The following is a 132,162-nucleotide window of genomic DNA, read 5'->3' on the forward strand; positions in this document are numbered from 1 at the left end:
GCTGAGACCTTCCAGAACCTTCCAGTACTTAAAGAGCCCTTTAAGATTCTTACAGTTAATTAGATCAGGGTTTGACCTAAGTGTGAGAGAAAATAGGGTGGTGGGGGGAGAGGCACAAATAGTTCAAGAAATGATATGGCTTGGGATGATACTTTGGGCCATGAGGAAGACTTTGTATCCTTGGAGGGCACAGGGTAAGGTAAAAAAAAATGATAACTATATTTGGATGTAATTTGAGACAATGCTGCTTATCAAGCAATCAAGCAAGCAATCTGTGACAATACTTTATAACAATATGAGCTTATCAAACATTCTAATAATGAAATTGTGATTGATAATAATCAAATTGTGATTGGTGATTCCTCATTAATAGTACTAGAGTGATAAATAACACCAAGTGAAGAGGCATAAAAATTTATTATTTTAGAGGGAGAAGAAGGGAGAGTATGAACTCTGAATAAATTCTATTCAATAGATCTGATCCAGAGAGGGAATAAAATATATTCCCCCTTGGATTTAAAATTTTATCTTGATCTACAGGGAAGGGGGGATGGGAAAGGGAAAGATAAAGGAAGAAGAGATTGATAAAAGAGAAAGAGAAGGTAAAAGTGAAAATAAACTGAAATTTAGATTTTAAAAGAAAAGTCAAAAGGGAAAGGGAGTAAAATTTTGGTGAGGAGTAAGTGGAAAGGAAAGAGAAAAATGTAAATGGAGAAAGATAGCATGGAGGGAAATACAGAATTAGTAATCTTAACTGTAAATGTGAATGGGATATGGAAAGCATCCTACATTATGCTGTTTACAAGAAACACATCTGAAGCATAGAGATACACATAGGGTAGAGGTAAAAAGTTGGAGCAAAATATATTATGCCTCAACTGAAGTAAAAAAATCAGGGATAGTGATCCTAATCTCAGATAATGTAAAAGCAAAAATCAATCATTAAAAGGGATAAGGAAGAAAACTACATATTCTTAAAATGTACCATTTTAATGGAGCTATGTCATTACTAAACATGTATGTACCTAGTGGTATAGCATCCAAATTCCTAGAGGAAAAGATGAGTGAATTACAAGGAGACATAGATAACAAAATTTTAATAATGGGACACTTCAATCTCTCTTTCTCAGAACTAGATAAATCTAACAAGAAGTAAGTTAGAACTGTGAACGAAATCTTGGAAAATTTAGATATGATAGACCTTGGGAGAAAACTTAATGGGGATAGAAAAGAATATACTTTTTTCTTGGCAGTGCATGGTACCTCTGCCAAAATTGATCATGTACTAGGGCACAAAAACTCTGTATTCAAATGCAAAAAAGATGGAAATAATAAATACACATTTCTCAGACCATGATGCAATAAAAATTACATGAAATAAAAGGTCATGGAAAGATAAACCAAAAACTAATTGGAAATTAAATAACTTCATCTTAAACAATGAGTAGATCAAACAGCAAATAATATAAATAATCAATAATTATATCCAAGAAAATGATACTAATAAGACATTCTAAAATTTATGGGATGCAACCAAGGCAGTTTTGAGGGGAAACTTCATATCTCTAAATACCTATATGAATAAAATAGAGAAAGAGAAGGTCAATGAATTATGTATGCAATTAAAAAAGCTAGAAAAAGAACAAATTAAAGATCCCCAAATCAGAAATTCTGAAAATCAATTCTGAAAATTGAAAGCAAGAAAACCATTGATCTCATAAATAAAACTAAGACTTGGTTTTCTGAAAAAGGCGATAAAATAGACAAACCTTTGGTTAATCTGATTTAAAAAAAGGAAGATGATAACCAAATCACCAGTATCAAAAATGAAAAGGATGAACTAACCACCAATGGAAAGAAAATTAACGAGATAATTTGGAGCTACTTTGCCTAAATGTATGCCAATAAATTGTATAACTTGAGTGAAATGGATGAATATTTACAAAACTACAAACTGCCCAGGTTAACAGAAGAGGAAATAAATTAAAAAATCCCATTTCAGAAAAAGAAATTGAAGAAACCATCAATAAACTCCCTAAGAAAAAGTCTCCAAGTCCAAATGGATTTATAAGTAAATTCCACCAAAATTTAAGAAACAATTAACTCTATTCTACATAAACTATTTTAAAAAAATAGGAGAGGAAGTAGTTCTGCCAAACTCCTTTTATGACACCAACATAATGCTGATAGCTAAACCAGGAAGAACCGAAACAGACAAAGAAAATTATAGACATCTCCCTAATGAATATTGATGCAAAAATTTTCAAAATTTTAGCAATGAGACTACAGCATTGGGGCAGCTAGGTGGTGCAGTGGATAGAGCACCGGCCCTGGAGTCAGGAGTATCTGAGTTCAAATCCAGCCTCAGACACTTAATAATTACCTAGCTGTGTGGCCTTGGGTAAGCCACTTAACCCCATTGCCTTGCAAAAAAAAATGAGACTACAGCAAGTTATTACCAGGATAAAAAAACCAGGTAGGTTTTCGATATTGGGAAAACACTCAATATAAATGAACATATCAATAGCAAAATGAACAGAAATCATGAGATTATCTCAATAAATGCTGAAAATACTTTTGATAAAACACAACAGCCATTTCTATTAAAAATACTAGAAAAAAATATGAGAAAGTTTAGGAATAAATGGAGTTTTCCTTAAAAATAATGAATAGTATCTATCTAAAAATCACAAATATTTTCCAATAAAATCAAGGGTGAAACAAGGATGCCCATTATCACCATTACTATTCAACATAGTATTAGGAATGCTAGCTATAGTTATAAGAGAAGAAAAAGAAATCGAAAGATTCAGAATTGGCAATGAGGAAGCAAAGTAGATAATATGATGGTATACTTAGAGAACCCAAGAAAATCATCTAAAAAACTCCTTGAAATAATTAACAAATTCAGAAAAGTAGCAGGATATAAAACAAACCCACATAAATCATCTGCATTTCTATATGTGAACAACAAAGCCCAAGAGCAAGAGATAAAAATGAGAAATGCCACTTAAAATAACTATAGACAACATTACATACTTGAGAATCTACCTCCTAAGACAAACTCAGAAACTGTATGAACACAATTATAAAGCACTTCTTACCCAAATAAAGTCAGATCTAAATAATTGGAAAAATGTCAATTGTTCCTGGTTTAGGTCGAGCTAATATAATGAAAATGACAATTCTATCCAAATTAAATTACTTATTCAATGCCATACCAAGCAAACTACCATACAGCTACCTTAGCAAGCTAGAAAAAAAATAGTAACAAAATTCATCTGGAGTAACAAAAGGGCAAGAATAGCAAGAGAACTGATGGAAAAAAAATATAAAGGAAGGTAGCTTAGCTCTACCAGATTTAAAACTATACTATAAACAGCAGTTATCAAAACTGCCTAGTACTGGTTTAAGAAATAAAGTAATGGATCAGGGGATCAAAATAAGTTCAAAGGAAACTGCAGTAAATGACTACAGCAATCTATTATTTGACAAACCCAAAGACATCAGCTTCTGGGATAAGAACACACTGACAAAAATTGTTGGGAAAATTGGAAACTAGTATGGCAAAAACTTGGCATAGACCCACATCTCACAGCCTATATCAAAACAGACAATAGGCAACACCGTAGACAAATTAATAGACCAAGAAATACTCTATCATATCTATAGAAAGGGGTTAAATTTATGATCAACAAGAAAAAGAGTACATTATAAAATACAAATGAATGATTTTGACTATTAAATTAAAAAGGTTTTGAACTAATAAAATCAATGCTGCCAAAATAAGAAAGAAAGCAGAAAGTTGGGAAACAATCTTCACAACTAGGAGCTCTGATAAAGGTCTCATTTCCAAAATATATAGAGAATTGCATCAAATTTATAAGGTTACACATGATTCCCCAATTGATAAATGGTCAAAGGATATGAACAGTTTTCGAATGAAGAAATTAAAGATATATATATATATATATATATATATATAAAATCATATGAAAAATGCTCCAAATCATTATTAGAGAAATGTAAATTAAAACAACAAAGAGGTATCAGTTTACACCTATCAGATTGGCCAAGATGAGAAAAAGGAAAATGATCAAAGTTGGAGAGGTTGTGGTAGTATTGGGACATTGATACATTGATGCATTGCTGGTAGAGTTGTGAACAGATCCAACTGTTCTGGAGAACAATATGCAACTATGCCCAAAGAGTAATAAAACTGTTCATACCCTTTGACCCAGCAATTCCAACTCTAAGTCATTAGAAGAAATTATAAAAAATGGTAAAAGTCCCATGTGTTCCAAAATATTCATTTAAGTTCTTTTTGTAGTGGCAAAGAATTGGAAATTGAGGGGATATCCATCAATTGGGGAATGGCTAAATAAGTTATGGTACATGAATACTATTGAATATTGTTATTTTTTAAGAAATCAAAAATGGTTGGACTCTAGAGAAGCATGGAATGACTTACAGGAGCTGATGCTGAGGGAAGGGAACAGAGCCATGAGAACAATGTACACATTAACAACTTTGTGAGATGATCAACCTTAATGGCAGCTCCTCTCCTCTCAGCAGTTCAAAGAGCTAGGACAACTGTATTAGACTGGCTAGAGACTATATTATCCCCATCCAGAGCAAGAAAAACAAAACAAAGCAAAAAAAGAAAAACCAACCCTTCAGAATCTGATGAAAACTTTATAAAAATGATCTCTTATGTATCTCTTTCCCTTAATCCTAACACCTCATGCTGAAAATGATTGATCTGTTTATCATGCTTATCAAAAATATATATATACAATATTAACCTGACTGTTCGCCACTGAGGGGAGGGGAGTGGGAAGGGAGGGTGGAAGGAAATTTTATAACTTAAAAATATACATGTGCATTTGGAAGAAAATAAGTAAATAAAAAAGAAATATGTTAAACACAAATGCACATGTACAACTTTTGATGGATTGTTCATCAGGGGGCTGGGGGGATGGGAGGGTGATAGAAAGATGTGGAACTTGTGAATTTGCAAATGGATGTTGAAAGCTATCTTTGCCTGTAAATCGAATAATAAAATTTAATCATTTTTTTCTTCAGTTTTCCCAAGAGGGTTCAGAATGGAGAACTTTTCAGATATTTGTTTGAAAGAGTTGGGGTGGAACAGAACTTGTACTTCTTCCAGATATACCACATCTTAATTCTGCCTCTCACAACTCTCTTCTAGGTCTTGAGTCAGGATGGCCAAATTCAGGATTTGAACACAAATGGGCTGAAGACTGAAGCTTGAGGGAAAAGATCTAAGCCACAGGGGATATGGTAGCCAATGACCGCCCCCCCCACCTTGACCCACTATAATCTAATACCTGTGAATAAATAACTTCAGTCTATTTTAAACTGGAATAATCACTAAAATGATAATCAAGTCACAAAACTTTTTCTAGACCCACAAGAACTACTGTATTTCTTAGCAGACAAACCCTCTTAAACTTAAAAGATTTTTAGAGTCCTATATTCAGGCTCTTCTCTTGGTGTGCAGCCTAGGAAGAGAGGCAGCTAATGTTCCTGTACTTAGTTCCCCATCCTAACAAGACTCAATAAAAATACTAAAACAGAAGTCAAACAATGAACTTTAATTAAGACATATTACAGAGGGATGTAATAATATCTTTAAAGTACAAAAACAGTGAAAAGATTTCTTTTTAATTTGAGTATGCTATATCTATACACTGATATGCAATGTTCTGAGATACACTATAAATATTGTATTCCTGAGCCTGGGAAATTATACTTTCCTCTTTCCCTCATATGATCCCAGACAGGAACAATAGTTGCCTAATTTGCCAATAGTCCTTTTCCTAGAATTTCTCAAACCATTTCACAAGTAACATTTTTAAGTTTGAAAGTTTTTTTGGCATGTGTCCCTAAAAAAAAAAAGTCAAAAAAGGACAGTCCGAACTAATCCCTTAGATTTAATCAGATATAGGTTTGTCATCAACAGGCAAGCCATTCTAGCAAAAACTATACCTGGGAAACTAAGGAATCGGCTATTGACTGGAAGACAATGCTCATTTCTAGCAGCTATCAAAAAGAATTCCACTTTGATCTCTTACAAATTTTAGTGTTTTCTAACATTCAAGTAAGGTAAGGATTAGAAAAGTAATGAAGATTACATTCAAGTTCTGTCCAGATAAGTTGTGGATAGTGCCTTGAATGGTGAGAACCAGTTTTCAAAAACTACAAAATGGTGGGAAAAGTGCTTCAATATATGACATATGTGGTTTAATTATTTAAAATTAAATTGAATTACAAGAAACCATTTACTTTCATGGGTAGTCACAATTGACTCAATCTAGTAAAAAGCCTTAATGATACTGAAAGGAAGCTGAATGCAATCTCCATAGAGGACTTTACCTCCAGAAAAGTAGAAGCCTGAAGTGAGTGTTGTTATTCCCCCAGCAGCCAGGTCTCTCCGCTAGCATGTTCCTGTCCCCATAGGAGCCAGGTAGGAAGATGGGGATTCTTTGTTAGGGAGTTGGGAATAGTGTGTCTTTCCTTTCTGCTCCCCCACTGATGATCCCTACTGGAGTCAGGGTGGGAAGTTGGGAATAGAGTGGATCTTTCTTTCCTATTCCCCAACTTGATAGAAGGGGCTTGATAGATAGCTAGAATAGAGGCTATCACAAAGCGCTAATTAAGAAGAGCTCCTTTCAAATTTTGCCTTCTTAGCTTCATCCTACTCATTTACTTTGGGTTTTGGCTCTGAAGTACAAGACTAGGAATTGTCTTATCTTGTTTAAGCTCTTCTTTTGGCTTAGGAATATGAGATGTGAGAAATCCTAAAACACCGACCACATCCCTAGAATTCATCCATTAGGGAATCCTCACTGGAGAGAGATCTATACAATCAGTAATCCATGGCTCATATCAAACTGCTACAATAATAAGACTATTATATATACAAACATCTTTGAAACACTACTAATATGATGTGATATTGGTTCAGTAGGATGCCTATGAACACTTGAAATGAAGGCATCTTTGTTGTTTAATCTACATAGGGGTAGTAAAGAAATGTGTAAATTTTGTTTCCTGAATATATTTAGAGGTGTTCCACTAAGAATTTCCTAGAATGCATACTATTTAAAAAATTATTGATCTTTTCTCTTCTGTTACACTTAGTCACTAGAAATTCAATCTTTTGTTTGTTTGTTTGTTTGTTTTTTTTGCAAGGCAAATGGGGTTAAGTGGCTTGCCCAAGGCCACACAGCTAGGTAATTATTAAGCATCTGAGACCGGATTTGAACCCAGGTACTCTGACTCCAGGGCTGGTGCTTTATCCACTGCGCCACCTAGCCACCCTGAAATTCAATCTTTTAGAATAGTGATCTGTACATAACTAAGTTTTCTATCATGTTTGGGCTCAATGACCATGGTCATTCAAAATTTAGTGCACTTACTTATAGGCACTGTTCTTCCAGATGCTAGGGATGTTTTATTTATAAAGCTTTCTATGTGAAATCAAGAAGACAATAAAAATATGAGTAGCTGAAGATAGAAGATCAAGTGATGGTCACCCTTGATCATCAATGACCTAGAAGCCAAAAGTTATTGCAGTAAGGAGACAGTACCATGGAACTCTTCTATGGTAGAGACAGAAAGTAGCCCATACTTTCTCTTAAAAATAAGTTTATGTTATACAGAGTGATTTGAGTTCTTTGAAAGGCACTAATAAAGTCTAAGGTGTTATTGCTGTCAGAAAGCTCAGTCTCTGTGGTTCATTGATCTTCAGCACAGATGCACAGGAAGAAAATATCCACAAAGGTAGTATCCATCCTGCTTTCTACATCAAAACTAAACTTTTTTTTCCCCAAGGATATATCCGGTTCCTTTGAACTTGACCATGATGACCATGATGGTGCCATCTCAGACAGGAACTCTGTTTTCTTTGGCCCACTTCTTCATGATTCGAATTATGTACTCTACTTGGGTATTACCAGTGCTTCTCAGTAGATGCAAAACTTCTCGAAGGGTCTCTCTGAGGAAATGATATGAAAGGAAAAAAAATTTCAATTTCCACATCCTGATCCCATATGTACCACCTTTTCCTCTAGATCCACAGGTTCTTTTTTCACTCTTTCCCTGGTTTGGAGAGATAAGGCAGCAGGTATCAGGCCTACCCCTTTTAGGGTAGTCATAGTTCAGAAAGCAAGAAGCAATCTTAACCAAGGCCTCCCAACCTCTTTTACATTGCAAATAATAAGATCTCTAATACCTAGTTATGTAAAATTTATGCAAATGTTGAAGCCAATTCTACATACCTGAGGCTATTTAATTGGTCTTGTTAATATAATGGATGCAATTCTATTTCTTTCTAAATTCTAAACATAACTATAAAAACAATATGCCTATTTGGTGGTTTAGCCCATTTTTTCATATGATGACTAATGACTTTATAAGCTTAAAGTGAACAGATCACTTACTTGGGTTCTCTGCCAGCTAATATCATTTGGAAAATGCCCACACAGGCACCCCGCTTGCCTTCCCAATATTCAGGGTTGGGATCCAGTCTTTCCAGGACATCAAAGGCTTTGGCTGAATAGTAAAACTGCCCCATCTGAATAAAACACAAATAAAAAAGTATTAAAAGCCTATAGGCAATGATTTTTTTTGAAAAGGAGGAATTTTATGAATTAGGTAAACAGGTAATGACATTTATATGTATTAGTCTTCCCAGTTGGAGGCAGAATTGCTTCAATTTTATAAACATTTTGTTGAAAGAACAAAAAAATCAGAATTTTGGTCACTAAGCACTAGCTTTCCAAGAAAAAATTTTATTTTCTAATTTGCATGAATGAATTTACACTTTTAAAACTACAAATTTCCAATACAGTCTGTTACAAGTCTCTTGTTTTCATAAATGGTTCATAAATTATTTTTTGTTCACTCAAGAGTTTCAGAGAATAGAATTAATATCAATATACACACAAAATGATGGCCATCAAGCCTGTATACTACTTGAACAGTTATCACCATGCTGTGGGAACCTTAGGAACACTGTACACAAATCTACTATTAGGAGTTAATTACACTTCTTATTAATTTTTCTTTTTTACCAGGACTTAACTCTAATTTCACTTAAGTTCACTTCCAGCAGATGGCCTTGACTCTGGCTTTATGAGAATATTAATTGAACTTTCTTATCTTCCCACTTCTGTAGCTCAAAGTCTTTTATATTTTTAATCATCCTTTCCTTTATTCTTACTGCTTCTGAGGAAAGGATGTTCTCTTACCTGGCAAGGCTGACCATTATTCCTACCTCTCTGATGCCTTCTGCAATCAAGCTCCATAAATCATTCCCACTTTCTCTTAAATTTGTACTTTTATTATTTCTATTGACTTTTCTCCCTGTGCCTATACAACTCCCTCATGTTCCCCAAACCTTCTCTTTACCCTGTTAACTTGATGATTTAATAACACATACTCATTAATAAGCATGCAAGGCACTGTGACTGATACTGGAGATATGAGAATAAAAACAAAGTACTGCCTGCCTTCAGAAAGCTTCCATTTTCCTGAGGAACGAAACATGTACATGAAACATGTAATGGAGAAGCAAATACAAGGGAAGTGAGGAGGAAAATAAAACATTAACAACTAGGGGATTTTGGGAAAGTTTTATGCAGAAGGTAGCACCTGAGCCAAACCTTGAAGGAAAAAGAATATTTGGGGAGGTGAGATTAAGGAAGCAATGTATTCCCATCATGGGGCACACAATTGTGCCAACACATGAGAGCAGAGATACAATGCTAAGGGTGAGGAACAGTTTGCAGACCAGCCTAGCTGGAATAAGGGGTGTATGATAGAGAAGAATGTAAAATAAAGTCAGATTGTGGAAGCTTTAAATGCCAGGCTAAGGAGTCTATTTCATCCTAAAGTTCCGTAATGTTTCTAAGCAGCAGAGTTACAAGGTCATACTTGTGTCTTCGGAAGATTATTTTTGTCAACTCTTTGGAGGTTGAACAGGAGAGGAGAGGAGAGGAGAGGAGAGGAGAGGAGAGAGAGAGAAAAAGAGAGAGAGAGCAGGGAGCTTAATTAGGAGCCTATTAAAACAGTTTAGACAGGGGACAAGTGCCTAAACCAGGATGGTAACAGAGTAAAAAAAAAATAGAGTTGGCAAAACCTGGCAACTGACTAAACATGGGTTGTAAGGGAGAAGGAAGAGATGACTCCAAAGTTCCAAACCATGCTGACTGGTAAGCTGGGATTCTCACCAAAAACTCCATTAATTTTGGTGCAGTAGGGGTGGCTAGGTGGCGCAGTGGATAGAGCACTGGCCTTGGAGTCAGGAGTACCTGAGTTCAAATCCGGCCTCAGACACTTAAAAATTACCTAGCCGTGTGGCCTTGGGCAAGCCACTTAACCCCATTGCCTTGCAAAAAAAAAAAAAACAAAAACAAAACAACTAAAAAAATTTTTTTTGGTGCAGTAGATAAAGGGGGAGAAAAGAATTCTATTTTTGTATATATATTGAGAATTTAAGATGCCAACAAAGCATCCTAGAATTCAGAAGAAATATTAGACCTGGATATGTAGATTTTGGAATCATCAATGCAGAGTTGATAATTGAATTTATGATAGCTGATGAGGGATAGAAAGAGAACAGAGAAGTCTTGGGGGAAACCCATACTTAACAGACTGGAGATGGAGTATGATGCAGCAAAGTAGACTTGAAAGGAGCAATCAATCATACAGGTTGAAGGAGAAAACCATGTTATGAAGTCAAAAGGAAAAAGGAAACCCAGAAAGACAGAGTGGTCAACATTATCAAAAGCTGCAGAAAAGGCAAAGAAAATGAGAATTGATTTAAAAAAATCACCAAGTACTTAATTGAGTAGTTAAAAGATTGTTGATAACTTTAAGGGTTAGTTTCAGTATAGGAGCAGGATCAGAAGCCAGAATATGAGCAGTTTAGAAGTGAATGATCTTTTGAGGAGGCTGAAGCCAGGGTGTCACATGTTGTCATCTGAAGAAAATATTGCCTTATACAGAACAATGCAGTTAATACTTATCCCCAATTTTCCCTTCAACTCAGCCTGGAAATAGAAATTCACCTTATAGCAGTCATTAGCAATGAGTTGTAAAAGACTAAAGGACTCCCCTGATGTTTCCATCTTCAGATAGAGTTCCCAGGCTAGCCTTGGTTTCTTATTCATAATGTCTGCAAAAATAAGCACAACTTATGTTTTGAAAAGTACATAGATTCATTTATGAAGCAATTTTTCCATACCATAGACTTCATCATTATCTCACATAAGAATACACAAAATTTCTGAAAAGTTTTAGTGTATTTTGAAGCCTTTAAAGTTAAATATAGATTTTAAGTAGTTAAGTCTTAAAATTATATTAAGACTTTTGGGACCATGGGACGACAAGTGTGTGTGTGTGTGTGTGTGTGTGTGTGTGTGTGTGTGTGTATTTATACATACATATATATATATGTAGAGAGAGAGAGGAAGTAACATTTATACATGACACTACTATTGATAAGTGTTCTACTCTACTTAAAATGTACTTAAAAGTCAGTCTTGAACATAAATCATTTTTCTTTATATACTATTCTCCTCTGGAAGTCAGAAATCCATTTCAGTTAAGATCTTAAATGATCTCCTTTAACTCCACAAATGGCTTGCCACTTAACTATCTTATCATGCAATACACCTCTGTGCACATACACACACACACACACACACACACACACACACACACACACACACACTCTCACAATCACACTCACACTCTCTCTCTTTCTCTCACGTTTATAATTTCTTATAGGCTGTGATCCTCTTTTTTTTGTGCTTGATTACCACTGGTACCAAGCAAACTTGAACACTTCCTCAGTTCAGCATCCATTTTCTGTAAGAAGTTATTTCTGCATAGGTAGGAGATATTAATCAAACCAAACTTTAACAAAAATTTAGACAAGATTTCTCTAAATGTATAGATCATATTCAGAACATATTTACAAAAATTAAAAGAAAAAAATCTAAAGCACTATATTTGACTTACTGAAACAAACATCAATGAATCTTTCTGACATAACTTATTCAGGATGGCCTAAAGAGAAGATATGGTACACTATAGACCACAAGATTTATTTTCTAGGACTAGCTCTGCAATTTATTATATGGGCCTGGGATCTTGGACTTTTGTATTTCCTCATGTATGAAATGAGATATTTATACTAGATGCAGGGGTCTTTAACCCAGACTTTATTGGTAAATGTTTAAGTTCTTAGGAGTATAATCAGCTCTTAATTATATTCAGTTTATCTGAAATGTAGATTATGCCATGACCAGAACCATTTAGTTATGTTTCTTCCCTCCTCTATGTAATATTAGGGAATATCATTTTTCTTAAATTTCCTTCTCAAGATATTATTTTCTAAAATGTTCACAAGGCCCTGTTGGTCTGTCCTTTTTCTTCTTCTTCTTCTGTCTCAGTGTTATTTGGCTAGCTCTAAGAACTCTGAACTAAAGAGGGATGAGAAAAGCAATGGTTTTTAAAAGGGATGATTACATGGGACAGCTAGGTGGTTCAAAAGATAGGGCACTAGCCCTGGAGTCAGAAGGACCCGAGTGCAAATCCAACTCAGGCCCTTGACACTTACTAGCTGTGTGACCTTGGGCAAATCACTTAACACCACTGCCTTGAGGAAAAAAAAAAACAATTATGGTACTATTAAAAAAATTGGGATAATCCTTTGATAAAAGGTAATGCCCACTATTTATAAGTCCCAAATTTCACCAATTTCCTTTTCAGATGGTTCAAAGAATCTTTTTTTCCCCTTTACTATAATAATCTGCTTATTTTTCAGTTTCTACTGATGAATGGTCAGTGAGCAGGTTAATGTTATTCTTAGTAAATTTTTTTTTCATTTCAGCAATGCAGGATCACCACCTTATGGCAAAGTTAGGAAACTGCAGGCTAAATAGCTATTTTTGAAAAAAATTTTCCACCCTTTCCAATGGAATTTTCAGGAATCCATTCAATTAAGGTAAAAATGAGCAATTAACTGCTAAGACTATCAGTCTCATAAGTGCTGAAATGGTGAGGGATATTATAAATTGAGACTTCTAGACCCTTTGGCAGCACAGAAGAATTCAATGGCCAATTCTGAAATCTAAAACATTATAAAGCTTTGTTCTATGCAACATTTATTAAGACTGACTATTAGAGGGGCAGCTAGGTGGCACAATGGATAGAGCATCAGCCTTGGAGTCAGGAGGACCTGAGTTCAAATGTGACCTCAGACACTTAATACTTACTTAGCTGAGTGACCCTGGGCAAGTCACTTAACCTCATTTCTTTAAAAAAAAAAAAAAGACTGACTATAAGGGGCTGCAAAAACAAAAAAGAAACAATTCCTTTCCTTAAGGAGTTTATATTCTATTGGGGGGGGTTATAAATTTTAGGCCTAGAAAGATCATCCTGGCCCCCAACTTCATATTAAACTATTCTCAATGAGCTGCCCAGGATCACAAAGGAATTAGCACACATCTTGACTCTCAAGCTCTTGTTCTCACTACCTCAAGTTATAAGATTAGTCTGTGCTTTTGATGAGAGGGCTGGATTACATGTCCACCTGTTCAAATCAGCTCAAAACTCTAAGTATCACTTGTCAATTGTTTGTTTGAAGGAGTTCGAACTATACAAGCAAAAGAAACACAACTAGAGGATGGCCAGAGAGTTTGCCACCTGAAAGGTTACATAATAGGAGCAAACTGAGGAAGAGGGCGCCCATTTTCCATTTAAAAGAGGAAATAACTCACAGCATCGTGCTAACCAACTGAGGTATATGTAGTCATTTTTCATCTTCTCACTCTGGATCAAAAGGAACACCTAAGGGGAAATAGACAGGATGAAAACTAGAATGCATTTTCAATAACAACAGCTATGCCCTAACCATCCTTCTTTGGTTTGAGATACTATACTATTTTCTATTATCATAATTACCACAAGGGAAAGTGATGAAGGCGAGGTGACAAGAGTAGGGATTAGATTTAGAGCAGGGATTCCTAACTTTCCTGGACCTGCTGACTTTCAAGAAACTTTCCTACATCCTACATCCATTATTCAAAAGAAAAAAAATTAGATTCTAGAGTTTACCAACGATAGAAATAAAGAGGACAGTACAGTTTTTTTCCCCAACAAATATTTCCCATGTCCCCCATGACAAGTTTTACGTGATCCCTGGGGGAAAACATTCCTTATAACCCTGGTGATCCCTGGTTTATAATGTATAACTGAATTGACCAGAAATATTCTAAATCTGCCTGGGAAGAACAAAATCAAGAGGACTAAAAGTAACACATAACAATCATGTCTATGATATAATTAAGAAATGTTCCATATAAATAACTTTTCCCAGATAATTGAGGTTTAACACTTGAAATTACCAAATTTTAGCTTGACCCTTTTTATAGCAATCTCTCTCAAATGCATTCTACATTCTTTAGCTTCTTAGAGGAAATTAAAAAATAATTCTCTGCTTAATGACTAAGATTATTATTATGAATCTTTGTTATAAAATATATATCATAGTTGTGCTATTTTATTCTTTTGTTTTTCTCTGTTTCTTCCTGAGCTGACAGGCCATTGGTCACACTTTTCATAGCTATGGTCTTGTCTCTGATTTAAGCATTTTCCTTCCTCCATATATACTGAGGGCTGGAAACAAATTAATAAAGCTTATTAAGAACTGTATTATAGACATAATTAAATAAGTCCAGGAGAGACTATAGGTATCTCCTATATACCTAGTTGTGACAGCAATTTTCATTTTCTTCTGGAGGAGGGGAGTAACTTTTCAGTATAACAGGGTTAAATTAATATTTGTCAACCCCCCCCCCAAACTCTGAGAATATAGTGGACTTTAAACTGCTACTGCTACTGAGTTGATTGAATGTATTTTGCAAAATGTTCCAAAATTCTCCAAAAATAGGTCTTGAGTTCTATTTTCAGAGAAAAATGGTTTGCTTACCAGCTTCAAAGAACACAACAGGGCCATTCCTACTATAACTGCTACCTCATTTTATACAACATCTTTCTCCCAGCAACTACTTGAAAATAGCCACATTTTAAAAGTTATGAAATGATAACAACTCTTATATGACTACTGACAAGAAAAATTGCTTGACACAAAAAAAGATAAAACTGCTCTTGTAATATGTCTATGACTCTTTAGAGGTAATTGGGTTGCTTTATTCAGAATTTAGTTTAATTCAACATTTTTCATCTACCCTCTGAAGGCTTTGTAATCTACCATGGTCAATATCACATGTACTCAAATATGTTTCCTAGTCAGACTGTAACAAGACTAAGGAAAGGTCCAGACAACTGGAGGAAAATGTGAGGGAAGGATAACTTTTGGCTGAGGAATTAATAAAAGCTTCACCTTTATTTAGATGACACCTGTACTTTGAAGGAAGAAAAGATTTCAACAAGTAGAGACAAGAAATGGAAGTTTTAAGTATTGGAAAATGCCTCAGTAAATGAACGAGTGGGGTTAGAAGGAAGAACAAGGTAGGGGAACTGAACTAATCGAACTGAAAAGCAGGATTATATAGGTATTCAGAACAATGTTTTTTTTAATTCAATTTTACTTTATCTTCATCTTCAAATTTTCTTCCTATTCCCTTCACCTCATTGAGAAAGCAGGAAAAACAAAACCTTTTACAAATGTGTATAGTCAAGCAAAACAAATTAATTCATCAGTCCTGTCCAAAACAAAATATGTCTCAATCTAAACTAAGTCCAACACCTCCTTATCTGGTAATAGGTGGCATGATTCCTCATGGGTTCTCTGGAATTGTTGGTCATTAAAGCAATGCTTCTGAAAAAGTAAATGCCTACCTCCTCACCCTCACTGGTGTTTCCTGTAGCAGCTTTGGCTTGTGCATAATTAAAGTTAAAGGTATCATCATTGTAGAAATAACTCTGAAAAACAGCCCAAACGCAAATAATTCAGAACATTAATATACTAAATAAAGTTTTCAAATAAGTTATAAAAAATAACAGCAAAAACATATTTATGATTTTATGAAGCATTCTGTTTTACTTTATTTTGTTTATCCAAGCTTCCTAATTGGACTGAAAACTCCTTGAGGACAGTGAATCGTTAGACCTTGGTTCATAGCTCCAAAACAGCTAGTAGATATTCATAAATGTTGCTGAGCTTGAGGACAAGGATAAAATAACTAGGTTATGTATGTTCTATTGGTCTACTATTAATTATCTGTGTGAGTGAAAACTTGAAGCTCTGGAGAGATACATTGATACTCTGAGGTAAAAAGATGGGAAATAAAAGCAGAGTTTTGTAAACAGGTTGCAATGTCTCTGAAGTTTCAGATAACTCAGGGAGCTGGGAAGAAGACAGAAAGGAGAGAATGAAGGGATGTGGGCACAAAATGCCATGTGTTAGTCTGTGAAAAAAGGGTCAGACATAAAGTCCAGTTTTATCACTATTGCCATTTATTGATTTTAAGATTAAGAAAATTTGGTGGGTTTCCACAGTGTATACTAAATATGCTAGAACATATTTAATGACATAATAGCAAAAGAACTGAGTCTGGAGTCAGAAGACCTGGGGTTCACATCCAAGGCCAGACAACTATGTGACCACTAAGACTGAAAATTGACTTCATATGTGAAGTATTTTTAAATTACAGTAGCTCAGATTTGTTCCATAGAGAACTACCTGTCCATATTCTTTGGAGAATGGCTGTCAATTCTCACATATTTTAGTCAGTTCTAAAGTTTATCTTAGATATCAGACCCTTATTAAAGAAATGTGCTTCTCACTGCAAAGATTCCTTCCCATTTGTTTCCAATCATTTTTTTTTTAGGTTTTTGCAAGGCATTGGGGTTAAGTAACCTGCCCAAGGTCACACAGCTAGGTAATTATTAAGTATCTGAGACCAAATTTGAACTCAGATACTCCTGACTCCAGGGCCAATGCTCTATTCACTGCTGCCCCCAGGTCCAATGGGGAGGCTAGGTGGCGCAGTGGATGGCGCAGTGGATAGAGCACTGGCCTTGGAGTCAGGAGTACCTGGGTTCAAATCTGACCTCAGACACTTAATAATTACCTAGCCATGTGGCCTTGGGCAAGCCACTTAACCTCATTGCCTTGAAAAATCTAAAAAAAACCCCCAAAACTTCTGAATTTTATGTAATCAAATTTGTCCATTTGATCTTCTTTGATCTGTTTTATACCTTATCTGGTTATGTACCCCACCCCACATCCATAGTTACTAAAGGTATTTCCTTCCTTACTCCTCTAATTTGTTTGATTTACTTTTTTTATATTTAGTTCACATACCCAATTGAAACTTTTTACACCATATAGTGTGAAATTTTTTGTCTAAATCTAAATCCTGCCATTCTGATCATGATTCAACTAATAAGAGATGATTTATGGTTCAACAAAAACTCCTGGAAAAATTTTTTAGAAGTTTTTGTTCAATCACAAAGTTTTCCCCCAATAATTGAGATCTTTGACTTTGTTGAACACTGCTACTCTATGCTACTTTTTTCTAGGTTATTCTATTGACTACCTTGCTATTTTTTTCCATTTATTTATTTATTCTTATTTTGTACAGATAAATATAGACCCACATGTGTGATAGAGAAGAAAAAATTATAATAATAATAATAATAATGATAATAATAGTAGGTATGGCCATGTGGCACAGTGGATGGAGCACCGGCCCTGGAGCCAGGAGCATCCGAGGCCAAATCCAGCCCCAGACACCCAACAATCACCCAGCTGTGTGACCCCATAAAGCCACCCCAACCCCACCGCTCTGCAACCCCCCCAAAAAGTACCCAAAATAAAATAAAATAGAAATAATAATAATAGTAGGGGTGGGCCAGGTGGCAGACAGAGCACTGGCCCTTGAGCCAGGAGCACCCGGGTCCAAATCCGGCTTCAGACACCCAAGAATCACCGAACTGTGCAGCCCCAGGCAGGCCACCCAGCTCCATTTGCCCTGCAAACCCCGCCCCCCCAAATAGTAATAATAAAAAATATGCTTCAGTCTGTATTCCAACACCACCAGCTCTGTCGTGAGTGGATCACATTCTTTATAAGTCCATCACAAAAGTTACTTACATATTTTTCCACCATTTCCATTGCTGATCACAACTCCCTCCTTTCATATTTCTCCACCACCATGTACTATATTTTCTCTCTCCTTTCATTAACTCTGCTGTAGGGTAGCTGAGTGGTGCAGCAGACAGATCCCTGGCCCTGGGGTCAAGAGGCCCCAAGCCCCCATACCACCCCTTAGGCCCAGCATCCACCCGGCCCTATGGTCCCAGACAGGCCATCCAATCCCAGCCCCTTACAAGTAAAAAAGAAAATGTGTTATATCTGACCACTCTCCCACCATGGTCCATCCTCTCCTCCATCACTCACATCCCCCCTTCCCCCTGTCCCCCTTTCTCTCCTTCTTACTCCATATATCTATACCCCATTGAGTATATATATATATATATATATATATATATATAATGTGTATATATATATACACACATATATATACATATATATATATATATATATATATATACATATATATATATATACTGTTTCCTCCCCTAGCCACCTCTAATGAGAGCGAAGATTCCCTCATTCCCCTTTGCCCCCCCCCTTCCATATCATTGCAATAGCTCAGTGTAATAAAGAAAAATCTTATTATATGAAATATCTTAGCCTATTCCTCCTCTCCTTTTTTTCTCTCCCATTACATTGCCCTTTTATCTATTGGCTCCATTTTTAGACCACAATATATTTTCAAATTCAGCATTCTCCTTTGCTTCATCTATAAAAGCTCCTTCTACCTGTTCTATTAAATGAGGTTCCTATGAGTATTATCAGTATCATTTTTCTATACAGGAATACATGCAGTTCATCATCATTAAGTCCCTCATATTTTCCCCTTCTCCTCCAATCTCTATCCTTCACCTGAGTCCTGTATTTGAAGATCAAACATTCTGTTCAGCTCTGGCCATTCCAACAGGAACATCTGAAATACTTCTTGTTCATTGAAAGTCCATCTTTTTTGCTGGAAGAGGACATTCAGTATTGCTGGGTAGTTGATTCTTGGTTGCATTCTAAGCTCTTTTGCCTTCCAGAATATTATATTCCAAGCCCAATGAGCTTTTAATGTAGTTGCTGCCAAGTCCTGTGTGATCTTGACTGCAGTTCCATGATATTTGAATTGTGTCCTTCGGGCTGCTTGTAATATTTTCTCTTTGTCTTGGGAGTTCTGGAACTTGGCTATAATATTCCTGGGTTTTGTTTTTTTTTTTGGATCTCTTTCTCGGGGAGATTGGTGGATTCTCTCCATTTCTATTTTTGCCTTCTGCTTCTAGGATATCAGGGCAATTTTCCTGTAGTAATTCTTCGAAAAAGATGTCAAGTCTCTTTTCCTGGTCATGACTTTCAGGTATTCTAATAATTTTTAAATTATCTTTCCTGAATCTGTTTTTCCAGATCAGTTTATTTTTCACTTTTTCTTCTAATTTTTCATTATTTTGGTTTTGAAGTATTAGGTCCTGATTTCTCATAAAATCAGCAACCTCCCTCAGTTCCATTCTACCTCTGAAGGATTTGTTTTCCTCAGAGAGCTTTCTTATCTCTTTTTACATCTGGCCAATTCTGCTTTTTAAAGCATTCTTCTCCTCAATAACTTTTTGAACTGTTTTATCCATTTGACCTATGCTGGTTTTTAACATGTTATTTTCTTCAGCATTTTTTTTTTGGATCTCCTTGACTAAGCTGCTGACTTCTTTTTCATGTTTTTCCTGCATCTCTCTCATTTCTTTCCCCAATTTTTTCTATCTCCCTCACTTGATTTTCAAAGTCTTTTTTGAGCTCTTTCATAGCCTGAGCCCAATTTGTTTTTCTTGGAGTTTTTAGATGCAGGAACTTATACTTCCTCATCTTCAAACTGAGTGTTTTGATCCTTCTTGGGATCACAGGCAAAGTATTTCTCAATAGTGTTCCTCCTTTTTCTCTGCTTACTCATTTCTCCAGCCTGTGCCTGGGTTTGGGGTGCTTCCTGAGCTTCTGAGTATTATTGGGACACCCTCCACAAGGATCTCAGCATGTGAGGCTGTCTTCCCTCCTAGTCTGTGAATGACCAGAAGTGTACCCCTCTGCCACAGGGCTGAGGTGGGGGGGGGCTGCTGTTCTATTGGGGGGGGCCTAGACTGTGATAAGGATCTGAATGTGGTCAGAACCCCAGAGTCCTGTTCCACTCATGCCCTGGGGGCTCTTGCTTACCAGCTCTGCCTGCTTCCGGTTCCTGTATCTGGGCTGCTGTGGCCTGTTTGCTGAGTGCTCTGAGGGCTGGGCTTCACGTGCTCACTCTGGCAGAGGTACCCCCATGATCCCCCAAGTTGTGTCTGGTGCTCCCTGGGGTGTAGATCAGGAAACTGCCCTGGCTGCTGAGAGCCGTGGCTCCCAGCACCCTGGGGCTGCCTCTGGGAGGCTGAAGTTCCTTCACTCTGGCAGGCCGCCCCACTAACCCTGTGGAGCAGAGCCTTTCTGCTTTTTTCCAGGTTACCTTGGGTTGGAGAACTGCCTCACTGCATCCCTCTGTGGATTCTGTCTCTTGAAAATTTAGTTAGAGTCCTTAGTTTATAAGTTTTGAGCAAGAGCGCCTAAGAGATGATCCTCTCCTGTTGCCATCTTGGCTCTGCCCCCCTTTCTTTTTTTAAACCAGTACCAAATAGTTTTGAAGATTTCTGCTTTAATTGTTGTTGTTTGTCCTTTGTTTGTGAAGCTGACCAATGATATCAAGATGTTGGGGTAAAATAATGGATATAATGGGTGACAACTTGAGCATGAACTGAATTTAAGGGTAACCAAAAGAGGAGTTCTTAAGTTGTTCTACACATTGGCATAATTGCTAGAATAAGTTTACAGGCTTCCAAAGTGATTAGGTTGAAGGTTAATATACATATGCAGGTACAAATTTTGGCTTACTAAAATGTCATTTCTTGTGTGTATATATTTGCAGATACATAAGCACTGAAATATTTGTATATATATGTATAAAAATACATATATGTTTATACACATACAGGTAAACTAAATTTCACTTCCTGAGTGAACCTATGAGCAAGATGGTGTCCTGAACAATTCAGTTCTATTTTGCAGTCCAATGTAAGTTAATATGTTTGTGTTCTGAAATGCTGATAATTTTGTGCAATCTCTCAAATGTAATCTAACCCTTACCATTTTTCTTTATTAGTTCTAGGCCCAATTTATTGTCCATTTGGAGGGCTCCTTGGGTTGTAATTATGCAGAACTAATGAAAAGACATGGATATAAATCACACAGGACAAAAAAAAGTTGTAGACAGGATTAGATTTGCAGCAGTGAAATACAAAGGTATTCATGAATTAATCCAACAGACAATCTGTTCAACTGCTAGATACCTGTTCATTCCCTTGATTCATTCCCTTAGTAATCCTACTAAAGTCAGTTTATTTTACATGTCTAAGGATCTCCTGGGAAAATATATGACTACAAAGCTTTAGTTGATTAAAAAGACAATCAAAAGAAATCTTTTTTTTTAAGTGTTATGGGAATTATATCCTAAGGCCTAGATGCATTAAGCCTAGGGTAGACTAGTTTTTCCTTGTTGCTGTTGTTTATTGCTGTTCATCTTTCATTCTCAAAGAGTTTTTCCTTAAAAGGTATCCAAAGAGATATAACTGATTTAGAGAACTAAGCCATGAGCTTCCTGATTGCCTAAATAAAAAAAACATCTAGCCTGAAGGACTTTAGCACCTCCTTGGGCTTCTGACCACAGATCAGCCACATAAATATCACTAGGAAGTTGTGCTCAATTGAATTAATGCTTTATTCTCAAATAATATCATTTCCTAATTTCCCTAATAATCCCTTTCCCATTTATGGCTAAGCAAAACTTCATTTGTAAGTTATTAGATGGACTTCCTTTCTTTCCATAGAACAAATTTCCCATCATTCTGGACTTCTTCTCTCTGTTAATGCTACATCCTTGACATCTTTTCTTGCAATAACAATATTTCACTGATATCCTTTTTTTAAATAGATTTTTTGCAAGGTAATGGAGTTAAGTGGCTTGCCCAAGGTCACACAGCTAGGTAATCATTAAGTGTCTGAAGCTGGATCTGAAATCAGGAGGCCAGATTTGAACTCAGATTCATATCCTTTGACAAATTTATGGCCACTTCCAAACTCTCATTCTGCTGCCACTGCTCAGTGACTATTCCTTGAGCATAGATATTTTCTGATTTTAGTGTCCCTAGCACAGTGCTAGGCAAAGAATAGACAAGAAATGCTTGCTGATTGACTGACATGTAGCAGGAACTCCTGTTATGATATATTTTTGAATACAATGACCTCTGATTTTTTCCTAACTCCTGAATTTCTATAAATTAGATTTTTTTAAAATTGGACATAAAATAAATTTAATATATTTCAATGGTTCACTCATGAAATCTCAAGGATTAAATGTAAGCTCCTCTAGTTTTTAAAATCCTTCACAATGTAACTGCAACCTAAGTTTTCAAACTCATCATCCACACACTGTATTATACTTCCCCATAGTTTAGCCAAACTGATCTTCTTACTGACACATACGACAGATTCTCAAGAATTTAATCACCAGCATTTGAGGACTGTGTAGAGGCTGGCTCTCTTCAATGTAAAGACAGTCTCTATAAAATCAGTTTTTCCCTTTACCTCAAAATCTCTTTCTGATGAATAAATGAATGAAATGCAAAGAAAGAAATGAATGTAAAGAAATCACCCACAAAGATGTCCTATCTTCCCCCAAGTATAAGTTATAGGCAGTTTCCTATACATATCTATGTTGAAAGAGCTCTACTGACCTTGACAGAATTGAGGTAAATCAAGACATCATCAAATTGTCGAAGCAGGAAGAAGCAGGAAGCCATGCATTGTCTCCCTGGTATTGTATCTGTAGAAGATAACAGCATGTCAACTTAGAAGGCAAATGTATCATTTGATCTGAAGCTTAGGTGATTATAAAATTTAAAAATAACTCAGGCCAGTCAAGATATTTTTCCATAATCTTCAAACAACCTAACATGTTCAAACTCAGAATTATCTCATCTTGAATTTATCTGTTTATGACCTTCTTTCCTTCTAGTATCTAATATCCACAAGACTTTCATTTGCAGATGCCTGTGATGCCTGAGGTGAGCTTGTGCTACTATATCTAGTCTCTCTGACAACAATGAGCATTAGGAAAGAGGAACAGAAGCAAGGAACAGTCATCTTTGACCAGTAATACATAGGAAGAATAGACTAGAAGAAAATGCTCAGATCTCATTTTGGCTAAGGTTTTTCTTTCCCACAGGACTTGTTGATCAGTTGTTTTTTGTCATGCCCATCTCTTTGTGACCCCATTTGAAGTTTTTCTTGGCAGATACTAGAGTGGTTTGCCATTTTCTTCTCCAGCCCATTTCACAGATGAGGAAAATGAGGCAAAGAGGGATAAAGAGACTTGCTAGGGTTACACAGCTAGTGAGTAAAGTCAGATACAAAATCAGAAAGATGAGCCTTTCCCACAGCTTAGGAAAGACCTTGAATGCCAGGTAGTCTTTAGATTTATTTCAAGAGAAAACTGAGAGACTTTAGAAGCTTTTGACTAAGAAAATAACATGAAAACAGCAATACTTGGAAATTTAGTCTAGGAAACATATAATTTAGGAAAGATTATAAGACAACCCATTTTAGGTTTTTTTTTTATTTTTGCGAGGCAACGGGCTTAAGTGGCTTGCCTAAGGCCACACAGCTAAGTAATTATTAAGTGTCTGAGACTGGATTTGAACCCAGGTACTCCTGACTCCAGGGCCAGTGCTTTATCCACTGCACCACCTAGCCACCCCATGTGCCACCTAGCCGCCTCAACAACCCATTTTAAATGTCAACTTTCCCTAAATTCTTTTCATCAGAAATGCATTCTCTTTTTGAAATCATATAGTATTTTGTTTTGTATCTCTCTTACACACATTCTTACACACACTCTTTTTCAGATTATATTTGTAGTTATTTCTTGCTTCCCCTATGTCATTCAGTCACTCAACTCACTTTTTGTGACCCCATGGATCAAAGCAAGCCAGGCCCTTCTATGCTCCACTATATCCTAAAATCTATCCAAGTTCATATTCATTGTTTCCATGACACTTCTACCCATCTCCACCCTTTGCATCCCCCCCTTTTTTTGCTTTCAATATTTCCCCACATCAGAGTCTTTTCCAATGAGTTCCATCTTCTTGTTATGTAGCCAAAGTATTTAAGCTTCACCTTCAGTATTTGGCCTTCCAGTGTATAGCCTGAACTGATTTCTTTAAGTGGTGACTGATTGATACCTTGCTGTCTAAAGGATGTTCAAAAGTTTCCTTTAGCACCACAATTCAAAAATGTCAATTCTGTGGTGCTCAGCTTTCCTTTTGGTTCAACTCTCACAACTGCTACTGGAAAAAACCGTAGCTTTGACGTCAAGTATGGACCTTTGTTGGCAAGGTGATACCTCTGCTTTTTAGTATATATATTACAGATTTTCCATAGCTTTCCTTCCAAGAAACGAATATTTAATTTTATGGCTGTGATCATCATGGGCAGTAATTTTGGGCCCAAGAATATAACATCTAACACTGCTTCCATTTCTTTTCCCTCTACTGATCAGAGGGGTTTGGCTTTTTTCTTTTATATTAAGCTTTAAGTCATCTTTTGCACTCTCTTCTTTCACCTTCATCAAGAAGTTTCTTAAATTCTTCTTCATTTTCTGTCATTGTTGTCACTGTCTGCATATCTGAGATTACTGATATTTCCCCTGGCAACCTTAATACCAGCTTCTGATTCATCCAGCCTGGAATTTTGCATAATATACTCTACATATAAATTAAATAAATAAGGTGATAATATATAGCCTTGACATACTCCATTAACCACTAAGTTGGTGCTGTTGATTCTTGATCTGCATATAGGTACCCCAGGCAACAAGTCAGATGATCTGATACTCCCCTGTCTCTGAGGAATCCATATTTTGTTGTGATCTACATAGTGTAGTCAAATGAATTCTGGAATCCCCTTGCTTTCTTTATAATCCAGCCAATATTGGCAATTTGGTTTCTAGTATCTCTGCCTCTTTGAAAATCAGCCTACTTTTATAGTAATTCTCACTTCAAATATTGCTGAAACCTAGCTTGAGTAAGTCTAACTTTGCTGGCATGTAAAATGAGTGTAACTGTTGTGTAATTTGAACATTCCTGGCAATTGCCCTTCTTTAGAATTTTCTAATCCAGCAATAACTGTTGTGCTTTCCTTTCAAATTTGTAGGTATATTGAGTCCAGCACTTTTTAGGGTTTTGAATAGCTCAGGTTAGAGTCTTTTTATTAACCTTATTGTTAGCAATATTTCCCAAGGTCCCCTTAACTTCCCCAGTATATCTGACTAAATAACCACATCACTATGGTTATTTGTGATGTTAATTTCCCCATGAATAAGATGGGCCAGAAATTTGAAAAAAAAAAGTGTTACATCAAGTTATTGAACTCAAGTTTTATTCATCATAAAATTCACATAACTCCTCATCACTGTCAAAACTCCCATCCATGAGCTTGTCCTCATCTATATTTGATGACAAATAACTGGCTCAGAAGAGGCTCTGACTGCTATCCTCCCTATGTTCTGATCTGGGGTCGATCACAAGCACTCCCTGGGTAAGTCTGGTGTGTGGACACATGCTTAGTCCAATTTGATTGTGTTCTCCTTTGAAAACAGTCACTTCTTTTCCATCAGCAATTCTTCTTGCCTCATATTGAACTATCTTTGTGGACAAAGGAATTCCAATGACCCTTTGCTCTTCAATCCATCTCTTCAATTCCCCTCTCTAATTCAGGCCATTTGACTGACTTGCCTCTCATGGTCTTCTGCTGTGGCGTTTTCAGTTGGGTTTCTTCTATCTGTGATCGGTCTTGGATTGTTTTCTCAGTTGAAGGAGGACCAAACTGATGTTCTACAGCATGATTTCCATTCACTTTTGCAAACTCAATCACTTTGAACTTGAATTCAGCACTGTAAGAAAATCTTTTCTGAGCTATTTCTGGGCAGAATGTGACAAATTGTTACCCAAATAACAGTAACAAATGTGAAACAATAAGCGCAAAGACAACAAGCATGAAAAAGTGGGAAATGCAAGTAAAAAAACTACAACCACTGAATAAGACACTCCCAGTTTTTAGACTCAAAATTTTTGAAACAGTGTCCATCTTATACATAGGGAAATACAGTAATTCTTTTGTGTATTCTTGCTACCACTTGTCAATCTCTTCTGCTTCTGTTAAATCCCTATTATTTTTGTCTTTTATTATGCTCATTTTATATGAAACTTTCATTTTTTAACTTTCTTGAAAAGGGCTCACCTTTTCCATTTTATTGTTTTCTTCTATTTCTTTGCATTGTTTAAGAAAACATTCTCTCCTTGCTAGTCTCTGAAATTCTGCATTCAGTTTCCCTTTCCCTTTCCTTTTTTCTCATATTTTCTTTTCCTCATTAGGCAACAATTTTTGCTCTTCTTTTTTTGTTATGTTTTTTGTTGCTGTCTCCCATACAATATTGTTAAGCTATAACCAAAGTTCTTCAGGCACTCCATCTAGCAGATCTAATCCTTTAAATCTATTCATCACTTCCACTTTAAGTGGAAGTCATTTAAGTCAAGCCTATATGGTCTGATACTTTTCCCTACTTTCTTCAATTTGAGCCAATCCATAGTCAACTCCAGGTCTTGTTTTAATTGACTGTATAGAGTCTCTTCAACTCTAATTGCAAAGTATATAATCAATCTAATTTCTATGTTGATTATCTGGTGATGTCTGTGTGTAGAGTTGTCTTTTGGGTTGAAAAAGAATATTATGATCAGAAAGTTATCTTTGTCTTCCCTGCTTCATTTTGTACTGCAAGGCTAAATTTGTCTATTATTCCAATTATCTTTTGATTTCCTGCTTTAGCATTCCAATCCATTATGATGAATGTGACATTTTTTTTGGTGTTATTTTAGGCCTACATATAAAACTGATAAACTTTAGCCTCTTCAGTATCAATAGCTGGGGCTCCAAATTGTGTTATTGTGATGGTGAACAGTTTGCTTTGATTCAAACAGATAACATTTAGTCATTTTAAAAATTATATCTCAGGACTGCTTTTCTTACTCTTTTACTGATTATGAGGGTTACTCCATTTGTTGTTGTTGTTGTTGTTCTTCTTTTTTTAGATTTTGCAAGGCAATGGGGTTAAGTGGCTTGCCCAAGGCCACACAGCTAGGTAATTATTAAGTGTCTGAGGTCGGATTTGAACCCAGGTACTCCTGACTCCAAGGCTGGTGCTCTATCCACTGCGCTACCTAGCCGCCCCTACTCCATTTCTTCTAAGGGATTCTTGCTCACAGTAGAATTCACAGTGATCATCTGAATTAAACTCATTCATTCCCCTCCATTTAAATATAATGACATCCAAGATATTGATATTCAATCTTTCCATCTACTGTTTGATTCATAGATCTTACATTCTAGGTTCCTAATACAACTGTTTAAACTTTGTATAGTATCAGATTTTCCTTTGGTTACCAGATGCATCTACATCTTTGGATCAACTGCTCCATTTGTACTGGAGCTTCTTGTCATTGTCCCCCACCATTCCCCAGTAGTGTATTGGACTCTTTCTGATTTGGGGGATTCATCCTCCAGTGTTATCTCTTTTATCATTTTAGTACTGTCCATGAGGCTTTCTTAGCAAAGACACTGGAGTGGTTTGTCATTTCCTTCTCCAGTGGATCACCTTTTATAGATCTCTCCACTATGATGTTTGTCTTGAATAACCTTGTATGGCATAGCTCACAGTTTCATTGAGCTTCACAAGTCACTCTGCCACAACAAGGCAGTAATTAAAAACCCTGTCTTGTTCACATTTATGTTCTCCTCAGGGTTAACTCTTTAGAAATGCCAATTTTAAAAGAAGCTTGACTCATAAAGACCAGTCCAATTATTGGAGCAAAAGAGCTATGGTACAAGGAAGGGCTTTGAAGAAAGCAGCAAGGAGAGGAAAAAGGAAGGGGAAGGAAACAAGCATTTCTTAAGTGTTCAGTACATCTCTTAATCTCACTGGAGAAAAGAGGAAGGGAATCAAATGATGCCAAGCACAGTTATCAAAATTAGAAAAATTATTGATATAATAACAATGACATTATAAAGACAAACAACCTTGAAGGATTTTAAATACTCAGATTAATGCTATGAATAATCACAATTCTAAAAGACATATAATACATACTGCCCACCCCAATAGAGAAATGAATGGCTCAGTGAGAATGATAAATAGTTAAGGCCAAATTTTATATATATATATATATATGTTTATGCTTATGGACAAGGTCAATGTGAGAGTCTGTTTTGCATGATTATGCACATTTTTACAAGAGTTTTTGTTTTTCTTTTTTCTAGTGAGGAGGAAGGAAAGAAAATAAACAATTGTTTATTGAAAAAATATTTTTAAACAATAAAGAAAGAGACAAAGTTGATGGATATTAGAATTTTTCCAAAAGATATTCTCACAAAGAGAACAACAGTTAAGTAGAAAGTTCTAGAAAAGGCAAGAAAATCTCTAAATTAAATTCTTTTCAATAGATCCCAGAGGAACATATGGTATTTTTATCACTACTATTTAATGAAGGTCCAGAACCCCTTGGAAAGGATCTTCCCTTTAGAAGAGGCAAGAAGAGCAAAAGTAGATAGGAAACAAAATACACAAAAGAGAAGCAATGATAAAACTGCACATGAATAATGAGGAAAATGAGGAGACAGAGGTCTAAAAAAGGGGTAAATTTGACATGTGTAACCATGAATTTTGGTGGGATTTAATGCATGACTGTAATGTCATAATGGAAGATTATACTATATCCAGAAGAAAACACAAGTAAAAAATAGTAATTGAGTAGAAACACTTAAGAAAAATTTAATTAACCTGTATCAATCAATAAACTTTGATCCCCTGAGGGAGGATCAAAAAAGGGAAAAACAGAATACTGCAGTAGAAGTAAAAAATCTCCATATCTCTCTCATCCTCAAAAAACCCTCACTTAATCTGTCCATCCCCACTAATTCATTCCATATCTCTTTTTCCCTTTGGTGGCTAAACCCTTTTAAAGGGTCATCCTATTCTTTTCCTTTCACTATCTTTTTAATTTTCTGGCTTTGGACCTCATCATTCAACTTTGTTGAATCATTCAGGTTTGTAAAGCACTTTAAATGCCAAATAGAGTCATTTCTATTTTATTTTAGAGACCAAAAAAAAGAGGCACTGAAACTTCTTTAGGAATGACTTTGTTTTAGGAATATTAATTTGAGAGCTATGTGGAAGATGTATTATAGAGGGAAAAATATTGGAGGGAGGGAGCCGAATTAAGTTATTACAATAACAGACAAGAGGAGTTAAGGTCCAGGGCAGCTAGATGGTGCAAGGGATAGAACACTGGCCCTGGAGTCAGGAGGATCTGAATTGAAATCTGGTCTCAGACACACAATATTAACCTACCAGTGCGACCTTGGGCAAGTCACTTAACCCCACTGCCTTGCAAAAAACTGAAAAAAAAAAGAGGAGATAAGGTCCTAAATCGGATGGTTGTGGTAAAGTTGAAAAAAGCCAGACTACAATATAGGATAAAGAAGAAGGGACAGTATTTCCACCTGATTAGATATAGGGAGGAGAAAGAAAATGAGGAGTTGAGGATGACTCCTAAGTTGAGAAACTGGATAAATGGAAGAATAGTGGTATCCTCATAAAAACAGCTAAGTTGTAAGTAGGGATAGATTTTTTTTTGGGGGGGGAATAATTAATTCTGTTTTATACATTTTAGGTTTGAGATATTGATAAATCATCCAGAGACAGACATTGAATAGATGGAGATATGGGACTGGAACTCAAGAGATGAGAGACCTGGAGAGATGATAGTTGAATCCATGGGAGCTGATGAGATCACCAAGAAAGAGTGTAGAGAGAGAATGGGAAGCTAAGGAAAGAGTCTCGGATAAGAATTTAGCAAAGGAAGGAAAAGAACTAGTTCATAAAAACCCAGAAAAGAGAGTGTTTAGAAGACGGGAGTGGTCAAGAGTATAAAATACTGCAGAAAAGACAAAAGACAGCAAGGCTGAGAAAAGGCCATTGAATTTAATAAGAGAGAGCACTGGTGACCTTGGAAAGAGAAGTTTCAGCCAAGTGGCAGGATTAGAAGCCAGATTACAAGAACCTAAGAATGAGCAGGACATATGAAAGTAGAGGCAATGAAGCAGATTTTCCCCCAAGGGGTTTACTTATTAAAGAGAGAAAGAATATGGGATGATAGCTGGAAGAGTTGGTAAGATGAAGAGAAGGATTTTTAATGATGAAAGAGATCTGGGTATATTTGAAGGCAGTAGTAAGGAGCAGCTGAAAATTAGGGAGAAGGGAAGATGCTAGGTACAAGTTCTGGGAGAGATAGACTACTTAACTGCTATATAGCTGAAAAAGAAGAGATTTAGGAATCAGTCTGCTACATATTATCAGTTTGATCTTAGGCAATTCACCTCACCTTGGAGGGGATGCACTAGATATTAAATGAAACAATAAATGATATAAGGAAAAGAATACTGAACATAGTTAAAAAATGCAACTTAAATTTTAGATGAAGAGGTTTCAGAGCTCAGAGAAAGGATAAAGTAGGATTAAATTCTATGATTTTATAAGGGGAAATCAGCTCAAGAATGATAAGCTTATCTCAAGAACAAAAATTCTAATAATACAAATGGTTTAAAGGAGAAGGAAAAGAGGAAGCTCTCTGCAAAGGCCAATATTGATGCAATGAAACTACAAAACTACTCTAAGTCAACTAAGAATAGAGAGGATAGAGGCAAAAGAAACCTCTCTCATCATCTCTACCAGACAGATGACCTCCACATCCTTTCTTCCTATGCCTTCTCTCTTTCATTATCTGGAACACTCTTTCTATGGTTATTAGACTTCCTTTCATGCTAAATTTCTTCCTCTCAGACTCTTTCCATTTTACTTGTCTGAAATCTTACTCCTAGTGGAAGACGCTAAATGTAAAACTAATTGTCAAATAAGACTCAGAGGAGATAATAAAAGGCAAATAGATACTTATCAGAATATGAAATTTTAAAGTTTTGTAGAAACAAATAGTTGCAACAAGAATAAGAAGATACAGTAGAGGAGGGAAATAATCTTTTCTAAACTTCTCAGGGTAAAGAATAAATTGTTTATTTCCTTTGTTTAGAGCTCTTGCCTGATGAGAGATCTTATAAATGGCTTATAAACCCCCTGGCCTTGGTTATTTCAATCTTGCCATCAAAGAGAGTATAGATTTCAGACATACCACATTCACTAGCTGAACCACCCACCAACTGGAAGAATTGCTGGGCAATTTTCAGATGATCCCTCTAAAAGACAAAGAAATTTTTTTCATTAAAAAATAAGCAGTGTATTCATATTTTAAGAAGAAAATAATAATAATAATGATAATAACAATCTCATCTTATTGCTAATTCTTCTTTTGAGGTTTAAAGTATCTACACATGTAGAATTTCATTTGGTCCTGCAAAAATTATCAATCTTGTGGCTAATGAGAAATTGATAGATTAGAATCCAAGAAAATATGCATTGGACTTCATAGACAAAAAGGGAAAAGAATCAATAAGTATTTGATGTCTGATACACACGAGAACTAAAAGCATCACTGACATCAATGAAACATATTTTAATTTGATTTCTATTTTCAGTTTTACATTAATATATTTTATTTTATGTTAGGTTTTTGCATAGTAATGGAGTTAAGTGACCTGCCCAAGGTCTCACAGCTAGGTAATTATTAAGTTTTTGAGGCTGGATTTGTATTCAGGTCCTCCTGACACCAGGGCTGGTGCTCTATTCATTGCACCATCTAGCTGCCCCCATGTTAATATATTTTAAAAGGAAACTATATCTCACTTCTGAAGTACAATTATGTTTTATCCTGTCTTTGAACAAAACTTTTACTTTCAGCCAAAGGAGGCTAAGTATGTATGTATGTATGTATTTATATTTATATATTATCATTGTCAACATCATTATTCATAATTCTATGAATAAACAAACAAAATGAAAAAATGACTGAGAAGAGCTTTGGAAAGTATTAAGGCTGATGTATATGTTATCAGAAAAGCAATGGGCTTTTAACACAGAGTTGATATTACCCTCATCATCTAATATATATCATAGTATAGCTAGGATGTTTGAAAAATTTTTTAAATCCAACTACTACGTGATTAAATCTACCTACTACATGATTAAATACAAACTTGGAAGGGAAAAGCTATAAAACCATGCTATGCTATCTTTCTTGAGAGGAGCAATGACTATAGATGTAGTTTGATAAATGAAAAGTTTTAATTGTCAGAGTTAAGGGAAAGCAGCAATTTTTTTCCTAAAGAGTGAATGTAAACTGACATTAGATTTATAGAAGAACAGTATGACAAAATGACAGTTATTTTGAAAACCACCATCAATTGCTTTTTCATCCTTATTATCATCTATAGTCATGAAAATCAGAGATTTTATACTCACCAAACCCATTTCTTGTCCAAGAGCTGCATTAACCACCCCCTTGAGGATATATTCCTAGAAATAAAAGGTTATTATTTAAGTAAACAAAGGAGAGGAAATGGTTGATGTTGATACATTTCAATCATGTCCATCTCTCTGTGATCCCATTTGAAGTTTTCTTGGCAAAGATACTGGAATTTGCCATTTCCTTCTCCAACTCATTTCACAAATGAGAAAACTGAGACAGACAGGGTTAAGTGACTTGTCCAGGGACACTGCTAGCAAGCATATGAAGTTAGATTTGAAGTCCTCCTGATCCTCCTAACTCCAGGGCCAGTGCTCTATCCACCGCGTCATGTAGCTACCCTGGGTTTAGGTAGGATCTTTCAAATTCAATTTTAATATTTTCTATACTCAACCTAATGTTATTTTACCTGGTTCTAGCAAGAAAAACCCAAGAGATACTTCTTAGTTTTTCAGTCTAGTTTCAAGGTGACAAGTCTACATGCTAGAATACACTATTTGCACATGTGAGAATAAGTGATATTAATCTTTAGTAGAAAAGTTGAGAATATCTGGATTATCTTTAATAATTGATTTTGTTATAACTATTGATCAGATGCACCTAATATAATCTGTTCCAGCACCACTCAGGCTATACTTTTTATTACCCTAGTTAAAAAGTCTCAATCAGTTGATATATAGGCTATTTTGATTCAATGCTTCAAAATAAGAAAATAGACCTGGAGATATTGAAGCTTATCAAAATAGAGTATTATCACTGGTCTGGACTCTATATGGCTTAAAAGTCCACATTTTTTGTGAATTTCTTTATGTACTCATAATTTGGGGGTTCATTATTGCTATAGGTAAAAAAATCTCCGCCCTTTTAAAGAACTGAGAATATTCAAAGTAAGTCAATAAAAGCTCAGGGCACTCACATCTCCTAATATCTCTACATTTCAAGAAAACTGTTCCCTAGATTAGTGTATATATATATATATATATATATATATATATATATATATATATATATATATATATATATATATGTATATACACATACACATATGTACCTCTTCTGAGAATTTTCAGGCTAGAATCTCTTTTCATGTTCTATTTATTTTTTCTTAAATTTTCTTTATTATAAAACATAAAAATTATAAGACATTGAGAAACCATCAGTAAATATTTACAAACAGAAATAGAGAACTATATAGAAAACTGTGAACTTCTATTATAGAAATATTTTTTGTTTATGATATATAAAACACAATAGTGCCTAAAATGCCCTGCTCTTCAATTTCCTTTAGATCTTTCTGTCTCTTCTGAATATTTTTTTCTTCTGAATATTTTTAAACACTAATTGAAAGTCTTTTATTTCTTTGCTTCTTCTCTCCCGTTTGTCAGATCATACAGCTCAATAATATTCTACTATATTCATATACCATAATTTGCTCACTCACCAACTGATGGGCACTCACTTTGTTTCTGATTCTTTTCTTCAAAAAAAATATTTTAGTATATTTGTTTCTTTCTTCTTTTCTTTGATCTTTTTGAGGTATATGTCTGGCAATGACCTCATTGGGTCACCAGGTTAAGCTTCCACTGGTTTTCACTTGGTTATAGTTATAAGCAGTGAGAAAAGAAAATGTTATAAATTACCTGTGGAGTTGTAGGTTCTAGATCTCTAATTAAGTTATAAGCCTCTTGCACATCATCTGAAACACCAAGAAAATTCATCAGAATACATTTAGATAGTTCTAGTGATTCTAAAAAACTGAAAAAGAAGTAAGGAAAGGTTAAATACGTTGATCCTGAATTAACGGCTCTGCTTCAAAGCCCACATAGCAAAGTACAGTAAAATCACTCAGAGATAGGGTTCTAAAGCTCAAAGGGGCCTTAAAGCATCACATCTAGCCTCTTCTTTTACAGATGAGCTAACAACAAACACAATATGGTGGTTATTTGGCATCTTGGTTTTGAAAAATCTCATCAAGTTTTTCTGGTTAAATGATAGTTACAAAGTGTTAGGATCCAATTCAATAAAAAACATTTATTTAGTGCCTGCTTTGGGTAAGGTGTCGTGCTAGGAACTGGAGGTATAAAGAAGGAGCTCATAATTAATGGGGGAGGGTTAAAAAACTATCATATGAGGGAAAGTAGGAGGACAAAGAAAAACCAAAATTCTAATAAAATGTAAGACTGGAAAGAGTCTTTTTAATTACTTGGATAGGAGGGAGAAGATGTCTCTAAGGAGGTTTCACTTGCTTGGACCTTTGGAAAGAAAGAACTTCAAAACAGATATGGTGGGGGAAGATAGGGTGAGGGAAAGATGAGTAGTCCATTACAGGCAAAGCAGAGAGGAAGAGGGCAGAACAAAAATGGGACGGTAAACACTTGACTCAAAGGATATATGGAAGTTTAAAATACAGAGTGTCACAAAAAACTTTCATCAGATACAGAATTTCCCCAAAGTCTTACTGCAGTTTAAAGCTATTCAAGTAGAATGTGGTAAACAATGAAAACAAAAATCAGGAGTTCATATTATATTGATGATGCAAAAAGGAGAGAGATGTCATGTTTTTAAGTGAAGGAAAATCACATTAAAACTGTTATGGGAAAAACCTGTTCTTTAGACAGATCATTGACTGAATGTCTTTACAGTAAGATTTCTCAATTTTATTATGGATTTGATTAATAACTTAATCATAAAATGAGGTCAGTGCCAGGAAAGCTATATAATATGTGCTTTCTTCAGACCTCTCACACATTACCTTCAAGATTTAATTATATTTTTAAGAATGACACATTGTTCATTTAAAAGAATAAGATCTGCCTTGTAGGCAGTCGATCAATAACTAAAATTTTTATTTTCTTTTGATGACATAGTAATTGAGTCTCACTACTTTTAATATATGACATGTTCTAGTCATGGGACTTAAAGTCTAGTTAATCTGTGATACAGTAGCCTATTACTTAAATTAATGTATTTTACAAATTTGACATCTTCCTCCGGATCTAGAATAATGCACAGGACTCAAGAAAATAGTTCAATAAAAATCTATTGAATACTAAATGAATAAATGGCTAACTGCTTTTATGTATTCATATTTAATAATATATTTCTGTATTTGAAGATTTAGCTTCTAAATTTTTTCCTCATTTACCATTGTAAAAAACTGCTTAGTACATTAAATCATGTTTTAGTTTTAAATAGTCATACAATAAAATACATTTCTTTCATTCCTTGAATGAAATGAATGTGAAGGCTTGTATGAATTTCATCAGAGTGAAGAGAGCAGAATCCACTCAATAATAACTTCTTGTAGGTCAGAAGCTTTAACCTTTTTCTCATGGACCCCTTAGGTTTTTTGGTAAAGTCTAACACTACTGGAGTTTGTCACTAATAAATGAAGAAATGTTAAATTTCAGTTTCAGATTATTTTTCCCATCCAAGTTCATAGGCCCCCTGAAATCAATTCACACACCCCAGGTTAAGAAACCTGTCTTACTGGCTAATATAGACAGAAAGGGGAAATGACAAATGTTGAAGGTAATGTGGGAAAATTGGGACCCAAAGGCATTGTTGTCGAAATTCTGAATTGACCCAGCCATTTTGGAGAGCAATTTGGAACTCTGCCTAGAGGCCTATAAAACTGTGTCTCCCCTTTAAAATTTTTTTTTTAATTTAAGGCAATGGGATTAAGTGACTTGCCCAAGGTCACAAGGCTAGGCCTGATTTCAACTCAGGTCCTCCTGACTCCAGGGTCAGTGCTATATCCACTGCACCATCTAGCTGCTCCCTGTGAATTCCTTTTGATCCAGCAATACCACTCCTAGGTCTAGATCCCAAAGAGATCTATTTACACAAAAATGCTCACAGCAGCTTGAAAATTGAGGGATGTCCATCAATTGGGGAACAAATTATGATATATGATTATAATAGAATTCTATTGTACTATCAGAAATGATGAGCAGGATAGTTTCAGAAAACCTGAAAAGACACAAACTGATGCAAAATGAAGTGAGCAGAACTAGGAGAACACTGTGTACACTAAACAATAAAATTGTATGGTGATCAACTATGAATGATTTAGCTAATCTGAGTCATGATGATTCCAGGACAATTACAAAGGTCTCATGACAAAAAATGCTATCCACCTCTAGTGTAAAAAAATGATGGAGTCTGAATGCAGATCAAGCATACTATTTTTTCATTATTTCTGGTGTTTTCTTTCACTACTGATGTGAAATATGACTAATAGAAAAATGTGCTTTGCATGAATGTACATATCTAACATATCAAAGGAAGGGGAAAGTAAAGGAGAGAGGGAACTCAATTTTTAAATTAATTACTAAAAATTGTTTTTATATATAATTAGGAAAATAAAATATTATTTTAACAAAGAATTCCTATCTTAGAGAACTACCTGGGGCACTGAGAGGTGAGCATCACCCTAGGGTGCTGTGGCCTAGAATTTTGCTGGAGCTAGAATTTTCCATCATGAATGATAGCTAAATTTGCTAGTCATACCATGCCCCCTTCCCCCAACCCTGCCCAAGAATAGACAGGTACTTTGAAGGATCCTATCAGGGCTGTAAGTTAGGAGGTCCCAGGTCAAGGTGTTAAAGAGAAAGTAGGAAAAGAACAAAGAAAGAACAATAAAGGTGGGCAGAGAGAAAAATGACAAATGTAAGGACATAGCATTATCTACATAGGTTTTCAAGAATGTTTAATGCTCACTTGAAAAAATTAAGACTGGTCAAAACATAGAAATTCAAATTATATTTGGATTTAAACAGAGCTATTAAGGGTTACGGGCTTGTTATTCCAAGAACTAAGTTGAAAAAAATACTGAAATCCCAATTCATTACTTGAAATGGTTTATCATAAAAAAGAAGTAGTTCAGAAAGGTCCCAGTGGGGTGTACCAAAAAAACCTCCAAAGCTGGTGTCCCAATAGTACTCATAAGCACAGGAAGCACCCCAAAACCAGGCACAGGCTGGGGAAATAAGTAAACAGAGAAAAAAGTGGAACACCATTGAAAAATACATTGTCTATGACCCCAAGAATCCTCCTCAATTGGAAGATGAGGAAGTACAAGCTCCTGCATCTAAAGACTACGTGAAAAACAAAAGTTAGGCTTAAGCCATGACAGAGCTCAAAAAAGATTTTGAAAATCAAGTAAGAGAGACAGAAGAAAAATTGGGAAAAGAAATGAGAGAGATGCAGGGAAAAACATGAAAAAGAAGTCAGCAACTTAGTCAAGGAGATCCAAAAAAAAAATGATGAAGAAAATAACATGTTAAAAACCAGCATAGGTCAAATGGATAAAACAGTTCAAAAAGTCAATGAGGAGAAGAATGCTTTAAAAAGCAGAACTGGTCAGATGGAAAAGGAGATAAGAAAGCTCTCTGAGTTAAAACACATCCTTCAGATGCAGAATGGAGCTAAAGGAAGCTGATGACTTTACGAGAAGTCAAGACACAATACTTCAACACCAAAAGAATGAAAAATTAGAAGAAAATGTGAAACATATCATTGAAAAAAACAACTGATATGGAAAAGAGATTCAGGAAAGATAATTTTAAAATTATTGGGATACCTGAAAGTCATGATCAGGAAAAGAGCCCTTACTTCATTTTTAAAGAAATCCTACCTGAAAATTGCCCTGATATCTTAGAAGCAGAGGGCAAAACAGAAATTGAGAGAATCCACTGATCTGCCCTGGAAAGAGATAAAAAAAAAACCAACCCAGGAATAGTGTAGCAAAATTCCAGAACTCCCAAGTCAAAGAGAAAATATTATAAGCAGCCAGAAGGGCATAATTCAAATATTGTGGAGCTGCAGTCAGGATCACACAGGACTTAGCAGCAACTACATTAAGGGCTCGTAGGGCTTGGAACATAATATTCCAAAAGGCAAAAGAGCTTGAAATGCAACTGACAATAAGCTACCCAGCAAAACTGAACATCCTCTTCCAGGGGAAAAGATGAACTTTCAGTGAACTAGGGGAATTTCAAATGATCCTGTTGAAATGGCCAGAACTGAACAGAAAGTTTGACCTTTAAGTACAGGACTCAGGTGAAGTATGGAAAATGGAGGAGAAGGGTAAAATATGAGGGACTTAATGATGATGAACTTCATGTATTCTTGCATTGAAAAATGATACTGATAATACTCATATGAAACTTCTCACTTTTTTTGTCCTTCATTCTTCTAATATTTAATATTTATTTATTCTCATTTTGTACAAATGTTTTTTATACATTAATAATATATTCTTGTTTAAGAGTAAACAAAATACCCCTCCCCCCCAAAAATATATACTTGCTTGAGCGATAAAGTAAAGGGGAGAGAAAAAATTAAAATTAAAAAAAGAGTAATAATTGTAGGTATGGCCAGGTGGTGCAAGGGAAGGAGCACCAGCCCTGGAGCCAGGAGCACCTGAGCTCACATCCAGCCCCATACAACCAACAATCACCCAGCCATGTGACATGCAAGCCACTCCAACCCCACTGCCCTGCCAAAAAAACCAAAAAAAAAAAGAAAAAAAAGACCCAAAATAAAATAAAATAGTAATAATAGTAGGGGTGGCTGGGTGGTGGACAGAGCATTGGCCCTTGGGCCAGGAGCACCGGGGTCCAAATCTGGCCTCAGACACCCAACGATCACCCTGCTATGCAGCCCCAGGCAGGCCACCCAGCCCCAGTTGCCCTGCACCCCACCAAATAATAATAAAAAATGTGCTTGAGTGTTTGTTCCAACACCAACAACTCTTTCGTGGGTGGATCACATTCTTTAAGTCCATCACAAAAGTTACTTCCATGTTTTTCCACCATTGCCATTGCTGATGGCAACTCCCTCACATCCCCACCCCTTCCCCCTGCTCCCCCCCTTCTTACTCCAGATGCTTATACCCCATTGAGTATATATGCTGTTTCCTCTCCTAGTCACCTCTGATGAGAGCTAAGATTCCCTCATTCTTCCTTGCCTTCCCCCTTCCATATCATCGCAATAACTCATTGTAATAAAGAAAAATCTTATTATATGAAATATCTTGGCCTATTCCCCCTCCCCTTTTTCTTTCTTCCATTAAATTTCCCTTTTTCCTATTTCCATTTTTACACCATATTTTATCTTCAAATTCAGCTTTCTCCTGTGCTTCAACTATAAAAGCTCCTTCTACCTGCTCTATTAACTGAGAAGGTTCATATGAGTATTATCAGTGTCATTTTTCTATGCAGGAATACATGCAGTTCATCAAGTCCCTCATATTTTCCCCTTCTCCTCCAATCTCTATGCTTCACCTTAGTCCTGTATTTGAAGATCAAACTTTCCTGTTCAGCTCTGGCCATTCCAACAGGAACATTTGAAATTCCCCTGGCTCACTGAAAGTCCATCTTTTTCCCTGGAAGAGGACATTCAGCCTTGCTGGGTAGTTCATTCTTGGCTGCATTCTAAGCTCTTTTGCCTTCTGGTATATTATATTCCAATCCCTACAAACTTTCAATATAGTTGCTGCTAAGTCCTGTGTGATCCTGACTGCAGCTCCACGATATTTGAATTGTGTCCTTCTGGCTGCTTGTAATATGTTCTCTTTGACTTGGGAGTTCTGGAACTTCGCTATAATATTCCCAGGGGTTGTTTTTTTGGGATCTCTTTCTCAAGGAGATCGGTGGATTCTCTCCATTTCTATTTTACCTTCTGCTTCTAGGATTATCAGGGCAATTTTCCTGTAGTAATTCTTTGAAAATGATGTCAAGGCTCTTTTCCTGATCATGACTTTCAGGTATTCCAATAATTTTAAAATTATCTTTCTTAAATCTGTTTTCCATATCAGTTGTTTTTTCAATGAGATGTTTCACATTTTCTTCTAATTTTTCATTTTTTTGGTTTTGAAGTATTGAGTCCTGATTTCTCATAAATCCATCAATCTCCATGAGTTCTATTCTTTGTCTGAAGGATTTGTTTTCCTCAGAGAGCTTTTTTATCTCTTTTTCCATCTGGCCCATTCTGCTTTTTAAAACATTCTTCTCAATAACTTTTTGAACTGTTTATCCATTTGACCTAAGCTGGTTTTTCGCATGTTATTTTCTTCAGCATTTTTTTGGATTTCCTTGACTGGGCGGCTGACTTCATTTTCAAGTTTTTCCTGCATCTCTCTTTCTTTTCCCAGTTTCTCTCTCCTTTCTTTTCCCAGTTTTTCTTCTAACTCCCTCATTTGGTTTTCAAAGTCTTTTTTGAGCTCTGTCATAGCCTGAGCACAATTTCTGTTATCCTTCTTGGGATCAAAGATAATGTATTTTTCAATGGTGTTCCTTTTTTCTTTGCTTGCTCATTTTCCCAGCCTAAGACTGTTTTGGGGAGTGCTTCCTGAGCTTTTGGGACACTCCCACAAGGGTCTCAGTGTGTGAGGCTCTGTCCTCCCGCCTGGTCTGTGAATGACCATATGCACCCCTCTGCTACAGGGCTGAAGTGGAGGGGGCCCCTGCTGTTCTATGGGGGGGCCTAGACTACGATCAGGATCTGAATGTGTTCAGAGCCCCATAGTCCTGTTCCAGGGGCAGAGGACAGAGCTGGGCAGTCTCTCTTCACTCCCCTCCCTAGGTTCAATGGGCTCATGCCCTGGGGGCTCCTGTTTACTGGCTCCGCTTGCTTATGTTTCCTGGATCTGGAATGGAGTGGCCAAGCTTCTGGCTGTGTGTCCTGAGAGCTGGACTTCATGTGCTAGCTCTGGCAGAGGTCCCCCACTGTTCCCCCAATTTGTGCCTAGTCCTCCTCGGGGTGCAGCTCAGGAGACTCCCCCACTGCTGTGAGCCGTGGCTCCCAGTGCCCTGGGGCTGCCTCCAGGAGGCTGAAGTTCTTTCACTCTGGCAGGCCACCCCTGTGGCGGGCTGCCTCTCCAACCCCTGGGAGCAGAGCCTTTCTGCTCTTTTCTAGGTTACCTTGAGTAGGAAAACTGCCTTACTGGGTCCCTCTGTGGGTTCTATCTCTTGAAAATTTAGTTAAAGTCCTTAGTTTCGAAGATTTATGAGAGAGTGCCTAAGACAAGATCTGCTCTTGTCGCCATCTTGGCTCCGCCCCTGAAACTTCTCATTTAAAAGAGCAGGTAGAAGGAGCTTTTATAGATGAAACACAGGAGAGAGCTGAATCTGAATATATACTATACTGTAAACATGGAGTTATGGCTAAAAGGGAAATGCACTGGGAGTAAGAGAAAGGAGATGTGGAATGGGCTAAGAGATTTCATATAAAAGATATTATTTTCTTTTACAATGAGCTTTTGCAATGATATAGGAGGGGGAGAAGGCGAGGGGGAATGAGGGAACCTTCACTCTCATCAGAAATGGCTCAGAGAGGAAAAAGCATACACATTCAATAAGGTATAGATATCTAGAGTAAGAAGGAGAGAAGGGGGAAAGGGGGAAGAGGGGTGATGTGGGTGATAGAGGAGAGGATAGATCACAGGAGAAAACAGACATCTATAACACATTTTCCTTTTTACTTCTTGCAAGGGGCTGCAATTGGCTGGCTGGGTCCATGGGGCTGGATGCTTGCTGGGTCTCAGGGGTGGTATGTGGACTTGGGGCCTCTTGGCCCCAGGGCCAGTGATCAGTCTGCTGTGCTACTCAGCTACCCTACAGCAAATTTTATAAGAGGGACAGAGTGAGAGAGAAAATATAATATATGGTAGTGGGGAGGACTGGATGGAGGAATTTACAATCAGCAACAGTACAAACATGTGGAAGTAACTTTAATGACAGACTTATCGTAAAGAATGTGATCCACCTGAGACAGAGCTGATAGTATCAAAACACAGCCTGAAACACATTTATTTTCTCTTTCCTTTATTTCTCATGAGGGTCTATATTTCTGGAGGGAGGGAGTATTATATTTACTCTTAAACAAGAATATTTTAGTAACATAAAAAATATCACTTGTACAAAAATATTCATAGCAGCTGTTAGTGGTGGCAAAGTATTGGAAATTAATGTAGATGTCCTTCAATTGGGGAATGGCTTATCAAAATGTGGAATATGTATGTGATGGAACACTATTGTTCTATTAGAAACCAGGAGGGATGGGAATTCAGGGAAACCCTGGAAAGATTTGCATGTTCTGATGCTGAGAGAGATGAGCAGAAACAGAGGAACACTGTGCACCCTAGCAGCAACTTGGGAGTGATGATGAATCTTGATGGACTTGCTCATTCCATCAGTGCAACAATCAGGCACAATATTTTATTTTTCTTCCTTGGGGATATGATTTCTCTCTCATCACATTCAACTTAGATCAGTGTATATACCATGGAAACAATGTAAAGACTAACAGACTGCCTTCTGTGAGGGGTGGGGAGAAGGAAGCAAGATTAGGGGACAAATTATAAAAAATTCAAAATAAAATAAAAAAATTAAAAAAAAAATAGTTCAATATGGGATCAGAAGTTAGTCTGAAAGTCTTCCCAAGTTCAGTTAAGATTAAGACCAATAGTTCCTTACCCTGACGAAGATAATAAATCACTAAGTTTAGTCTAGCTTCAGGAATAACATCAACCAGGGGAGGCAAAACCTGCAAAGCACCTTCACCACCTCGGAAAACAACCTACAGAGAAAGAAGTCATTTGTTAAACTGGTAGCAAATACAGGCATGAAGGAAGGGAATGCCTGGGAAGCTAGACTGGGGAAAGAACTTAATATTTCTGGACAAATGGTATACAAAATAATTTCAGATTACTTGTATTTATGAGGAAATAATTTTATTAATCATTTAGACTCATTATTATTTATCTTTTTCTTTCTTTTTCAACTTTTTACCCAGTCAAACTTAAATATTTCATTTTTTAAGATCACTCTAAATTTTTGGGAAATCATTACATAATTAAATAAGTACATGAGCAACAGAATAAAGTCAGGACCCATAAGGCTGCTTCCTTTTTTATTACTATGTCTATTCCTTCTTACTTTCTAACAAGTTCAGAAAATTATCTTCTTTGTATCTGTCCATAGTTGGAAATATTTTTAAGTTGATGCAAATGGGAAGGCCCTTTATTATTTGTGGCCCAGACTCACTGTTGACTAAGAATTCGCAATGTGAAAGATATGGAAATTGTAAAGCCCTAGAAAGAAGAGTGGCAAAAATGCAGGGATGGGGAGGGGAACAAAACAATTAAACAAAAAACATCTTTTATAGATCTAAAGTAACTTTGGTAATTTAGGAACAAAATAAGACTATAGACTTGATTTGATCACAGAATTAACATGTTTGACAAAAAAAAAACCTGTTAGGCAAATACCAGTTATTAAACCTTGAGTTCGTTATTGTCTTAGATGATCTCTAGATTGAATTCTATTTAGGAGAAAAAATGAAAGAAAATTCTACCATGTCATAATTTTAGTTTATAAAAAATGATGTGGGTACTACTTTTAAATTAATATGTATGTCTTTTGAATGGGGTTGTCAGTAAATAATGGAATTTACTGTCAAAACACTCCATATCCTGGTTTCAGTTTAAATAGACTTAAAATTAATTTCAAATGGAAGTACAAGTTGTAAGATTTTAAGTAATCCAGTATTTCTTAGTTTTTGCCACTTTATGAGAAACTGTAAAAAACTATAAGAAAAAATATTGTACAAACTTTCAATAAAAATTATATTTATAGAAATATATCTTCTGATAATGCCTTCCAGAGTACTGATGAGAAAATTCGTGCTTTTCAAAAATTACCAGCTGTAAGATCTCCAACTCCAACTCCAAATCTCCAACTCTAACTCTGGAATTCTCTTATTATCAGTTGATCATAATCTCAAAATTACTAGCCTTCTTAACTTCTTTAATTATTTTGATACCATTATCTTCTCAGTTACACAAGCTAAAAACAACAAATACTTCTATTTCCTCCACTCCCAATAGAATAATAATTCTCCCCAAAATCTATTTTTACCTAAAACTCCTTAGAAAAGACAGTCATTTCATATCTGACCTAGTGAAATAAATAGCCATCCATTTGGTCTTCCCATTCTTATTATCATGCTTGTCTTTCATTCTCCTTCATTTTTGTTTTTGGTTTATTTTTTTTTTCTCAAGGCAATGGGGTTAAGTCACTTGCCAAAGGCCATACATCTGGGTAATTATTGTCTGAGACCATATTGGAACTCAGATCCTCCTGATTCCAGGGCCAGCACTCTATCCACTGTGCCACCTAGGAGCCCCTTGTCTTTCACTCTCGAAGAAGACCATGACATCAGGGAGGTGATGCCCAGACAAGCACATTTATTGGATTTCAGTGAGGTGGGGCTGTGCTAAGTCACTAGTCTCACTTTCTCCTCCGGAGTCATCTGGGTCTAAGGCAATCAGGGTTAAGAGAGTTGTCCAAGGTCACACGACTAAGTAAGGATCAAGTGTTTGACACTGGATTCAAAGTCTGGTCCTCCTGACACCAAGGTCAGTATTCTATCGACTTTGCCACCTAGCTGCCCCTAAAAATTAAGTCAGATAAATTACTGCTCTCATTACATATCACTCTACCACTGAAAAACCTGCAATACATCATGAATTCTACATATTAAAGAATAAATTCCTTAAAATGTTATCTAATCTGCAATTGTCCATGTCTTATCTCCCAGGCTCAAAATTTTGAAAATTTATCTCATATCTCACCAACCTAGTCCTAATGCATCTATGTAGATCTCGATTTTAAAAACTCTCATACCCCAACTTTTTAAATTATAGCTTCCCAGTGTATGTGCTTTCTTACCTCTTTGTCTTTATATTTTACCATTTCTCTGTACCAGAATGTCCTTCCTAGTTCTCTCCACCTAATGAAATCCTACTCATCCTTTTAAGATCAATTCAAGGCCAAACTTGTCAATGAAGTCTTCCTTCCTAAATTACTTTCATATTGACCTCTTAAACTTTCTTCTGAATTTATAGCACTAAACTGTTTTTTGAAATAATTTGGAAATTATTTGTAAGTATGTGTACTCTCTTACGCTACCATCTTTGATGGTAAACTTGTCGTGTAACATTATTCTAGACTAGAAATCATAAAACTTGGATTCTACTGTCCACTTTGCTATTAGCTAGATAGATGATGTACAAATTACTTAACTTCTCTGGGCCTCACTTTCTCATATTAAAATAAGATGGCTGAACTGACATCTTCAAGTTCCACTTAAGTTTTATAGTTCTAAATTTCTAAAGAGGGAGCCATCAAAGAATCAAATATGCAACATGGGGCCTAAAAAATCATAGGTCTAGGAAGGTTTTTAAGAATATAGTTTCAACAATGTAAAGACTAACAGACTGCCATCTGTTGGGGTGTGGGGAGGGAAGCAAGAATGGGGGAAAAAATTGTAAAACTCAAAATAAATAAAATCTTTCTTGAATGAAAAAAAAAGAGTAAAGTTTCAACATGGTGGGTTCAGCTGCAGGTTTCTAACTGTTCCCCTAGGCTCCAAACTTTGAGTCCTCTATCTCCCAGATCCAACTAATCAAAATAAATTTTGTTTTAATGTTTTTGGTGTCTGTCCCTTTCTATCTATACTGCTACCACATTAGTGTGAGCCTTTACCTCACTATTGCTAGAGCTTCCTAACTGGGTTCTCTGCTTTGTCTTAGATGCAACAGTTTATCTCACACACTATTAGATTAGTCTTCTTAAATAAACTAGTCAAGAATCTGTAAATAGCCCTCTGATAATAGGATTGATGTAAACTCCTTACCATTTTGTTTTTTTTAGGTTTTTGCAAGGCAAATGGGGTTAAGTGGCTTGCCCAAGGCCACACAGCTAGGTAATTATTAAGTGTCTGAGACCGGATTTGAACCCAGGTACTCCTGACTCCAGGGCCGGTGCTCTATCCACTGCGCCACCTAGCCACCCCTTCTTATCATTTTATGATCCCAATTTATTATATAACTTTATTTCCCATTCCTCCCAAATGTAAACTTTTTATTCTAGTAAACCAAATATGCCTCCTATCCTCCATAAAGATGATTGTTTATCTTGACCTCTGTCCCTTTTGATTATGCCATTTTCTTTCTTGAAATGCCTGTTCATGGGGTGGCTAGGTGGCGGGGGCTGCTAGGTGGCTCAGTGGATAGAGCACCGGCCCTGGAGTCAGGAGTACCTGGGTTCAAATCCGGCCTCAGACACTTAATAATTACCTAGCTGTGTGGCCTTGGGAAAGCCAATTAACCCCATAGCCTTGCAAAATAAAAAAAATTAAAATTAACATAAAATGAATGTTGAAATACCTCTTCGTTCCTCTCCAAATCTTACCCACCTTTGAAATTCTGCCTCTTTGATGAAGCCTTCTTTAATTATTTCAACTTACACTGATCTCTCTATATTTAGCATCTACTACTATTCTCTTCCTTAAATTATCCATTTTCTATGTATATTTAATCACTACAAGAGTATAAAGTTCTTAGGTAAGTAAATCAGGCATTAATTTTTCTTTTGTATTCCTGTCCTCACACCAAATCATTCAATGCAAATTTATTAATTTATTGGCTTGTGAAATTTCCTGCACATATTTTTATATGTATAGGTAGGTATATATGTGTTCTTTCCTTGAGAGAATATAATTTCCTTGAGATGAAGAGCTATTTTATTGTTGGTTTTGTGCTTGGAACATAGTAGGTGCTTAATAAACTCCTATTGGTTGAGGGAAAAAAATACATTTCTTGCCCACATCCTTTCTAGAGTAGAATATACTATAGTGGGATGGAAGCCAATTCATTCAAAATTGGAACCCATTATTTACCAGATTGTGCTTGATAAGTTCCTTGGCAAATTCAAAGGAAGAAGAGGCATTATCCATCAGACTCTTGAGTTCAGCCTAAAATTAAAAAAATAATAAGAAAAGCATAAAAACATACAACTAGTGCTTTATTTCCTTACCATCTTCATATAAGCTTATAATACTTTACAAAGTTCTTTCATATATATTATCTCACTTATAGAAGTGTGTGTGTGTGCAACTAGATACGATTATTCCTTCTTCATTCTTTCATTCATTCAAATGTCAAACATCTTGAAAAAGTAATCTATCCTTATGCCTCTTTCTCACCATTTATTTCTTAATATTTTGTGATCTGGTTCAATCCCCCTACAAGTCTAGTGAAACTCTTTGAAGTTAAACAATGAACTCCTAATCATTAAATCCAATGGCTTTTTAAAAAAAAAAAAAAAAGTTTCAAAATCACCTGTGAAGGTCTTTTATTTAATTTTTTAAAAAGAAAGTATCATTTATTAATTTTAACTTATTTTTAAATTTTGAATTCTAAATTCTCTTCCAGATAAACACCTCTCACCTAATGAGAAACCAAGCAAACTTTTAACAATTAGCTTATATATTTATATATTTTAATCAATTTATCAAATAATTTATCAATTATCAAGTACATGTGAAATCATGCAAAGCAAATTTCCATATTAGTCACATCACAAAAAAGAAAGTGAGAAAATTATACTTCAATTTGCACTAAGAATTCATCAGTTCCTTCTTGGGAGGCAGATGGTATTTTTTCACCATGAGTCTCTGAAATTGTCTTGGATCATTGTATTGATCAGAGTAGTCAATTCTTTCATAATTATTCATTAAAAAATTGCTGTTACTGTGTATAATGATCACCCAGTTGTTCTTCACTCTGCATCAGCTCAGATAGATATTCCTCTTTATTGTTTCTTAAAGGACAACAGTACTCCATTATAATCCTATGCCAATTTCATATTCCCCAATTGATGGACATGCTCTCTAGCAGTGGTACTGGTGGATCAAAAGAAATGCAGTTTTACAGTTCCTTGAGCATAGTTCCAAGTTTTTTCCAAAATGGCTGGACCACTTCACAAATCTACCAATAGTTTAACAGTATGTCTATTTTTCCTCATTCCCTCCAGCATTTGTCATTTCTGATTAGTATGAGGTGTTACACCTCAGAGTCGTTTAATTTGTCTTCTAATCAACAGTAATTTAGAGTATTTATTCATGACTATAAATAGCTTTGATTTCTTCTACTGAAAACTCCCTGAAATCCTTTGATCATTTATCATTTAAGGAATAGCTCTTATATTTATAAATTTGATTCAGTTTCCTCTGTATTTGAGAAATGAGGTCATGAGCTGAGAAATTTGCAACAAAATCTTTGATATTACTCCATTAACTATGGTTTGTCCTTCATTTTCGAAGAAGACCACAGCATCATGGAAGTGATGTCATGACGAGTACATGAATTGGATGTAAGTAAGGGATGATGTACTAAGTTGTCATCTGGGTCCAGGGACCAGCTTTGAATCAGGATGACTGGAGATGGCCCTGGATGGAGACAATCAGGGTTAAGTGAGTTACCCAAGGTCACATAGCTAGTAAGAGTCAGTGTTTGAAGCTGGATTTGAACTCCTGTCCCCCTAATTCCAAGGCCAATGCTCTATCTATTGTACTACCTAGAAGTCCATATCATCTATGGTACCTTTTAGAAAAATGTGAGCTTCCTTGATTATCTGAAATTGTCTGAAATCACGATTACCAACCCTGATTTTTTTTAAATTCAGCTCTAGTTCTTTATTTTAACTGTGTATCTTTCTGTTTCAAGTGTGTCATTTGTAAACAAAAAAAAAACCTACTGTTTCTAATTCATTCTACTATCGACTTCCTCTTAAGGGGGAGCTCATCGCATTCACATTTGCAGCTATGATTACTATGTATTTCCCACTACCCTATTTTCTTCTATTTACCCTTTTCTCTCTATATTCTCTCCCTCTCCAAAAGTCTGTATTGTCTCTTCCTTAATCCATTCTCTTTTTTATTGTCCCCTCCCATATATCTAATCCTTTTCCACCTCTTATTTTCCTATTAAGATAGATTTCTATACCCAACTTAGCATGCATATGTGTATAACACATATATCCATGTATGGATGTATGTACAGTCTGCATAAGAGTAGATTCAAACTGTCCATTCAACCCCATTTTCTCTTCTACTAACAAAGTATTCTCTTGCACACCTCTTTTATATACATACATACATATATATATATATATATATATATATGTATTAAATTCTCCATTCTATTTCTCCTTTCCCCTTTTTCAAAGTGCATCCCTCTCATCCCTTCATTTTGGGGGGGGCTACTTTTTGGAAATTATTCAATGTAATCAATTCACTCTCATATCCTTTGTAGACTCCTAACTATCCAAATAATGATAAATTTCAAAGGAGTTACATCTATCATCTTCCCATTTAGGAATATAAATAGTTTAATCTTATTGAGTCTCTTATGATTACTTTTGTACTTACCTTTTAATTCTTTTCTCTAGTCTTGTATTTAAAAGTTGAATTATCTATTTAGTTCTGGTCTTTTCATCAGGAATGCTTGAAAATCCTCTATTTCATTAAATAATTTTTCCCCTAAAGTTTTTACTCAGTTTTACTGAGTAGGTTATTCTTGGTTATTCTTATATCTTAGCTCCTTTGCCTCCTGGAATATCATATCAAAAGTTCTCCACTCCTTTAATGTGGAAGCCACTAAATACTGAGTAAACTTGTCTGTGGCTCCATGAGGTCTGAACTATTTCTTTCTAGTCGTTTGTAATATTTTCTCCTTGACCTGAAATATATAGCTTAGAATATATAGCCAGTATACAATGGCTATAATGTTCCTGGGAGTCTTCATTTTATGATCTCTTTCAGGAAGTGATTAGTGGGGGGCAGCTGGGTAGCACAGTGGATACAGCACCATCCCTGGAGTCAGGAGGACCTGCATTCAAATCTGGCCTCAGACACTTAATTGCCTGGCTGTGTGACCTTGGGCAAGTTACTTAACCCCACTGACTTAAATAAAATTTTTCAAAAGTTTTTTTTTTAAAAGGGAAGTGATTGATGGATTCTTTGAATTTCTATTTTACTCTCTCTTTCTAGAATAGCAGAGTAGTTTACCTTGACAATTTTTTGAAATATAATATTGAGGCTGTTTTTCTTATCATGGCTTTCAGATATTTCAAAAATTCTTTTCTATTGATAAATAGTATTTTTTTCAATTACTAGGTTCAATAATTCTTTAATTATCTCCCCTCAATCTATTTTCCACGTTAGCTTTTTTCTGAGATAGTTCATATTTTCTTTAATTTTGCTTTCTTTTGACTTTTATTTTTTTTTTGATGTTCTATGGAGTCATTAGCTCTCACTTGCCCAATTCTAATTTTATGGAATTATTTTATTCAGGGAGCTTTTGGGCTTCTTTTCCTACTTTTTAAAGAAAAATTTTTTTCTTCAGTATTTTTTGGTGCCTCTTTTACAAAGCTGTCAATTATCTTTTCATAATTTTCAGGCAGCATTTTCAATTATGTTCCCAGTTTTTCCTCTTCTACTCATGTTTCTTTTAACACTTCCAGGTATTCTTGTTGGATCTGGGTCTAATGAGCATTTTTCTATGAGGCTTTGTTTTTATAATTGTTTTTCACATTTTTGTCTTCTTCTATGTTTATATCTTGGTCTTCCCTACCACTTGAATAGCTTTTTAGGGTCAAGTTCTTTTTTGTTTATGTTTGCTCACTTTTTCAGTCCATTTCTTGACTTTGAACTTTATATTAAAATTGGGCTCTGCTCATCTTGGGGGGGGGGGGGAGAAGGCATTGATTGTCCCAAACTTCAGGCATTTTCATGCTGTTTTTTTCAGAGCTTGTTCTGGAGGGGCTACAAGTTTTTGTTGCTTCCAAGGTGGTGTGATCCTAGGAGAGTTGTGGTCACTACATCCTGCACTGTACTCTGATCTTTACCCAGCATGTATCCCTTCCTTCCCTGCAGCCACAAGCACTAGGGATCCTATGGGCCCTGGAACTGTGAAAAGCTACCCTGCTCTCCTATAGCCTCAAGTACTAATGGAACTATGTACCTCAAGTACCTTGGAACTATGACTAAGGCCCTGTTCCCTTTATGCTGATCACAAGCATTTCTCTGTTCTTTGAAAATGCAACCTAGAATTACATGTGAGTAACAGAGTTGTCCAGTGTCAGCTGCACCCAATGCCAGTAATTTCTTTCTGTCTAGTTGTCCAACCCCCTTATTGTCTCTGGCCTAAGAACTCCCAAGTTGCTGCTGCTTGTTGTGATTACTGCAGCTACTTGCAATTTCCACTACTGGTGCTTCTGTTGCTCTTTGGGCTGCTCCCAACCCAGGGTTTTAGATCTCTCCTGGAAGGGAGGGTAGTAGAAACATGTGTAACTTATAAATATGCAAGTGGATGAATGTTGAAAAATAAAATATCAATCCCAAGGAAAAATACAAATGGTTGTTGTTAACCTTTCAAGGGCAGATCTGTGCATTTTTTTCATCCTTATATTCTCAAAACCTGGCACCATGCTTTTCACAGGAGGTGATAAATAAATGTTTGTTAAACAGGATGTTAAAATATAGTGTTTCACAAATGCAATGTAGTAGTATTGTCCTAAAAAAACCATTCAAATACATTTTAACCACCCACAGTCTACTAAGCACATGCAAAAATACCTAAATGAATATTTCTTTCAGATACTCCAACAACAGAAATATCCCTAAATTTGGGTATAGTACAGCTGTGTTAATGATAAAATTACATGTCACTAATGGTGAACAGATTCTTTAAAGAGATTCTTAAACAATTCTTAAACAACTGAGAAATGTTTGCAGAGTACTTGCAATAAAAGAATGAAATGAAAAGCAAATTTCCAGAAGTACCTCAGCTGCTTTGCCATTGTAAAGACGGAAATGGTTACAGGCCTTGAGATTGAGAGCAATGGTGCTATCAGGAATTTGCTGAAGGTAAACAGCCAGCACTTCTTGAGACACATCATAATAATCCAATTTATAGTAACAAAGAGCCACATAAACGTTGAGAGCAAGATATTCCCTGAGAAATAAGAGAGGTAAGAACATGGATACAACTTTCTACTACTGCACATAAGTATGGTTGTTTTTATGGTCCCTTGGAATAAAGGCAAGGCAGCAAAGGAGAGCAGAGACAGAGAGAGGGTAGGACTTCAAGTCAAGACCTGAGTTCAAGGGCTATCTCTGAAACATACTACCAGCTGCGTGATTGTTTAACTTTTCAGCACCCTAAGCAATTATTTTCTATAAATCACAAATATAGCATTGAGCTCCACACCAGAGAGTGCTACATAATTATTAAATCACAAGTTCAGACAAAAATTGTAAAGGGATCACCTCAACAAATTTACATCAAAGGGTAGTTTATGAATCTTCCATGAGGAATGAGGTGTAATGAGGAATGCAGAATTGATTACAATGTAATATATTTGTATTTCAATATTAAGAAACCAGGAGATGACACCTAATAAGGTGGGACGGATAAAGATGGGATAAGCCTACATTTCAAACACTAGAGTCTAATTAATATCTAGAGTAATATCTAGAGGTATGTTTGTCCTTCATTCCTGAAGAAGACCACGACACATCAAGGAGGTGATGTCATGACAAGCATGTGAATTGGATTTGAGTGTGTGTGTGTGGGGGGAAGGGCTGTGCTAAGTAATCAGCCTCACTTTCTCCTCCAGAGCCATCTGTATCCAGTGGTCATATATGAATCAGGACACCTGGAGATGGTCCTGGATACATGGTAATCAGAGTGAAGTGATTTGCTCAAGGTCACACAGCTAGTAAATATCTAAAGCTGGGTTCGAATTCTGGTCTTCCTGACTACAAGTCAGTGCTCTATCCACTAACTGGGAAGAAACATGTGGGAAAAATCATATTCATAGGGAATTTTGGTTTCAATAGAACTAATTAAAACTATAAATAGTATTCTATCGAATCAATAGGATGTAGAAGTAGGGCACACACCGGTTATCCAGCAGTATTCGCTTGTAGATATCAATAGCTTCTTGATAGTGAGAGCGCATATAGTGAATCGATGCCAAACTGAGCTGATCTTCTGTAACATCCTGAAGATTCTGGTGAAAATTCATCAATTTCTTCTCATCATTGAACTAAAATACAATATGACAGGAGATTTTTTAAGATTTATTACAGTAGGTAGTCTTTCATTTTTCCTTCCCATCTCCCTCTCTACCTTTCTCATTTTCCCCCCCTCTCCTTTTCTCATTTTTCCTCCTATCTCCCTTCTCTGTCTTTCCTTACGGGGTGGGGGGGGGAAGAAAAAAAAACCTCTGGAAAATTGACTTTGCAAATGCAAGTCTATAAAGTGAGATTAAAAATATAAGTCTATTAATCTTTCTGTCCTTACCCCAATATTGTACTCCTCCCTTTGTTCCCTTTCATTTCTTCCCTTTGTTTCTATTTTCACATCTATCATTCTCTCTTAACTAGCCATAATATTAAAATGAGGTATATTTCTTATTGTTTGCTCTGTTGAACAAAGCTCCTTCCTCTTAATATTTTTGTTCCTCTTCTCCCTGAGGCTTGCAGGGGTCTCTGCACACTGCCTAAGGATTAAAGTAGTACCCCACTGTGCAAAATTTTATTTTACTAGGCTACCAGAAAAAAGACTTGTCTTTTACTTAAGAATAGCAGAAAAATCCTACTTTCTATGATCTAGGTCATTTGAAAGGAAAAAGCTTATCCCCTCATATTTGAAGAATAAAGCATTTGTTAGTAGATTTCTTTGAATAATAAGTACAGTAAGAGGGAATAGAGAATGCAATACATAAATCAATAATCACTGTATTAGAAATTCAAAAGAGATAAAATTAGCGTAATTGAGTTGAAAGCAAAGTGAATTTGATAAAAAGCTGGTAATTGAGTTGAAAGCAAAGTGAATTTGATAAAAAGCTGTGGGTTCAAGTTCCTGATCCATGACTAACTATCCAATCCAATCTACACCAATAAGAATTTATTAGTGGGGTGCTTAGATGGCACAGTGGATAGAGCACCGGCCCTGGAGTCAGGAGTACCTGAGTTCAAATCTGGCCTCAGACACTTAATAATTGCCTAGCTGTGTGGCCTTGGGCAAGTCACTTAACCCCATATGCCTCGCAAAAAAAAACACCTAAAAAAAAAGAATTTATTAAATGCCTACTAGGTGGAGGTACTGTAGGAGACACTATAGGAGGCATAAAAAGGAAAAGGAAAACAGTTTCCATTCTATCTACCCCATAATACACACAAAATATTTATCTAGGTAGATAGATGGAGAGATAGACAGATGGATAGATAGGTATGTATGTTTAGGTAAAGGCCATCTAGTCCTACCTCCTCATTTTAGAGAAGAGGAAATGAGGCACAGAGAATTTAGGGAATTTTCCCCAAGATCCTATAACTAGTAAGTGTCCAAGATGGAATTTGAACCCAAGTCTTCATGACTTCAAGAGTCCAGTACCTTATTCACTATACCACAATACTCAGTCTCTTTCATAGACTTTCATGAACATTTCAAAATGGATGTTCAGGAAACAATTCAAACCAAACCTCCCTTGTTGAAGGTACACCATTCTTCTTTCTTCTTCAGCTCATAATCTCAATGTTGTTCTTAATGTCTTACTCTTAACCTCAACTGGATAACAAATCTTGCTATTTCTACCCTCACACTATCTTCCCTTAGCCCCTTCTCCCTACTCACAGAGCAGCCAACCTTCTTCAGGTGAGCATTACCTTTCTCCTAAACTAAGGCAAAGACCTAATTGGAATCCCTGTCTCAACCACTTCCTCACTCAAATCCATTTTCCCACACAGCTACTAAAATAATTTGCCTTAAGTTCAGATCTAATCATGTCTTGCCTGTTCTGAATAAACTTCTGCACCTCCTTATACATAAAAGAGAACTTCTTTGGCTTTGGAGCCCTTCATAACCTGATTACAATCTCTAAGACTAGTCTTATCTACATTGCCCTCTATCCTACAATCCAGCCACACTGGCTTTTGAGCTATGCCTCATACATGGCCCATCATCATTCTTTGCACAGGCCACCTCTCACTTCTAGAATGGACTCTTTTCAACTCTGCCTCAGTGAATTCCTCACTTCTTTCAAAATATCCCTTCAAAACCACCAAAACAAAGTCTTTTCTGGCTTCCTCAACTGCTACAATACTATGTGCACGTCTCCCTCATTAAAAAGTAAGCAACTTGAATATAGGCATTATTACATTTTTTTTTTGTATTTTATCTTCAGTGTTAACACAATGCCTGGCCCATAAAAGGCACTTAATATTAAAAAAAATAACAAAACACTTGTCCAACTATTGATCAACAGCAAGTTTCAGAGGTGGAATCTGACCAGTTAACAAGAATTATTTCAATTCTGTCTTAATGTGGTGCAGAAAGACTCAACTGTTATTTTTCAATCTTCAGCCTAGAAAAGAGATATGACTCTAGTTAGCATGTGCCTCAATTTTGGTGACCAGCAAGCAAATAATTTGAAAAGAAGGCATTTAAAATTATTCTTACATGATAACAGCATCAAAATCATTATCATAAGAGTTTTATAAAATGAGTTGGGGTTCTCTGTATGGTTCCTAAGTGACTGAAGTTTAGAATACAGCTGATTCAAATTGACCTTCTTAAGGACTACTTTTTTTTTGCGAGGCAATGGGGTTAAGTGGCTTGCCTAAGATCACACAGCTAGGTAATTATTAAGTGTCTGAGGCCAGATTTGAACTCAGGTACTCCTGACTCCAGGGCCGGTGCTCTATCCACTGTGCCATCTAGTTGCACCAAGGACTACTTTCACAGAGAAATTAAACTCCAACATTGATGAATACGTTATGAGTAAGTAATTAATGGAAGAAACAATCCTGCAGAGATATATACATATTCTACTTGTTCTGAAAAATCATTGGAAAATTCAATTAATAATAGTTGGCTGATTTTCTATTACTATTTATAATGGAAGGAAAAAAGGAAGAAAAGGAGAAAATAAGGCAAGATATGCAAAGTAAGCAGAAAATATAATACCTTGTGAGCCAAGTGGAAGAGAAGACGATTTTGGAGCCGGCTTTTGGGAGCTGTAAGAAAAACTACTGCTGTCAAGAAACTGAGAAGTTCATATCAAATTTATATCTTTGTTGAAACAGAAGAGCCCTGAGTTTACACTTCTTCAACTCCTACCTCTGATCCTCTACAATAATAAGAATCTTGTTGCTTCAGTTCATGCCCCCAATAGTTATAAAAAAAAAAAATCTTGCAGCACAGAGCCTCCCCTAGCCAGATGCTATTGCTGTGGCCCATGGTACAGTTATCCAGGCCCAGTGTAGAAAGCCCTAATATCTGCTCTATGTTGTTCAGTTCATGCCAAACCACAGATTGGTAGTAAGACAGTCACCCCAGAATGTATTATGTCCTGTGGCTTCCGCTTCATATTCTCTTTTTCATTGGATCTTCTATCCCTATTCCATAAAAAATTTTTTTATATTCCACTTATATAATTTGTATAATCCCTCCCTTACTTAATAAGTGCTATTTATTTATTCATTCATTTCAATAAATCAGTGCCCTAAGATAGATACAAAGGAGATTCACAATCTCCCTGAGGAACACTTCTGTTTCTTATATTTGAACACTCAAATAAACCAATAATTATTTATTGGGAATCTGTAAGTCACAGGTAGAGAACTCAGAGAAATACGACAGAATTCCTGTTCTCAAGGAGTTTGCAATCTTATTGAAAAAACTGTAATAGCCTGCTAGTTGTCCCAAGTGTCTCCTTGCTCCAGTCCACCTTTCACTCAACTGTCAAAAGGATCTTCCTACAGGTGAAGGTCTGATCATATCGCTCTCTCCTCAGCAAACTGCTGTGGCTTCCTATCACTTTCAGCATCAAACAAAGTCCATTTGATTTTCAAAATCCTTCATAATCTGGTCATCCTTAGTTTTCCAGTCTTCTTATACCTTACACTCCACTTAAACTTTTCATCCCAGTGACAGTGGCTTCTTTACTGTTTCTCTAATGAGATGTTCCATCTCTGGATGTTTTCAATTTGTGACCTCATGCCTGGAATGCTCTCCCTCCTCATCTCTGACTCCTGGCTTCCCTGGCAACTTTACAGTCCAGTTAAAATGCCATCTTCTCAAAGAGTTGGAAATCCAGTAAATGTCCTTCAATTGGGGAATGGCTTAGCAAACTGTGGTATATGTATGTCATGGAACACTATTGTTGTAATAGAAACCAGGAGGGATGGGATTTCAGGGAAACCTGGAGGGATTTACATGAACTGATGTTGAGTGAGATGAGCAGAACCACAAAAACACTGTACACCCTAACAGCAACATGGGAGTGATGTTTAACCTTGAAGGACTTGCTCATTCCATCAGGGTAACAATCGGGAACAATTTTGGGCTGTCTGCAAAGGAGAGTACCATATGTGTCCAGATAAGGAGCTGTGGAGTTTGAACAAAGTGCAAGGACTATTCCCTTTAATTTAGAAAAAAAACAAAACAAAACAGATAGCTTATTGTCTGATCTTGTTACCTCTTAGACCTCTCTTCTCTTTAAGGATATGATTTCTCTCTCATCACACCCAATTTGGATCAAGGTACAACATGGAAACAAAGTAAAGACTGACAGAGTGCTCTCTGGGGGGGGGAGGGGGAGGGAAGCAAGATTGGGGGGAAATGTAAAAAATAACATCTTTAATAAAAATAAATTTAAATTAAAAAAAAATAAAATACCATCTTCTTTCCCCATTCCTCTTAATTCTAGCACTTCTTTCCTCTCTTGATTATTTCTAATTTATCCTGTGTATGACTAGACTCTACATAGTAGTTTATATGTTGTATTAATCCCCATAGACTAGGAGCTCTTTAAGGGCTGGGACAGGCTTTACCCTTCTTTGTATCCCCATAGCTTAGAAAATAGTGCTGTTTATTGACTGACATTAAACAATTATAGAGCAATACAAGACAGTATTTAAATACTAAATTATATACTATGAAAAAAAAGGAGAGAGATCAATGGAAACTGGAGCTATTATAGGTTTGGTGAAAGACTTGAATTAAAATTCTTTCCAAAAATTCTCTTTAAGGATTTATCTTAAATTCTTTTATCTTTTATCTTAATTCTTTAAATTAAATAAACATATGCCAGGCATACTGTCTTTAGACTTTCCTAAGTTTAATTGGTCCTTCTCTAACTACCCTCCCAAAACCTTTTCCCTATTCTTTCCTCTTCTTCCATTCTTAAATGTGTACCCCGCATCTAAAGAGTTTTGAGTATAGTTCTTCTGTAATGAATTATGAGGAGGGGGTTGGTAGGTGAGGAAGGATTTCAATTTCTAGTTCTGAGCCTACGTTTTAAGATAGGATAAAGCAGTTATAGAAAAGACAACCACAATATATACAAATATATATATATATATACATATGCATGTATATAGACATATGCATATATATCAAATAAATTCAACTTAGAGCAAAAACAGTAATATCTTATTATGAAAGGGCTTGGGAAAAGGACAGCATTCTGCTTTCTTGTCACCTATAGTCATCCTCCCCCTTTTCTGTTCTAAAAGCATCTAATTTTGATTTCTCTGAATTAGGAAGAAGATATATTGCACTTCCCCCTTCTACTTCTTTCTAGAGAACTAGAAATAAAATTAAATTTTAGAAGGATGATAATCTTGGAAATCTTTAACAGCTTTGTATGACAGGAAAAGCTATGTTAGCTGTATTCTGGTAGCTACTTGAAATCGTACCCGGAGTATACTTAAAAATGAAAAAGAAAATCAGCTTTCTCAAACATAAAGCAGCATAAATCTATAAAACACATAATCTTACAATTTGTCAAGCAATTTAGTTTCTATTTCTAGTATTCTATTTCTATTAATAAATTTTAAAATCTCAAAAATTACTGCTGCTGTAGAAAGTAATATAATTGAATGGTTCATCTCACCTTTAAAGCCTGCTGTTTCTGCTTGCTTATACATCCCAAGAAAGAAGTAGGTACAAGCTAAGTTCACCCAAACTTCAGGATTACACCCCTCTTCCTTTGTCACAGATTCATATTCCTGAAATGCAGGAAGTTAATTGTTATATTTAAATAATAAAATAGGAAAGCAACTTGCCTTTTAGAAAGGCTAAGCAGCTAATTAGTGTACAGCCTACTGAATTCCAGAAGAATGCTAACCCACTCCCTCCCTTTTGCTTCTTCTGAAACTGATCTAGTGTCATAAGCTATAGATGTGTCAGACTGCTCAAATTTCTGTTCTCAGGAGAAATAGATGGCTGCTAAGACATTTTCCTTTTGTAGAAGTAGGTATAATAATGATAGACAATATTTTCATAATGCTTCATAATTTGTAAATCACTTTACATACATTATTGACTTGGAGTCTTATGACAACCCTCTGAGGTGGGTGCCCAGGATCACAGTGCCATCCTGTGGTAGAAGCCTAGACTTGAGTCCATGTTGCCCTGGTTTCAGTTTGCTTTCTATCCACTCTGCCATGCTGCTTTCTAGATCAATTCTTACCTTTATTTATTTCCAAAAAGGGATTTTATTTTTCACCAAGGCCACATTTTGAAATTCATGTCATAAACTGCGTTTTTCAAATAACCTCTCAATTTCTTAAACTTCTTATCCCAATGTTACTCTTCCTTTTTCTTTTCTTTACAATGTTCCTAGGGCTACCTTCCCTTTTTCTCCTATATCCACAGTAACTAATGACCCTGTTTCAGTTAATTTAATTCAACAGATGTTTTCCTGACAACATCTACCATCATCTTGCTTGTCATGATTCCTTTCTTCTTTAGCCCAACCTCTATTAATTAAGTCCCCACTTAATTCTTTTTTATCTTTATTTTTTAATTTATTTAACATTTATTTAATCTCATTTTGTACAATTTTTTTATACATTAATAAAATATTCTTGTTTAAGAGTAAACAAAATACCCCCCCAAATACTCACTTGAGCAATAAAGTAAAGGGGAGAGAAAAAAATAAAAATAAAAATAATAATAATAATAATTGTAGTTATGGCCATGTCGCACAGTGGACGGAGCCCCAGCCCTGGAGCCAGGAGCACCCAAGCCCAGATCTGGCCCTGTACACTCAACAATCACCCAGCTGTGTGACATGCAAGCCACCTCAACCCCACTGCCCTGCATAAACCAAAAAAAAAAAAAAAAAAAGACCCAAAATAAAATAAAATAGTAATAATAGTAGGGGCGGCTGGGTGGTGGACAGAACACTGGCCCTTGAGCCAGAAGCACCCGGGTCTGAATCCAGGTTCAGATACCCAACGATCACCCTGCTATGCAGCCCCAGGCAGGCCACCCAACCCCATTTGCCCTGCACCCCTCCCCCCAAAATAATAATAATAAAAAATGTGCTTCAGTCTGTGTTCCAACACCACTAACTCTGCTGCAGATGAATCATTCTTTTTTTTATTTTTTTATTTTTTTGAATCACATTCTTTATGATAAGTCCATCACAAAAGTTACTTACATATTTTTCTACTGTTGCCATTGCTGATCACAACTCCCTTTCTTATTTCTCCACTACCATGTACTATATTTTCTCTCTCCTTTCATTAACTCTGCTGTAGGGTAGCTGAGTGGCACAGCACACAGGTCCCTGACCCTGGGGGCCAGGAGGCCCCAAGCCCCCCTACCACCCCTTAGGCCCAGCATCCACCTGGCCCTATGGTTCCAGACAGGCCATCCAATTCCAGCCCCTTGCAAGAAGTAAAAAAGAAAATGTGTTATATCTGACCACTCTCCCCCGCCCATGGCCCATCATCTACTCCTTCATTCACATCACCCTCCCCTTCTTACTCCAGATGTCTATACCCCATTGAGTATATATGCTGTTTCCTCTCCTAGCCACCTCTGATGAGAGCAAAGATTCCCTCATTCCCCCTTGCCTCCCCCTTCCATATCATTGCAATAACTCATTTTAATAAAGAAGAATCTTAAGATATGAAATATCTTGGCCTATTCCCCCTCTCCTTTTTCCTTCTCCCATTACATTTCCCTTTTTCCTATTGACTCCATTTTACACCATATTTTATCTTCAAATTCAGCTTTCTCCTGTGCTTAATCTATAAAAGCTCCTTCTACTTGCTCTGTTAATTGAGAAGGTTCATATGAGTATTATCAATCTCATTTTTCTATGCAGGAATACATGCAGTTCATCAAGTCCCTCATATTTTCCCCTTCTCCTCCAATCTCTATGCTTCGCCTGAGTCCTGTATTTGAAGATCAAACCTTCTGTTCAGCTCTGGCCATTCTAACAGGGAACATTTGAAATTCCTCTGGTTCATTGAAAGTCCATCTTTTTCCCTGGAAGAGGACATTCATTTTTGCTGGGTAGTTGATTCTTGGTTGCATTCTAAGCTCTTTTGCCTTCTGGTGTATTATATTCCAAGCCCTACGAACTTTCAATATAGTTGCTGCTAAGTCCTGTGTGATCCTGACTGCAGCTTCACAGTATTTAAATTGTGTCCTTCTGGCTGCTTGTGATATTTTCTCTTTGACTTGGGATTTTTGGAACTTGGCTATAATATTCCCAGGGGTTGGTTTTTTGGGATCTCTTTCTCAGGAGGATCAGTGGATTCTCTCCATTTCTATTTTGCCCTCTGCTTCTAGAATATCAGGGCAATTTTCCTGTAGTAATTCTTTGAAAATGATGTCAAGGCTCTTTTCATGATCATGACTTTCAGGTATTCCAATAATTTTTAAATTATCTTTCCTAAGTCTGTTTTTCATGTGAGTTGTTTTTTCAATGACATGTTTCACATTTTCTTCTAATTTTTCATTCTTTTGGTTTTGAAGTATTGAGTTCTGATTTCTCGTAAATCCTTCAATCTCCCTGAGTTCTATTCTTTGTCTGAAGGATTTGTTATCCTCAGAGAGCTTTTTTATCTCTTTTTCCATCTGGCCAATTCTGCTTTTTAAAGCATTCTTCTCCCCAATAACTTTTTGAACTGTTTTATTCATTTGACCTAAGCTGGTTTTTAGCATGCTATTTTCTTCAGCATTTTTTTGGATTTCCTTGACTAGGCTGCTGACTTCATTTTCATGTTTTTCCTTGAATCTCTCTCATTTCTTTTACTAGCTTTTCCTCTAACTCCTTCATTTGATTTTCGAAGTCTTTTTTGAGCTCTGTCATAGCCTAAGCTCAATTTATGTTTTTCTTGGAGTCTTTAGATGCAGGAGCTTGTGCTTCTTCATCTTCAGACTGAGTGTTTTGATCCTTCTTGGGCTCACGGGCAAAATATTTCTGAATTGTGTTCCTCTTGTTTCTCTGCTTGCTCATTTTCCCAGCCTTAGCCTGTTTTGGGGTGCTTCCTGAGCTTTTGGGACACTCCCACAAGGGTCTCAGTGTGTGAGGCTCTGTCCTTCCTCCTGGTCTGTGAATGACCATAAGTGCCCCCCTCTGCCATGGGGCTGAGGTGGGGGGGCCTGCTGTTCTATGGGGGGGCCTAGACTGTGATCAGGATCTGAATGTGGTCAGAGCCCCAGAGTCCTGTTCCAGGGGCAGAGGACAGAGCTCCGCAATCTCTCTTCACTCCCCTCCCTCAGCTCAATGGGCTCATGCCCTGGGGGCTCCTGCTTCCTGGCTCTGCCTGCTTCTGTTTCCTGGATCTGGACTGCCTTGGCCATGCTGCTCACTGTGTGCCCTGAGGGATGGGCTTCATGTGCTCACTCTGGCAAAGGTCCCCCACTGTTCCCCCAATTTGTGCCTGGTGTTCCCCAGGGCATAGGTCAGGAAACTCCCCCGCTGGTGTGAGCCGTGGCTCCCAGTGCCCTGGGGCTGCCTCCAGGAGGCTGAAGTTCTTTCTGCTCTGGTGGGCCGCCCCCTGACCCTGGGGAGCAGAACCTTTCTGCTCTTTTCCAGGTTACCTTGAGTAGGAGAACTGCCTCTCTGGGTCCTCTCTTGTCGTCATCTTGGCTCCGTCCCCCCCACTTAATTCTTAAAACCCCTACATTAACTATTAGGCTTCTCGTATGTTCCTAAGGTACCTAAAGACCAAGAACATATGTTCAATTGAACAAATGATTCTATTTTTTAAAATATGTGATATATAGCTAAGTTCCACCTACCATCAATGTTTATATTCAGAGCCATAATCCTAAAGAGATTGGAGACACTAACCATAAATAACATGAAATAATCCAACAATCATGTTTCAAAAAGCAAAAATATACAAAGAATAAAGTTTCAAATGACAAAATTTGAATAAATGTCATCAAGTGATAAAATTCTGACTTCCTCAGGCATGAAAATAATTAAATAAAATGCAAAGAAACAAAGATTTTCTTTAGATGAAACTTTCCCAGAGAATTTTTAAGAAGAAACTACAGTTTGAAAGAATTTCTTTACTAACCTCCAGAGCTCTCTTATAGTCACCGAGATGAAAAGCACAATATCCAATCCACAGATCAGCATCTTCATCTTGCTCTCCCACATGACGTTTGAACTTCAAGATTTATGGTGAAATAAACATTGAAAGTTAAATCCTTTCAAAATATTAAGTTAATTTTTACTTCATGGTAATGAATTGTTTTCACTGAAGGTAAAATTTTTAGTTTTAGTTAAAATTTATTCTGGTAATATCATCATCAGTAGTGATTTTTTACTTATAAAATACAACTATTATCCTTACAATTCTGTAAGATGAAGTAAGTAAGGAACAGAGAAATTACAAGACTTACCTTAGACCATATAGTTGCTTTATTGTAAAACTGGGATTAAAACCCAGATCTCCAGGCTCTTGGCCCATGGCTTTTTCCCACTAGACCATATAATGCAAAAGAACATAAGAACTCCCATAAATGGCTCAGACCTTGGTGACCTCTAGTAATGACTTTTAAATAGAAGTACAAAGAAATATTTTTTTTGGCAGGCTAGGTTGATTGCAAAATATTAAACAATATGTTCCAAGTGTTATATTTTCCATTAATAACCCATTATATATTAAGCACTCATGAATTATGAAAATTTTATTTAATCTCATTCACATTTCATTTTAGAATATCAAAATAGAGAGCTAAAAGGGACTTCAGAATCACTAGACTATTCTTTCATTTCACAGAAAAGACCAGAGATAAAGCGACTGTAGCATTTACTACCTGCCATGTACCTGCCATATAAAGTATAACTTAAACTTATTTATACTATATTTTCTTTTTCAGGCTTCAAAGTATTCTCCTTAGTTTTGGTACTTGATGATGGTGGGTAAAACTAGGGCACTTCTCAACATTCAAGCAACATTCCTACAACAAAGTAAAATCTCTGAAAACAGTTAAGCCAACCTCTCAAAAAGAATGATTATGACTTTCATAGTTTACCATTTCGAAACATAATTAGCAAAGGCAAATTTCAAAGCAAGACAACTGTAGTCAAGGGCAAGCAGTCACCAAATGGGACCAAGAGGATGACGTGAATGTGCAAATCCCTTTTGGAATTCATTATATAGAAATAATACATGCAGTTAAGTTCAGTTCTTAGAGTAGAAGACATAGAAAGAAAACAAAGTTATTGCAGTGACTGAGGAGATGTGATGTCCGAGTTGGAAAGGACCTTTGAGGTTATTGGGCACAAACCAATGTATCTTCCTAATTCCCCAGGGCTTCTGGGAGGTCTCCTGAAGAGAAGGTAGTATCATGAGGATTCCTTTCCTTCCCCTAGGTTGGGGAGGGGAGAAAGGTATGGACTCCTTAGAAAGGAGGGAGGGAAGGGAAAGCCCTGGAGAGAATAAAGGAGGAAATATATTCTTGTAAAAAAGAGAAGGTTACAGGCTGGGATCTGCTTGCTGACAGGATCTAAGTCAACTCTTTTATCACCATAGCAGGAATCAGAAATGATGCTCCTCTTACCTCATTCATTCAAAGCTGAAGTAGTTTAAGTGCTAAATTTTTTTATCCTTTTAAATTCCTGTTCTTTTCTACCTCTGAAGGAAAAGAATACAGGATATAGCTTTTCTTTTCTTCTTTTGGACTTGTACCAACACTGTCCAGTATATTTGACCTAGGTTTTGTTGAGAAGTCAAATCTTACTTCAATTCATTTCAATTTAATTTAAAAAGCATTTATTAAGCACCTATTATATAGCAGGCACATGGTAACCAAACAGTTCCTTTGAAGAACTCTTCAACCCTCTAGACGAAAACAACAGTAATAATTCAAAATCCTCCAGCTCAATGATCAATTCTAATAATATTCAGGTCAAATGTTTTGAAATTTCAACCAAGTACTTTGGAACTATTGTTTGTCCCTTGATTGTTGTGATTTTGCTGTATTGGGGCTATTGAATATGTCTAACTTTCTTGTGTGCTGACACTAAATGATATAATCTCTAATCTGCCTGTTTCAGAAATACTATAGGAATAAAAATTTCTCTATTAATTTCCTTAATAAAAAATAAGGTAGAGAAATATATGTATTCAATCTATCTCCTTTTTACCTCTCATTATATCCATTTTACTCTGATTCTGAGAGGTTTTTTTCCCTCTGATGTAATGTTACACTGGGCAAGTAATTTATTCTTTTTGTCTGTCATTTTCCTAATCTGTAATAATAATAATAATAATAATATTAGATTTAATACCTTACATTTATTTTAGTGCTTTAAGTTTTGCAAAGAATTTTAAATACATTATCTCATTTGTTATTTTTATTTCCATTTTACAGATGAGAATTGAAGCTCAAGAAGGTTGTGATTTCCCTGGGTCACTCATTCACTAAAATAATGTAGGGCATGATTCAAATCCAGGTCTACTCACTGCACAAGGTTTAAGTTTAAGACTTCTTTATTATTCTATAGAAAGATCCCTAGCTCCCGAATTTATGTAAGGACATGGACAAGAAATACCCAGAATGAGAAGGCACTGGATGGGTTTTCAATCTATACTATCCATTAGATGGAGTATCTCATCAACATGACCACATGACCACTATTTATCAAAGTATCATTCATATTACAATTAGGAAAGTGAGAATATTTACAACTGAATTGGAAACAATGAAAATATAAAAGGAATTCATTTTGCATCTAGGGTTTTGTAGGCATAGTTCTATTTTTCTCAGTGGCTTAAATCTAATTATTAAATCTTAATTCTTTTTCATCACAATCACAACTATCAGTGAAAACCTACTTTTTACTTTTTGTTATTCTCAACTTCATAGGTACTAGGCAAATATGAACATTTCCATATATAGTAGAACAAAAAGGATAATTGTACATAAATTCATCACATATAACTTGATAGTTTAAAAAAAATACACAATTAACCCAATATAGCCTCAAAGCTGTCCACTTGACTATGTCCCTTTCTGAATTTTCTTTTTTCATCTGTGCATTTTAAAATATTTTTATTACATCTATTCCTCTTCTTTTCCTTTCACTTTTTTATAAGAAATGAAGTTTTATTTCTTAATATTTCTCTAGCATTTTGAAATTCTCTATCAGTGATATGAAAAGAAAATATAAAATATATTCAAAATCCAAATGTGTCAGTAGTATTAATATTGCTAATGAGTCCCTAGAATAGGCTATATAAGACAGAAATGAAAAGCAATAAAATATGGAGTAGCTGTTTTAAGAGAATGATTGTGATGACTTTAGTAGAAGACTATTCTCTTTCCCTTCTAGGTATTAAGTCTCTTTTGAACCTCATTCATTTCCATTTAATACATATCTTTAGTTGAATATGCAGTTTCTCTTGTGCATGAACTAAGTTAAATTGTCCTAGTAGTTAGAAACTGTACACTAACCCACAGTAAACTATCATTCAGGTGAGAGTTTATTAATAATTTTGGAATTCCATTTAAGTTCCTCCCCAAATACTTTTTTTTTAAATTTGGGGGATAGCCATATTGATGTAACCTTGAAATTCCAATTTTCATTTCTCTGCTTCTTTTTTCCTCCTCTCTTTCATTTTTCTGAAAAATTCATTTTTTTCTGTATGATAGCCTCTGACTTAATAAGGATTGACTATGTGCCAGGCTCTGAAGGAAGAAAAGAGCATGTCTGAATTGGGTAACAAATTTGAATAGTGTGAATCTGATACAAGAGGTTGTTAGATGATGCAAATGAATGCAGAGTTTGTTTGCTTTGAATAATTTTTAAAAATCCTTTTCACATAATAACTTATCCCAGATTTCCAATAATTGATTTTTAAGGGCCCAAGCTGATTATAGGAAAGAATTAACTTGAATCTATACCTTACAGAATATACTATAAAAAATTCCATATGAAAAAGAACTAAGCTTTTAAAAGCTTTTTTTACCCTCTAAATAATAAAATGATCTGTAAAGGAGAAATCTCTATTTATTTAAAATGAGGAAACAAGATTGATTTGTTTGAATATATACAATATTCACAAACCAAGTCAATAAATATTAAATAGAAAATAAACTGGGAAAATATATGAGAAACATAAGCAGAAAAATTTCCTATCTAAATATCTAAAGACCTTTACATAATAATCTGAATCTATCTAATATACAATCAAGGGAAACAGTTTAAATAATAGTATAATATAATTAAGAGGACATTGGCCTTGGCATTAGTTCTGAATTTCAGTAATAATTCTGTCACTTGACAGTGATATGATTCCTTTGAGCTTCAGTTTCCTTATCTGCAAAATCTGCATAATAAAAATCTATCTTGCAGGATTATTGTGTAACGTTAATGAGATCATATAAGTGAAGAGATCAATAAACTATAAATTGTTTTGTAAATTATGGCAGTTTTGGAAATACATATAGTAATCATGGCAACACTAGGAGAGGTAATTCCCAAGAAGTGAAGCCTTGTAAAAAAAAGTGTTAATAATATATTGTTGTATTATTGTTATTATTATTATTATCTTATTGGAATGTCTACAAAAGCATGTTTTTCAATATACTATTACAAAAACATATTTTTTCAAAACAGCCCACATTGTGCTTGACCCTCCTTCAGATCTTGTTTGTAAATATGTAACACTACCTTTGTAGTTTCCTTCCTTTCACTGAAAAATAGCACCTGCAGCTAAGTCGCAAAAACATGTTTTTAGCTTATTTGCAATGTATAACTAGCTTTACTGTTTCCTTCCTGTTTACTTGCTACTAGCTTACTTTTGTTTTTGTTTTTTATTGATGGGAAGATTTTTCATGACTAGATTGTGCCCCCTGAAGCCCAGCCAATAGGATAGGAGAAAGGAGGAAGGAAAGCAAGCATGCCTCAGGGTATAAATAAGCCTTGCTTTTTGTACTCCCTAGTACTCCCAGACTGGTGTAGCTATTGACAAAGTGGGGGGGAAGAAGAGTATTGCCTTCTCATCAGAACATAATAAATTCCTTTCTGCTTTCAAGGTATCAAGTCTTTGTTTTTGATTTTTTGAGTAGTGGTCTCTAAATCACACAGAATCTTTGAACAGTGGTTTCTTACTAGTAATGCAAGACATTTTAAATAACTCTCATTTATATAGTTTTAAAGGTACTATGCCTTGATTTCAACTAGCAAAAAAACAAGTAAAAATACTTTTTAAATTCTATATTAACAAGGATGTGATGAAACTAGCACAAAAATATGCTGTTGGTGATACTATTCATCACTTCAACAATTTTTGACAGCAATCTGACAATATGTGTGATAAGCTGAATTTTACCCAGCAATTCTACTTTGAGGAATATGTCCTATATGAAAACAATCCAAATGTCCAATTCAGAAGGCAATCATTAAGAAAATCCCTTTGTAATAGCTGAAATGCAGAGGACCTGAGAAGGCATCTTCTCACATGTAGAGTTTGGAGAGCTTGTGTCTGGGACATTAAGGATGACATGAAAGGGAATATATTGGAGAGATGATTCCAGTCAACAACCACATGATGAACAGAAGGCTCTTTGACCACAGAGACATTAAAAATGCCTGACAGATTCAGGCTCCTTCACCTTACCTTAATCCTCTTTTTCTTTTTTTTGAACTTTTAAAAAAAATGTAAAACTATTTTGAACCAGTACAACATATTAATTTTTACAAACATAAAATTTTATCAGCTGTTAAAGCATTTGCAAAAATCAAATATCCTACTTTAGCTTTTGTAATATATCTATATGAAAATATTAATTTTTAAATTAGAAAACATAAATTATATTTTCAATATAGAGGAGATTAATTTTTAGAGACAATACTATATAAGAAAATCTACCCAGATAATAATCCACTTTCAGAGGTTACCGAGCTCAATAGGTGTATAGTAGGCTCGATTGAAAATGTTTAAATGTTTAAAATGTTTAAAACCTGTACTGGGTAATCATCACTTAATTGCATCTCTATACTCCATTTGCAACTCCATCAAGTTGGTTTATTTAAAATACAAAAAAGTTGAGACATTTTTTAGGTGAGTATTTTAAGTAGCTGTTTTCCATACTAATTTATCATAATTCAGAACTCAAGTTGAAACTTGTTTTTGCATGTAACTGGGATAAAATAAATTTTTTAAAAAGCACACTAATTTTCATATTTCCAATGTGATCTCACTTGGAACAATGAAATTCTCACCCTATCCATGCACTCAGCTTTCTCTCACAGCCTCTGTTTCTGACAATTTCACAGCCAGTGATTGCCTCAGCCTTCTCGGGGAGCTCAGAGACCAATGAAGGGACTGTGGCCGAGGGTCTGATCTATCAGCACAGAAGGACTGTTGCCTCAGGGAACAAGGAGTAACATTCAGGAATGAGAAGTAGTTGAGACAAGAGCTAATCAGTTACACATGTGTGTGTGTATGTGTGTACATGCATGTGTGTGTGTGTATAGATAAATGGATATGCATACATATCTTCTTTTGATAGAGTATAAGCTCCTTGAAGGAAGCAACTGTTTGATTTTTTGTAGTTGTGTCCCATGTAACATGCTGCCTCTGGATTTGAACTTGATAGAAACAAAATTTGCAGGAAGGGCACTGCTGAGCATAAGAGGTTTAGGAGACAGGATATCCCTGAGGTGCTGGGAAATAGAAAGAGAGGAAAAGCAAGGGGAAGAGTGGTAAAATGTTTGCATTTTGTTCTTGCTATGTCTGAAATAAATCCCCACCTGATGTTAAAAGCACTAGTCACTAGAGCATTAGTCACAGGATCCCTAAAAATGAAGGGAGGGGGAACACACAGTCAGTCAGATGTTGACTTGAACCAACATTATTAGAGATGAGAATGTTCCCAGCCTCCTTAGGATACCCCTCTCCAGGGACAGTAGGGTGAGAGCATCCATGTTATTAACACAGGATACTGCATATATCCCAAAAACCTACTAATCAATAAGCAATCATTACATTATTAATATTCCAGGAAGTGTTCATTTGGGTTGAACCTTAGAGTACTTGATGGAGAGAAATAAATACTGTATTAAGTAGAAAGAGAGAATGGATAAGGCTATAAATGCAAGAGATGTTTGTATTTGACCCTAAAGAAAATAGAGCTGGCAAGAGATGTTAAGGAAGTAAAATTAGCAAGGTTGGATGTAAAAAGTAAAGTGACTCTGAAGTTAAGAAGTGGAAAGATACTGGTGCCCTTGACCAAAATAAGAAAATTCAAAAGAGGGATGAGTTTTAGGAGAAAGATAATGTGTTCAGTTTTGGACTGAACATGGGATGGTTCCATGACATTCAATTCACTGGTCATTACAAAAATCAAATAGTTGCTTCCTTTAAGGAGCTTATACTCGATCAAAGGAGACGTGTGCATATACATATATCTATTTACATATGTGTAAATCTATCACATGAAAACTATTAAAAGTTTCTGAAAAACGCTAAGACTTTTGGCATGCCTTCTATGGAATATATATATATATATATATATATGTATATATATATACACATATGTCTATATTTTTAAACGTGTCCATGTTTCCAATTCTATTCCTCCGAAGGACACCTTGCCATGTCCGAGCCTACTCTGGTGAATTATAAGCTTGCCCTCCTATGGCACACTGATGTGAGGGTCTCTACATCTTCATAGCACTTTTCTTTGACCCCCTCAGGGTTCATCACAGTGCGGGAGGCACTTTCCTGTAAGAATACTGCACTGCACTTTCCTGTAAGAATATCGCACTATCACGAGCTTGTTGTGTCCTAATTTTGCATGTAACTGGGATAAAATAAATTTTTTAAAAGCACACTAATTTTCATATTTCCAATGTGATCTCACTTGGAACAATGGGAGGCATATATGCTTGCCAACTAGATTAGAGCTGATTACAAAAACCTAAAACAGCTTAACAGCATTTCCCTTCACTGCAATCATTCTGGAAAAACTATATCCAGTTTCAACTTTAGTAATCTGGCCTCATTTGCCAGCCTTGCTTCACTCAGGGCTGCTATTTGGATGCAACAAGAGCTGGTTGTCAACCTGGTTTACTGAATTTCATGCTATCCAAGAATGTGCTCACATTCCATGTACTAATGGCAAATGAAATCATCTTGGAAAAAATTTTTGCACTGCAGCATCCATAGGTGTAATTACTGGTCACAGTAAGTGGAGAGGCTTCTGAATGCTGTGGCTAAATTCACTTACCTTGGCACTATACTTTCTAGAGACATCTACATAGGAGATGAGGTTGTCTCATGCACTGCCAGAGCTAACTCAGCTTTTGAGAGACTTTGAAGGAAAGTGTGGGAGAGAAGAGATATTTGGTTGCCTACCAAGCTAAAAGTTGACAAAGGCATTGTGCTGGCTTCACTGTTGCATTGCTGTGAAACTGGGCAGTCCATCAGCACCATGCTTCCTACTGAACTGGCTTGGGAAGATTCTGAAGATGCTAAGGCCCTCTCTCAAGCTGAACTGCCAAGCATTCAGACTCTACTGCAGAGAGGGCAATTCTGATAGGCTGGTCAAGTAGCCCAAATGACGGAGAACTTGAACAAGACAAGTACGCACCTGGAGGTAAGAAGCAGTACAAAGACACTCTCAAGATGTTTCTGAAGAATTTTAAAATTGATTGTGAGGCATGGGAGATGCTGGCATAGGACCACCTAGCATGGTGTGCCCACAAACAAATAGGTGATGCATTTCATGAGCAAAGCAGGTCATGTAGCACAAAGGAAATATGAGCTACACAAATCCAGAGACCCATCTATCCCAAATGTTCTAATGGCCTACTTGAGTTGGGGTAGAGCCTTCCCAATCTATGTTGGACTGATCAGCCCAGCCGAACACACTAGAGCCTGACCTCAACATCGGGATTTGACTGCTCTTCTTTGAAAACAACTTGAAGAACAACAACAACAACATATATGCGCACACCCCTATAAAATACAAAACAATTTTGGAAGAGAACACACTAACAGTGGGAAGGAGACAGGAAAGGCATTACATAGGAGGCTACACTTGAACTAAGCTTTTTAGAAAACCAGAGCTTTAAGAGGAGAAGATGAGAAGGGAAGGCATTCTAGGCATGGGGGACATAGTAGGCAGAAATATGAAGATAAGCAATAGGGGCAGTGGTGGGATTCACCTGGTTCACAATGGTTCAACACAAATGATACCTAATTTTATGTTGAATTTGGTGAACTGGTTGTTAAAATGGCACTTGTAATCAGGATTCTAAGGTGAGCCCCTGGACAAAAAAAAGTGCCAAATAACCAGAAGGTGACAAGCTGTCATTTGTTTTCTCTTTGAATACACTCAAAATTTCCCCAAGATATGAGTGTGCTGGTGTTCCCTGAACAGTGAAACCAATAGGAAATTGGGACACAATGAACCAATAGAAATATAGATTTCAAGGGTCATCTTATCATCCATTTTGGAAGCCATGTAAGTGGGGGGGGGGAAGAGAATAGATAGAATGAATTTTGGTTCTGCATATGTTCCAACACTGGCTGCTGCGGTCACGTAGCTGCTTTCACTACATAAGGATATGATTGCTTACTGTGAGTAACATAACATAATCTAGTTTTGTGTACCTCTTTTTTTGTTCTTATTTGAATATTAAATGCAAGAAATATTAAACTATCTTTTAGTATATCTTTTTGAATACATAAAATGGTCATTAGGGCAGAGATCCTGTTGTTAATTTATTTGAATCCTACACTGGGCAGGGGGGGGCAAGAAGGTCATTTGGGTTGAACCTCAGAGTACTTGATGGAGAGTAATATGTATTAAGTAGAAAGAGAGACTGGATAAGGCTACAAATGCAAGAGACGTTTGTATTTGACCCTAAGGAAATAGAGCTGGCAAGAGATGGTAAGGAAGTAAAATTAGCAAGATTAGATGTAAGAAGTAAAGGATGACTCTGAAATTAAGAAGAGGAAGGATACTGGTGCCCTTGACCAAAATAAGAAAATTCAAAAGAGGGATGAGTTTTAGGGGAAAGACAATGTGTTCGGTTTTGGACTGAACATGGGATGGTTCCATGACATTCAGTTCAAAAGGTCAAAAAGGCAGTTGGTTAATTGAGACTAGAGCTCAAGAGAGAAGGGATATACAGATCTGGGAATCATCTGCATAGGGATAATAACTAAATCCCATGGTAGCTGATGAAGTCACCAAAAGAGATTTCATTCCATATGAGGAGCATTACAATATATTAACATTTGTACATGAACTATTAAATGAAAAAAGTAGAACACAAAGGAATATGTATGCATTGGCACAAATATATGTATATATGCTAACAAAATTTGAAAGGAAATTAAAAAGTTTAAAATTATGAAGTTTTTAAATTTCCAAATGAGAAAGTCTATGAAATATTTTGTAAACCTCAAAATTCTATAAAATAGTAGTAGTGGTGGTAGTAGTAGTATTCCACAGTATTATTTAAATCCATTATTTTTTAAAATTTAAAATCCATTATTTTTTTAAACATAAAAACATTTATGTTTCTTGAGGATTATTTGCTTTAAAAATATATTCCTTTTTTTGCATGACTACACATGTATAACCTAAATCAAACTTGTCTTCTTAATGAGAAGAAAAGGGAGGGAAGGAAGGAGGGAAAGAATTTGGAACTCAAGGCAAAGGGCGTTAAGTGGCTTGCCCAAGGCCACACAGCTAGGTAATTATTATTAAGTGCCTTGAGGCCAGATCTGAACCCAGGTATTTCTGACTCCAAGGCCAGCGCTCTATCCACTGTGCTACCTAGCCACCCCAAAATTCAAGAGTTTTAAGAAACAAATGCTTAAAAATATTTTTAATGTAATTAGAGTGAAACAAATAATTAAAAAATTCAAGGCTTTTGTACATATATTTGATATATATTATACATATATATATTCCTTTTCAGATCCAAATCATGTTATCGTAGTTCTCTTTTCAAAAAATAAATAACTACAGGATGTATTTCTTTCTTTTCTCTCTCCGACCAAAATATTGAACCTGATTGCACTGGGATGCCTCTTACAGTAGAATATATGAAACATGACAATTACAACTTTTTTTAATCTTTCCTTCATCCTAAGCAAATTGATAAAAAATAATTTTTCTCCTGCCAATTTCAAAATGAAAGTCCTTTGCATAAAATAATTTGACAATTACTTGTACTTTAAATAATCTTTACTAGGCATATAATAGACCATAAACACTTACTTGATTGGCTCATTAATTTTTCACTCTTCTATAACATAACAAGAAAGCTAACCTGCCATTTCATCTACTCCCACTATACCATTATTCTAATTAAAATATCACACCTTTCCATTTTCATGTATTAAAAAAAGTCTAGGATTCTCTTCAAGATAATGGAATGAGTAGAAGAAAAACAATTCAATTCTAAAACAAACTATTCCAGAAAGTATATAAAAAAATAGGGACAAGGATGACAAAATGATCAAGAAACCAACAGAGAAAACTGTAATTAACTAACTGCCTTTTACTAGCCCAGGTATGATTCCTGATATTTGGCCACTAGATCCAGATGGCTCCAGAGGAGAAAGTAAGACTGGTGACTTTGCACAGCATTGCCGCTCACTTAAATCCCACTCTCTTGCACATCAAGACATCATCTCCCTGATGTCATAGACTTCTTTGAGATTGAAGGACAAACAATAACATCCCAGGTGTACACAAAGACCCCATCAGAAGCCTGAGTGCACTACAGAAGGGGTCCAGGTAGAAAAGACCCAGGAGCATAGATCTTAGAAGTCTTCCAGCTCTGAACTGAAGAGCAATATAAGGGAGCCTAAAGTCTAAAGCTGTATCCCAGGGATTTAAGGGATCCCAAGGGAGAACTGTGATAGACTAGGGTCTTGACTAGGATTCTTATAGCTTTCAGCTGGGCCAAGAAGCCTGCTGAGAACAGATCAGCCTGGATAAGACCATACTGGCATACTGACAGTCACCCTGAGAATACCCCTTCACCCAGCAAGCTGATCAGAAGCTCCTGAGATTCTTAAAGAGCACTGCACTAGCTAATACAGATTAGAAGCAAAGAAGGCCCACCATTCCTACCAGAAGTGCCCAAAGCCTGACCACAACCTCAACCAAGTCTCATTTGAGGAAGACAGGTTGGAAAAACGAGTAAATTAAAATACAAGAAAATACTAACAATAAAAACATATGGAGCCAGGAAATTTAAGATGAAAATTCAAAAGCAGAATAAAACTACATTATCTAGAAGCAAAGCCCCAAAACCTCAGACTTACCACAAGCACTATTGGAATTCCTGGAAGAATGGAAGAAAGAGTTTTTAAATGATCGTATAAATGAAACAAAAGATTTAATAAAGAATCAGAAAGGAAATAGCTATATAGGAGAGAAAATAAGAGATGTAGAAGAAAGTATTGGAAGGAGAATAAACATCTTTGAACAGGAAATAACAAAGCCTTACTCAAGTAGCAGATGCTTTGAAAACTGGATTAAGATGAAATTAGAACAAAGTCAAAAGATTAAAAAATATAAAGAAACTCTACATTTCCAGGTCATAATGACAAGTCTAGCAAAGATAATCTGAGAATCATCAGACTGCCTAAAGATTTTACCCATAAAAAGTCTAGATATCATATTTTTAAGAATCATAAATGAAGAGCAGCTAGGCAGCATGATGGATAGAGTTGGAGTCAAGAAGACCTGAGTTCAAAGCCAGCTTCAGATATTTGACACTTACTGGCTGGGTGATCCTAGGTAAGTCATTTCTCCCTGATGACCTCACAAAAAATCAAAAAGGAAAGGAAAACTCCCAGTAAAGTCACTGTCAAAATCCAGAATTTCCAGATCAAATAAAAAATGCAGAAAGAATTCAGAATAAAAGTGTTCAAATCCAGAATAAAAGTGTTCAAAGCCCAGGAAGCAAGCCATAGTCAAGATCATGTAAGAGCTTGTAGTTACACTATAAAGGAGAGGAAAGCCTGGAAATGATATTCCAGAGTACAAAAGATAGAAGCTTAATACCAAGAAAAACTTATCTGGCAGAGCTGAATATGATTTAGGAGAGGAGATAAGGACATGGAAAATGGACAAATGAACCTATAAAAAAAAGAGAGGGCTTCCAAATATCCTTAATGAAAAGGTCAGAACTGGGTAGATACTTTGAAAGGCAAGGAAAGATGTTGAAACAAATACAAAAATATATTTGAACATTCAGAAGGGTCTTTATAATGATGAAATGTTTAAACTCTTAAGGCAAAGGAACAAGGGTTCTATTAAAACATTCATGTCTACTAGCAATTAAAGGAGCTTAAAATTTCTGGGACCAATTTTGTTATTTTTTATGACCTTAAGAGAAAAAAGGGAAGGAAAAACATGGGAAAGAAAAAGGAGGATGAAACTTATCTCCTATAAGCAGGATGCATCTTGTAGAAGATTATACAAAGAAGAAAGAAGAACAGACAAATCCGAATTCAACAAAAGATAAATTGAATATATGGTATAGAGCTACATTAAACTCAATAGATAATCAGGTAAAGTATTAGGAGTACGAAGGGGAATTTAGAAGTATAGATTCAGGGAGGTATTAGTCATAACACAAATACCATCTTCCTAGAGTAGTCTAAAAGGAAAGAAAGAAAAGATAAGAACCTATTTTCAGGGACTGGACAAGGTGGTAGTAGTGGAGTAGTGGTGAAATTAAAGCTAACTGCATTGAATACAGATCACTAATGTTAAACCCATCTCTCAAATACCTCCTTTTTCTTTCTTTTGTTTTAATTTTTTTTTACAAGGTAATGGGGTTAAGTGACTTGCCCAAGGCCACATAGCTAGGTAATCATTAAGTGTTTGAGGCCAGATTTGAACTCAGGTACTGACTCCAGGGCCAGTGCTCTATCCACTGTACCATCTATCTGCCCCTTTTTTTCTTTTTATAAAGAAAGAAAAAATGTATAAAAGAGCAGGGCAGACAAACATGCAATTAACAATGATAATTTTGAGTGTAAAAACAGAAAAGCATTAGAAAGTAGAATACAATAGTAAGTTTCTAAGAAATACATCCAAAGAAGATTTACAAAGACAAAATAAAAAAACTGGAGCAAAAGCCATTATTCTTCAAGTGAATTTTATTTTAGTTTATTTTTGTTTTTTGCAAGGCAATTGGGATAAAGTAATTTGCCCAAGATCACACAACTGGAATTGAACTCAGGTCCTCCTGACTCCAGGGTCAGTGCTCTATCCACTGCACCACCTAGTTGCCCCTTTCAGGTGAATTTTAAAAAGGAGTGATAGCAATATTGATCCCAGACAAGGCAGCAATAAAAAATTTCTCATCCCCATCTTTCAGAATTGCTTACCCATTTGGCATACAAAGATCCTTTACTCCAAAATTTAGGCAAATTTCATTTTTTTTTAGGTTTTTACAAGGCAAACGGGTGTTAAGTGGCTTGCCCAAAGCCACACAGCTGGGTAATTATTAAGTGTCTGAGACCGGATTTGAACCCAGTTACTCCTGACTCCAGGGCTGGTGCTTTATCCACTACGCCATCTAGCCGCCCAAATTTCATTTTTTAAAGTAGTCAAAACATAGAGCAATCTTTTTCTAAATACAAAATTCTGTAGAATAGTATCTCTTTTGATTTGCAGAATTTAGTGATGCAGGAAAAAAGGTTTCAACTCAAGAATAACTATTAAGAACCTTTGGAGACTAAAGACTCATCAAGGTAGAATCTTCTTTTAGAAAGCCAAAGAATTTAGTTAAGATCATTTTAAAGCAACCCTAAAAGCATCAGATTGCCTGTTACCTGCACTTGGAAGGTAAAGATACCTTATTGCTTTGAAGAAACCAAGATATCCACAGTAACAAGAATGAATAATATGCAAAAGTATACATGCTATCAATCATTATGGCTGACTGAATGAGAATAATTTTCTTGCCACGGATAAAACCTACTCCTGTGACAAGTACACTCCACATTATCATTACCATCACAAGGGGATGACAAATGTTAGATGATCCATTATAAAATAAGGATAAACCATAATCAATGCTTTTAAAGAGACAAAAGTTCAAAAAAGAAATAAACAGCATAATACCACAGTATATATATAGTATATATGCATATATATACATACACTTCATATATATATTTTATATATATATATATATATATATAATTTATATTGTTGATTGACTAGGAATAATAAGGTTAGAGTGGTGCTTTAGAAATGATTTTGGCATCATGCCAAAAGAAAACCCTGACTAGGCAATTCTTGTATGACAGTGTCCCTTCCTCTACCCTGCTTTAAACTCATAAGTCCCATATTAATTACTCAGAAACATTTCAAAAAGCAAGTTATTTTTATTACAATAAATGTCTCAATTAAAGGATTCTTTAAACTTAGTTAAAATATTGCAACATATATTACAGCAAACTTGGCCAAGGTTTGAATTGAACAAGATTTTTTTTTTTAGGTTTTTGCAAAGCAAATGGGGTTAAGTGGCTTGTCCAAGGTCACACAGCTAGGTAATTATTAAGTGTCTGAGGTTGGATTTGAATTCAGGTACTCCTGACTCTAGGGCCGGTGCTCTAATCCACTGCCACCTAGCTGCCCCTTGGACAAGATTTTTAAATGACATTTTACCATCATAGCATAGAGACCAGTTAGTTTTGCTATGGTGTGTATCAAATTGAATCTAGATATAAAAAAGGCAATGAATCTTCAAAAGGTATCCACTAGCTTTAGGTCATATAGTAAGAGTTTAATAAATGCTTGTTAATTTAAAGTTACTTATGGGGTCAATTCAGGGTTTTTAGTCCTGTGTATTTTTAAAAAAAGGACATTCATCTGCTGGTGATAGAGAGCTAGAAGACATCTCAGACATCACCTAGTTCAACTCCTTCATTTTATATCTGAGGAACTCAAACAAGTTAAGAGACTAGAGGTTACCTCGAGCAGGGTGATGGCTCCGGTGAAATCTCTTTGTGTCAGCAGCTCTTCTAGTTTTGGAATCTTTCTTCCTTTCTTCTTCCGCTTGTCAATGTGCTGCAGGTCTCCACCTACAGCAGGCTTGGCCCTTGAAAGCATCTGAAAAGCACAAGGAAAATAGCACCGTGGTCCCAACTGGGCTTCACCCAGAGGCAATCCTGGGACAAAAGAACTCCAAGGAACTGCTGAAATGCCTTCCCTGGGATCTGGACACATCTATCTATCTATCTATCAATAAATAAATCTATGTATCAATAAATAAATCTATTCATCTGCCAATAAGTAAATCTATATCTATCAATAAATAAATAAATCTATCAATAAATAAATCTATTTATCTATCAATAAATAAATCTATCTATCAATAAATCTATTTATCAATAAATAAATCTATTCATCTATCAGTAAATAAATATACCTATGTATCAATAAGTAAATCTATCTATCATTAAATCTATCTTTCAATAAATCTATCTATCAATAAATCCATCTATCAATCAATAAATCTATTCATCTATCAATAAATAAATCTATGTATCAATAAGTAAATCTATCTGTATCTATCAATAAATCTATTTATCTATCTAGCTATCAATAAATAAATTTTTCTATCAATAAATAAATAAATCTACCTATCAATAAATCTATCTTTCAATAAATAAATCTATCAGTAAATCTATCTATCAATAAATAAATCTATTTATTTATCAATAAATAAATCTATCTCTCTATCAATAAATCTATTTATCTACCCTTCAATAAATAAATCTACCTATTTATCTATCAATTAACAAATCTATCTATGTATCAATAAGTAAATCTATCTGTATCTATCAATAAATCTATTTATCTATCTAGCTATCAATAAATAAAATTTTCTATCAATAAATAAATAAATCTACCTATCAATAAGTCTATCTTTCAATAAATAAATCTATCAGTAAATCTATCAATAAATAAATCTATCTATTTATCTATCAATAAATTTATCTACCCTTCAATAAATAAATCTACCTATTTATCTATCAATTAACAAATCTATGTATTAATAAGTAAATCTATCTGTATCTATCAATAAATCTATTTATCTACCTATCTATCGGTCAATACATAAATCTATCTACCAATGAGTCTATCTACGAGTTACTAAATAAATAAATGCACAACGCGCAGGCGTATTCTCCCAAACCTGAAAGCCTCTGCGCTAACAACCCCTCCCCGCAGCGGCCTTCCGAGGCCCGGGCTGCGGCTTCGCCGGATGCCGCCCCTGCCTTGGGGAGCCGCGGGGGGAGCAGGCCCGGCGCGCCGCGGCCCCGAGTGCCGGCCCGGAGCCCGCGTCCCCGGCGGTCCCGGGCGGTCCCGGGCGGTCCCGGGCGGTCCCGGGCGGTCCCGGGCGGTCCCGGGCGGTCCCGGGCGGTCCCCGGGCGGTCCTCGGCGGTCCCCGGCGGCGCGGCCACAAGCCCCGCCCCGGCCCCCGCCGGCGGGGCCCCGCCTTGGCGCCGCTCCCCTCGGGCGAGCGCAGGTCCGGGCCGCGGGCAGAGGCGCCTGGCAGCGCCCGCTGGTGCCCGCGGAGAGGAGGACGGGGAGGACGGGGAGGAAGCGGAGGGCTACAAGGAGGCGACGCTGGGGCTCTGCCCCCCGCCAGGGCCGGCCGCAGCCGGGGCACTCACCATCTTGGCGCCCGGGTCGAGTCCGCTCGGGGCGGCGGCGGCTCGGGCCCGGCTCCGGGCCCCTCCGCATCCGCGCTCCGCGCTCCGTTTCCACGGCAACCCGGCGGGGCGTGGGGGAGGGCCGCGAGGAGGGCCCGGCGTCCGTCCGGCAGAATCGCCCCCCCGGGCACGGGCTCCGCGGCTGTGTGGTTCCGCCGGCTTCCCCGAAGCCGGAAGGGGCTCGTGCTTTTTTCTTTCTTTGTTTTTGGGGGGGGGCGCCGAGGCTGCGGGCCATCTCCCCAGCAAGCCCGGCCGGAAAGCGGGCCCGAAGCTTCCCAACTCGGGCGGAACCAGCCCTTAGGCTGGCCGGGCACTGCCCCGGGCCGGGCCCATCTTACTAATCAGAGAGAAAAGCGAGAAGGGCGGCCCGAGGGGGCTGGAGGGGGAGGGAGGCGCCCAGCAGCCCCCCGCGAGCGAGAGCCCGGGTCCGCCTAACGCAGCCACGTGGCGGCGCCCTCCGGGGGGAGGCCCTCGACTGGCCGAGTGCGGCACGCCGGCCAGGACGCCCCCCCCCCATAAACCAGGACTCGGAACTAAAGGTTTCTTGGAACTCTAGCTTTCTGGGCCCTCCCCTGGGAGGGTTGTCATTTCCAGTAACCACTTCCGGTGGGGACGGCGTTCTTTCGTTTCCATAGTAACAAAGCGGCGCGAACGATTGGCCCGATAGGCCAAGGGCCTGCCTGTGTACCGACGTGCTGATGTCATCGGCAGACGCGTCATTACCAGAGCCCCCAAACTGCCCTTATTTTACAGACAAGGAACCTGAGCCCCAGGGGGGCCGGCAGTGGCAGCGCCTGAAGCACATCGGCCATCCCACCTGCAGGCTCCCACCTGCAGGCCGCCTCCTGCACCAGCCTGCCTCCCTCTCAGGAGATGCCTTTGTCAGCTCATCGGACGTCTCTTCTCTCTCCAGTATAGACCACGAACTCATGTAACCTCTTTGTCTGGTCCTTTTATGTAAATCCTCGACATAGATTCCACCCAAAAGACACTTCTGCATCTTTTCACATCGCGTGGAAGATGAAGGATTGCCCACGTGTGATTCTTCGTTCTGGCTGCACGGCCAACCCACTTCCTTTTCCCCTATTACATGTACCAGTTCTTAGACATCAAGGAAGCTAAGGTCATCCACTGCCTCCCAGAACATCTCCAGTCATCTTTTTTTTTAAGGTTTTTTTTTTTTTGCAAGGCAAATGGGGTTAAGTGGCTTGCCCAGGGCCACACAGCTAGGTAATTATTAAGTGTCTCAGGTCATATGTGAACTCAGGTACTCCTGACTCTAGGGCCGGTACTCTATCCACTGCACCACCTAGTGGCCCCATCTCTGGTCATCTTGACTTTTGTCTTACCTCTAGACATCTACCTCACAAGTCAAATTCACTTGCAAGTCAAGACATCACCCCAGGAAGGCATTGGTCCTCTTCAAAAGGAATGGTGATCAGCACCCTACATTATAGAAAGCTGAAACTGCTTTACCACTAGCACATGGTTCTTACCTAGGAGAGATCTTAGAGGACATGAGAATTAGAGAAATTGTCTAGTCTTACCCATTCCTACTAAAAACACTAGAGAGTGTAGGAATGAATGGACCATTCCTTAGAATAATTAGCAGTATCTATCTGAAACCATCATCAATCATATTCAATGGGGAGAGGCTAGCGGCATTCCCAAAAAGATCAGGGGTGAAACAAGGGTGCCCATTATCACCACTACTATTCAATATTGCATTAGAACTGTTACCTTCAGCAATAAGAGAAGAAAAAGAAATTGAAGGAATTAGAATGAGGAAGGAAGAGATGAAACTCTCTTTGCAGATGACTTGATGGTGTACCTAGAGAAACCAAAGAAATCATGCAAAAAACTACTGGAAACAATTAGAAATTTTAGCAAATTTACAGGATATAAAAAATTCTCATAAATCCTCAACTTTTCTATGCATAACTAGCAAGATACAGCAGTAAGAGCTAGAAAGAGAAATCCCATTCAGAGTAACCTCAGACAATATAAAATACCTGGGAGTCTATTTGCCAAGGCAGACACAGAAACTTTGAAAACAACTATAAAACACTAATCACAAATTAAATCAGATTTAAATAACTGGGCAAACATCAACTGCTCATGGATGGTGAATTGATAATTACTAATTCCTAATTAATAATTACCAAATTATTAGTGTAAGGCCTCTTCAATATGTATGAAGGCCGTGATTGAGGCAATGACCGGTATATGAACTAGGCAATGACCGGTATATGAACTCACCATTTGGAGTATGCCTTATGTGATTTGGCTGTATTTCTGACATCCCAGGAACTAGCCATTCCTGGGGAAGACAAAACAGGATTGGGAGGACTGGCTATTCTCCCAGTGCTGATGTTTAATAAAAATAAGCCTTACAGCCCCATAAATGGCATTCCCTTAAAAAATAACATATTGATTCAATCTATACCTGAAGCCAAAAGGGAATTGGATCCCATTCAACTTAGATGGCTCTGAGCCTTCTAAGGTATAAAAGTTCCAAGCCCCTTCTCCTCTCTGGGATCTCATCCATGGAGGAGATGTCCTGCCTGGAATCCTCTCCCATTCAGAAACTCATAGGCTGACACCCCAGGGATCCCCTGGCCCCAAGAAAACGAGTTGGTGCTCCTCCGAATTGGTGATATTTTCTTTATCTTTCTCTTCTACTTTTATTAATAGTATTACTAATCCTTTGTCTTTTATGTATTATTTGCTGTATTGGATGTTATTGTAAGCAATCTATTCCTTGCACTGTGTAATTAAAATACTTTAATTTTCACTGATGTCAGTGACAGTGTCATTTACAGGAACGAATCCGAACCTCATTCAAATCACAAAACAGATAGGTAGAGCTAATATAATAAAAATGACAATTCTACCTAAATTAAACTACCTGTTTAGTGCCCTACCAATCAAAATTCAAAAAAAAATTTACTTTAGAGTTAGAAAAAGTTGTAAGTAAATTCAAATGGAGAACTAAGTCAAGAATTTCCAGGAATTTAATGAAAAGAAGTACAAAAGAAGGGGGCTTAGCTCTACCCAATCTAAAATTATAAAGCATCATGATGTCATCAGAACTGTCTGGTATTGGCTAAGAAATAGAGTGGTGGACCAGTGGAATAGACTAGGAGCAATAGCAGGAAGCAATTATAGTAATCTGCTGTTTGATAAACCCAAAAAGTCCAGCTATTGGGATAAAAACTGTCTCTTTGATAACAACTGCTGGGAATAATTGGAAGTTAGTATGGAAGAAGCTTAGATTAGACCAACACCTCACACAGTATTCCAAGATAAGATCCAAATGGATACAGGATTTAGCAAATTAGAAGATCAAGGATGAGTTTGCCTGTCAGATCTATGGAAAGGGGAGCAATTTATGACTAAGGAAGAGTTGGAGAACATCACCAAAAACCAACTAGATGATTTTGATTAAATTAAAAACATAAAACCACTGTAACCAAGACCAAAAGAAATGTAGTAAATTGGGAAACAATCTTTACAAATAATGATTCAGACAATGGACTCATTTCTAAAATATACAGATAACTGAGTCATATTTTTAAAACAAAAAGGCATTCCCTAATTGACAAATGGTTAAAGGATATGCAAAGGCAATTCACAGATGAGGAGATCAAAGGAATCCATAGCCATATGAAAAATTGCTCTAGATCATTAATTATTAGAGAAATGCAAATCAAAGTTTATCTGAAGTACCACCTCATACCTGTCAGATTGTCCAATATGACCAGAAAGGATAATTATCATTGTTGGAAGGGTTGTGGGAAATCTGGGACACTATCACACTGTTGGTGGAGCTGTGAATTCATCCAACCTTTCTGGAGAGAAATTTGGAACTATACCCAAAGGGCAATAAAAATGAGCATACCCTTTGACCCAGCAATACCACTACTGGGTCTATACCCTGAAGAGATGATGAAAAAGGGTAAAAACATCACTTGTACAAAAATATTTTTAGCAGCCCTGTTTGTGGTGGCAAAGATTTGGAAATCAAGTAGATGTCCTTCAATTGGGGAATGTCTTAGCAAACTGTGGTATATGTATGTCATGGAACACTACTGTTCTATTAGAAACCAGGAGGGATGAGATTTCAGGGAAACCTGGAGGGATTTGCATGAACTGATGCTGAGTGAGATGAGCAGAACCAGAAAAACACTGTATACCCTGACAGCAACATCTGGGTGATGTTCAACATTGAAGGACTTGCTCATTCTATCAGTGCAACAATCAGGAACAATTTTGGGCTGTCTGCAAAGGAGAGTGCCATCTGTATCCAGATAAAGAACCATGGAGTTTGAACAAAGTTCAAGGACTATTCCCTTTAATTTAGGGGGGGGGTTGTAAAACTCAAATAATATCTTTAATAAAAAAAATGAAGAGAAGAAACCTTTTGCACAGATAAAGCCACTGCAATCAAAGCTCAAAAGAAATGTAGTAAACTGGGAAACAATCTTTACAACTAATGTTTCTGACAATGGACTCATTTCTAAAATATACAAAGAACAGAGTCATGTTTAATACAAAAAAGCCATACCCCAGTTGACAAATGGTCAAAGGATACACAAAGACAATTTACAGATGAAATCAAAGCAATCCATAGCCATATGAAAAATTGCTCTAAATTATTACTTATTAGAGAAATGCAAATTAAAGCTTCTCTGATATACCACCTCATACCTCTTGATATGACTGGCCAATATGACCAGAAAGTATAATGATCATTGTTGGAAAGGTTGTGGGAAATCTGGGACACTATTACATTGCTGGTGGAGCTGTGAACTCATCCAACCTTTCTGGAGAGAAATTTGGAACTACGCCCAAAGGGCAACAAAAATGTGAATACCCTTTGACCCAGAAATACCACTACTGGGTCTATACCCTGAAGAGATGATGAAAAAGGGTAAAAACATCACTTGTACAAAAATATTTGTAGCAGCCCTATTTGTGGTGGCAAAGAATTGGAAATCAAGTAAATGTCCTTCAATTGGGGAATGGCTTAGCAAACTGTGGTATATGTATGTCATGGAACACTATTGTTCTATTATAAACCAGGAGGGACGGGATTTCAGGGAAGCCTGAAGGGATTTGCATGAACTGATGCTGAGTGAGATGAGCAGAACCAGAAAAACACTGTACACACTAACAGCAATATGAGGGCAATGATTAACCTTGATGGACTTGCTCATTCCATCAGTGCAACAATCAGGAACAATTTGGGGCTGTCTGCAAAGGAGAGTGCCATCTGTATCCAGATAAGGAGCTGTGGAGTTTGAACAAAGTTCAAGGACTATTCCCTTTAATTTAGAAAAAAAACAGATATCTTATTGTCTGATCTTATTACCTCTTAGACTTCTCTTCTCTTCTTTAAGGATATGATTTTCTCTCTATCACACCCAATTTGGATCAAAGTACAACATGGAAACAAAGTAAAGACTGACAGAGTGCTTTCCGTGGGGGGGGGGGAAGTAAGATTGGGGGGAAAATTGTAAAACCCAAATAATATCTTTAATAAAAATAAATTAATAAAAGAAACCAGGAGGGATGGGAATTAAGGAAGCCTGGAAGGATTTGCATGAACTGATGCTGAGTGAGATGAGCAGAACCAGAAAAACACTGTACACTCTAACAGCAACATGGGGGTGATGATCAACCTGGATGGACTTGCTCATTCCATCAGTGCAACAATCAAGGACAATTTGGGCTGTCTGCAATGGAGAATACCATCTGTATCCAGAGAAAGAACTGTGGAGTTAGAACAAACTTCAGGGACTATTCCCTTTAGTTTAGGGGGAAAACCCTGATAGCTTATTGTCTGATCTTGTTATCTCTTATACTTTATGTTTCTTCTTTAAGGATATGATTTCTCTCTCATCACACTCAATTTGGATCAATGTACAACATGGAAACAATGTAAAGACACAAATTGCTTTCTGTGGGGGGTGGGGGAGGGAAGTAAGATTGGGGGAAAATTGTAAAACTCAAAATAAATAAAATCTTTAAAAAAATAAAAAAAGTGGATTTAAGGTGTGACAAAAAAATAGAAAATGTCTAGTCTTTCATTTTGTTGGTCATATGACCAAAGATCTGTTATCTAATGTCAACTGATTTGCCACAAATCAGTTTGACTTTTCTGTGATCCACTTGTATTAAATATTTTTTTTTATTTTAATGTTACTTCTCACTTATTTTCCTGGCCATATTTACTCCCTTGTTTCAACAGTGAGAGGGACAGTTGGGGTGGCCCATTGGATATATTCCTGGACATGGATAAAGGAAGACTCATCTTCCTCCATTCAAATCTAGCTTTGGATGCTTGCTAGATATGTGACTCTGGGCACATCACTTCACCTGATTTGCTTCAGTTTCTTCATTTGTAAAATGAACTGGAGGAGAAACTAGGTGGAGCAGTGGATACAGTATTGGTCCTGGAGTCAGGAGGACCTGAGTTTAAATCTGGCCTCAGACACTTAATAATTACATAGCTGTGTGATTTCAGGTAAGGTACTTAACCCTATTGCCTTGCGAAAACCAAAAAAAAAAAAAAAAAAAATGAACTGGAGGAGGAAATGGCAACCCATTCCATTATCTTTGCAAAGAAAATCCACAATTGAAGTCACAAAAAGTTGATTGGACAACAAAAATGTATGAGAACATGGACCCAGAATTTCTTTTTCCCTTTTTCTGGGTTGACTTGCTCAATTGATATCTATTGACACTAAAAGGCTGGGGTTCCTAGACTGGGCAGCCACTGCCACCCCATTTTCACAGCTCTAAGGGTTAACCTTAGTTGCTGGATAATACATTATAGCTCCTCACTTTCCCACAAGCATGCTTCTCATTTAACAAACCAGTCAAGAACTCTAATAATGTAATCAAAAATATTTACCTAACAGAAAAGGATAGTATGTGAAGCAGTGAATCTCTGCTATGTGCCATATTTCCCCATGTATGATAAGATGTACCCTTTTTCAAAAAATTTGGGATCTGTAAACTGGGAGCATCTTATACAGTGATTGTAGATTTTTTTACTTGTATTTTCCACTTTTTCATGCTTGCTGTCTTTATGCTCTTTGCTGCACATTTGTTACTGCTATATTAGGTGACATTTTGCCATGTTCTGCCCAGAAATGGCTCAGAAAAGATTTTTGTCCAGTTCTGAATTCATGTTCAAAGTGATCCAGTTTGCAAAAGTGAATGGAAATCATGCAGGTGAACATCAGTTTGATCCTCCTTCAACTGGGAAAACAATCCAAGACTGGCTATGGGAAGAAGAAACCCTACTGAAAAGGCCTCCGCAGAAGAAGGCCATGAGAGGCAAGTCAACCAAATGGCCTGATGTAGGGAGGGAATTGAGGATCTGGGTTGAAGATCAAAGGGCTGTTGGAATTCCTGTATCCACAAAGATGGTTCAGAATGAAGCAAAAAGAATTGCTGATGGAAAATAAGTGACTGATCTCAAAGGAGTACACAATTGGTGCTTCAAGTTCTTGAAATGGAATCGACCAAGCATGTGTCCACGCACCAGACTTGCCCAAAAGATGTCTGAAATCTATGAGCAGAAGGTCCTTGAATTTCAGATTGTAAATAAGAAGGGGGTGAAAAACTGTAATTGTGAAAAGTGGAAATGAAAAGAGCCATTATGCAGTTGTTCTAGCTCGTTGTGCTGATGGAACCAAGCTTCCTCCTCTGCTGATTTTCAAACACAAAACAATGCCAAAAGAAGACATTCCTCCAGGAGTGATTGTCCATGTTCGTGACCAGGGTTGGATGAATCAGGATGGGATATAGATCTGGTTTGAGAAGGTTTGGAGCAGGAGACCAGGTGGGTTCTTATGAAAACCTGCCATATTGGTGCTTGATCAGTTCAGGGCACACATAACAACAAACACAAAGATTTTTTGCAGGGCATTAAACAAAACTCATTCTTGGAGGCTTGACATCCCAACTCTAACCACATGATGTCAGCATTAACAAACCCTTCAAAGCTGCCATGAGAGACAATGGGACCAATAGATGAAGTCTTCTGGGGACAATTTGCCACCGGAAGGAAGAGTGAGGAAATCAACTATAGGATAATTTTGTACCTGGGTGAAAAGATCCTGGGATAATAGCAAGATTGAAATCGTTGTCAAGTAATTTAAGAAGTATGGCATTTCAAAAGCCATAGAACAGAGGACAAGGCAATATATGAAGACTGATTCATCATCAAACACAGATGTGGACAAGCTCATGGAGGGGAATTTTGACAATGATGAGTAGTATGAATTTTATGATGAATAAAACTTGAGTTCAATAACTATGCAATATTTTTTTTCAAATTTCAGGTCCCAAAATTAAGGTACGTCTTATACATGGGGAAATATGGTATAGTTTCTTTTTATCAAAACATATAATAAATTTAACCCATGACTTTCAAAGCTATCTTATTTGTCCATTTCCTATTGAATTTCCTTCTAGCTTCTTCTTTATGTTTCTAAAATGCTTCAATGACATTTTTTTGAGGTTATCACTATATCTAGTCCCACCTTTCCTTCCAAATCCTCCCCCACTCAATTAAAAAGAAAAAAACAAAAACAAAAAATAAGTATAGTCAAGCATAATTACCAATTTTATCCATGTTTAAAGTTTATGTCTCATTTTAAAGTTCATTATTGAGTTAATCACTTTTGTTTGAGGAGGTGGGAGTCATGCATCTTTGGTCTTTTAAAGTTGTCAGTCATTGAATCAGAGTTTTTAAGTCTTTCAAAATTATTTGACTTTACAATGTTATTGTTATTGTATTGTTCGCTCATTTCACTACATATGTTCATACAATTCTCAGGTTTTTCTGAAACTCTCCCTTTCATCATGGCTTATGACCCTATAATATACCACTACATTCATATCTTATAATTTGGTAAGTCATTCCCAAGTAAGACCACCCCATTGGTTTCCTGTTCTTTGCTACCATCCAAAGAATTTATAAGAATATTTTTTGTATAGATGGAATCTTTTCCTCTACCATTTATCTTCTCGGGCTATAATTCTGGGCTCGTGTGATATATATGACATGTGTGTCATATAGGTGATATACATAGATAGTGATATGCAGCTTAATGACTTTTCAAACATAGCTCCAAAATACTTTTCAGAATGGCTGTATGAATTCACAACTCCATCAAGTGTATCAGTGTGCCTGCCTTCCATATCTCCTCCAACAATTGTCATTTTCCTTTGTATTTTTTTCCTAATATGAAGTATGTGAGGTGGAGTCTCAGAGTTGTTTTAATTTACTTTCCTTAATGAATGATATAAGCCCTTTTAAAACATTGCTTTTGATAATGGTTCTTGTTCTTATAATTCAAATTAATCCCATATATATATACATATATATATATATATATCTTAATTATGTGACTTTTATTACAGAAATTTACTTCAAAGATATTTTCCCAGTTAACTTTACATTGCTTTTGTGTGTGCAGAAGTTTTTCAGTTTTATATAATTGGAATTGTCCATTTCTTCTCTTTTGATCCTCTCATTTGGTCAAGAACTTCTTCCTTTGCATTTGTTGCAAAAATTATCTTCTCCCTTGTTCTTCTGATTTGTTTATGATATGTTTATATCTAGTGATTGATTTATTTGGAGCCTATGTGGTATGATGGCCTAAATCTAATTTCTGCCAAACTGTTTTTCAGTTTCTTCAGCCATTTTAGTAGAATAGTGAATCATTACTTTAGCAATTGGGGCCCTCGAGTTATCAAATTCTGTTGCTTTGCTTCTGTATGTTGTATGCCTAATCTAGTCTGCCAAACAACATTTCTGTCTTTCATTCCCTCTTTTCTTTCTTTCCTTCTTTATTTTTTTAGTTAGCAGTGTAATTTTTTATATTAGCTTGACCCAGAGCAGTTAAGACATAGAAACTATTTAAGCCTTCTTTTTTTACATTTAATATTTATTTTATTTTTCTCAATTACATTTAAAGAAAATTTAATTCATTCTTTTAAAAAACTTTATTTATTTATTTTGAATTCCACAACCTTTCTCCCAGTCTTGCTTCCCCACACCCAACCCACAAAAAACAGACCTAGTCTTTACATTGTTTCTATGGTATACATTAATCCAAGTTGAATGTAATGAGAGAGAAATCATATCCTAAAGGTAATAGTCTTTGGTCTCTGTTCAAACTCCATATTTCTTTATATATTGCTAAAATATTTTTGTTTAAGAGTAAATATAATACCCCCTCCCCCACAAAAATATAGAACCCCATGAGAAATAAAGTAAAAGAAAGAGAAAAAAATGTGTTCCTGTCTCGCATTCTTCATCATAAGTCCATCACAGAAACCACCTCCATACTTTTCCACAGTTACTGCCACTGACTGTAACTCCTTCCATCTATTCCTCCCCACTACCATATATTATATTCTCTATCTCCCTTTACCCTGTCCCTCTTCCAAAATGCGCTGTAGGGCAGCCAAATGGTGCCGTGGACAAAGCACCAGCCCTGGGGCCAAAAGGCCCCCAAGACCACATACTACACCAGAGACCCAGCAGGCACCTGGCCCTGTTGTCCCTGACAGGCCACCCAATCCCAGAACCTTGCAAAAAGTAAAAAAAAATAGCGTGTTATATCTGACTATTCTCTCCCATGATCTATTCTCTCCATTACCCACATCCCCCTCTTCCCCCTATCCCCCTTCTCTCTTCCTTACTCCATATGTCTATACCCAATTGAGTGTGTATGCTGTTTTCTCTCTGAGCCATTTCTGATGAGTGAAGTTTTCCTCGTTCCCCTTTGCCTTCCCCTTCCATATCATTGCAAAGGCCCATTAAAAAAATAGTCTTTTATATGAAATATCTTAACCTATTCCACCTTTCCTTTCTCTTACTCCCAGTACATTTCCCTTTTAGCCATTCACTCCATTTTTACAATCTCTTATATCTTCAAATTCAGCTCTCTCCTGTGCTTCCATCTATAAAAGCTCCTTGTACCTGCTCTACCAAATGAGGAAGCTCATATGAGCATTACCAGCATCATTTTTCTATGCAGGAATATATACAGTTCATCATCATTAAATCCCTCATAATTTACCCTTCTCTTCTGCTCTCTATGCTCCACCTGAGTCCTGTATTTGAAGGTCAAACTTTCTGTTCAGCTCTGGTCATTCCAACAGGAACATTTGAAAGTCCCCTGGTTCATTGAAAGTCCATCATTTTCCCTAGAGGGGGATGTTCAGTTTTGCTGGGTAGTTGATTCTTGGTTGCATTCCAAACTCTTATTCATTTATTTATTTACTTGTTTGTTTGTTTGTTTATTTATTTATTTTTTGCAAGGCAAATGGGGCTCAGTGGCTTGCCCAAGGCCACACAGCTAGGTAATTATTAAGTGTTTGAGACCGGATTTGAACCCAGGTGCTCCTGACTCCAAGGCCGATGCTTTATCTACTATGCCACCTAACCACCCCCAAACTCTTTTACCTTCTGGAATATTATATTCTAAGCCCTACAAGCCCTTAATGTAGTTGCTGCTAAATCCTGTGTGATCCTGACCTCAGCTCCATGATATTTGAATTGTATCCTTCTGACTGCTTGCAATATTTTCTCTTTGACTTTGGAGTTCTTGAATTTGGTTACAATATCCCTGGGGGGGTTTGGATTTTTTTTTGGATCTCTTTCTGAGGGAGATCAGTAGATTTTTCTCAATTTCTATTTTACCCTCTGCTTCTAGGATATCAGGAAAATTTTCCTGTAGGAATTCTTTAAAAATGAGGTCAAGGTTCTTTATCTTTCCTGAATCTGTTTTCCAGATCAGTTGTTTTTTTCAATGAAATGTTTCACAATTTCTTCTAACTTTTCATTCTTTTGGTGTTGAAGTATTGTGTCTTGATTTCTTGTAAAGTCATCAGCTTCCTTTAACTCCATTCTACATCTGAAGGATTTGTTTTCCTCAGAGAGCTTTCTTATCTCCTTTTCCATCTGGCCAATTCTGTTTTTTAAAGTATTCTTCTCCTCAATAACTTCTTGAACTGTTTTATCCACTTGACTAAGTTGGTTTTTAACATGCTTTTTTCTTCTTGCATATCCTTGACAAAACTGCTGACTTCTTTTTTATGTTTTTTTTTTCTGCATCTCTTTCATTTCTTTTCCCAATTTTTCTTCTATCTCCTTTACTTGATTTTCAAAATCTTTTTTTTGAGCTCTATTATAGCCTGAGCCCAACTTCCATTTTTCTTGGAGTCTTTAGATGCAGAAGCTTATATTTCCTCATCTTCAGAATGAGTATTTTGATTCTCCTTGGGATCATAGACAAAGTATTTGTCAATGGTCCAGTTCCTCTTTTTTTCTTTTTACTCATTTCCCCAGCCTGTACCTGGTTTTGGGGTGCTTCCTGAGTTTTTGAGTATTATTTGGACACCCACGCCACAGGGACCTCAGTGTGTGAGGCTTTGACTTCTCTCCTGGTCTGTGAATGACCACAAATGTACCTCTCTGCCATACAGATGGGGGGGGGGTCCCTGTTCTATGAGGAGGCCTAGACTGCAACCAGGATCTGAATGTGGTCAGGGCCCCAGAGTCCTGATCCAGGGACAGAGGACAGACCTCTGAAGTCTCTCTCTACTCTCCTACCTTCAGGGGGCTGAACAATCAGGAGTTAGTTGCCTGGAGGCTCCTGCTTGCCCACTCCTGCTTCTGTTTCCTGGATCTGGGCTGCCTGACTTCTGCAACCAAGCTGAATGCAACAGCGCTGAGGGCCTGGGCTTCAGGCTTGCTCTGAAAGACATCTTTATCAATGGCTTAAGATACAGATAAGGAATAGAATCTTCAGATCAAAGGATCTGGACATTTTACTCACTTTATTTCCATAATTCCATATTGTTTCTCAGTTTGGTTACACTGGTTCACAACTCCACAAATAATGTACCAGTATGCATATCTTCCCACAAGCCCTTCATCACTGACCATCATTGATAGTGACTATATTTCCCAATTTATAGCATATAAGATAAAACTTCAACACTGTTTTGATTTATATTTAACTTATTATTAATGATTTGTAGTATTCTTTTATATAACTTAATAGATTATAATTCTTCTTTTGAGAAATGTTTGTTCATATTTGTTGACTACTTATTTATTGGGGAATGCCTTTTGGTTATATATAGGAGTGTGTATCTGTTTATTTTTTTAGATACCAAATGCTTATATAATACATTTGCTATAAAGGTTTTATTCCCATTGATCACTTCTCTTCTTACCCTAGTTACATTAATTTTGTTTTTACTGAATCTTCAATTTCTTGTGATCAAAGTTAATCATTTCATCTTTTGCCTCTATCTCATTTAGTTAAGAATCTATTTTTTATCATAAATGCATAAGGAATGCTATTTCTTCTCTTCTGATTTTCATACAGTATTAAAACTTTCCACTTATGGAAATTTAACTGATGATATTCTTAACATGAAATATTTGCCAAACAATGAGCAAATCTACACACAGTTGAAAAAAAAACAATACATTGCAATGTTGAGATTTTTGCTTCAAAATTAAAACCAAAGGCTAAGGAACAAAACCCATTTCCTAGAGGCAAGCTTTATCACACTGGGGCAAAGGCCTCATGGTCTTCTCACTTACATCATAATTCTCTCATTAGAAGTTATAAATGGGGGCCGCTAGGTGGCGCAGTGGATAGAGCACTGGCCTTGGAGTCAGGAGTACCTAAGTTCAAATCTGACCTCAGACACTTAACAATAATCACCTAGCTGTGTGGCCTTGGGCAAGCCACTTAACCCCATTGCCTTGAAAAATCTTAAAAAAAAAAAAAGTTATAAATGAAGAAGTCACCTTACTACTCCTGCCAAGAGATGGCCAGAGACATCTCAGTTGACTATGCAGTCAAAGTTCACAGGTTTCTCTTAGTCACTGGTCAGTAGGATCCAGATAAAGAAAATCCAGCTCCCAGTGTTTCTTCCCATGGAGATGACATCTTAGGAAGCTGATGGAGTCTATACATGTGTCAGAAAATTGGCAGGAAATAAAATAAGTCCATAAAAATAGGAGCTGTTCAATACCTTAGAAAGTAGAGTGAGAGAAAAAGGATTTGCATTTAAAATAATCAAAGAATATATAAAATATTTTAGTCCACCTACTAGTTCATACATAGGAATTATGTGATTATAACTTCAAAACATTATTTGTAGAAATACAGATTTGCAGATTTAAATAGCTGGAGGTATTAACTGCTTTATCATTGGACTCAGTCAAAATAAATTACATATGTCATCAGATGACAACATTGCCCAAATTTTATTTATTCAGTGACATATCAAACAATAAAAAAGTTATTTTATCAGAAAAATAATCACAAAAGGAAGAACAACAAATTGTTTTCAAGAGCCATGTGGAAAAAACTGGAATGGAAGGGGACCTGTCTGTACAGTGACTCAAACTATACTACTAAATAGTAATATCAAAATAATTTGATACTCATAAAAATTGAAAAGTTGATGGTAGATATGTTAGAGGATATGTGGAAAATTAGGGACACTAATGTACTATTTGGGGGTTCAGTGAACTCATTCTGGAGAGCAATTTGGAACTATGCCTAGAGGCCTCCAAAACTATGAATTTAAAAATTTACATTTAAATCTAAATCCTTTAAATTAGCAATAGTACAATGGATCTGTACCCCCAAAGAAATCAAAGAAAAAGGAAAAGAACATTTATGTACAAAAATATTTGTAGCAGATCTTTTGATGGTGGCAAAAAATCAGAAATTGAGGGGATGCCCATCAATTGGGGAAAGGCTGAAGAAGTTGTGGCATATGATTGTGATGTGATTCTATTGTGCTATAATTATTTCCCTATTTTGCACTTAGTCCATTCTACTGATCCACCACTCTATTTCTTAGCCAATACTAGACAGTTTTGATGACTGATGCTTTATAATATAATTTTAGAGCTGATAGGGTTAAGCCACCTTCTATTGCACTTTTTTCATTAAATCACTGGAGAGTCTCAACTTCTTAATTTTCCCATATGAATTTATTTACAATTTTTTCTAACTCATTAAAGTAATTTATTGGAATTTTGATTGGTAGGGGACTAAATAAGTAGTTTAATTTTTGTAGAATTGTCATTTTTATTATGTTTGCTCAGCCTATCCATGAGCAGTTTATATTTGCCCAGTTATTTAAATCTGATTTTATTTGTTTGAGAAGTGTTTTAAAAAAGTTTATATGTCTGCCTTGGCAGATAGAATACCAGGTATTTTATACTGTCTGAAGTTACTTTGAATGAAATTTCTCTTCCTAGCTCTTTTCACTGTATCTTGCTAGTCACATATTGAAATGTTGAGGATTAATGAGAGTTTATTTTATATCCTGAGACCTTGCTAAAGTTGCTAATTATTTCTAGTACTTTTTTAGATGACTTTTTGGGGATTCTCTAGGTATACCATCATGTCATCTGCAAAGAGTGAGAGTATTGTCTCTTCCTTCCTTATTCTAATTCCTTTGATTTCTTTTTCTTTTTTTTATTGCTGAGGCTTTCTAATACGATATTGAATCATAGTAATGATAATGGGAATCCTTGTTTCACCCCTGATCTTGTTGGGAATGCCCCTAGTCTATCCCCATTGCATATAATGCTTGTTGATGGTTTCAGATAGACACTGCTTATTATTCTAAGGAACAATCCATTTATTCCTATACTCTCTAATGTTTTTAGTAGGAATGGGTGCTGTATTTTGTCAAAAGCTTTTTCTGCATCTATTGATATAATCATATGACTTCTGATAGGTTTGTTATTGATATAATTAATTATACTGACAGTTGTCCTAATATTGAACCAGCCCTGCATTCCTGGGATAAATCCTACTTGGTCATAATATATTATCCTAGTAATAACTTGTTGTAGTCATTTTGCTAAGATTTTATTTAAGATTTTTGCATCCACATTCATCAGGGAGATAGGTCTATAATTTTCTTTCTTTGCTTTAACTCTTCATAATTTAAGTATCAGCATCATATTGGTGTCATAGAAAGAGTTAGGCAGAGTTCCACCTTCACCTATTTTTCCAAATGTTTAATATAGAATTGGAACCAGTTGTTCCTTAAATGTTTGATAGAATTCATTATGAATCCATCTAGCCCTGGAGATTTTTTCTTAGGGAATTCAATAATGGCTTGTTGAATTTCTTTTTCTGAGATATGGTTATTTGGGTATTTAATTTCCTCCTTTTAACCTGGGCAAAATTATTTTTATAAATATTCATCTATTTCACTTAGATTATCAAATTTATTGGCATAGAGTTGGGCAAAATAATTCTGAATTATTACTTTAATTTCCTCCTCATTGTTGGTGAGTTCACCATTTTCATTTATGATACTAGCAATTTGGTTTTCTTTTTTTTTAATCAAACCAGCTCTTTGTTGTATTTATTAGTTCAAAAGTTTTCTTCCTTTCAGTTTTATTAATTTCTCTTTTAATTTTAGAATTTCCAATTTGTATTTAATTGGGGGTTTTTAAATTTGTTCTTTCTCTAATTTTTTAGTTGCATACTTAGTTCATTGATTTCCTCTTTCTCTAATTTATTCATGTAAGCATTTAAAGATATAATATATACCCTGACAGCCGTCTTGAGTGTATCCCATAGGTTTTGGGTATTATTGTCATTATCTTGCATGAAATCATTAATTCTGTCTATAATTTGATGTTTGATCCACTCATTCTTTAAAGTGAGGCTATTTAGGTGGAGCCAAGATGGCGACAAGAAAGGATAGCTTCTTAGGCACTCTCTGATAAAACTTCTTAACTAAGGACTCTAAACTTTTGAGAGACAGAACCCACAAAGGGACCCAGAGAGGCAGTTCTCCTACTCAAAGTAACCTGGAAAAGAGTAGAAAGGCTCTGCTCCCCAGCGTTGGAGGGGCGGCCCACCAGAGGGGTGGCCTGCCAAGAGCTAAAGAACTTCAGCCTCCCAGAGGCAGCCCCAGGGCACCGGGAGCCCCAGCTCACAGCAGCGGGAGAGTCTCCTGAGCTACATGCTGGGGAGCACCAGGCACAAATTGGGGGAACAGCAGGGGACCTCTGCCAGAGTGAGCACGTGGAGCCCAGCTCTCAGGGCACACAGCAAGCAGCTTGGTCTTTCGGCAGCCCAGATCTGGAAACAGAAGCAGGCGGAGCTGGTAAGCAGGAGCCTCCAGGGCATGAGCCCATTGAGCTGAGGGAGGGGAGTGAAAAGATACTGCTGAGCTTTGTCCTCTGCCCCTGGAACAGGACTCTGGGGCTCTGACCACATTCAGATCCTGATCACAGTCTAGGCCCCCCATAGAACAGCAGGGCCCCCCACACCTCAGCCCCGTGGCAGAGGGGGGAGCTTATGGTCATTCACAGACCAGGTGGGAGTACAGAGCTTCACAGACTGAGACCCTTGTGGGAGTGTCCCAAAAGCTCAGGAAGCACCCCAAAACCAGGCCCAGGCTGGGAAAATGAGGAAGCAGAGAAATAAAAGGAACACCATTGAGAAATATTTTGCAAATGAGCCCAAGAAGGATCAAAATACTCAGTCTGAAGATGAGGAAGCACAAGTTCCTGCATCTAAAGACTCCAAGAAAAACAAAAATTGGGCTCAGGCTCAAAAAAGACTTTGAAAATCAAATGAGGGAGTTGGAAGAAAAACTGGGAAAAGAAAGGAGAGAGATGCAGGAAAAACATGAAAATGAAGTCAGCAGCTTAGTCAAGGAAATCCAAAAAAAAAATGCTGAAGAAAATAGCATGCTAAAAGCCAGCTTAGGTCAACTGGATAAAACAGTTCAAAAAGTTATTGAGGAGAAGAATGCTTTAAAAAGCAAAATTGGCCAGATAGAAAAAGAGATAAGAAAACTCTCTGAGGAAAACAAATCCTTCACACAAAGAATAGAACTCAGGGAGATTGATGAATTTACCAGAAATCAGGAATCAATACTTCAAAACCAAAAAAAAAATGAAAAATTAGAAGAAAATGTGAAATATCTCATTGAAAAAACAACTGATATGGAAAACAGATTTAGGAAAGATAATTTAAAAATTACTGGAATACCTGAAAGTCATGATCAGGAAAAGAGCCTTGACATCATTTTCAAAGAATTACTACAGGAAAATTGCTCTGATATTCTAGAAGCAGAGAGCAAAATAGAAATGGAGAGAATCCACCGATCCCCCAAGAAAGAGATCCCAAAAAACCAGCCCCTAGGAATATTATAGCCAAGTTCAAGAACTCCCAAGTCAAAGAGAAAATATTACAAGCAGCCAGAAGGATACAGTTCAAATATTGTGGAGCTGCAGTCAGGATCACACAGAACTTAGCAGCAACTACATTGGAAGCTCATAGGGCTTGGAATATAATATACCAGAAGGCAAAAGAGCTTAGAATGCAACCTAGAATCAACTACCCAGCAAAGCTGTATGTCCTCTTCCAGGGAAAAAAATGGACTTTCAATGAACCAGGGGAATTTCAAATGTTCCTTTTGGAATGGCCAGAGCTGAACAGAAGGTTTGATCTTCAGATACAGGACTCAGGTGAAGCATGGAGACTGGAGGAGAGGGAGATAATATGAGGGACTTAACGATAATGAACTGCATGTATTCCTGCATAGAAAAAAGACACTGATACTACTCATATGAACCTTCTCAGTTAATAGAGCAGGTAGAAGAAGCTTTTATAGTTGAAGCACAGGAGAAAGCTGAATTTGACGATAAAATATGCTAGAAAATCGAGTCAATAGAAAAAAGGGAAATGTAATGTGAGAAAGAAAAAGGAAAGGGGGAATAGGCCAAGATATTTCATATAATAAGATTTTTCTTTATTACAATGAGCTATTGCAACGATATGGAAGGGGAGAGGCAAGGGGGAATGAGGGAACCTTTGCTCTCATCAGAGGTGGCTAGGAGTGGAAAGAGCACATATACTCAATGGGGTATAGACATCTGGAGTAGGAAGGAGGGAGGAGGGAGCAGGGGGAAGGGTTGGGGATGTGAATAAAGGAGGAGAGGATGGACCATGGGGGGGAGAGTGTTGGTATATAACACATTTTCTTTTTTACTTTTTTTTTTTGCAAGGGGCTGGGATTGGAAGGCCTGTCCAGGACCATAGAGCCAGGTGGATTCTGGGCCTAAGGGGTGGTATGGGGGCTCAGGGCCTCTTGGCCCCAGGACCAGGGATCTGTCTGCTGCACCACTCAGCTACCCTACAGCAGAGTCAGAGTAAAAGGAGAGAGAAAGTATAGTACATGGTAGTGGAGAAATAGGAAAGGAGGGAGTTGCGATCAGCAATGGCAACATTGGAAAAAATATGGAAGTAACTTTTGCGATGAACTTACCATAAAGAATGTGATCCACCCGCTACAGAGTTTTTGGTGTTGGAACAAAGACTGAAGCACATTTTTTATTATTATTATTTGGGGGAGGGTGCAGGGCAAATGTGGCTGGGTGGTCTGCCTGGGGCCACATAGCAGGGTGATCTTTGGGTGTCTGAGGCCGGATTTGGACCCGGGTACTCCTGACTCAAGGGCCAATGCTCTGTCTGCCACCCAGCCACCCCTACTATTATTACTATTTTATTTTTTGGGGGGTCTTTTTTTTCCTTCTTTTTGGTTTTTGCAGGGCAGTGGGGATTGGGTGGCTTGCATGTCACATGGCTGGGTGATTGTTGGGTCTACAGGGCTGGATGTGGGCTCGGTGCTTGTGGCTCCAGGGCTGGTGCTTCGTCCATTGTGCTACCTGGCCATACCTACAATTATTACTATTTTTTTTATTTTAATTTTTTTCTCTCCCCTTTCCTTTATCACTCAAGCAAGTCTATATTCATGGGGGGGAGGGGGTATTTAGTTTACTCTTAAACAAGAATATTTTATTAATGTAAAAAACATTTGTACAAAATGAGAATAAAAAAAGAAATAGAAAGATTCAATTTAAAAAAGCGGCTAGTTTCCAATTAGTTTTGGGTCTTTATCTCCCTGGCCCAATATTGCATGTGATTTTTATTGCATATGATCTGAGAAAGATGTATTCATTATTTCTACCTTTCTGCAATTGATTATTAGGCTTTTTATGCCCTAGTACATTGTCAATTTTTGTGTAAGTGCATGTACTGCAGAAAAGAAAGTATATTCCTTTCTATCCCCAATCAGTTTCCTCCATAAGTCTATCATGTCTAGTTTTTCTAACAATCTACTTACCTCCTTAACTTGCTTCTTGTTTATTTTACGATTCGATTTACCTAAATCTGAGAGTGGGAAGTTGAGGTCTCCCACTAGTAGAGCTGTCTATGTGTTCCTGTAACTCCTTCAACTTCTCCTCTAAGAATCTGGATGCTATACCAGTGGGTGCATACATATTTAGTATTGAAATTGCTTCATTGGCTATGGTACATTTTAGGAGGATATAGTTTCCTTCCTTATGTCTTTTAACACTATCTATTTTTGCAACTGCTTTGACTGAGACAAGGATTGTTACCCCTGCTTTGTTCCACTTCAGCTGAAGCAAAATATATTTTGCTTCAACCTTTTACCTTTACTCTATATGCATCTCTCTGTCAAATGTGTTTCTCGTAAGCAGCATATTGTAGGATTCTGTTTTTTAATCCACTCTGCTATTCGCTTACATTTAAAGGGAGAGTTCATCCCATTTACATTCAAAGTTTTAATTACTAACTCTTTGTTGCCCTCCATGTTATCTTTCTTCAGTTTGTATTCCCCCCCTTTTCCCCATTATCCATATTCCCCAGTATTTTGTTTCTGACTACCACCATCTTCAGTGTGTTTTTCCTCCTATATTTTTTGTCCCCCAATTTTTCCCCTTTTCCTTTTCCCCTTCTTCCTTCCCTTCCTTCTGTTGTTCCCCCTTTCCTCCCCCTCCCCTTCTCTCCTTTTAACACTTAATGGTAACACAAGTTTCTTAACTGAGTGAGTGTATGTTCATTTTAAGCCAATCTGATGAGAGTAAGATCCAGTAAGTTCTTATCTCCTCCCTTCTTCCCCTCTACTGTAGTAAGTCCTTTGTACCTCTTAATGTAATGAGATTTACCCCATTCAGTCTCCTCCATCCTCCCATCTCTTTACTGTCCCTCTTTTTAAAGAGGTATTGTTTTTAAATCATTCTATCTGAGTCACAGAAAGATATGAGTGCCCATCACTTCTGGCTAAGTATATTGTCTCTAATAGAATTACAGTTATTGAGAATTATTAGAGTCTTTCTCCCTGGTAGGGAGAAAGTTTCAATTTTTTGGATAAAAGTTTTTTCTTTCTTTTTTTACCCCCCTCCAATTTTTTACCTTTTCTTGTGACTCTTGAGTCTCCTGTTTGAAGTCTAAATTTTCTACTAAGCTCTGGTTTTTTCATCAGGAAAAGTTGAAAGTTTCCTGTTTTATTAAATGTCCATCTTTTGCCCTGGAAGAGAAAGCTCAGTTTTGTAGGATAATGAATTCATGGTTGCATTCCAAGCTCCCTTGCCTTTTGGAATATTGCATTCCAGGTCCTTCAATACCTTAATGTTGATGCAGCCAGGTCCTGTGTAATCCTTACTGTGGCTCATTGGTATCTAAATTGTTTCTTTCTGGTTGCTTGCAGGATATTCTCTTTTATCTGATAGTTCTGGAATTTGGTCACAATATTCCTTGGTGTTTTCATTTTGGGATCCCTTTCCAGAAGGGATTGATTTATTCTTTCATTAACTATTTTGCCTCTGGTTCCATGATATCAGGGCAGTTTTCCACCACTAAGTCCAGGCTTTTTTCCGATTTAGTGTTTTCAGGGAGACCAATAATTCTTAGGTTATCTCTCCTCAATCTCTTCTTGAGGTCAGTGATTTTGCTGATGAGGTATTTTACATTTTCTTCTATTTTTTCTATTTTTTGGTTTTGTTTAACAGAATCTTGTTGTCTCACAAAGTCATTAGTTTCCACAAATTCTATTCTTTTTTTTTAGAGAAGAATTTTCTTCATTTTCCTTTTGCAACTCCTTTTGCAATTGGTCAATTCTATTTTTGTAAGAGTTTTCCATTTGACCAATTGAGGTTGTGAGAGAACTATTTTCTTTTTGCATTTGTCCAGGTGTATTTTCCATGGATTTATTTTCTTGTTGCAAGCTGTTAATCTTCTCTTGGGTTTCTTTTCTCAAATTTTCCAATTGATTTTTAAATTCCTTCCTGATTTCTTCAAGGAAAGTCTTTCTGTGCTGGAGACCAAATCATGTTCTCCTCAGAGTTTCTAGGTCTCTCTGAGCTAAGGTCTTTTCTTTCTAGGGAAATTTCTATGGACCCCCCCCCCTTCATTTTCCTAAGATCTTGTGTTTGGGGAGGGGCTGGTTCACAGAGGTTTGGTGTTGGAATTCCTAGAGGCTTTATTCACTGAGTTTAGTAACTCCAAGTGGGTAATCCAATAGGGGGTGCTAGAGGCTTTGCTCACTGAGTTTAATAACTGTACCTGGCCAGTGGGGGGGTGATAGAGGCTGGAACTCTCACTCTAGCTCTTCCAGAAAGCCCCAGACCATCAGTCCCACAGCCAATGTCTCTACTCTCCTGTTGATTCTAGGAGAGGTTCCCACAGTCAATACCCCCAGGGATGATCTTAGGTTAGTCTAGCACTCAACCTGCTCCAACTAGCTGTCTGCACTCTGTGCCTGGCACACCCACGATCCCCAAAGACAGATCTTGAGGTAGGTGTTCTTCTCCTAGCTTCTCTTTCTGAGTTTTGTCAATTGGATTTCCATTAAGAGGTTTGTTTCAGGGCGGCTGGGTGGCACAGTGGATAAAGCACCGGCCCTGGAGTCAGGAGTACCTGGGTTCAAATCTGGTCTCAGACACTTAATAATTACCTAGCTGTGTGGTCTTGGGCAAGCCACTTAACCACATTTGCCTTGCAAAAACCTAAAAAAAAATAAAAGAGATTTGTTTCATATTATATTATGAGGGAAGTTCAGGAGACCTTAGCACAGGGATGGGCTTCTCTCCACCATCTTGACCAGAAGTCTAACTTTCTTAATATTAAGATATTATATGTGCCTTTCTGATAGTTAAAGAAGGCTTCTGATCTCCTTTCCATTTGTTCAGTCTGAGGCTCTGATCCAAATTGTTCTGCATGAACCTCCCTCAGATGTAAGTTCTCTCCATTGTTCAATGTAACTCTGCACTGTTAAAATGTAAATTTGCCAAAATAAGAGCAATGTAGCCCATCCCTCTATCTATCCCTCTACCCCTGATCCCAGTCAGGTAGAGGGAGGGGGGTCAATCCTTGACCCCCCCTTTTCCCTGACTATATAAAAGTTTGCCCCCCCCCCCATGCTGGATCTGTCATTTCTTATGGCTGTCTTTTTATTCCTTTCCTCTTTCCCTCAGGTTTTCTTTTCTGAACATTTGTTATTCAGTCTATCCTCAAGTAACTTCTGTCTCTCCAAATGAATTAAATCTGTGAATCGCTTGTGGTCTGTAATATATGTGAATTTTGCAACCCTTTGAAATAAAATCTGAGCTTTTACACCTCTGGGGTCAGTTGTGAGTTTTTCTCTTTCAAACCCTGATCTTTTGGTTAGCACCCCCAATTTCCCCATCATCAATAATATTCCATCATATTTATGTGGGATAAAAATCCACTTAAAATATAGAGACTCCTCTGAGCAAAAAAGAAAGTCTCACAAGTCTCACAAAGGTAGTGAAGATTAAGGAGCTGCCTTGAATTGACAGTCAATCAAGATTACATGGCCTAAACATGGGGGTGATGATCAACCTTGATGGACTTGCTCATGCCATCAGTGCAACAATCAGGGACAATTTTGGGCTGTCTAAAATGGAGAATACCATCTGTATCCAGATAAAGAACCATGGAGTTTGAACAAAGTTCAAGGACCACTTCCTTTAATTTAGAAAAAAAACTGATATCTTATTGTCTGATCTTGTTGTCTCTTATACTTTATGTTTCTTCCTTAAGGATATGATTTCTCTCTCATCACACTCAATTTGAATCAATGTACAACATGGAAACAATGTAAAGGCTGGCAAATTGCTTTCTGTGGGGAGGTGGGGGGAGGGAAGTAAGATTAGGGGAAAAATGTAAAACTCAACATAAATAAAATCTTTAATTAAAAAAATCTAAAAAAAAAGATTATATGGGCTAACATGATCCCCTCCTTCTCCCTATCGTCCCTCTGTGTTGACTCATTGATTAGTCTTCAGAGTTACATTCTACTTGTGAAAATCGGGTCAGCAACAAAGAAAAGAATGAAAGGTTTTCATAAAATATTACCTCACCCTCCAGATTGTGAGAATAACCTTCAGAATTATAACTATTTTATTGAAGTAGCAGTCTACTTATCATCAAACAAGAGGAGTCTTATGAGCTTCGTTGAAATGGAAGGTTTTTCTCATGGGAACATATATACTGTTCTCCCAGTTAAGATAGTTTTATCATCAAATAGGTGACTAACTAAAAATGCAAGGTCTCTCTGGAAATAGTCCACTATTTCTCCCCCTAACAGAATCAGGAGGGTGCTTAGCTTGGAATGCAAGGTCTCTCTCTTTCTTCTAAGAATAGTCTAAGAGTAATAGTCTGTCTTTGTTTTAATGATTTTTAATCCTGAGAGGACTTGCCTGGGAATATTAACTCTTAAGAGGGAATATCCCACTCACATTCATATACCAAAATTTATTTAACTTCCCCAAATAATGCTTGTTTCCAATTATTTGCTATCACAGAGTTTTGCTACAAATATTTTGGCATATATGAAGATTTTCTTGGGGCATGAATTGAAGAATGAAATCACTTTACTTGCATAATTTCAAATTGTTTTCCAGTTTTGTTGTTCTGATTCACAGCACCACCAATAATGTGCCAGTATGCCTATCTTTCCACATTTCTAACTCTATTTCCATTTTTTGTCATGGTTGTCAGTTTGTAGGATGAGTTAAAAACCTCAGGTTGTTTTGATTTTCAATTAGTGGTGATTTAGATTACTAGGCAGCATTTATTTTAAAGTGCACAGAAAAGAAAAGAGTGCTTCAGAGGAAAGCACAGATAAGTGAGACTACTTTGTAAATAATATACTTTATTATATACATATTTTTAAAAAGGTATATGTTAGGGAGATTTGTACTTTTGCATATAGTCTATTTTTCCAATTTTTTAATATGAGAAATCATAATTTTATTGTGCATACTTTAAAAAGTCACTGAGAAGAATCTAGGTGGCAAGCACTAGAAAACATCACAAAAATAAAATTCACTGTATAATTGGTTGGTTGGTTGGTTGTTATTCTCCATGCTCTAAGGGCGAACAAAATGATATTATTACTGTGTCTGATTGTAGATGATCAGATCAGTATGAGCTCAGAAAACTTTCACAGATTGGGCACAACGAGTGCATGTGAATGTTTGGAGGGACGATGTATCTAAATTTGTACATCCCATGTTTCTTTTGAGTTACTGATTTGTTTCACTCAAAGAACACAGTGCCTTTTTTTGATGTGGACCCTTCAATTGATTCCAAACTTCTTCAGAAAAGACCTTAAGATTGTCCTTGTATCACTTATTCTTTGTGAAATCTTGCCTTATGAGAATTTTCTTTTCTATTCTTTTTTTAAATGAAATTATTCCTACTGGTATTTGTTGAGTTCAGAAAAAATTAAAATAAACTTTCAGAATTCCTGTCAATTTCCCAATCAGATCCTTCTCTTTTCTAGGAAATTATTATGCAGCTATTACTGAAACATCTCCCTTTACCAAGCAGGACATATACTGTCTTCTCTGTGTAATATTCAAGGGTACAGAATAGAGGGGGATTTTTCCATCTTTACATAGCTAATCAGGCTTAGGTCCTTGGCAGTTACTAAGATTTTTATCAATACAAGATTCCCTAGAGTAACTCAGGAATTATCTTGTGAGTCAAGAAAGGGGTGCCCAGACAAGCCCTTGGAGCAGTGGGGAAGGCTCCCGATAAGGTAAGTGGGTGCTACCTGTCTGTGTAAGGCTTTGTCATGATTCATTAGTGCCTTATAATAATTCCACAGAGTGCCACCAACCAGTATTATTCAGAAAATTAGCATCCCATTAACATTTAAGTGAATAAATCTGGTTTTTCAATTAGTAGTAAACCTTTCATTTGTGAGGATTAGGAGCAAACCATTTAAATAGTTTTAGCACAAATTTTTAACATTAATTTTTTTTTTAGGTTTTTGCAAGGCAAATGGGGTTAAGTGGCTTGCCCAAGGCCACACAGCTAGGAAATTGCTAAGTGTCTGAAGCCAGATTTGAACTCAGGTACTCCTGACTCCAGGGCTGGTGCTCTATCCACTGCGCCACCTAGCCGCCCCTTAACATTAAAAATTTAAAATTCCATTTTGTAATTTTATTGTCCTTTTGGATCCAGAATTAAAATATTGGACAGGCAGTTCTTTGTAGATTTCATTTTCAATTTTTCTGATAAAATAGTTGAGTTGACAGACAAAGGGCAATCAAGACTAATTATAATAATAAAAGTTAACATTTATTTAGAGCCTACAAAGTGCCAGATAATGTTTTAAGTGATCTACCATTATTATCTCATTTAAATCTCACAGCAACCCTGGCTAAATTGTTGAAGGAGAAATATTAGAAAAACATTCATTTAATGTTAAGAAGCTATTATCTGTCCTTGTCTGATATTTTCTGTGGGCCTCTGACTCCACTGGTCTCTTCTCAAATGTAAATTCACCAGGATAATAGAAAGGAACCTGAGCCCCTTCCCCTTCCCCCTTCTTCCCTTTTGTGGCTCTTGGCCTTCTAAGGTAGATACCTGATTTTGTCATATCCACTTGGGTCCCTCCTTGACCCTTTTCCCCTGACTCTTCCCTGCAAGGAGGTAGGCTAGACTCTCAATAACAGTTTGGCTAACCCCCTCCTCCAATCTATATGAATCTAAACCTAGTCATATCTTATAGCCGTTTCCTTTCCTCTTCCTCTTTTCCCTTTCTTAACTCTCTTTGCTGTTAACTTTTGTGAACTTTTTAACTAACTTGTGAACACTTTGTAGTAACTTGTAAACTTTTGTGCAACCAGTGAATTAAAGCCTAAGCCTTTCTTTCCTCTCTGAGATAGAAAGCTGGTGATTTCTCACCACTAAATGTACCATGACTGTATTTCCTCAACCCAGTTTCTCCAGTAACAAAGTGACTTGCCCTGGTCACTCTGCCAGTAAGTGATTTAAACCCAGGTATTCCTGACTCCTTGTCTGATTCTCTGTCTAATGTAATACCTTGATGTCTAGTATATCTAGGTATATATTCTTTTAAAAGTCTTTTACTAACTGTAAATAGAATTTGTTTTATGGCCATGGGCTTCCATAATGAATACAATGATAACACAAGTATACAAAGAATGGAATTTTGGAATTTGGATAAATCAATCTACATAGTTATTAAGAATTGAAGAGATAAACAGCCACAAAGGGTAAATTTGGAACAAATTATCTTTTCTGTTTAGATCATCATTCCTTGGTACACAATAGCAAAGTATGACAATAAATCTTTAGAATTCCATAAACTGTTGGAGTGTGAAAAATACCTTTATAATCTCCAAGCATATTTCACAGTTTTTGGATCTTAAAGGACAGCAAAAATCTTAAAAGCTGTCAGAGAATATTGGTCTTTAGGGAAGGAAACAAATGTTTCCTGAGGCTCAGAAAGGGTATACTCCATACCCCAGAGACTTTTTCTCTACTGATGCAAGTTATGATGAAGTTGGCCTGAATCACCCCAAAGAAGTTTATAAGAAAATTATTGTCCTCATCATTGTAGACTTACTTTACAGTGACAATGAATTTCTTATAAGGAATTTGAATATTTCCTTCAAAGATGAGAGTATTTTAATGTAATGGGGGAAGGAAGGAAATGGTTATAACAATATTAAACCTTTACATCCACTGGATCTTTTTCTTTTGGTTTTTGTAAGGCAATGAGGTAAAGTGACTTCACCAAGGTCATACAGCTAGGCAATTATTAAGTGTCTGAGGCCGGATTTGAACTCGGGTACTCCTGACTCCAAGGCTGATGTTCTATCCACTGTGCCACCTAGCCATCCCAGGACTAGATCTCTTAAAGAAATCTAGTGAGGGGGCAGCTAGGTGGTGCAGTAGATAGAGAACCGGCCCTGGAGTCAGGAGGACCTCAGTTCAAATCCAAACTCAGACACTTAATAATTGCCTAGCTGTGTGGCCTTGGGCAAGCCAGTTAACCCCATTGCCTAGCAAAAACCTAAAAAAAAAAATCTAGTGAGGCTAGGAGGAAATGTTAGATCCTTTAAGGAAAAGGGAAAAAAGATTTTGATCAGTCTTGGGAGAGTTCTGGGATGGGGTAGAGATAATGCCTACCATACATTTGAAAAGCCTCTAAAGGGGTCAAGACATTTACATTCCCGTAGCATCTTTACCTTCTAGTAGGATCTTTTAGTTAGTGATTTCTAGAGAAGAAATAGAGGCTTTCACATTTTATTGGCATCTTTGTTATTAAGTTTGGGAAGGAACTGAGATCCTAAATTGAGGTTTCTACATTCTAATAGGAACTTTGTGGCTCATTTTTCTAAATTAACAATGGAATAAAAAAAAGGCATCCATAGGATGTGTACCTTGTCTCATGTGAGCACAATTAAATTTTTCTTAATATTTCATCTTCATTAATTTGACCCAGAAATTTGTTTATTAGCCATATACCCCCAAAGAGGTTACTAATAAGAAGAAAATCTCCATATACATCAAAATATTTAAAGTAAGACTTTCTGTTTTAGCAAAAAACTACACTTCAATTGGAGAATGGTTAAGCAAATGGTAGTATTAATGTAATAAATTAATGTTATAAGAAATTAATATGATGATTAAAGAGAAGCATAGAAAGATCTGTGTGAACTGATTCAGAGTGAAGTAAGCAGAGCCAAGAAAATGATATAACTACAACAAAGAAAATGGAAAGAATAACCACAAAAAGTGAAATTTGCAAATTTTTTAGCTAAAAAAATAAGTCAAATTTATGGTCCCAATGAAACAGGGCACAGGAAAACTCAATCCACCTTGGACTCAAAGGTCAAGCCCTTTGGGCAGGAAAAGTTTAGCAAAGTAAGCAGTAGGTACAAAGCCATTCATGCCCAATGAGTACTGTTTTAAACATTCCTTGGGGATCACCTGGGGGCATAGGCATTGGAGTATATCTGGAGCCAGGTGCTAAACCACTCCTCCAGCACCACCCTTGTCCTGCCCACCAAAAAGGTATTTGAGGGGACTTCATGCTTTTCATCATGCTGGATGCCAGCTGTCTTGAGATTTCTCTCAGTTCCCCATGATCTGTCTGACCATGGGGCGGGAACATTATGACCCCCTCTTTTCCTCTCCTATACTCCCTGTCATTTCCTTCTCTCTTCTTTTCTCTGTTCCTTCTCTTTTCCCTTTTCCTTTTTAACTTGATTATTTTTTCCCAACTTGTCCTGCTGCTGTTCCTCCTGCTAGACACAAACCCTCTTTCTCTTTCTCTCTGTCTCTCTCTTTCTCTCTCTCTGTCTGTCTCTCTCTCTCCCAGCTTCTTCTCTTTAAGAATATGGCTTCAAACTTTTCTTCTCTTTCCCCTTTTTAATTTGATTACTTCTTTTCCTGTTTGTAAGTTCCAGTATGACACCAGCTCCATGACAGATCCACACAAGTTTAAGCCCATTCACGTTTATGACTGTTCCCTTTCTTTTTCTTTTTTTTAAATGTCTTTGCTCTCAACCTTTGTGAACCTTTAATAACTTGTGAACACTTACCTCTGGGGTCAGATGGTTTGTAAATTTTTCATTTAGAACAAGCCCCTTTTTCTCTGAGGTCATCCCATTTTCCCATCATGTAGAAATTACCTCAAAAAGCATATTCTAATGTTTTCAATGAAAGCAAAGCACAATTTCCTTTATGACAACATCTATTCTAGCAGGTATTATGTTTTCTTTCTAGTGTAATATAGGATAAACATTAGAATTCACTCAGTAGGGTTCAGATTGTCAGGGAACAAAGCACTAGAATCATCACATTAACATTTTGAATGTATCCAAATATTCCCAGTCCAAGTGAACTATACTATCTTTATGTTTTGCTATTGACATTTCTAAATGCTCAAAATGCTTATCATTGTTAAAAAAAAGACAGATGGTTCAGAGGATAGAGCTCTGGCCTTGGAGTCAGGAGGATGGGAATTCGAATTCAGCCTCGGAATTTGACAATTATTAGCTGTATGACCTTGGGAAAATCACTTAACCCTTAGTGCCTTGTATCCAGGGTCATCTCCAGTTGTCATGATTCATATCCTGGCCACTGGACCCAGATGGCTTTGGAGGAGAAAGTGAGACTGGCGACTTAGCATCACCTCTCTGATGTCATAGTCTTCTTTGAGAATGAAGGACAAAAAAAATCAATATTTTAAAGAAAAATGGTTGTTATAGTGATCTCACTAAAAGTACCATCTTCCCCATCCATGGAAGTATTTTGTATTGACAAACTCATTTTCAATTGTATAAATTTATAAACTCCATATAGGCATTTTCTTATAATTAATCTGAAACTTTAAAAAATTGAAACCTGTTTAATTTGTTTAGTGAGGATTAATGAGATATTTGTAAAGTATTTGAAAACTTTAAAGCTGTATATAAATGTTACCTAGATGATATGGACTCAAAGGTATTTACCGTCTGGACACTGTATAGATTATCATTGTTATTTTTTTTTTAAATCATCTTATCCAAAAGTAAATACAGAGGAAATCAGGATTATCTTTTTTTTCTCTCTCTCCCTGCTGCCCCTTTGCTGGAAGCTACTAATCAATCAACAAATATTTATTACTTTCTGTGGGTCAGACATTTTGCTAGCTTTTGGGGATACAGGTACAAAGAATGAAACAATCTCCACTTACATACCTCTTTTTTTCAGTCCAAGATGTCATGAGTTTTCTTGGATACTAATCCAATAAAACCCTCAGATTTTTTTCAGAACAACTACCACCAAACTATGCTTCCATTCCCTTGTACTTGAGATGTTGACTATTTGTACTCACCTGTAAGATTTTACATCTATCCATTGGAATTTCATCATATTAGAATCAGTCCAATGCTGTAGACCATCAAGAACTATGAAGATCATGACTTCCATTCAACATATGATAGAATGGTGCATCACACCATCCTCACAGGTACCAGTCTCCTAACTTGGGTGCCCTACATATCTGACTCATTCTCTCTCACCCATAGTGTGAGAACTATCACTTTCAGTTTATGTTATCTTCAAATTTGATTATACTCCTATACAAAAATTGATTAAAAATGCCAAGCAGATATGGGTGAATCACAGATTCTTGGGGTTGCTCCATTATAGACTGCTGCCATGTTGACATTGAACCATTAATTCCATAAGGTTTCAGGAATCCCATGAAATGAGAACTGGTCTCACCAAATTAATGTGTTAGCAAATGATTTAGTTACATGGTGAATTCAAGGGAGGATATAGGGAACTTAGAGAACTTACTTCTGAATGTGGCTTATAGCCTAGAGTAAATAAAGGACAAAGAATTGAGCCACATTTACAGAATAGAGAGGAATTCAGCCAAGTTCTTCCAAATTCCCCTCCAAATAAATTCCCCCCCTAAAATAACATCTCAAATCAAATTCTGGAGTGGGAAAATCCACAAAAAGTTTGGTGGAACAATTTTCAAACCTATGACAGCTTAGATCTACATCACCATCCTAGTGGTTGGACCTGAGCACAGCATAGACTGAGAAGCCAGCGACAGGAATTAAAGGTGGCTGCATTTGGCGGGGGGGGTTGCAGTTTAACCTTTGGAGTGGGGATAGGGAGGCAGGGTGGGGGGACAATCTGTTAGAAGGAGATTGTGGAGGATCCTATACTGATGCTGGGTTCAGGACCCTATAGCATTGTTCATATGCAGTTTCTGGTTGCAGTCCCAGGGCCAAAAGAAGGGAGCCATAACCAAAGAAGAGCAGAGCCCTGCTCAATGTTCCAGGGAAGAGAGAAGTGCTTTTGGAAGCTCCTGGGGGAGTAGAGACTGTGTCTCAATGCCAAGACAGAGGGGAACACTAATAATTAAATTTATAGGAGAGTAGTGAACCTGGTCACAATTCCAGGGTCAGGAGAGCAAGGTCTCTTCCTAGGTAAAGACCAGAGCACAGACCAGGAGAGCAGTGACCACAGCTCTCCTCAGATTAGACCACCTTGTGAATAACCCACTAACAAGGGGAGTGGGAAAAGAAAAGAGGGAGGAAAAAGAAGGTGGAACTCAAAATCTTACCAAAAAATAATGTTGATCATACTACTTTGGAAGAACCAATAACCTACAGATCCCAGAATTAACTCTGAAAATAGCAACAAAATAGGCCTGAAACTTGAAAGAGTGCCTCCTCCACCTTGGAAACAGAATCCAACTTTAAACAAAACTTAAAAGTCAAGAAACTGAGCAAAGAACAACAGCAAAAGAACCATGACCAAAACCATGACCTGGAAAGATTAAGACACTAGTCCAGAAGAAGACAACAGTATCAAAGCAGTTACAATGAAACCTTCAAAGAAAAAAAAAATGTAAATTAGATCTAAGTCCAATAAGAATTCCCAGAAGACATCAAAATTTAAAAAAAAAATCAGATAAAAGAGGTAGAGGAAAATTGGGAAAAGAAATAAGGGTGGTGCAAGAAAATTTTGAAAAGAGAGTCAATAGCTTGGTAAAAGAGGCACAAAAAAAAAGTACTGAAGAAAATAACACCTTTAAAAGTAGAGTTGCCCAAATAGTAAAATAAGCACAAAAATCCACTGAAGAAAAGAACTTTCTTTTTTAGGGTTTTTTTGGCAAGGCAGTGGAGTTAAGTGAGGTGCCCAAGGCCACACAGCTAGGCAATTATTAAGTGTCTGAGGCCAAATTTGAACTCAGGTCCTCCTGACTCCAGGGCTGGTGCTCTATACACTGCGCCAGCTAGCTGCCCAAGGAAAGAACTTTTAAAGAAATTTGCTGTTCATTCATTCCATTCATGTCCAACTCTTCATGACCCCATTTGGGGTTTTCTTGGCCAAGATACTAGAGTAAGTTTGTCATTTCATTATCCAGTTCATCTAACAGATGAGGGAACTAAAGCAAACAGGGTTAAGTGACTTGCCCAGGGTCACACAACTAGTAATTGTCTAAGACTGGATTCGAACTTAGGTCTTCCTGACTTCAGATCTGGCTTCAAATTGGCAAAATGGAAAAAAGAGGTTCAAAAACTCAGGAAATAAAATAGTTCCTTAAAAATAGCACTGGATGGGGCAGCTGAGTTCAAATCCGGCCTCAGACACTTAATAATTACCTGACTGTGTGGCCTTGGGCAAGCCACTTAACCCCATTTGCCTTGCAAAAATCTAAAAAAAAATTAGCACTGGATAAGTGGAAGCTAACAACTCCATAAGATATCAAGAAACACTCAAACAAAATCAAATAATTTAAAAAATAGAAGAAAATGTGAAATATATCATTGTAAGTAAAAGACAAAAACAGAAATAGCCAAAATTTCAAGATCATAATCAGAGAGAGGGCAGATAGTAAATAGTGTAGTAAGTAGAGTATCAGGCTTGAAATCAGAAAACCTTTCTGAGTTCAAATCAGGCCTCAGACACTTTCTAGCTCTGTGATCTTGAGTAAATACTTAGCTCTGTTTGCCTCAGTTCCCTCATCTGTAAATAAAAAAAAAGAGCTAGAAAAGGAAATGCCAAACCACTCCAGTATCTTTGAAAAGAAAATCTCAAATGGGGTCATAAAGAGTTGGACACAGCTGAAAAATGATTGACAACTCATTAGTAGAAGGATATAATCAAAAGTGGCATCCAAACTATTCTCCTCTAAGAGCAAGCTTGACCAGCAAAGGTTCTTATACCTACTTAAGGCCCAGATGTTAGGACCAGCTGTAAGGGAGTGATTTCTCAAAAGGTTGCAAATAGCTGCTGATTACTCCAGTAATATCTTGTTGAGAATAGATATTTATGCAAATTAAAAATTTAGGAACAGTCATCAATTATAGGGTCTATGCAGGTGGTCACGAGGAATACATTACCTAAGAAATTAGTTTGTTTGAGTTATCTAGGCTGCTTATAATTTATATCATAAATGCATTAAAAAAAATTATGTTGTTCCTTGGACATGATACTGCGTTTCTCATCACCATGCCTTTGTTTCTGCTAAAATTGTGCTTGGAATAGTTTTGCTCCATAAAATTCTTGACCTCGTCCAACACTCAGCTCAATGCTCTCTTCTATAAGATACCTTTCTTGATCCTCTCTAAGATTATTATCCTGTTATTCTGAATGAATCTTCATATATACATATATGTACATATACACACACACACACATATACATTTATTTACTTGTCTCCTTTGTTAGGCTGCAAACTTGAAAACAAGGACAATTTTTGCGTTTCTCTGTATATCATGTGGTTATCGCATTATCTAGGAGATATAGAAAGGGTACTTAATAAATGCTTATTGACATCAATTTTATTCACAAGAATTTTGTGAGATCTTTTATCAAAAGATTTGCTCAAATCTAACTGATATGTATCTACAGTATTTTTCTCATCAGCTAGTTCTCTTAATAAAAACAAAATAAGATTGATATTCCATGACCTTCATATTTCTGTACAGGCAATCCCTATTGTCTTCCAATTGAATTTCAGATTTTGACTTTTGATAATCCGAATTTCCTTTATAGCTCCTAACTTTGACTCATTTATTCAGTTTTCTGAATCTCTAATCTCTTGCAGATATTTTATAACTTGGGCTTTTACAAGTTACTGTTTCACTTTCCTTCACTCTCTCCTTTTTAACACCATAATAACTAGCTTTTACAAGACCATTACAAACATTTCTCTCAACACCTTAGAACATATTTACCCCTATTACCACCTTAATATCTGTGGAAGAGTAACCTCAACTAAATTCAGCTCCTATTGGTCCTAACATCCCTATCAGGGATGCTGATCGGGTAATTCAAGTTCTTCTAGACAGTCACCCATTGCTTTTTTTTGTAGCAATGATGTGATGGCTGAGAAACTAGACCTGGACTGACATTCAGATTTCGATGGCTTATTCTCCCATCATTTCAAGATTCCACAACTTTTAATGGATTCCAAGAGCAATGGAGTCACATAGATTCCCAAAAAGCAAACTGAGCTAAGAGACAGTAATGAAAACTGATGGGCCTTTTAATTCAAAAACTTACTCTTCAAAGCATGGTTAGCTGGCCAGAGCCAACTATGGATCATGGTTTATGGTTTATAGGATGTCCTGTCAACATCTTAAACTCAATGTATCATCCCTGATTTTTTTCTCTCAAACGTTCCTTCCAAACTTCTCTATTACTGTCAAGTTAACCTAGAGTCATCCTCTACTCCTCATTCTTTCTCATCATTGTGTTCAATATATTACTAATACCTGATCATTGTACATTTGTAATTTTTTCTACATACATCCCCTTCTCTCCTCTACCACCACTCCTACTGCAGGCCCTTACTGAACAATCCCAATAATCAGACAATTTCTCTGTCTTGTCTCTGCCTACTTCAGTACATCTTTCATTCAGCTATCAAAGTGATCTTCCTAAAGCAAGTTGGATCATGCCACTCCTTCTATTTGATGAACTCCAATGGCTCCCTATTGCCTCCAGGATCCAATATAAAATACTCTGTTTAGTATTCAGACCCTTATATAATCTGACCCCCCCCCCTTTTAGTCTTCTTATATACAATCATGAATTTTCTCTAAGATTTCATTTTTAATATATAACTAGGCAAAATAGTTTCTGATAATTTCTTTTGTTTTTTCTTTAATTATAAATTCTCCTTTCTCCCCCTTGATATGGAAAATTTATTTGTTCTTATGAAAAAGCCCAGACTTTCAGCCAAGATGGCGGAGAGAAGACAGGCACAGTTCTAAAGTCTCCTGATCTCTTCCCCATCTATCACATGAAACAAACCTCTTAAAAGAAATCCGACCCATAAAACCCAGAAAGAAAAGCCAGGAGAAAGAACATCTACCTCAGGATTTGTCTCCAGCAGCAGCTTTGGCCAAATTCGGGTGGGTGAGTCTGGGCTCAGAGGGAGGATCAGCCCCAGATCAGCCAGATTAACAGCTTAATTCAAACCGGGAGTCTGAGGGCAGGAGAGCAGGACCTGCTGGATCAGCGGTGGGGCTGGATGAAAGGGGCTTGGGTCTGTGGGGAAGCAGAGGCTCTGGTGTTGGTGCTGTCCCCCTGGAGCTCCGGGACCAGGCTGGGAGAAGAGTTCTGGTGCAGGAGAGCTGCGGACACCATCCCTGGGCTCCTCGGGTCTGAGAAACTCTGAGTCCACGCTTCCATTGCACAGGGGCCTCTTCCCAAACAAACAAATACAAACTACTTCTGCCTCAGGCCCAGGTGTGTGAGCAGAAGAACCAGCCCATCTGAGGAATGACCTCAGGCCAGGGTAAAGCCCACCATTGATTGAAGGCAAAAGAATTCAATAGCTCCAACTCCTGCCTTCGGGCAAAGGGAGAAGGCCTCCCAACCAAGGTCACAGACACTCCAGAGAGGGCAACCAGCACCTCCTACTGGCCAGCCAGAGAAAGTGCACTCAGTAAAGCCTTCAGCAATCCCAAGCCCAGGTGAACCAGCCCCTCCCCAAAGTCAAGGTCTTAGCATAATGAAGAAGGGTCAGTGGAAAGGTGGATCCATAGAAAAATTTCTGGAAGGGAAAGACCCCAACTCAGAGAGACCTGGAACCTCTGAGGAGAATATAATCTGGTCTCCAGCACAGAAAGACTTCCTTGAAGAAATAAAGAAGGAGCTTAAAAATTTGGGAGAGACAATTAATACCTTGCAACAAGAAAACAAAACCTTAGAAAGTACAATTGGACAAACACAAAAGGAGAATAAATCTCTCAGATCATCAATCAGACAATTACAAAATGAGAATAATTCTCTCAGATCCTCAAAGAAGCAAATGCAAAAAGAAATTAATTCTCTCAAAACCTCAATTAGTCAAATGGAAAGCTCTTTCAAAAGTAGAATTGACCAATTGGAAAAGGAGTTGCAAAAGGTTAATGAAGAAAACTCCTCCCCCCCAAAAATAATGGAGTCTACAGAAACTAATGACTCCATGAGACAGCAAGAGTCAGTTAAACAAAATCAAAAAAGTAGAAAAAATAGAAGCAAATGTAAAATACCTCATCAACAAAACCACTGACCTTGAGAATAGATCGAGGAGGGGCAACATGAAAATTATAGGACTTCCTGAAAACATCGAAGAGAAAAAAAAGCCTGGACTTAATATTACAGGATCTAGTGATGGAAAACTTCCCTGATATCATGGAATCGGAGGGCAAAATAGTTATTGAAAAACTACATCAATCCCTACCAGAAAAAGATCCTAAAATGAAAACACCAAGGAATGTTGTGACCAAACTCCAGAACTATTAGATAAAAGAGAAAATCCTGCATATGCAATACTGGGCCAAGGAGATATAGACACAGAACAAATTGGAAACTGAATAACCTCATTTTAAAAAGTGAGTGGACCAAAAAACAAATTATAGAAAGAATTAACCATTTTATCCTAGATAATGATAATAGTGAAACAACATATCAAAACCTATGGGATTCATTCAAAGCAGCTTTCAGGGGATATATTATAGCTCTAAATGCTTATATGAATAAATTGGAGAAAGAGGAAATCAATGAACTAAACATGCAACTAAAAAAATTAGAGAAAGAACAAATCAAAAATCCCCAATTAAATACCAAATTAGAAATTCTAAAAATTAAAGGAGAAATTAATAAAATTGAAAGCAAAAAAACCTATTGAATTAATAAATAAAACCAAAAGTTGGTATTATGAAAAAAAAATAAAATTGATGAATCTCTGGTCAATTTGATTAAAAAAGAAGAAGAAAACAAAATTGCAAGTATCATAAATGAAAAAGATAAACTCACCACCAATGAGGAGGAAATTAAAATAATAATTTGAAATTATTTTGCCCAAGTCTATGCCAATAAATTTGATAAGCTAAGTGAAATGGATGAATATTTACAAAAATATAAGTTGCCCAGGCTAAATGAAGAAGAGATTAAATACCTAAATAACCCTATCTCAGAAAAAGAAATTCACCAAGCCATTACTAAACTCCCTAAAAAAAATCTCTAGGGCTTGATGGATTCACAAGTGAATTCTACCAAACATTTAAGGAACAATTGGTTCCAATCCTATATGAATTCTTTGGAAAAACAGGGAAAGATGGAACTCTGCCTAACTGTTTCTATGAAACCAATATGGTACTGTTACCTAAACCAAGAAGAGTTAAAACAGAGAAAGAAAATTAGAGACCTATCTCCCTGATGAATATAGATGCAAAAATCCTAAATAAAATCTTAGCAAAATGATTACAAGAAATCATCACTAGGATAATACATTATGATCAAGTAGGATTTATTCCAGGAATGTAGGGTTGGTTCAATATTAGGAAAACTGTTAGTATACTCAATTATATCAACAACAAACCTATCAGAAATCATATTATCATATCAATAGATGCTGAAAAAGCTTTTGACAAAATACAGCATCCATTACTATTAAAACACTAGAGAGTGTAGGAATAAATCGACTGTTCCTTAAAATAATTAGCAGTATCTATCTGAAACCATTAACAAGCATTATATTCAATGGGGAGAGGCTAGAGGCATTCCCAGTAAGATCAGGGGTGAAACAAGGGTGCCCATTATCACCAGTACTATTCAATATTGTGTTAGAAATGTTAGCATCAGCAATTAGAGAAGAAAAAGAAATTGAAGGAATTAGAATTGGGAAGGAAGAGACAAAACTCTCACTCTTTGCAGATGACATGATGGTCTACCTAGAGAATCCCAAGAAATCATCTACTGGAAACAATTAGCAATTTTAGCAAAATTGCAGGTTATAAAATAAACCCTCATAAATCCTCAACTTTTCTATATATGTCTAGCAAGAAACAGCAGGAAGATCTAGAAAGAGAAATCCCATTCAAAGTAACCTCAGACAATATGAAATATTTGGGAGTCTATTTGCCAAGACAGACTCAAAATCTTTTTGAAAACAATTATAAAACACTTCTCAACAAATTAAATTAGATTTAAATAACTGGGCAAATATCAACTGCTCATGGATAGGGAGAGCTAATATAATAAAAATGACAATTCTACCAAAACTAAACTATCTGTTTAGTGCCCTACCAATCAAAATTCCAAAAAATCACTTTAACGAGTTAGAAAAAATTGTAAGTAAATTCATATGGAGAAATAAAAAAGTCACGAATTGCCAGGAGCTTAATGGAAAAAAAGTGCAAAAGAAGGTGGCTTAGCTCTACCTGATCTAAAGTTAATTATAAAGCATCAGTCATCAAAACTGTTTGTTATTGGCTAAGAAATAGAGTGGTGGACCAGTGGAATAAACTAGGTGTAGTATAGTAATCTGCTGTTTGATAAACCCAAAGAATCTGGCCATTGGAATAAAAACTCCCTCTTTGATAAAGATTGCTGGGAAAATTGGAAGTTTGTATGGAAGAAATTTAGATTAGACCAACACCTCACACCCTTTACCAAGATAAGATCCAAATGATTACAGGACATAGACATAAAAACCAATACTGTAAGCAAATTAGAAGATCAAGGACTAGTCTACCTGTCAGATCTATGGAAATGGGAACAGTTTATGACTAAGGAAGAGTTGGAGAACATCACCAAAAACCAATTAGATGATTTCGATTACATTAAATTAAAAGGCTTTTGCCCAGATAAAACCAATGTAACCAAGATCAAAAGAAATGTAGCAAATTGGGAAACAATCTTTACAACTAATGATTCTGACAAAGGACTCATTTTTAAAATATACAGAGAACTGAGTCATATTTTTAAAACAAAAAGCCATTCCCCAATTGACAAATGGACAAAGGATATGCAAAAGCAATTTACAGATGAGATCAAAGTAATCCATAGCCATATGAAAAAAATGCTCTAAATCATTAATTATTAGAGAAATGCAAATTAAAGCTTCTCTGAGGTATCACCTCATACCTCTCAGATTGGCCAGTATGACCAGAAAGGATAATGATCATTGTTGGAAGGGTTGTGGGAAATCTGGGACACCATTACACTGTTTGTGGAGCTGTGAACTCATCCAACCCTTCTGGAGAGCCATTTGGAACTATGCTCAAAGGGCAACAAAAATGTGCATACCCTTTTACCCAGCAATACCACTACTGGGTCTATACCCTGAAGAGATGAGGAAAAAAGGGTAAAAACATTACTTGTACAAAAATATTTATAGCAGCCCTGTTTGTGGTGGCAAAGAATTGGAAATCAAGTAAATGTCCTTCAACTGGGGAATGGCTTAGCAAACTGTGGTATATGTATATCATGGAACACTATTGTTCTATTAGAAACCAGGAGGGATGGGATTTCAGGGAAACCTGGAGGGATTTGCATGAAGTGATGCTGAGTGAGATGAGCAGAACCAGAAAAACACTGTACACCCTAACAGCAACATGGGAGTGATGTTCAACCTTGAAGGACTTGCTCATTCCATCAGTGCAACAGTCAGGAACAATTTTGGGCAGTCTGCAGGGGAGAGTGCCATCTGTATCTAGATAAGGAGATGTGGAGTTTGAACAAAGTGCAAGGACTATTCCCTTTAATTTAGAAAAAAACCAGATAGTTTATTGTCTGATCTTGTTACCTCTTAGACTTCTCTTCTCTTTGGGGATATGATTTCTCTCTTATCACACCCAATTTGGATCAAGGTACAACATGGAAACAAGGTAAAGACTGATGGAGTGCTTTCTGTGGGGGGGGGGAGGGGGCAGGGAAGCAAGATTGGGGGAAAAATGTAAAACTCCAATAATATCTTTAATAAAAATAAATATAAATTTAAAAAGTCCAATAATCAATAACCATTCAGGCCATATTAGAATTCAGGTCTTCTCACTTCATGGTCAGTACTCTATCTACCTAGCTACCTCTAATCCAATCTAATGGGGAAGGACAATAAACAATTAGAAGGTGAAAAGGGTGAGGGAGAGATACTCAGTGTGGGGGTATGGTGGAGATGTAAGAAAAGTACCAAAATAGCATAGCCAGTAGAAAATGAAGAAATGTCTGTGTTGAACCCCACCCTCAAATAGAGATTTTGGAGTTCATGACTTGTCTGTCCTCTAATCAAAGGGGCAGTAAAGATAGTGATGAGATGAAAGTTTCAAGCTTGATTTGATCTTGGAGGATCTAGCTGAATTTTTTAGCTTTTTCTTCCCACAAAACAGGCCCTATATTTATTAGCTGAATGATTTACTTTTTGCTTTCAATTTTTTTATCTCTGTAAATTTTTGGAATTTCTGTTTTATTGCTTAGTTGACTATTTTAATGCTGTTCAAATTTTTCTTTTAATTTTCTGAAAACATTTAGAAATAAAATTTCCATCTAAGAACTTTTTTAGTTACATCATATAAATTTTTGATGTAATTTTCTATTGTTTCTATGATTTGTTCTTGGACTCACCAGTTCTTTAGAATTCTGTTATTTAATTTCCAATTTCCAAATTCTTTCCTCAAGTATTCTTTTGAATATACTTTTTATTGCTTTGTGATCAATAAATGATGTGTTTCATATTTCTGTTTTCCTAATTTTTTTGATGAGGTCTTTATGCCCCAATACATAGAAAATTTTTGTAAAAGTGCCATATATAGTATAGTTGAGAACATGTAAATTCTTTTGTATCTTTATTCGGTAATCACCAAGACTCAATTAAAATACCAACTGTTAGTTCTCTCTCTCTCTCTCTCTCTCTCTCTCTCTCTCTCTCTCTCTCTCTCACTCTCTCTTTCTCTCTCTACTACATTCCACCCTCTATTCAGCTACCAAAGCAATTTTTCTTAGGTATAGGTCCCACTATTTTCTATGTGATAGTAATCTCCCTTTTCTTACTTCTGAAGTCTTGCAAAAGTCTGTTCCTTACTCTACTAGGTCAGTGCTTTTGAAAAAAAAAAACTTCTAGGAAGGGAGGGGAAGAGGAAGAAGGAGTACAGACTCAAACAAAACACGTTTCAAAACACCAGTTTCCTTACTAATAAATCTCCACTCACAATAAGCAAGCCTCCTTGGGAAGAGCAAAAAATATAGCTACATTTCATCTGACATCAACCATAAAACAACTAAGGCCTCCCATTCCTATCTGATAGCAAATTTTTTGTAGAGGGAGAAATTTTTCCCTCTTTAATCTCTTCAAGGTCACAGCTGCAGCTGCAGAAACAAAGACTTCTTCAAAGCAAAAATTTGGCAAGTCTATGTACAGCAAGTTCTTAGATGTAAAAAAGTATCTTCTTGCAGATGGAAATTGGATTTTCTTGGACTAATTTGTGGAAGGGAATTAATCAATTGACAACACTTATAGAGAATCTATTATGTTCTAGGAATTTTATATAGTATATGTACATATATAGGAAAAGGCAGTAGCAAAAGACTGGCATAAGATTTTTAAGGGAAGTGGTTCATTGATCAGCAAATCTTCATCAATCATTTTTGTGATCAGCAAGTTTGCATTAAAACTCTACTTCTCTTAAGTCAAAGATTCTTTTTTATTATGTAAATATTTTATTTGTTTTCAAATTACATACAATGGTAGTTTCTACCAATCTTTTTTTGCAAGATTTTGAATTTTACAATTTTTCTCCCCCCAAAATATGAAAGTAATCTGATATAGTCTTTACATTTGCTTCTATGATAAACACAGATCTAAATGGAATGTGTTTTGAGAGAAGAATCAGATCCAAAAAGAAAAAAGAAAATAATAGAGATAGAAAAATTACATAATACATACGACAACTTTTAAAAATTGAAGATAATAAAATTTAGTCTTCATTTAAACTCCACAGTTCCTTCTCTGGATACAGATGGTATTTGCTATCTAGATCCCCCTAAAATTGTCCCTGATCATTGCACTGATGGAGTGAGTGAGTCCATCAAGGCTGATCATCAACCCCATGTTATTGTTAGAGTGTACAATGTTCTTCTGGTTCTGCTCATCTCACTCAGCATCAGTTCATGCAAGTCTATCCAGGCTTTTCTGAAATCTCATCCTTCATGATTTCTTACAGAACAGTAGTGTTCCATCACACACACACACACACACACACACACACACACACACACCACAATTTGTTCAGCTTTTCCCCAATTGATGGACTAATTTTCCAATTCTTCACTACCACAGACAGCTGCTATGAATATTTTTATACATGGGAGTTTTTAAGCCTTTTTCATGATCTCTTCAAGATACAAACCCAGTAGTGATCTTGCTGGATCAAAGGCTATGCACAGCTTTATTGTCCTTTGAGTATAATTCCAGATTGCTCTCCAGAAAGATTGGATCAGTTCACAACTTCACCAACAATGCATCAGCATCCCAGATTTCCCACATCCCCTCTACCATTGATCATTAACTTTTCTGGTCATATTGGCCAATCTTTAAGTCAAGGATCTATGAACCTGTCTTTAAAAACATTTTTCATAACTATATTTCTTTCTTTCTTTTTGCAAGGCAATGGGGTTAAGTGACTTGCCCAAGGTCCCACAGCTAGGTCATTATTAATTGTCTGAAGCCACATTTGAACTCAGGTCCTCCTGACTCCAAGGCTGGTGCTCTATCCACTGCACAACTTAGTTGCTCCTCATTACTATATTTCAATACAATAGGTCTCTTTTGAATTCCTTTGTATTTTATGCATGTAAAAATATTATTCTGAAAAGGAGTCTGTAGCTTGCCAGTGGGATTTATGATGCAAAAAGAGATTAAGAACTCTTGTCCTAGGTGCAGCAGGAGACACAGTGGATAGAACACCAACCCTGGAGTCAGAAGGTACCTGAGTTCAAATTGGACCTCAGACACTTAATAATTACTAAGTTGTGTGACCTTGTGTAAATTACTTGGCCCCATTATATTGCAAAAACAAACAAATAAACAAAAGAACTCTTGTCCTATGTCAATTTACAAGCTTTGAGGCAGACAGGAAATACCATCCATTACAGGGGATACACAATTTTTCATGTTAAAGCATACTGTATTTGTGAAATGGGTTAATCATACATAAATGGTGATTTAATGGTAGTGACAGCTCAATCTCCAAGAAAGTACAGAACCATGGAAGCATAATTATTATCAAGTTTTCAGATTGTTCTAAAGAACACTTTGAAAATATTACGTCATTTGATCCGCCTAACAACCCTGGGAGGTAGGTGATATTATCTTGTGGACAAGGAAATCGGGACAGGCAGAGGTGACTTGCCCAGTGACTCATCTAGGATGTATCTGAGGTTAAATCCCAGGTGAGGCTTTACTGACTCAAAGTCTAGTGCTCTATTCATTGCATAGTTTCATGGGTTCAGTTCGTTTTACTCAAGACCTGGAACTTCATTGATGTAAAGATCCCCCAGGTCTGGAAACTCCCTCTACTAATGTAGATTGTCAACTATTCTATAATCAAATAGCCCAGAACATTGGCAGTTTAAGTAACTTTGCATGGGACTGACAAGACAAGAAGTTACGGATATTGAAATACCTATGGAAACAAAGGTTAGAGCTTTTGAGCATAATGTTTTATTAAGCAAGGTTTACGTATTGCTTAAGAAATTCAGCCCAGTCCTCCTGAGCTTGACACTGGAACCCAATACAAGGGGAGACAATTAGCAGGATATAAACGAGGATATAAGATTAGGTCATTTATTTTCTAATTGGAGGAAAAACTAGGGATGGGAGAGATGAGCAAACAACTTCAATTCCCTGAAATCAGGAAAGGAGGTGTCCTACTTCCTCCCAAGTATTAGTATTCAACAAACGGAACAAGGAAATACTAACTGGTTGACATGTATAGGATCAGTTTAAGACATATGGGTAGTTCAATATTTATAACTGTGAGAAAACTCCTTGCATCAATCTTCAGATATGACTTGGTTTTTGTCAGCATAATCTAGGTCCTTAGTTAAGAGATGCTAAGCAACAGGTAGAAGCGGTCCTGTTTCCCAGCATTGCTGGGCCAGGATCAAATAACGCAATACAGTTTTCTCATAATTTCCACTAACTGAACAATGTTTTCTCACAAGATAGAAACTGGACTAGATCCAGAACTGAGTCACAAGATGGGGCTGTCAATGCCCATAATGCTCACAGAGATTGTTTCCATGAGTCCAAGGCAGCTCTTTTTTTAATTTTAGTTACTTAAGGCAATGGTATTACATGACTTGCCCAAGGTCACACATCTAGGCAATTCTTAAGTATCTGAGGCCAGATTTGAACTGAGGTCCTCCTGCCTCCAGAGTCTGTGCTCTATCCACTGTACCACCTAGCTGCCCCACTAGCTCCTGATCTACTACAATTGGATGCCCTTTCTCTTGTGGTAATTTTAAAATGATCAACCATAAGTATTAGCAAAAGGTTGAAACCATCATTTAACAGTAAGGACAATTTGTCACAGAATCACAGAATTTCACTTAGAAGACACCACAATATACAGTAAGGGGGAGGGTCTATTGGTCAAACTAATCTAGAAATCATCCTACTCCATTTAGGCAAAAAAAATCAGATTATAAAAATCTATCTTCACTGAATTAATCAGAAATGTGGACTACATACAAAACAAAGCCTGGATAACTCCACTGCATCTTTCAATCAGTGGTATTTCATTTGGATGCAGCAAGTCTTTTTCTGACTAATTAAAAGGTTTACTCTTGTTCTGTGGGGCTTGAATAAAACCAGTGAATTGGTATGGGATCAGGGTCAGTCTCTGATAATTTTGCTGGGGGGGTGGGGAATTTACTGCCAAACCCTGGGAAGAAATTCCTTCCTTGAGGGAAAGAGGAACTTCTATCCTTCCATCAGTGCAATTGCACCAAGTCATGAGTGGAGGTGGAGAAAGCATTCTAGAGAAGCATAATGTCTGAGTCCTTCATTAGTAAAGATGAATCAAGAAGCAGATCATATCAGAGCAAGGTATAGACTGGGAATGCACACTAAGAAAATAAAATACATTTTAAGAGAGAATCATTTCACAGACTTTCTTGGTGGTTGGTTTTTTTTTTTAGGTTTTTGCAAGGCAAATAGGGCTAAGTGGCTTGCCCAAGGCCACACAGCTAGGTAATTATTAAGTGTCTGAGGCTGGATTTGAACTCAGGTACTCCTGACTCCAGGGCCAGTGCTCTATCCACTGTGCCACCTAGCCGCCCCTTCCTTGGTGGTTGTTATTGGTTCTTTGCTTTCCAGAAGGATCAATAACATGAGGAGAGTGATTTCAATCCTCCTGATATTATTCAATGCTCCTGAACTGCATTTAAGTGAAATAAAGTTGTCAGCCTCACTCTAATTAAAATCCAAGACAAAATTCAAGACAAAGTCAAAGTCAAGATCCTTGTCAATGGACCAGCATGCAGTGGGGTTCCAGATCTCAATTTTTCTAATTTACCATAACAAAAATATCAGTCTTGGAGGGGAAGACGCTTAGTATTTCTGGCCAGAGCAGAAAACAATTGCCATTTCCACTCATTCCTTTTTTTTTTTTTTGACAAGGCAATGGGGTTAAGTTACTTGTCCAAGGTCACACAGCTGGGTAAGTTTTAGTGGCTGAATTCAGATTTGAATTCAGGTCCTGGATTGGTGTTTTATCCACTGTATCACCTAGCTGCCTCCTATTTCCACTCCAAGCCATCAAAACCTAAACAACAAGTCACTGAGGCTTGGCAAGGAGCTATTATTGACCATGCAATCAAAGCCAGAGAGATTTGAGTCTAAAGGCATAATCAAGACTGATTGACTAAATAACACATTTTGCTAATTTAATGAGTTAATCATATGTCATATATTGTAAGTATGATATAATTATGCATTGCATGCATATAGTAAATAATTATAGAATATATTATGTATAAATATATTATGTTTGTTGATAATACTGCTTATTAATTTGATGTTTATTAGCAATAAGCTTTTATTACATGTTTATTCTTGCTGAGTCCTGGACTAAACACAGAGAATAGAAACACAAAAGAAGGGTGGTTCTCCCCAAAAGGAAGCTTACCCTCCCAATAGGAGGAAATAACAGAAATAGGAAAGTAGCGGCAAGAGTGGGGGGGGTACTGTCTTGGTCTGACAAGTCACAGGCATGGTAGATGGATTTATAATAAAACTTCATTTGACAAACCTGTAAACAATGGCAGGATTGATCTGATTTAGTATTGTTGGGAAAGAAAACTTAAGTGGAGTAGTATCCATGTGGCAGAAAGATGACTAAGATGAAGCAACATGTTGATTTAAAGATGTGAAGTACTGGAAAAATAAGAAAAACAAAATAATAGCTATTATGTACTAAATACTTAAGGTTACTAGATGGTGCAGTAGCCCCAGGCAGGAATCAGGAAGACCTGAGTTCAAATACTGCTTCTGTCAGCTTATTAGCTGCGTGACCCTGAGCAAGTCACCTAACTTCATTTGCTTCAGTTTTCTCATTTGTAAAATGAGCTGGAGAAGGAAATGACAAACCACTCCAGTATCTTTGCCAAGAAAATCCCCAAAGGGAGGGATCACAAAGAGACAGATAGAACTCAACACAACAATAAATATTCTTTGATAATAATAGCATTTTTGTAATACTTAAGAGTGTGCATATATAAGCACCATGCATATAATATTTAATTTGATCAAATTAAATCCTTTGTCAAGTTGTTTTTATTATTATCTTTTTTAAATTTTGTTGATGAGTTGATTGATTTTTACTCTATCATTTCAAGTTAAGCTTCTATCCTCTATCAGGGCACTGACAATATAGAATACAATAGAGAGTTTACATTCTTTGCCCACGCAGAGTATATTTTGGGTTGACCCAAGTTTATTTATGCACATAAATTTTGGGCCAATGGTTCATGGTCTGCAATGGTACAGGCTTAGATTTTCTGAATCAGGAATTTTGGAAGGCCATAGAGAAGACAAGATTCCCACCAAGAGAAGAATTACATCAGAGGTGAGTCAGCTCTGGCTCAATCTGCCTCATCCCACAATCTTGTTTTGTGCTCACTCAGGGTCAGGGTTTTTTTTTTTTTTTAATTACCAGAGATATGAGGAATCAGTAGCAGCACATCATGAGGCAAGGCTATCTTACTCCCTCTTTTTTTTTTTTGCCTTTGCAAGGTAATGGGGTTAAGTGACTTGCCCAAGGTCACACAGCTAAGTAATCATTAAGTGTCTGAGGTCAGTTTTGAACTCAGGTCCTCCTGACTCCAGAGCCAGTGGTCTATCTACTATGCCACCTAGCTGCTCCAATAGTCCTCTCTTCTTTGCAGAAATGGAGAGATATGGTGTGGAATAATACATGAATCAAAATCAGTAAAATTTCTAAACTTTCTTCCCCTTCTTTTTCTTATCCTTTTTACAGGCATTGGTTCACTCCACTTTCCCAACAATACTAAATCAGATCAATCCTGCTAGTGGTAACTTTAGAAAATAAAAGTTATCAGTAAGGCAAAAACTTCTTTTGCCTTTTCATTTTATTCCCATTTTGCACAGTGCTAAGCATAATAAGTGCTTAAGAAATTTGCTTTACTTGACTACAATTTTGTAAAATGGAAAAATAAAATCCTGAAACTGGATGCTGTGGAACTACAAAATCTAAGCTTATACTCAGTGAAGAGATCAATAATAAAGCTTTTCCCCTGTTTTGGTAGAAGGGGATAGCTAAGAAAAGTTGCATGTGTAGGTATGCTTGATAGATGTGTTGGTTAGTATTTATAAAATGATTTTTTCCCATGATTTTTTATTTTTTGTTAAGAGGGATGAGAAGAGATGTAGCAGATGTAATGGTAATTTTTTTCACTTGATAGCATTTCATTTTTTCCAATTACATGTAAAGACAGTTTTTATTTTTATAAGACTTTGAATTCCAAATTTTTCTCCTTCCTTCCCTTCCCTATCCCTTCCCAGGACAGCAAAAAATTTGATATGGTCTACAATTGTACAATCATGTTAAACATTTCCACATTAGTCATGTGGCAAAAAGAAGAATCAAAACAAAAGGGAAAAAACCATGAGAATAAAACAACAAAATGAAAATAGTATACTTCCATCTGCATTCAGACTCCATACTTCTTTCTCTTCATTTGAATAGTATTTTTCATCGTGAGTCTTTCAGAATTGTCTTGGATCACTGTACCATTGAGAAGAGCTAAGTCTATCATGGTTGATCATCACAGTGCTGCTATTATTATGTACAAAGTTCTCCTGGTTTTGCTCATTTCACTCTACATCATTTCATGTAAGTCTTTTCAGGTTTTTCTGAAATCTGCCTGCTCATCATTTCTTATAGAATATACCACAATTTGTTCAGCTATTCCCCTAATTATGGACATCCTCTCGATTTCCTATTCTTTGCCATCACAAAAAATCTGCTATATTTTTGTACACATGGGTCCTTTCCCCTTTTCTAAGATCTCTTTGGGATACAGACCTAGGAGTGGTATTGCTAGATCAAAGGGTATGCACAGTTCAATAACCTTTTGGGGATGGTTCTAAATTGTTCTCCAGAATGGATGAATCAGTTCACAATTCCACCAATGCATTTGTGTTCCAGTTTTCCCACATTCCCTGCAACTCTGATCATTTCCCTTTTCAGTCATGAGAATCAATCTGATGGGAGTGAGATGGTACCTCAGAGTTGTTTAAATTTGTATTTCTCTAATCAATAGTGATTTAGAGCATTTTTTCATATAACTATAATGTAGCTTTAATTTCTTTATTTGAAAACTGCCCGTTCATACCTTTGATCATTTATCAATTGGAGAATGACTTGTATTCTATAAATTTGATTCAGTTCTCTAAATAGTTTAGAAACAAGGCTTTTATGAGAAACGCTCACTATAAAAATTGTTTTCCAGCTTTCTGCTTTCCTTCTAATCTTGATTGCATTGATTTTGTCCGCAAAAATTAATTTAATATAATAAAAGTTATTCATTTTTCATTTCCTAATGTTCATTTTATCTTTTGATTGAGCATAAATTCTTCCCTTTTCCATAGATCTAACAGTTGAACTATTCATTGCTTTTTTTTTTTTTTTTTTTTAGGTTTTTGCAAGGCAAGTGGGGTTAAGTGGCTTGCCCAAGGCCACACATCTAGGTAATTATTAAGTGTCTGAGACCGGATTTGAACCCAGGTATTACTGACTCCAAGGCCGGTGCTTTATCCACTACACCACCTAGCTGCCCCTATTCATTGCTCTTTCAATTTGCTTATGGTATTTTATATCTAAATTCTGTACTCATTTTGACCTATCTTGGAATAGGGTGCAGGATGTTGGCTTAAGCCTAGTTTCTGACATACTGTTTTCCAGTTTTCCTGATAGTTTTTGTCCAATAATGAATTCTTATCCCAGAAACTGGA

At 36.7% G+C, this 132,162-nt stretch overlaps 1 protein-coding gene across 1 annotated transcript; it reads right to left on the reverse strand.

Moving 5' to 3' along the window:
• Positions 1-5,599: 5,599 nt before the first annotated feature.
• IFT56 (intraflagellar transport 56) lies at positions 5,600-81,881 on the reverse strand. Its single transcript, XM_074193584.1, is given in 20 exon segments — positions 5,600-8,023; positions 8,469-8,602; positions 11,100-11,206; positions 13,818-13,887; positions 15,901-15,984; positions 22,942-23,030; positions 31,501-31,564; positions 32,727-32,780; positions 34,371-34,426; positions 43,212-43,314; positions 47,479-47,553; positions 52,426-52,597; positions 53,548-53,693; positions 56,615-56,664; positions 59,547-59,661; positions 63,985-64,077; positions 79,892-80,029; positions 81,601-81,665; positions 81,668-81,703; positions 81,706-81,881. Coding segments are annotated over 20 exon segments (1,932 nt in total). The 5' UTR covers positions 81,875-81,881; the 3' UTR covers positions 5,600-7,911.
• Between the last annotated feature and the right edge of the window lie 50,281 nt (positions 81,882-132,162).

The sequence above is a fragment of the Macrotis lagotis genome, chromosome 7 (genome assembly GCF_037893015.1).
Source record: "Macrotis lagotis isolate mMagLag1 chromosome 7, bilby.v1.9.chrom.fasta, whole genome shotgun sequence".
Classification (NCBI taxonomy): Eukaryota; Metazoa; Chordata; class Mammalia; order Peramelemorphia; family Peramelidae; genus Macrotis; species Macrotis lagotis.